Source organism: Myotis yumanensis, unplaced genomic scaffold, assembly GCF_028538775.1.
Source record: "Myotis yumanensis isolate MYYU_CA2020_CCGP unplaced genomic scaffold, mMyoYum1.0.hap1 SCAF_16, whole genome shotgun sequence".
Classification (NCBI taxonomy): domain Eukaryota; kingdom Metazoa; phylum Chordata; class Mammalia; order Chiroptera; family Vespertilionidae; genus Myotis; species Myotis yumanensis.
In genome coordinates this window covers 5,453,337-5,597,515 of record NW_027223767.1, presented here as the reverse complement: position 1 = coordinate 5,597,515, position 144,179 = coordinate 5,453,337, and the positions used below count along the sequence as shown (strand labels likewise).

General features: G+C 44.3%; 3 protein-coding genes and 1 non-coding gene across 6 annotated transcripts; 1 reads left to right on the top strand and 3 right to left on the bottom strand.

Annotated features, from left to right (window-relative positions):
• Positions 1 to 32,373: 32,373 nt before the first annotated feature.
• On the bottom strand, positions 32,374 to 61,388 carry TVP23C (trans-golgi network vesicle protein 23 homolog C). 3 transcript variants are annotated; one of them, XM_070395317.1, is made up of 7 exons: positions 61,234 to 61,388; positions 58,176 to 58,258; positions 57,048 to 57,192; positions 52,898 to 52,987; positions 51,330 to 51,461; positions 40,221 to 40,349; positions 32,374 to 38,721 (listed from the first exon to the last, which is right to left on the bottom strand). In XM_070395317.1, exons 1-7 carry the CDS (start codon positions 61,243 to 61,245, stop codon positions 38,695 to 38,697), a joined length of 618 nt encoding a protein of 205 aa, XP_070251418.1. In that variant the 5' UTR covers positions 61,246 to 61,388; the 3' UTR covers positions 32,374 to 38,694. The 3 variants fall into 3 exon arrangements, with proteins under 3 accessions (XP_070251418.1, XP_070251420.1, XP_070251419.1); XM_070395319.1 differs by lacking the exons at positions 57,048 to 57,192; positions 61,234 to 61,388 and adding an exon at positions 60,825 to 60,889; XM_070395318.1 differs by lacking the exons at positions 57,048 to 57,192; positions 58,176 to 58,258; positions 61,234 to 61,388 and adding an exon at positions 55,676 to 55,710.
• A 2,703-nt stretch (positions 61,389 to 64,091) lies between these two features.
• On the bottom strand, positions 64,092 to 108,354 carry FBXW10B (F-box and WD repeat domain containing 10B). The gene is made up of 14 exons (XM_070394368.1): positions 107,853 to 108,354; positions 105,887 to 106,063; positions 104,168 to 104,368; positions 103,953 to 104,080; positions 102,816 to 102,938; positions 99,185 to 99,294; positions 96,527 to 96,727; positions 91,889 to 92,010; positions 87,093 to 87,241; positions 86,039 to 86,181; positions 78,116 to 78,274; positions 76,194 to 76,459; positions 67,659 to 67,808; positions 64,092 to 64,944 (listed from the first exon to the last, which is right to left on the bottom strand). Exons 1-14 carry the CDS (start codon positions 108,352 to 108,354, stop codon positions 64,124 to 64,126), a joined length of 3,252 nt encoding a protein of 1,083 aa, XP_070250469.1. The 3' UTR covers positions 64,092 to 64,123.
• A 5,698-nt stretch (positions 108,355 to 114,052) lies between these two features.
• LOC138995202 (U6 spliceosomal RNA) lies at positions 114,053 to 114,159 on the top strand. Its single transcript, XR_011468536.1, has one exon. It is a non-coding gene; the product is annotated as a U6 spliceosomal RNA (small nuclear RNA).
• Positions 114,160 to 120,923: 6,764 nt separating this feature from the next.
• TRIM16 (tripartite motif containing 16) lies at positions 120,924 to 141,370 on the bottom strand. Its single transcript, XM_070395354.1, has 6 exons — positions 140,835 to 141,370; positions 134,900 to 134,995; positions 131,556 to 131,789; positions 128,967 to 129,132; positions 128,405 to 128,500; positions 120,924 to 124,788 (listed from the first exon to the last, which is right to left on the bottom strand). The coding sequence occupies exons 1-6, from the start codon at positions 141,318 to 141,320 to the stop codon at positions 124,205 to 124,207; spliced, it is 1,662 nt and encodes a 553-aa protein (XP_070251455.1). The 5' UTR covers positions 141,321 to 141,370; the 3' UTR covers positions 120,924 to 124,204.
• Positions 141,371 to 144,179: the final 2,809 nt, after the last annotated feature.

Sequence of the window (144,179 nt, the reverse complement as noted above, 5' to 3'; positions counted from 1 at the left end):
GTTCTGCCAGGGCCTCTCCCCCACCCCTTGCCAGAAAGGCCTAGGAAAGCCGGCAGGCTGGCGCCACCTGTTGGAAGCAGCACAGAGCTCAGGGGAGAGGAGGAGGATTTCAGGGTGGGGCTGGAGGTGGTGGGGGTGGGGGGTCAATTCACAAGGCCTCTGTGGAAGAATTTGGTTTATCAGATGAAAAGTCCTTGGGCAAAATATGACATAAATCAGAACTCCCCGGTCCTTGGAAATGAACAGCAAAGGGGACTAGAGATTTACAGAGCCATTGGACAATCCTGCCTCATTCTGCTCCTTTGTTATGTTCTATTTCATTTATTTGAAATTCCAGTCTGGAGCCCAGCTGGGTTGTTTTTAACGTCAAATCCTTTGAAGAGTGGGGATTTTTGCGTCCAATCTTGAGTTAAACAAAATTAGCCAAGAGGAGACTGTGCAACCTAACTAGTAAGTCTGTGCTTGGCGAAGTGTACTAGGCAGAGGAGGAGGGAAATTTAAAGGGAGTGAAGCAAGTGGAAGTAAATGGGCTTGTTATTGTGGGGAAACGCCGCCACGGAGCCTTTCAGGGCAGCCTGCATAGGCCACCGACATTCTGCTCAGACTGAAGGAAACTGCTTCAATTGGTGAACTATGGCAGCTGTGCAAGGAGTGGATTCAAAGTCCATTGAAAGTGGGGATAGGGAAGGGTTGGGAGGGCTGTGGCGGGGAGGGAGCACATGAATGAAGTCCCAGTGCCAGGGAGTCAGGCACAGCCTGGGGCTAGACGAGCAGCTCAGAAACCTAGGTAATAACTTTCAGGGAAAAGGCTCAAGAGCCCCTTCTTCCTGAGAGCATTGCGCAGCCCGAGCTGCTGTGTAAGTCATCTGCACCTGGTCCCTGCCCCAGCGCAGCAGGCCAGGCCAGGGATCCTGAATATCCCAAGCCCTGTGCTCTCCTCCCCAACCTCCCCAGAGCCCAGGGCCCAGACTGGGCTGGTGTGAGGCCTCCCGTGTAAGGCTTTTCAGTCGTGCATTTTCGACAGGGAAAGAACTGTTTCACATGTGGGTTTTGGAGCCCTTTCTTCCTTGTGTTCCATTAAAGAGACGTATCCAGGACCGTGTTCTGCGAGTAGTGTTAGGTGGGTATTTGTGTGTTTTGTTGGAGGTTCTAGAATAAAGTCCCAGGGGAAAGGAGAAGTGGAGGCGGGCAGGGGCCTGGAAAGATAAGGTGAGAATGGAGGGAGCGAAGATGAACAGAAATTATGACACCCGCAAGGCCAGCTGTGTCTGCTCCCTGCGATTCAGAGGGCAGCTGGGCTGAGGGCTGGCATCTCGGCCAGCTCTCCTGCTCTCTGGCTCTCTGATGGCCTGAATGTCCTCTAAGCTACTGCTCCCTCTGAGGCTCCCCAGATAGAATGAAGACAAGAAATTAGTAACAACAAACATTTTCGAGTGCCATATGCCAGCTCTTTTGCACACATTCACACAGTTCCTTAAACAACAAAAAGTCAGTGTTACTGGCCTTTTTTATGTTAAGAAGGATAATGAGAGGGGCAGCCACCCACAAGCCGAGTGACCTTAGACAAGCCATGTCCTGCACCCCATAGCTAAGACACGCACCACGGGGCCCCTTCTTGGAGATATTGATTCACTGGGACTGAGGTGGATATTGAATCCACATTTCTGGAAACTTCCAAGTGCTGCTGGTCTCGGAATCCCACTGCGAAAGCCACTGACCTAACAATGGTTGTTGGAAGAGGCAGGAAGACCAACCACCAAGCCTTCGCTGTTCTCTTGGTTTGTGGGTTGTTATGATGGTGAAAGGGCCAGGTCAGGGAAAGACTGGGGAAGGCACATTGGGCAGGGGATGAGTCTCATTCGTAACATTTTTGCCGGAATTTCTTTAAGTCGGATTATATACTTCCCTGACAGTCTCCCCCAGAGAGCTAGGAATCATGAAGTCTAATGTCCTTTTAAAACCAGGCTTTGTCTATCTCACTGGGACCCCACAGGGACGTTCCCTGATGGTACCCACACAACCTTGCAATGCTGAGGGGTTCAAGAAAAGGAGATTACCTTGTCCCATCTTGTGATGCCCAGCCCCTGACTAGGAAGCGATTTGTGCTACAGTCTGACACTATTGGGAGTGTTCCCTCTGCTGTGTATATTGATTATTGGTTAAATAATATATTTATAAATATATATTAAGATATATATTTAAATAGCCCTAGAAGATCACAATTGAGATATTTTTATTAATGTAATGTACTTCAGATTTGTAAATACTGGTGACACTCCCTGCTTACCAACTCCGAAAGTATTCATTGTGTGTTAAGCAGACCAATCCTATATCATGAACAAACCTAGTTGTACCAAGGAAGGTGCCTGGATTAGAAGCCACACCGAATCGAGAGGGAGACACGATGTCCACTCCCTGCATGGTGGCTGCAGAAGGGGGAACCACGTGGGCAGTGTAAGCCTTGGGCCAACGCCTCCCCTTCCCGGATTCTCATTTCTTCTGCAAAGTGAGGATGCTAACTCAGGAGCCCAGGAGCCTTTGGGCCCCGACTACTATGAACAGTAGCTCTCTGTCCTCTCCCAGGCCACTGCTGTCCCCTGCCCCTGTGCTATGCTAGGAACGTGCCCTCTCATCAGAATTGAGTTAGGGGGTGTTGGATGCCCAGAAAGGCTGAGGACAGCCCCTCGGAAACCAAGGCAGACTTCAGACTGAACAGCCAGACTCAAATGGCAGGGAGCTCACACAATGTCCCATTGTGGAGTTTAAAAAACACGCATTTTTAAGAGCCTGGGCTTACTAAGTCAGCGATTTGAAACATTCTCAGGAGACTAAAAATATCTCGAGAGTGGACTGATTTCTCAACTAGGCTTTAAAAAACTTTCTATGTGGAAACAATTGGGCATTTCTTCTTTAAAACAGTATGCATTTTCTTTATTTAGACTTTCACTACTGGAAACAGAAGTACTGAGGGGGTCAGCCTCGGAGGAGGGCCTGAACATCATGGACCGAAGGGCCACCCAGTCCTGAGATTCTACCCAGAGGACCAAGGTTAATAACTTTAAATCTCTCAAACAATTGACATTTCAAAGCAAAGAGATAAATGCTTTCCCTTTTCCTCCTGCTAGCCGTGGAGGAGAGCATGCCTGCTGCGGATTTCTCCATGCAGGGCAGTCCCAGAGGGAGGCCCCGAGACCCAGGCTCTGCCCCAACCAGAAAACCGCAGCATCAAGAAGGCGCCTGCACAGCCGAGAGAAACGGCCTGTCGCTCTCTGTGGGTGCAGCCCCTCAGTTGAGGCTGCTGGCTGAGGCGCAGAGGTTGGATCTAACGTTAAACTGAAGAGTCTTCGCTCAGGTGGGAGCAGGCCTTTGCTACCCATCCTATCTTAGCTAGCGAGGCTGCCACACTAGAATACCATAGGCCGGGTGGCTCAAACAATAGAAATTATTATTTTCTCATAGTTCTGGAGACTGGAAGTCTAAGATCAGGTGCCAGTATGGTCAGTTGCTGATGAGGGCTATCTTCTTGGCTGGCAGATGGTCACCTCCTTGCCGTGTTCTCCTGTGGGAGAGAGAGAGAGAGAGAGAGAGAGAGAGAGAGAGAGAGGCGGGAGCAGCTCTGGCATCTCTTCTTTATAAGGGCACTAATCCCCTCATGAGGGCCCCACCCACATGCTCTCATATAAGCTTAGTTAACGCCCAAAAGCCTTAGCTCCAAACTTTTTTTTTTTTTTTAGCTCCAAACTTTTGTGTTAGGGTTTAGGGCTTCAACGTATGAATTTTGGGAGGAGAAACAGTTCAATCTACAGCACATCCATTCAGCATCCATCTATTGGGCACCTTTTATGTGCCAGACAAGTGCTGGGTGTCAGGGATATGGATACGAATAAGACATAGATCCTGACCTTAAGGAGCTCCCAGTCAGTAGGAGCCTGAAGGCAGGCAAATTCCAGTAATTCATCGCAGAAGTTACAGTAATAGAGGCAGGGAGAGCAGGGGAATCAGAGAGAGCCTGGAACACCTGAGAGGCTTTCTGGAAGAGGCAACATCTAAGCTGAGTCCTTCTTGCTCTTTTTTATTTTTGCTTTTCTAAATTATAAATTACATAATTGTCTTCAGTATAACATGTAAAATAATATAAAGGTTTATTTGTGAAAAGTATTCATCTTCCCACTCTGCCTACAGTACCACCTTTATAATCCAATTAAAGTTGCCAATTTGGTATGTATCTTTGCTCAGGTTTTTGTGTGCCCTGTAAAGAGATAGGCACATATATGGAAGTATCTTTCTATTTTTTTTAAACTTTGTAATAAGAATGAAATTATTCTATGCACATACATCACTCTGCACCTGGCTTTACTCAGTTAACTCTGTATATAGCCATCCCTTCAAAATGAAACACCTAGAATCGCCCTGGTCTCTTTAATTCAGTGGTTCTCAACCTGTGGGTTGCAATCCCTTTGGCGGTCGAACAACCCTCTCACAGGGGTCGCCTAAGACCATCCTGCATATCAGATATTTACATTATGATTCACAACAGTAGCAACATTACAGTTATGAAGTAGCAATGAAAATAATTTTATGGTTGGGTCCCAACATGAGGAACTGTATTTAAAGGGCCAGAAGGTTAAGAACCACTGCCTGTTGCACCTGGGGTAGCTATGTGCACTCTAGCAGATCCTCAATGTTAGTATCAAATAATCAACACACTTTCTTAATCCTTTTTTATTTAATTGTATTTCAGTTAGCAATCTCACTCTTCTTGGACCAGCACAGTGATCAAAATCTTGACAAAGTGGCAACAGCTATCTGTAAACTTTAGGATGTTGGAACAGATTGTCCCAAGTCTGGCTGCATGACTGGCTCAAAAGTGCACCAAATCCTTAATTCCCACTGTTCACTTGTCAGCTCTGTACACTAACAAGATGGTCTTCATGCCCCAGGTGAGACCTGGGGAACACACCTGAGCATTTGGTACGGATGGTAGATGGCAGGTCGCCAACCAGAGGCTGCATGGGTTCTCAGCAGCCCCTTCCCCATGATGTGCAGGACAGGGCAGAGCAGGCAGGGTGCCCAGCATCCAGAGGTGTCCGAGGCCCTGTGTCTGGTGCAGTGGGAGGTGTGCAGAAGCCAGGGTGCAAGCTCTGCCCAGGGCAAGCGATGCCACAGGCACACGTTGAAGCTGCCACTGGCCACAGTAAACCATACACTGGTTTCTCCTGGAGGTCATGATGGACCAGATACAATCTGTGCTGGCTGGGCTGGGTCTTCTTGAGCTCCCCTAGCTGGTGCTGGATCTCCATCTCCCCTGCAGTGTCCCCTTAGCCTGGCCCAAGGCCACACAGCCAGGAAGTGGTGAACTTGAACCCAGGCTGCCTGTTCTTGGCCAGCTCACTAGATGAACCCACGCCAATCCTCACTGTATCAGTATGACTATTGGAGTGATTGATGGTGAGGACCACGGAGGTCAGGAGACCCTCAGCCATCGGCATGGTTGGCTCTGAGGGCATAAAAGTCTGGCGGAGTCTCTGCAGGCTGATGGGGGCGTTTAGGACACCCTGACGGCCACACTATCACTGTCCACATTTGATAATCATCGAACTGAGGCTTAGAGCCATTGAATGACTTGTCCAAGATGATGGACAGAGCCAGTACACCCCAGGTGCCCCTAGTCCAAACCCCGTGCCTGCCACCAGTGCTCTATTCAGGGGGGCAGAGGCGTCTCCTCCGTGGAGCAGCCTCATGTGGCTTTCACAGCAGACAGAACTCTGTTCACAAGAGACCTGCATCTGTGACATACACATTGACAAGGTAACTGACAAGTAAGGAAAGGCACTTTAAAATAGTTGTATGTGTTTCTAAACAATGATTTACTTATTCTTGAAAAACCAATCTTGAGATTCTGTCACATGTACCATGAACACATCATCTCTTCTCAGCTTAGTCCCAGACTGAATGTTTGTCAGACCTGAGGACGGGCCTAAGGCTTTCCTTACTTGCTTAAAGAACTGTATGCCCTATCATTCATTACTTTCAAGGATAGTATACACAAAGATGAACTATATGTAATACAGACCGCATGAAGGAAAAAAGAGAAAATAGAACCAGGGCTCAAAGGTCCAGCTGGCGGGAAAGAGATGACATCATGGAGAGGGGAGTGCAGGCAATTACAGGACAAACTGCGAGGTCTGCATCTGAGGGACTGGGGTCAAAGATGAAACTCATCAAACAGGCCTGGAACCCTGTGGTGTGGGAAGGTTGTGTGCCATGCGGTGCCTCCCCCCACAGGACAAAGGCAGGAGTGGATCCCAGTCATGAGCTGGCTCGGGTGGATGGGACTACAGATGTGCGCAGGGGCTGCAGTGGACACTGTTGTGCCCCCCAGACCCCCCGGGTTCCTCTCATGTTCAGGTGCATCCTCTCCCAGCTGCAGTGGCTTTCCTCCCAAAGCCCGGGGATGCCCCTCTGTTCCAGGGCCTCGGCCTGCAGTCTGCCGGGACAAGCTAGAAGTGGTGGGCATTGCCAGCCCACGATGGGGTGGCCCTGAGCCAGTGATTGACGCGAAGAGCAGAGGAAAGCCCAGTGCCCGCAACCTTCACTCCCACTGAACAGACTCATACCTGGCTTAGCCTGCACTCCACAGTTCCCCTTGCAGCCTAAAATCTCACCGTCCCCTGCTCTGCCGCCCCCGCTCTGCTGGGTGTCTCCTCTGGGCCCAGGATCACCCATGTCGCTCTGGGAAACCTGAGTATGACAAGCTCCCAGGTGAAGGGGCAGCGCCAGCACCCCGGGAACCTGCTGCCCAGGAGCAGCACCCCCCCCCCCCGGCACCCCCAAGCCCTGTGCCCCTTTGGGAGGCTCAGACATGGGCAAGGAGACGTGGGCTACAGGAGATGTGACTTGTAAGCTGAGATGTCACAGAGTCATTTGATTCAGGGGACAGTGAGGGTGGAGTACTTTTTGTTTGGTTTTGTTTGGGGAGAACCAGAATCAGAAAGGCCAGTAACAGAAAACAAGTCTCTGAACACCTCACCAGGAGTTTGGCCCATAATTATCCTGAAGCCCAGCTCTCATCATGCGTCTCACACTGTCTGCAGAGTGGACTGTGGATGTGAGTGCTGCGCCAGGCCAGGGCACCCATAACAGGGCCCGCCCAGAAGCAGCCCAGGGAAGGGGTCCTGGTGATGGGCGGGAGGGAAATCTAAGAGGCTTGGTGACCAGTGTGAGAGCTGAGATGGAGACAGTTAGCATATGTATCTGCTCGGGCTGCCATAGCAAAGAGCCACAGCCTGGTGGCTCAAACAACAAGAATTTGTCTCCTCACAGTTCTGGAGAGCCTGAGATCCAGTGTGAGCAACAATGGTTTTTCCCAGGGCCTCTCCCCTTGGCTTGTAGGGGCTGCCTTCTCGCTGTCCTCACAGGATCTTCCCACTGCGATGTCTGACTCCCAATCTCCTCTCCCAAATGACCCCATTTTATATCACCGGCCTCTTTAGAGGCCCGTCTCCAAGTGCACTCACATTCTGAGGTCCCGGCGCTTCAGCATGAGTGTTGGAAGGACACAACTTAGTCCCTGACAGTTAGCAATAGGAAGACAAGTTTGGTTCCAGGAAGGCTGAGTTTGAGGTGATGGCCAGACCTCTCAACTCCGCATGAATATCCAACCGGCCTCCCTGTAGGTCGGGCATAGAATTCAGGCAGGAAGCCCTTGTTGCCAAGACTAGAAGGGCCTGCTTGTGGCCCAACTCAGCAGGCACTCAGGGAACATGCTGTCTGGGGAAGCACCCAGGTGCCAACATCTCGCTCAGGAGAGCACGTCCAGGAACTCAGGTTGCCTATTCACCCAGTGCTGACCAAGCCCAGGAGTCAGATCATGCCCAGCAAACTAACAAGAGGCAGCCATGTAAATGTGAGTGCCTACTTAATAACTTGCCCATGGAGATTTCTGGAAGGACAATGAGTGCCAGTCATTCCCATGAGACACTCTGTTCCTGCTGACTAGTTGGCTTTCTGTCCCCTGTCCCATCACTCCAGTTTCTGTGGTCTGGAAACCATATCCTACTTGATTTCACATCCATTCCTAAATGTATCTTATTAATAATTGCATCCTCCCCGTCATCTGACAGTGCCTTGCATGGAGCCGGTGACCAATAAGCTGTGTGATAGTCATGCAGGTGAGACAGGGACTGGCCTCTACCTGGTGTACAGGAGAACAGCTAAGACCATCACCTGCGATCAGACTTCCCAGATCGGAATCCTGACTCTACAACACTGTGTGACCCTGGGTAGAAGCAACCACTCTGTGTCTGTTTCCCCATCTTATCAAATTAAGGTGATACTTAGAGTGCCTTCTTCTTCAAGTTATGAACATTAAACGAATTAATATATGTAAAGCGCTTAGAGCAGTGCATGGCACAGAATAAATATTGCGTAAGTGCTGGTGGTTTTAATATCCATTATGTATTTGACCTATTACCTAGTGTGTCTCATTAAATCTCCAAACCATTTGAGGTGAGCATTGACATCCCCTCCTTAAAGAGGAGGAAGCCAGGTTTGGGGAGGGTCAGTAATGTGCCCCTCAGCTGGTGAGCAAGCTCCGAGCTGTCTCACACCTGTTTTCTTGCTGGTGCAGCACAGTTAGGCTCAAGATAACCTTCAGTCAAGAGGAACATGCCCAGTTACTCGCACAGGACCCCACAGGCAGGGAGAGTCAGAAATAGAACCAGTACAGCATCAGGCTCTACCCAAAACTAAGGGGTTCAGAGATGTGATCATGTCTCAACTTCTACCCTAAGTAATTGCAGCCCTGTGAACTGCATCAACAGCACATTCAAACTCAAGAGGTTTTCCATTTACATCATCCAAAAGGCACTCTTAGCACTCAGTACCCCAAACGGTGATCAGCCAAACCGTCAGCACACAGGCCGTGTCCACATAGCTCCTCTGTCCGGAAAGCAGATGACAACTGAGCTCCCAGCAGCTGGTCAAAAACACAGACTGTGACCAGGTTGTTACTGTGCTTTAGAGAATCCTAAGCATTCCTCCAGCCCCAGGATGGCAAATAGTTGAACACTGTCAGAAGTAGTTGTAATCAATTAGAAGAGATTGTCTAGATAGAACCATAGCTGAGACTGAGGTCTGTGGAAAAGAGTTCCATGGTTGACTAGTGATGTCTGTCAAGGGCACAGGAGGGGAACAGCACACAATATGCATGTTTGCCAACCCTCCTCCAAGCCAAACTGCTTTACTGTTCACCCAGGTATTGAGGAAGCACCTGGTATCCACATGGTCTATTACAGGGAGGCATGAAAACATGGAAAGACATGGTCCTGCCTTCAAGAAAAGGCACTGAGGTGAGGAATCAAATAAAAATACCAATAATGTGTAGGGAAAATTGCTCTGTTTTAAACCTTATGTACTCTAATTTTTTAATGGAGCTTTTGGTTTTCTCAATATGCTTTGAAAATAAAGTTAGGTGGTGTCACCTGCCTCTTATAGAGGCCAAGCAATGAAACCCAAACTATAAAAAGTGTTGCTACTTGGCCCTGGATGGCATTTGATCCATTCCTTGTTCACAGCAGGATGTCTCCATCTTCAGCAACAGCCCAACACCCTGTCCAGTCCCCGAGTCTCCCGGGGCTGCCCAGCAGGTAAGGCAGCCCCTGCAAACCGATCAGCCGTGACCGCTAGACAGTGTTTCCCTGGGCTTTGCCAAACGCCGCTTCCTCTAATTTCCATCCAACCCTCCTAATTCTGTCTTCAGGGCCCCACAGAACATGAATAACCACTTCTCACCAGGACAGTTCTTCTAAGCTCCGACGGCAATTCACAGGTTCCTCCTGAGTTTCTCCTCCTCCCAAGTAAACAGCCCTAGACCTCTAGACCTCCCACGGTTTCCAGGTGACCCAGTTTCAGGTCACCTCTCACCCTCGCTGGCTTCTTTGGGTTACCTTTGAATCTCCTAACTCAGAGGCTGCCAGGCTCTGTCCCTCCTTCTTGATCCAATTGTTGGAAATTTCTCCAAGCAGAAAGCCAGGGTAGTTGTAAGGCTCACTTCATTTATTCCCCTATTCACAATCGTACACCACCTGCTGCCTAAGGAAAAGCTAGTTTATGTATCTTGTCCAGCTTTCTAGTTGTTGTTTTCTTTCCTGTGGGTGGTTGAGTCCAGTCTTTGTTACCACATCATGGCTGGAAGTGGAAGTAACAAATATATATATATATATATATTTTTCTACACATCTGTAATTTTGAAAGTTATTTCTGAGCCTTTTTAGAGACCTTCCAACTTAGAGTCCCCCAGCGATGTGTTGGAGGGGAGGTCCAGAAGGTCTCCAGAGACTGTATGTCTGACTGTACCTGGGTGCTTCATACATTATCATTAAACCTCACAGTTCTACCAGTAGGTATTATCATCCTCACTTTTTCAGATGAGGAAACCAGGCTCAAAGACATTAGCTAGGTTAAACGTGATCAAGCCCCAGCGGCCACCAGTGTGCGAGGCCACACCACCCTGAACCAGCTTGACCTCCAACAGCAATCAATCCTCACACCTGACAACGTAGGCCTAAGTACTCAGGATGGGGCCAGGTGAGGTGCAAAGCACACCCTCTGAGCCCCAACCTCCTAACCATGCACATAGCATTAAAGTTCAAATGGGAAATGTGCACTTTCTGGTGCCTGTGACCAATGATCTAAGACTCCAGCCTGGTCACATTGTACCCCCATGTTTTAAAACTGAGCAAGGGGAAACACTCTCTCTGTCTTTCTCTGTCTCTCTCTCTCTTTCTCTCTCTCTCTCTCTCTCCCCGATGCATGAAATTTGTGCACTCAGCAGGGGTCCCTCAGCCCGGCCTGCACTCCCTTGCAATCCAGGAGCCCTCGGGGGATGTCCAACTGATAGCTTAGGCTCCCCGGGCCTAAGCCAGCAGTCAGACATCCTTAGCTTTGCCACAGAGGCAGAGGAGGTTCCCACCACCACTGCTGTGCTCACCAGCCATGAGCCTGGCTTCTGGCTAAGCAGTGCTCCTCCTGTGGGAGTGCACTGACCACCAGGGGACAGCTCCTGCATTGAGTGGGATCAGGCCGAAACCAGCTCTCTGACATTCACTGAGGGGTCCTGGATTGCCAGAGGACACATGCCAGGCTGAGGGACCCTACCAATGCACAATCAGGGCCGGGGAGGGACCGTAGGAGGGGTCCAGGGTGTGTCCAGCCTGTCTCGCTCAGTCCCAATTGGCCAGATCCCAGCAGCAAGCTAACCTACCAGTCAAAGTGTCTGTCCCCTGGTGGTCAGTGCCCATCATAGCTAGCGGTTGAATGGCCTTAGCATATAATTAGCATATTATGCTTTGATTGATTGAATGGATGACCAGACATTTAGCATATTAGGCTTTTATTATATAGGACATATATGTATGTATATACTAGAGGCCCGGTGAACAAAAATTCATGCACTGGAGGGGGTCCCTCAGCCTGGCCTTCCACCTCTCAAGTCCGGGAGCCCTCAGGGGATGTCCTACTGATGGCTTTCCTCTGCAGGAGGTGACCAGGCTGATCAGGGGAAGGTGCTGCCCCCATCACCCCACTGTGGTGGCCACTGCCGGCCACAGTGGTTGAGAGGCCTGAGCCCTGGGCCTCACAGCCACTGTGGCTTTGTCCAGATGGACGTCTGAATGGACGCCCAGAAGACATCTGCCCTAATTAGCATATTACCCTTTTATTAGTATAGATATATGTACTAGAGGCCCAGTGCATGAATTCGTGCATGGGTGGGGTCTCTCAGGGTGGCCTGCAGATATCAGGCCCCAGCTCACACCCCCAGCCTCACAGCCCCGCAGCCCTGCCTGGCACCAGGCCTTGGCATGGCGCAGCCCCCTCACCTGTTCCACCATCCTGCCTGTGGGACAATTGATTGGGGCCAGACCCCCTGCACAGCGCCCTCAGCACCTGGGAGCCAGGCAGCAACCTCGCCCCCCACCGCTGCCCCTGGTTGCCATCAGCAGGGAGATAAGGCCCCTACTTGCAGGTGCCTTGGCCTGGCGCTGCCCGCTCACCTGCTCTATCATCCCGCTGTGGTTCTGCTCTCGTTGGGGCCCATCGGGGCCGGCAGTGCCTCCACTGTGCCTGCTGCCAGTGCCACATCACCGATGCCTGCCATGTTTTGTGCCACCCCTGGTGGTCAGTGTATGTCATAGTGAGTGATTGAACTCCCGGTCTCCAGGTCGAATTCACAGTCAAACCACTGCCCAAGGGGGCAATTTGCATATTAGGGTTTTATTATATAAGGATATATATATATATATTAAAACAGACTAAAAAAAAAAAATAGAAAGCCTGAACAGACTAATAACAATAAATCTGATTAAATCAGGAATTTGGAACATACGCACGCTATCACCATGCCTGCAGTCTGACAAGCCTGTTCTACCAAATAGTCAAGGAACACATATTTCACATTTTGCACAACTTGTTCCTGAGGAAAGAAAAAGGAAGAAACCCTCCCAAGCTGATTTATGAGGCTAATATAACAGCAGGCTCAAGAGGTTGCTCCAATACCAATCATTAAATAAACACCATTTCCAGTGTTGCACAGAGAAGTGTATGACATCAGGGAGAGAGGGGATGCCTGCCAACTCAGTTTACAAGGCACTCATACCTCTTGATATCAAAACTCACAGGACAGTCTGAAAAAGAAAATTTTCAGATAATCTCACTCATAAACATAGATGAAAAAAATTACTTTGAAATATAAAAGCAATTCAGCTATACATAAAAATGGTAAGGCATCATGAACACATTGCATTTTTCCCATGAATGTAAAGTTAGTTTGACATTAGAAAATTATTTGATATAATTCACCACTAAAAGAGAAAAACAAAATGACCTTCACACGAATGCAGAAAAAAAACATTTGATAATATTAATCGCCCACTGATGACAAATCTCTCAGCAGGCTAGGGATAGATAGAAACTTCCTTACCTTGATAAATGGCATCTACAAAAATCATAGAGAAAATATCATATTTAATGGTAAAATGTTCAAAGCATTATCTTTCATATTGAGAACAAGCGAGGCTACTTGCTATCACCATATCTTTGCAACATTATACTGGAGTTCCCAGCCAGTGTATCAAGGCATAAGTAAATAAATAACACAAAAATTGGAAATGAAAAAACAAATTTGTCTTTATTTGCAGTTTGCATAATTGTCTACATAAAAATCACAAAGTATCAAAACAAAAATCTTACAATATGTAAACTTAAAACAAACATATAAAAAGTGTAATTGTATAATATAACATTGATGATTGCAATAAAAAAATTAAAAGTACCTAACAATAAAGCTAACAAACATAAAAGTTATTTATGGAGAAAATTACAAAATCTTTATTGAAAGGATTGAAGAAATAAAGAGATACATAACGTTTATGGATGAGAAGACTCAATACTGCAAAGGTGGGAATTCTCCCAAGTGATATGTAGCTTCAGTAAAGTTCTCATTAAAATCTCAATAGGACTCTTCTACTTAACAAGATGACTCTAAATGTTATAGGGAAGAAGGCAAAAACAAACACAACTACCATAATCTTCTAAAAAATAAGAACCAATTTTGGGGACTGTTCCTTATAAGATTAGTAACTACTATATTTAAATCTGTATTAATTTAGTGTAATATTGGTATAAGGGATATTCAAATAAAGAAAGGGGACTGAAAAAAGAGCCCAGAAACAGACCTATGTACATACAAAAACTTAACTGATGACAGAGTTTGTATTGGAGATCATTGTGGAAAAGGATGGACATTTCAATAGTTGGTTATCCATATCTATATAAATAAAAGCCTAAATGACCATCCAACCATCCAACCAGCTGGCCGGTAGCTATGACACACACTGACCACCAGGGGTCAGACACTCAATGCAGGATCTGCCCAGAGACTGCAACTTTGCAGAGTGCCCTCTCACACTCCGGGACCCCTCAGGAGATGTCAGACTGCCGGTTTTGACCCAATCCCCTCAGGCCAAGCCAAGGGACCCCACCTGCTGGAGGGACCCCACTCACTTGGCCCTTCTAGCGCTAGCATCATCCTAGGTGCGGTCGGCCAGGGAGGGACCGTGGGAGGTTGGCTCCAGGGCATGTCTGGCCTGTCTCGCCCAGACCCGACCCACCAACCACCTTCTAATTAATTTACTTTCAATGTGTATGAATCTGTGCACTGGGCCTCTAGTCAAAAATAAAAATAAATTAAATCTTGTGTTAGTCAGGCATGTTGCTGCATTGATGCTGCATAACAAACATCCCCCAAATTTCAGTGACTTACAACAAAAAACATTTATTTCTCACACAGGTCTACAATCAGCTACGACATGTATCAGTTCAGATTCAGGTCTGCTCCATGTATCAGTCATTCTCTGAAGCTGGCTGAAGGAGCAGTGGCTACCTGGGACATGTACCTGTCATGTTGAAAGTAAGGAACCAACAGGGTAAGCTATACAACATAGCACCTTTAAAGTCTCTTGTTGGGCAGGGCATCTGCTCACATTCCATTCACCAAAGCAGGTCACATGGCTATGTTCAAAGACAGTGGAGTATATTCTGGCCATAATAAACCATGGCAAGACCGGAAAACTTGTGAACAAATAATAAAATTCACTGCAGCTCCCTACCTCACACCATAAAGTTAACCTTAAAGACATAAATGTAAAAGACAAAGTTATGAAACTATCTGCGGGTGTGAGCAGGGCCGGCACCTACAGCATGTGGGAGCGGCGGCAGTGAGTGGGGCTGCTGGCAGACAGGGGACCGGGGGCCATGGCAGAAGGGACTAGGCAGGGGCACGGATGATGGGCTGAGACCCGCCCCTGTGCCTACTGCAGCCTCGCGGCCCACAGTTCCTTTCAAGGTGCACAAATTCGTGCACTGAGCCCCTAATTGATATATTAAAAAAAGCCATAGATTTCTGGGTGTTAATTTTGTATCCTGCTACATTGCCAAATTCATTTATTAAGTCTAGTAGTTTTTTGATGGAGTCTTTATGGTTTTCTATGCACAATATCATGTCATCTGCGAATAATGAGTTTTACTTCTTCTTTTCCAATTTGGATGCCATTTATTTCTTCTTCTTGACTGATTGCTATGACTAGCACTTCCAGTACTATGCTGAACAGGAGTGGTGAAAGTGGACATCCCTGTCTTGTTTCTGTTTTTAGGGGAAATGGTTTTAGTTTTAGCCCATTGAGTATGATGATGTTGGCTGTAGGTTTGTTACATATGGCTTTTACTATGTTGAGGTATGATCTCTCTATTCCCACTTTGCTGAGAGTTTTTATCAAGAAAGTGTGTTGTATTTTGTCTAATGCCTTTTCTGCATCAATTGATATGATTATGTGATTTTTGTCTCTCAATTTGTTTATGTGCTGTATCATGTTTATTGATTTTCGGATATTATGCCATCCTTGCATCCCAGGAATAAATCCTTCTTGGTCATGGGGTATGATCTTTCTAATGTAATGCTGGATCCTATTTTCTAGGATTTTGTTGGGGATTTTAGCATCAATGTTCATCAGAGATATTGGACTGTAATTCTCTTTCTTTGTAGTGCCTTTATCTGGTTTGGGGATTAGGGTAATACTGGTTTCAACAGTAGTTATCAGCTTATTCAGGTTTTTTTATTCTTCCAGATTGAGTTTTGGAAGATTGTATTTTTCTAGGAATATGCCCATTCCTTCAGCATCTTCATAACCATTGCTTTGAAATCTATGTCTGATAGGTTGCTTGCCTCCATTTCATTTAGTTATCTTTCTGGAGAGTCCTTCTTTTCTCTCATTTGGGGATTGTTTCTGTGTCTCCCCATTTTAGCTGTCTCTTTGTATTTGCTTCTGTGTATTAGAACTGCTATGCCTCCCATTTGTGGATGGCCTTATGTAGAAAGTGTCTTGAGGGGTCCAGTGGTGCAGTCTCTTTGTTCACCTGAGCTGGATGCTCTGGGAATTCCCCTTGTGTGCATTGTTTGGGCTCTCCTGTTGTAATTGGGACTTGATTGTTGATATTCTGTTCATGAGAGGGATCTCCCCTCCAATTTGCTGCCAGAGAGGTTCAACCCCAATGTTGTCATGCCAGGTGTTATACAGGTGCTTTAGGTCTGCTATTTGTGGGGCTCAGTAGGTTTTTCTCTGATGTACTGAATCTGGTCCCTTGGTGTGTCCATCCTGGGCCTCCTGGGAGCTTCTCTAATGCAGGTTGCAAGGTTCTTGTTCCAGCATCAAGAAGGGTTCAGCAATCTGGAGAAGGCTGTACGTAGATTAAATAGGAGTCCAGAGATGAAACATAATTTTGAAAGGCATTTGGGGGTCAGAGGAGCTTACCTTAAAATAAACTAAGTTCTAAGGCAGGGGTCCTCAAACTTTTTAAACAGGGGGCCAGTTCACTGTCCCTCAGACCGTTGGAGGGCCAGACTATAGTTTAAAAAAAACTATGAACAAATTCCTATGCACACTGCATATATCTTATTTTGAAGTAAAAAAACAAAACAGGAACAAATACAATATTTGTATTTGCATGTGGCCTGCGGGCCATAGTTTGAGGACCCCTGTTCTAAGGTCTAAGGCAGGGGTGGGCAAACTTTTTGACTCGAGGGCCACAATGGATTGGTTCTTAAACTGGACCAGAGGGCCAGAACAAAAGCATGGATGGAGCATTTGTGTGAACTAATATAAATTCAAAGTAAACATCTACACTAATAAAAGAGAAACATGGTAATTGGCGTACGACCGCTACCCTTTTAATTGGCTAATCAGTGAGTATATGCAAATTAACTGTCAGCCAAGATGGCGGCCGGCAGCCAGGCAGCTGGAAGTGAACATGAGGCTTGCTTGCTTCAGTGACTACGGACTCCAACGTTCCCCGCCTCACTTTCCGGCCTCTCAGTTGCAACTCTAAGTAATTATCTACTATGTTGCAAATAAGAAAATAAACAAAAGCCCAGAAACCAGCTTTCAGTCAGCCGGGCTTTAGCAACATTGTATCGATGTTTTCAGCGGCGAGGCCTCAGAGCTAAAGCTGGCCCAGAATAAAAAAAAAAAAACAGAAAACAAGGAGTGGTTGGAAGCTTCAGTCACTCGCTTCCGGAAAACAGCCCTCAGCCCCTCACCCAGACTGGCCAGGCACCCCAGTGGGGACCCCCACCCTGATCCAGGACACCCTTCAGGGCAAACCAGCCGGCTCCCACCCGTGCACCAGGCCTCTATCCTATATAGTAAAAGGGTAATATGCCTCCCAGCACCGGGATCAGCGTGACAGGGGGCAGCGCCCAAAACCCCTGATCGCCCTGCGGCTCTGTGTGTGACAAGGGGGCGGGGCCACAACCTCCCTATCCTCCCTGCTCTGTGCCTGATAGGGGGGAGCTCCCCAATCCCCTGATTGCCCTGTGACTCTGTGTGTGACAGGGTGCAGCGCACCAACGCCCCCCCCCCCCCATGGGCCCTGCTCTGTGTGTGACAGGGTGTGGCCCCCCAACCCCCCCCCCCCGGCCCCCCACGGGCCCTGCCCCGAGTGTGACAGTGGAGGCGCCCCAACCCCCTGATCGGCCCTGCTCTGTGGGTGATAGAGGGTGGCGCCCCAACCCCCCTCCACGGGCCTTGCTCTGTGTGTGACAGGGTAGAGCCATAACCTCCCCATTGGCCCTGCCCTGAGTGTGACAGGGTGCAGTGCCCCAACCCCCTGATCCGCCCTGCTCTGTGTGTGACAGGGGGCGGTGCCCCAACTCCCCTATTGGCCCTACTCTGTGAGTGACAGCGGGGAGCTCCTCAACCCCCTGATCAGCCCTGCTCTGTGCGTGACAGGGTACAGAGCCCCAACACCCCTGATGGGCCCTGCTCTGTGTGTGACAGGGGACAGCACCCCAACCCCCTGATGGGCCCTGCTCTGTGCGTGACAGGGGGTGGCGCCGCAACCTCCCCATCGACCCTGCCTTGAGTGTGACAGGGGGCGGTGCCCCAATCCCCCAATTGGCCCTACCCTGAGAGTGACTGAGGGTGGCATTGCAACCTCCTGATCTGCCCTGCTCTGTGCATGATGGGGCAGTGCCCCAACTCCCCAATCGGCCCTGCTCTGAGCCTGACCAGGGGCTGCACTTAGGAATTGGGCCTGCCCTCTGCCACCTGGGAGCAGGCCTCAGCCAGCAGGTCGTAATCTCCCGAGGGGTCCCAGACTGCGAGAGGGCACAGGCCGGGCTGGGGGACCCCCGACCCCCCCCCTCCCCCCCCCCCCCCCCGACCCCGGCCCCGAGTGCACAAATTTTTGTGCACCGGGCCTCTAGTCATTACATAAAAGGGTACGGTCTTTTTTTTTTTTTTTTAGTTTTATTCATTTCAAGCAGGCCTAGTTTGCCCATGGCTGGTCTAAGGTCTCCTTGTCCCAGGACCCCATGCTTTTTATTAACACAACTTGTCCTAAGGTGAGGCAGAGATATACACTTCAAAGGGTATATGCAAGCATTGTCAGAATGGGGGAATTAGCCTACAGCTGTTCAGGTGTTTGGCCAGTAGAAGGCAATAACATGTAGATTAAGATGCCCTGAGCTGTCTGGCAGCCAACAATCATCCCTTTTCAGGTTTGGGAAAATGCCCTGAGTCATTCCCAACAGGTGACTATATGTGTGACTCAACCCTGTTGAGTCCCCAAGTTCCATTAACCTTTTGATGAAACTTGCAATTATGACATGCTGGAATTGACTTCCAGCAGCAGGTGAATGTGAGTCACTGTTCCTTTCTGGCCCTGGACAACCTGGTGGAGGTCTGAGAGGTTGAAGCCAGTAGTAGTCCAGTGGTTGGGGATTCCTTAGCCCAGTGTCTGGGTCTGCCTTGAGTCTCAAGCCTTGATGGCCCCTGTTCTGAGTTGTATTCCCTTCCCCCACAAATCTGCTCCTACAGGTGTCAGCTGCAGGTGCTTAGGGTCCCACAGGTTTTTGCCTTGCTGCGCGGTCCAGGGTGGTGTCTGTGGCAGGGACCCAAACACTGGTTGCTTTTTTACTACATTTAAAGAAAAAAAAAACTTGTATAAGCCAAAATCACCCTAAACAAAGTTGAAGTTATAGACTAGAAGAAAATATTTTCACCACATGTCATAGACCAAGGATAAATATCCATAAAATTTAACCGATGTCTTATACACATGACAAGGCACTGCTGAAGGAAGCCAGCACCTGTAGAGGGGAACCTGATGTCTCCCACGGTTGTACCACAAAGTGGTGTGTGTGTGTGTGTGTGTGTGTGTGTGACCTATCTGCATGCTACTCTCCACACCTTTGCATAAGTAATTCTTTGCCTTGCCCAGCCATCATGGCTCAGTGGTTGAGTGTCGATCTATGAACCAGGTGGTCACCGTTCAATTCCTGGTCAGGGCACATGCCCGGGTTGTGGGCTTGGTCCCCAGTGTGGAGCATACAGGAGGCAGCGAATCAATGATTCTCTCTCAACATTGATGTTTCTCTCTCTCTCTCCCTCTCCCTTCCTCTCTGAAATCCATAAAAATATTTTTTAAGTAATTCTTTGACTTAAAATCCCTTTCCAATTTTTTTTCCTGGAATTGAAAATGACTTCATGAAAATTAGTTTTCTTCCTTTATGCTTCTCTGTCACATTTTACATCACCCATTAGACAAGATTTAAAATGTTACAATTCATTTTGATTAGTATTGTATTACCTACCATAGACTGGCTGGCTTATTTCTCACAATTCTGGAGCCTGGAAGCCCGAGATCCAAGAGCCAGCCAGTTCATTTCCCAATGAGAGCTCTCTTCTTGGCATGCCGGCAGCCACTTTCTCCCTGTGTCCTCACATGGCCCTTTCTTGGTGTGTGCAGTGGGAAAGAGAGATCTCTCTTTTTGTTTTTGTAATGCCACTGATTCTTTCAGATTAGGACCTCACCCGTATGACTTCATTTAACCTTAATTATCTCCTAAAAACCTTATCTCCAAATACAGTCACAATGGTGGTTAGGATGTCAACTTGTGAATTGGGGGGTGGGGTGGGGTGGGGTACACAAGTCGGTCCTGGCAAATATTCCACCTCCCCCCAGCCCTGTTTCATTCAACAGGGCTTTCAGTCTCTCCTACAAGTTGTCTCTGTCTTGAGTATTAGGGATCAAGATGAATGGTTGTTGCAAGACTCTATATGTAGATAAATCTAAGGAAGGAGGTGAGGGGCAGAATTCTAGGAGGCAGCATGATGTAATCCTAAAGAGAGGAGAGAGGAGAAAGGATAAGACGCATTCCAAGATGTTTTTAACTTCTTATCATGGGAGGTGACGCCTTTCTCTTTAAAGTGGGGAAGATATAAAGTCAGATGCTTCAGAAAACTCCCAAAGGGAGTGTATCTGCAGCCTCGCTTTTTGTAGGCTGCTGGGCCTCAGAAGGAGCTTGCAGGGCCCAACCTTCGGTGAGCACAGGCACTCAGGGACCCACAGTTCTCCACCCTGATCTAACCTCAGCAGGTTTAGCTGCTTGAAAACCTTTGCGCTTCATTGACAAAATTGCAAATAGCATCAGGAGCTAGAAACCTGTGCCAGCAGAAACAGACACAGACAGCATACACACAGCACCGCGTCCCAGGACCGTGAGCTCTGGGAGGTGGCAGCCCTGCTCACGGCCCCAGCGGGCGGTGGCCATCAGTGGCTTCGTCTTTGTCTCCTGCAGCTCATCCAGGGGCCCCAAAGAAAGCAATGTGTGATTCTTTGTCATGTGAGAGGTCTGCAGTGGAAAACAGGATGCATATGTTCACGTTCCCTCTGTTGAGGGTCACTCGGTGCCGGGCAATGGGCTCTGCACAGGGAATGTAAAGGCAAACCAGAAAGTCCCAGAGCTCGCAGACAACGGGAGGGGAGTGACAATTAGTTTTATGTGTGGACTTGGTTAGGCTGTAGTACCCAGTTATTTAATCAAATCGTTACCTAGGTGTTGCTGCAAGCATTTTGTGGACATGGTTAACATCTTCAGCTGTTACCTCATAAAAGTGATGCCCTAGAGCAGGGGGTGGGGTAATCCAATTAGTGAAAAGACCTTAAGAGCAAAACTCAGAGTTCCCTGAGGAAAGAGAACTTTGGCCTGGAGATTGCAGCATAAGCCCCTGAGTCCCAGCTGCTGTCTGCCCTGCTGAACACGCTTGCCAGCTCCCACAATTGTATAAGCCAATTCCTTGAAATAAATATCTTTGTGTATGTGCATGTATACATATACATATGCAAAGATATTTGCTTCCAGGGACATATCTGACTGATACATAGCTGTAGATAGACAGATATAAAGACATGTGTTTCTCTCTCCCATTGGTCCTGTTTCTCTCAAGAATCCCAATGGACACAAGAGATTCAGAGACCGAGGGCATTGCTAGGCTATCACTGGAAGCATCATATGTGTACCCAGCAGTGTGAACCCAAGTCAGACTCTCAGATTTTAATCTTGGATCCATCATGTACTAGATACACCCGGACCTTGGACTAATTCCCGCATTCTTGAAGCCTCAGTTTCCCCATCTGTAAATGGGGACAGATCTCCCTCATAGGACAATTGGAAGGGGTCAAAGCGGTTCAGTATATTTCCCAAGAACGCCCAGCTGGAGAATATGGAGCCATGGTTACTCTTAGGTCTGTCTGTCTCCAGTGCAGGCACCTGTAACTGTCTGCCTTCTCACCTTGCTCCTTGGGAACTGCATTTCGGCTGTTCATTCTGTTACAGCCACTTTTGCCATAGACAGCCCCATATACATGCCAGGCTGCTCTCAAACTCATGCCTCTGGCCCAACCCTAAAGCAGCATTCCAGGTTTCCATCACATTCTGGTACTCAGATGTAACCACTGATTTCAAATACAGCATATGTTAAATTCAAAGTCATCTTCTTCCCCCATCATTGATTGACAAGTCCTGGCTTCCCCTCTCTTTAGTTGTATGGCCCTGGGAAAACTACTGACCCTTTAGTCCTCAGAGTTCTCATTTGTCCAAGAGATGGTGCAGTGCCTATGTCTCCCTGTGTCTGGGACATTGAGGCAGGTACTACATATATTATACTGAACCACTTTGACCCCTTCCAATTGCCCGATGCGGGAGATCTGTCCCCATTTACAGTACTAAATCTATTACTGTACTTATTCATTCAGCATTTGTTCATTCACAAGCACTGGTTTTAATTAATTGCATAACAGGAAGCATGGATTTAGTCCTAACTCACGACTTGCAGGCTGATTTTCCAGAAAAACCATGATTTCCCTTTAGACCTAGTAACTAAGGTGAGGCAATATGGCTGTTTCATTTACATTTTATGTTGGTGTATTGCCACCTAGTGGAGAACGTGCAAGCTGCAAGCCAAAAGGAGAAAAGGGGATGCAAGGAAAGGTAAATCCTAAAAGAAATGTTTACCAGCATAGTTGAATTTCACCAATCTGAAAAACATAAATAACAGGGTGTGTTTTAAATATAAAACAAATTAGGAATGAACACTGTAGAAAGTTACCAACTCATAATTTTATGATCTCTAACTAGTTCTAGGAAAAATAAAAAATCTGCATCCTTTCCTTCAGCTGACTGCTTTGCTCCCTTAAAATTCTTCATGCCATAGATTGGATGTGAATCTAAATTAAAGAAAAGACACTTAACTAGCTGTTGGATTTCATGATAGCTCTATCTTTAACTAGCTAAGCAATTCTATTTTGCTTTTTGAATAAATTATTATCAAGCGCTTGCCCTGTGCTTGGGACTATGCTGAATATTTTATATAATTATCTACCTCATTTAATCCTTATGAACCCCTTCCTCTCCCCCAAGACAAGGGTAGGTAATCTTACTTATGACCCTCAGCTTACTGCCTCATCTGTAAAAATGGGATAAGTAGCCTGTTCAAACTCAGAACCAGGAAGTAGAACTGGATCCACAACCCAGGTCAGACTAACTCAAACGCAAGTCCTTCATGATTCCATTTTTGTGGGAAGCCGCCTGTTGTGTTCTCTAGCAGAGAGGTGTGGACAAGGAACCCGGAAGGCTGGTGATCCTTGAGCTCTGGCAACGGTCAGGGCTGTGCACCACTGTTTAGTCCAGACAATGGTAGCTGAAACAACTTCCCCATCTATTATCACGTAAATCCTTGCTGATGGGATAGTCTGCCTGTTACTGGAACTTGCCTGCCTAAGGGCTATGGGTGGATCCCAAACTGAATAAAGAGATGGCAAGGCCTGAGCAAAAGCAGAGTCCATCCTCTTGGGATGGGCTCTCGCCTGGCCCCCCAATTTCCAAATTATTATTACTTGTCTCGTCTCTTTCATTTGTGTGCGGCCCCTCTCCCAGATCCTGAACCCTGAACCATGCGGACGTGGGGGAAACACATACATTTTCCTACACACATCTCCAGCACGCCAAGAACGTTGTGAGGATGGAACAGTCATGCAAGCACTTTTTGGAGGAAGCACAATGTTTGAATGCTTCTATAACAGAATGTTAACACTGCAAATAGGTATAAAGTGCTTTGTAGTCTATTGGGACAACTATTCACTAAAGTATTCAGTAAGAACTGCTTTTTCTCAGTACTGACGTCCCCTCTTTCATTCCTTATTTTAGTAACTTTAGTCTTTTTTTCCCCCTAATGAGTTCCTCCCTTCTCTTTCCTTTGTGTTTACTTTGCTCTTCCTTTTTCTAGTTTCCTAGGGTGAAAGATTAGACTATTGATTTGAAATCTCTTTTGGTATTTTTTCAAGACTACTTTTTAAAGCAGTTTTAGATTCACAACAAAATTGAGAGTGTGACACAATAATTTCCCATACACGCTCTACATACACATAGCCTTCCCCAGCATCAACATCCCCCACTCGTCACAGTCAATGAACCTTCATCAACATGTCGTAATCATGTTAAGCCCATAGTTCACCTTGGGGTTCCCTTTCCGTGTTGTATGTACATTCTATGAGTTTGGGCAAATGTATAACTACATGTATCCATCATCATAATATCATGCAGAATAGTTACACTGCCATCAAAATCCTCTAGTCTCCATCTAGTCATCCTTCTCCCCACCCCAATTCTTAGCAACCAGCGATAGTTTTACTGTCTCCATAGTTTTGCCTTTTCCAGAATGTCACACAGTTGAAATCATATAGTATGTGCAGCCTTTTCAGATTGGCTTCTTTCACTTAGTAATATGCATTTAAGGTTCCTCCATATATTTTCATGGCTTGATAGCTCATTTCCTTTTAATGCTGAGAAATATTCCATTGTCTGGATGTACCACAGTTTATTCATTCACCTACTAAAGGGCATCTTGGTTGCTTCCAGTTTGGGGCAGTTATGAAGAAAGCTGCTGTAAACATCTGTGTGCAGGTTTTGTGTGGACATAAGTTTTATCCCATTTAAATAAATACCAAGGAGTGCAATTGCTAGGTTATATGTTATCGATGGAGTGTCCTCCGCTTCCCCACCTGCTACTGGTGGAAGGGGGCTTCTTGGGGTGCTGTGGGGACAAGAATTTCCTGATGCCCCCCCGGGAGGATGAGGTATCATGGAAAGCTTTATTAATGATGTAACCTTAAGGGGGTTCCCTTCCAAGGTCCCATCTCCCTCTGCCCCACATGGAAAAAGTCCCATCTTGTCTTCAGGAGGCCTGGACTCAAAGCCAGAGTTTCTGCTCCATGTTAAGGTCCTGCCCAGTCCAGCCTCTGGCTAGGTTAGCTTGTGTTCCCAGCTGCAGTCCATTGTGTGTGGGGTCTGCATGGCTTCTAGGACCAAATGTCAGACTAGCACAGGTCACAGAGCAAGCCAGTGCAAGGAGCAGGAGGGAAAGGAGGGAAACTAGAGAGGCAGACTTCCTTTGTCTCTGGGGATTTTAACTAGAGCATAACTAATTAAACCTCAGGACTCTGTGTGCTTGCAGTGGCTCCACCCCCTCTAGCCAATGAATTGTTTTCCCAGGTAAGACTGAGAAGCAAGCATCTTCCCTACATCACCCCAACTATACTGTGCATGTACCCACCTTCCCCTTCCTCCAGTGATTGGCAGGGAACAGACCAGTGGCTCCCTGTGGAGCATGAAGTTGCTGCTTCCTGGTGAAGCTGCCCAGATGACCATGCTTCTGTCCGGCCTCCCCTTTGCTCCTTTCCTATTATTATTAGCTACCTAGTTTCAGCGATAACACAAGTACCTTTAGTTCTATAAGAACCCACCAAACTGCCTTCCTGCATGGCTGTACCATTTTGCATCCCCATGAGCAACGAATAAAAGTTTAATAAAGGGTTTCTTGTCATAAATTTCCCTCTAACCATTGTTATGGCTGCCTCCCATATGTTTTGGTATGTTGTGTTTTCATTTTCATACATTTCAAAGTATTTTGTAATTTTCTTTGTGATTTTCTTTTTTGATCCTTGGTTATTTCACAGTGTGTTGATTACTTTCCACATATTTTTTATTTTTCCAAATTTCCTTCTGTGGTTGATTTCTAATTTAATTCCATTGTGGTCTGTATGGTTTTAATCTTTTTAGATTTATTGAGGGCTGTTTTATGGCCTAACATATGGCCCATCTTTGAGAATGTTCCATGTGAACTTCAGTAAAGTGTGTGTTGTGCTGTTATTGGGTAGAGGACTCTGTAGTTGACTGTGAGCTCTGTTGGTTGACAGCACTGTGGGATCCTGTCTCCTTGTTGCTCTGCCCAGTGTGGCTATCCATTACTAAAAGTGAGATATTGAAGTCTCTGCCTACTATGGTTAGATTTCCTGATCTCACCACCTTTCAACAGCAAAGAAACTAAGTTTTTTGTTCTAAATAACAGTTTTTCTTTCTAATTACCACATGCCTGAAACTATGCTGAATATTTTACATAGATCATTTCAATCACTAAAAAATAAGAGTGAATCATTTGTATTAATAATAATGGACTTGTCTATTTCTCCCTTCAGTCCTCTCAGCTTTTGCTTCATGCATTTTGGGACTCTGTTGTCAAATACATATGTTTATAATTATTATGTCTTCCTGATGGATTGACCCTTTTATCAATATACTAGGGGCCCAGTGCATGAATTCGTGTACCTTGAAAGGAACTGTGGGCCACGAGGCTGCAGTGGGCATAGGGGCAGGTCTCAGCCCATCCTCCACGCCCCCACCCAGCCTCCACCCACTGTGGCCCCTGGTCCCCTCTCTGCCAGCAGCCCTGCTCCCACCATTGCCAACCCCAAGAGCTGCCGGCACCGGCCCGGTTCACACCTGCTGATGGCATGGAGTGATTGGGGCTGGCACCAGGCACTGGCAGCAGGTGCAAGCATGGCTGGAGCCTATAGCAGGTGCGAGCACCAGGAGGGACCATGAAGTGCAGAAGCAAAGAATTTTCAGTAACCACCAAAGGCTCGCCTCGATGACAGCCCCGCTCACCTGCTCCACCATCCCACTGCCGCCAACTCCCACCATGTTCCGCACACGCCCCCTGGTGGTCAGCATACGTCATAGCAACCAGTTGTTCAATTGTTCGGTTGCTTCAGTTGTTCTGCTGTTTGGTCTATTTGCATATTAGCCTTTTATTATATAGGATGATGCCATATTTTGTCTCCTTTAACAATATTTTTGAAAGTCTATATTGAATATACCACCTTACAGGTTTCTGACCTCATGGTTTCTGACAAGAAGCAAGCCTCTAATCTTATTGAGCATCCTTTATACATGATGTGTTGTTTTCTCTTGATGCTTTCAATATTCTTTGTCATTGGATTTGGACAGTTTGACTATGATGTGCTTAGATGTGATGATCTTTGAGTTTATCCTACTTAGAATTTATTAAACTTCTAAGATGTGTATATTAATGTTATCCTTTTTCAAATCTTTCATCAAATTTGAAAGTTTTCAGCCATTAATTCTTCAAATATTGTTTCTGACCCTTTCTCCCTTATTCTTCTGGGACTCCCATAACATGTATATTGGTATTCTTGTCTCACAGGTCCCTTGGGTTGTGTTCACTCTTCTTAATTCTTTTTTTTTTCTTTCTGCTCCCAAACTGGATAATGACAATTGTCTGATTTCCAAGTTTTCTGATTCTTTCATTTGACTGGCTCAAATCTGTTGAACTCTTTTACTAAATTTTTTTGTTAATTATTGTACTTTTCAGTTCCAAAATTTTAATTTGGCTTCTTTTTATAATTTTACTAGAGGCCCAGTGCATGAAATTCGTGCACGGGAGGGGGCCCTCAGCCTGGCCTGCACCATCTCCAATCTGGGACCCCTCTGGCAATCAAGGACTGCTGGCTCCTAACCAATCACCTGCCTGCCTGCCTGATCGCCCCTAACCACTCTGCATGCCTGCCTGATGCCCCTAACTGCTTCCCTGCCTGCCTGATCACCCCTAACCACCTCTGCCTGATCGCTCCTTTCCTCTCTGCCTGCCTGCCTGATCACCTCTGAGCACCTCTGTCTGCTGGCCTTATCACCCCTAACTGTTCCCCTGCCAGCTAGATCACCCCTAACTGTTCTGCTGCCTGTCTGATCACCCCTAACTGCCTCTGCCTGCCAGCCTGATCACCCCTAACTGCCTTCCCCTGCCAGCCTGGTCACCCCTAACTGCCCTCCTGTAGAGGGCTGCCTGGGAGGCACCTAGGCATTTTCTTATAATTATTGTCAGCTGAACTCAGAGCATAGGCAGCCACGCCCTGGGAACATGCTTCCCCAATAAGGCTGGACATGTTAATCAGGCAGGGGCGAAACTAAATATGTAAATCTAGGCCTTTAAAATAAACCTGCTGTGTGTCTCAGGCGCTTTGCCGCCTCTCCATCAGAGAGGATGGCGCCCACCTGGCCCCAGCTTAAAACCTATTTCTGCATCTTGGTCTTTCTTTAATTTCTTAATCCCCAGCTCCTCCGCTCAAGAACCTGTTGTTTTCCTGTGCGGGACACGGGAAACAGAAACAGCCCACCACACCCTCCCCTGCTGGTCTGGTCACCACTAAGTGCCCTCCCCTGCCAGCCTGATCACCCATAATGGCCTCTGCCTTGGCCCCCACCACCATGGCTTTGTCCAGAATGATGTCCAGATGGATGTCCAAAAGATGTCTGGTCTAAGGTCTAATTAGCATATCACCCTTTTATTAGTATAGACTAGAGGCTTGGTGCACAAAAATTTGTGCACTCGGGGGGGAAGAGGGGGTCCCTCAGCCCGGCCTGTGCCCTCTTGCAGTCTGGGACCCCTCGGGAGATAATGACCTGCTGGCTTAGGCCTGCCCCTGGGTGGCAGAGGGCAGGCCCAATCCCTAGGTGCAGCCCCTGGTCGGGCTCAGAGCAGGGCTGATTGGGGAGTTGGGGCGCCGGCCCCTGTCATGCACAGAGCAGGGTGGATTGGGAGGTTGCGATGCCACCCTCAGTCACGCTCAGGGTAGGGCTGATTGAGGGGTTGGGGTACCGCCCCCTATCACACTCAAGGCAGGGTCAATGGAGAGGTTGCGGCGCCACCCCCTGTGATGCACAGAGCAGGGCCAATCAGGAGGTTGGGGCGCTGCCCCCTGTCACGCACAGAGCAGGGCCCATCAGGGGGGTTGGGGCTCCGTACCCTGCAGGGCCAATCAGGGGGTTGGGGCGCTGCCCCCTGTCATGCACAGAGCAGGGCCCATCAGGGGGGTTGGGGCTCCATACCCTGTCATGCACAGAGCAGGGCCCATCAGGGGGTTGGGGAGCTCCCCCCTGTCACTCACAGAGTAGGGCCAATAGGGGAGTTAGGGAACCGCCCCCTGTCACACACACAGCAGGGAGGATCAGGGGATTGGGGTGCTGCCACTGTCACACTCAGGGCAGGGCCGATGGGGAGGTTATGGCTCTACCCCATCACACACAGAGCAGGGCCCGTGTAGGGGGGGGAGTTGGGGCGCCGCCCTCTATCACCCACAGAGCAGGGCCGATCAGAGAGTTGGGGCGCCGCCACTCTCACACTCAGGGCAGGGCCGATGGGGAGGTTATGGCTCTACCCTCTCACACACAGAGCAGGGCCTGTCGGGGGGGAGGGGGTTTGGGGTGCCGCACCCTGTCACACACAGAGCCGCAGGACGATCAGGGGGTTTGGGCGCTGCCCCCTGTCACGCTGATCCGGTGCCAGAAGGCCTCGCGGCTCCGCTGATCTCGGTGCTGGGAGGCATATTACCCTTTTACTATATAGGATAGAGGCCTGGGGGCCGGCTGGTTTGCCCTGAAGGGTGTCTTGGATCAGGGTGGGGGTCCCCACTGGGGTGCCTGGCCAGCCTGGATGAGGTGATGATGGCTGTTTGCAGCTGGTCACACACCCTTCAGGGTGGGGGTCCCCACTGGGGTGCCTGGCCAGTCTGGGTGAGGAGCTGAGGGCTGCTTTCAGGCTGGTAGTTGACTGAAGCTCCCAAACGCTCCTTTTTTTCTTTTTTTTTTCTTTTATTCTGGGCCAGCTTTAGCTCTGGCTCTAGCTCTGAGGCTTCCACTGCTGAAAGCAGGTATCTGGTTTGTTTGCGTTCTATAATCGAAATAATGTATAACTCCAGCTCTGAGATCCCGGCTGGCTGAAAGCTGGTTCTGGGGTTTTGTTTAGCTTCTATATTTGTTACAATGTTTCTTAGAGTTGCAGCTCAGAGGCAGGCAAGTCAGGCGGGGAACGTCGGAGTCTGCAGTCACTGGAGCAAGCAAGCCTCATGTTCGCTTTCAGCTGCCTGGCTGCCGGCCGCCATCTTGGCTGACAGTTAATTTGCATAAGGATATGCTGATTAGCCAATGGGAAGAGTAGCGGTTGTACACTAATTACCATGTTTCTCTTTTATTATTGTAGATAATATATATGCTCCTAAAAAGTTATATTATTTTACATGCTTTAAATTATACAGTACATATCCAACCTCTTTTACCCTGTTTTTTTGTTTGTTTTGTTTTCTAAATATATCTTACTGATTTTTTTAATGGAGAGGAAGGGAGAGGGATAGAGAATTAGGAACATCAATGAGAGAGAAACATCAATCATCTGCCTTCTGCACACCCCCAAATGGGGTTGTGCCCACAACCAAGGTGTATGCCCTTGACCAGAATCGAACCTGGGACCCTTCAGTCCACAGGTTGATGTTCTAGCCACTGAGCCAAACCGGTTAGGGCTCCCCAACTTTTTTTTTTAGATTATTCACGTTTGTAGATATGGCATTAGTTCATTTTTCCATTGATTTTTAGAGAGAGTGGAAAGGAGAGGGGTAGAGAGAGAGAAACATCAATGTAAGAAAAATCCCTTCAGTGGCCTTCCTTAGGAGCCCAGACCAGGGATCCAACTTGAAATCCAGGTATGTGCCAGGTATGTGCCCTGACCTAGAATCGAACCTGCAACCTTTCTGTGCACAGGACCACACTCACACTCAACCAAACTATCCACTTCAGCCCGGCCATTATACAATTTCTGGTATTTCAATTAATTCTTGCAAAGTCTGTGGGTTAGGTAATATTCACATTTTGCTGATGAGAAAAAAACAAAAACAAAAAAACAACCTCTTCATTTTGAGACATTATTCTTCACTCATTGCCACGTTTTCCTGCCAGCCCTAGAAAGGCTCCTGACAGCAGTTTCACGGAGTATCCAGAGTTGGAAGCATTCTCCTCACCACCACCCTTTCCAAAGCCTCCTCTGCACTGGCACTGAGGGCGCTGAGGCTAGGTAACACAAAACAACAAGAGGATTTGGACCACTGGTGCCACTGTACCCACCTCTCCTCTCTCAGCCTTTCTCTGCCGCACTGGAGATAGGCCAAGGTTTGTGGCACTAGCACTTTGGACACAGGAAGTGCTGCAGTTTTTCCTTCTCCAGAGCTGCTGTCACTGCCTGGAGGATATAGGGCTGCCCTGGAAGTCCTCCACACGCCTCCCATCAGGGCAAACATGGTGGTGGACTCGGCGATGGAACTGCTATTTTTAGATACTTTTAAACACCCCAGCGCTGAGGTAAGACTTGGCTTCTTGATTCTGACTCTGCTTCTCGACTGTGGGACATGTACAAAAATCCTTAGGCATGCCTCGACTTTCCCTCCTGCCGGTGGCCTTAAATTCCGCACGTACACACCCCATCCCCCAGCTGGGTGAGGGCACCACGTCTGCGGGAGGGAATCGCTGGCCAGGACATTCCTCTGTGTTATCTTAGGCTCTTGTGTCTCTGGTTGAGTTGGCTGTTCTGCTTGCTTTGCTCCCCTGACCCCCTTACCCCTGTCAACTTTGGGCCTTGAAAATACCTTGGTTTTCAGGTTTAGCTCAGGTGGTGTTTGGGAGGGTCGCAGACTGCCTGTGTTTGACAGCAGTTCTTGAGACCGAGCAGGTCACGATGGCTTCGTGACTACTCAATCCCTCCTCCCAGGTCCTTTTTCTAACGGGAGTTAGGTTGCCCAGGTGTGACACCCATTCGGTGTAGGATTCACCCATTAGGACACGACATATTTGCACAGAACAGCTTTTGCATGGGGGATACCTGTGAGGAGGGGAATCAGCAGTGAAAGGAACTAACGGCAGATTTGGAACCCCCAGACTAGGAACCTCGCTCACTCCCCGCATGTCTCCCCACTGCACTCCCCGAAGGTCTCTCTTGGTGACCAGCCTGGGCATATGGGAGGCTTGGAAGGCAAGCCTCCCGCCTGCTCCGCCGGCTCCATGGCTCCAGCGGGGGCAGCCATCTTTGTAGCAGAGTGATGGTTAATTTGCATATTACCCTTTTATTAGATAGGATTCTCTCTCTCTCTCTCTCTCTTTTTTTTTTTAACAAATCACTTTCCTAGTTTCTTTTAGTCCTTTGTCCATGGATTCCTTTAACTCCTTAAGATGGTTGATTTAAAGTCTGGGCTTTAATTGTCTGGGCTTCATCAGGAATGGTTTTATATTTTCCCTATGAACCATACTTTATTTCTTGGCATGCCTCATTTTTTTTTTGTTGAAAACTGGACAATTTAAAAATATAATATAGCAACTTTAGAAATGAGATTTATTGTCCCTTTCTTTTAAGGTTTGTTGTTATTACTGTTTCTTTTTGTGGGGTATTTTTTAGTGACTTTCTAAACTAATTGTGTAAAAGCTATCCTTTGTCATGTGTAGTCACTAAAATTTCTAAAATTAGTTTAGTCTTCAGCTAATAATTAGATAGGGATTTCCTTAAGTACCCAAGACAGTAAGTCTCCCTTACTGAAGGGCTCCAGCATAGTGGGGCACATATTCAAGACTCCAGCATTTACAACTCTGCCTAAGCATTTATTCCTGTTTATGCAGAGCCTCAAGACCATCCAGAGCTGAGACAGGGCCTCTTCAGGTCTTTTACTGGGCGTGCAAACCCCGCACATGCATGTGGCTCTCTGCCCCACGGTCCCCCCCCCCCCGCCCAACCCCAGCCCAGGAGTATGTCAAAGCTTTTTATTTCATTTATCTATTTATTTATCTACTTATTTATTTATTTTTCTAGTTTTTTGTTGTTTTTTTTTTAATCCTTACCTGAGGATATTTTTCCATTGATTTTTAGAGAGTGGAAGAGAGAGGGAAAGACAGAGAGAAATATCGACGTGAGAGAAACACATCGATTGGTTGCCTCCTGCACGAGCCCTAACCAGGGCCCTGGCTGGGGAGGAGCCTGAAACCGAGGTATGTTCCCTTGACCTGAATCAAACCCAGGACCCTTTGGTCCACAGGCCAACACTCTATCCACTGAGCCAAAATGGCTAGGGCTGTCAGGACTTGTTAAAGCCTCCTATGAACATCTCACTCCCCATATTGCCCTTTAATTATTATTTTTTTAATTTTTTTTTTTTTTACCAGTCTGTTTGTCTCAACAGGTATTAGCAACTCAGGCAGTTGTACTATTTAAACAATTGCTACTTTTTTTTTTTTTTCCCAACAAACAACCTGGAGCTAGGGCTTTCCTCATTGTTAAATAAAGATAAGCCCTACAACTGGAACTTCCTAGGGAGCTGCCAAACAAATCCAACAGTGACAATTCTCTGAGGATGGGACTCCAACACCAAACCTATTTGGGGAACTTCTAAACTATTTCAGTGGTTGGTTTTCTCAGCTGTGGTGGTTCAAGGTTGCTGGTTTTCAAGGCTACCACAGAGCTGGGGAGTGGTAGGATGAGGACAAGTTAAAACACCACAAAGCTTATTATTTTTACAGAGATTCAACCACTTTTATTTAATACATGTTTGTCATGTATCCTAATTAATCCTTTGGTTAATTTCTGGAGCTTGAAAAAGTTGATTTTGACAAATTCTGCCAGTGTTCTCTTTGCTTCCATGGAGGATCAGATCTTTGGAGATCCTTACTCCACCATTCTTGAAATGTTTCTCCAGAATTTCTTTTAGTAGAAAGTGGGATACAATGGATTTCTCTTAAATTAATGCAAGCAGCATGTACTGAATTCACTTAGAACATCAGACATTCCACCTATGATGTATACCACCCAAACAAGAATTTTCTGACTTCTCAAATTTCATAGAATGTCAGCACTAGTTTCCAAAGTCTATGGCACCCACCCTGAGTAAGAACTCAGAATATTGGAACACCTGAGTACAAGCTCAAATTTGCTTTTCAGCTCCATCTGAGCAAGGAAGTCTAAGGGACAGACTGTCCAGCTGTAACTGAAAGACCAGTGTTTTTCACACCTTCAGACCCACAGCAAATTTTTGAAAAAATATATTTTATTGATTTTTTTTTTACAGAAAGGAAGGGAGAGGGATAGAGAATTAGAAACATCGATGAGAGAGAAACATCAACCAGCTGCCTCCTGCATACCCCCTACTGGGGATTGAGCCCGCAACCAAAGTACTTGTCCTTGACCGGAATCAAACCTAGGACCCTTCAGTCCACAGGCCGATGCTCTATCCACTGAACCAAACCAGTTAGGGCTCACAGCAAATTTTTATTACAAATATTTTTAAATACCCTATTATTCTAAAAAACATATAGATGGATAGACAATATAACTTATCTCAGGCATTTTTAAAATCAATGTCTAATATAAAGGAGAAATAAAAGGAAGCAACTTATGGAAATATGTAGTTCAATATGAAAGGAAATGGCCACAACTACTGAAGATGCAATAAGGTAGTCAGGTGCCTAATTTATGAGCACGTCATTAGCAGGAGTGTGGCCCTACAAATCGGACAAGGAAGCTGCAGCAGGTCTGACTTGCAATTCAAATGCCATGAGCAATGTTGCCACTGGTGAGTTTTAAAAATGAGGGAAAACTCTTGGTAAGTGCTGAACAGGGTATAACCTCTTCCACTTGATAGCTGCTTTTGATGTCAAATATTGTAAATCTGCAACTAAAAATGTAAAATGGAGTTTTTATATGTACAATGGGACAGATAGTCTAGGCTCAGATAATTGTCAATGCTCACCAGCTAGAGACCACGGGGAACAGACCTGTGGTTGAGCAGTTGGGCTTATTAGAACCTTTTGCCCAAGAGAGACCACATCAAGGGTGTCTCATTGAGGGTGCTAAGAAGGGCTTATTATAGGATGTGGGCCTATAGGTGGGCCTCTGTGACTTCATGAAGGGCTGGCTCCATGGATCATAGTTGGATTGGGTGCTTTCAGAAAGTAAAGCAAGCCTGAGTGGTATCCTAATAATTTTCAGCTAGAAAGTAGGAAGAACAGTGGTCTGAAGCTGTCTTTAGTAGAGCAGCAAGCACTCATGTAAGCCAGGGGAGAGGGTGTTAGGTCTTTTTTGAGGTTTGCACAGCACTTCTATGCTCCATCATGATCATAGAGTCCTTATTTTTTCTGGCACCCTCATCGTCAGAATGGCTCTGTCAGATGTTGATGGTGTATACAATTATGTTCAACAGACCACCACAGCCTGGCTGTCAGAGCAGGTCAGCTTCCAGGGGTTGCTTTTTCTTTCCCTTTATAAGCAGGATTTTATGGACATAACTATTCATGATATATGGAAGTTATTAGACATACATGACAATTTTTGGTCCTGTCCTCCTCTTGGCCTGGCATCCCTAGGCCCCACCCACTAAAATAACCAATCATTGTGTTAATCAACCCTTCTCTCTCCATACTACAAAACACTCTCTTGTGAGTGGCTCTATCCCCATGAGAACCACTGCTCTGAATATTCTAAATCCAATCCCCTAATCATATTAGAGTAAGTATACATACTTAAGAGTACACCAGCCTACACCCTCACTGAACTATCTTGATTTAATGGCTTTGCATAAAAAGTTGCCTTTAAAAGGCCAGCTAGATCAAAGGCTATATATCTACTGTAGAAAGGATGCCAAGAGCGTTGGCCACCACAGGGGCTGGTGTCTCCTATAGAAAGCCCCAGTTGAGAAGTATGTGGAAGGCACTGCTAGATGCCTACCCAATGTCCCTTTTCCCTACTAACAAAATCTCTTTTATTCAAGGCAGCAATGTGCCTTCCTTAATAACCTGTTTTCCCAGACTTTCTTACTGGGTGACACCATTCTGGCTAATGAGATATAAGTAGAAGCAAAAGTCTCCTGTGATTTCTTCAGCTGTGACAGTCAGGACCCTGAGGCAGTGCGCATAGGGACAAAACCCAGCTTTCTAAGGAACTGTTTAGTCAACACCAGCAATCACCTACTTTCAGACTTCCATTGTTGAAATCCATTATTTGTAGGATTTTGTTACTTGGAGTTGAACAAATTACTAATAGAGGAAATTAACAGTTATAACAGGTTATTGAGGAAATTAAAAAATGGAGGTTTATGCTAAGCCTGTAATATTACAATCAATTGGACACAGAACAGTGCTCAAACTATATATGGGGAGGGGAGGTTGAGTTAAATCCTCATATATTGGTGGTAGGAAGTCAACAGCTAATTATAAAGTCACTAAGTCAAGAAACAATATGCGCACTAAGCATATTATTTAGAGGTACAGAGGTAAATATCCCAAAACATAAAACCAAGCAGTTGAAAATGTTTGCTCCTGGGGAACAAAATTGAGAATGGGATAAGACTTGCATTTATCTGTTGCCCTTCTGTACTACTTGATTTTCTGACCATGGGTGCTTTCTTTCTTTAATTAGTTGTAGTGGGAAAAAGTTACATGTGAGATTACATTTTCCTTGCCACTAAATTATAACTTCTTCAGGAAATGATAGGCTTCTTCCTTTCTTATTTAGAACAACATAAAGGTTTGAAGGAGTGTTTTCTGATTTTCATAAGAATTTGGTATTCTTCTGATTTTATTTTTAATTAAAAAGTATATTTAACATATGATTTGAGACTATATTCTTCAAAACCAGGAATGGACTGGTTTCACTTTTCCTAGTAGTGGTTTGCAAACAGTGGCTCAGGAGGCTCCTTGGAAATTGGTAGGTAGGGCTGAGAGGGTGACTCCAGAGCCTCCAATTCTGTTTCCACTAGAGCAGCTCTGCCTTATTTATTATAAATATTAAGCTTTGCCACAAGACTTGGAAGAAAGAATTGTACTAGTATGAAAAATCATTGCACTATGGGCAAAAGTTAGCACAGCTTAACAGGTACCTGCTGAATTATTCTATCCAAAATACTATACTAATGCAAACAATTAGGGGGGATGCTGAAACTACAGCTTATTGAAAAATTCAGTTAGACTCTAGCAACAGAAAAGCCAAAACAATAACACTCAAACAAGATAGAAGTTTGTTTCTTATTTAAAAACTGAGGCCTGATGCACAATATTCGTGCAAGAGTAGGCCTTCCTTCCCCTGGCTGCCGGCACCAGGTTCCCTCTGGCACCCAGGACCCAGGCTTCCCTCGCAGCTGCATCTTCATTTGGAAGGACTTCTGGTCTAATTAGCATATTACGCTTTTAATATTATAGAAGATTCAATAGGCAGTTCAGGGTTGCCATTCCCATTAGAGGGAGCTCAATACCCACCTTATTTATCTGCTATTCACAAGCTCCACCTACGTGGTCCACATTTCAGCTAGCAGGAAAGAGAAAAGGGGAGGGGGCAGGCATGCCCCCTTTTAGGAATACTTCCTGGAAATGTGCATGTGGCCAGAACGCATTCACATGGCCACATAAGATGCAGCAAGCAAATCTGGAACAAGCTGTCTTTGTTGCCATGTCCCAGCTAATAAGTAAGAAACATGTAGAAGGGAAAATGGATATTAGGAATAAGTGGTAAACTCTGCCACACGCATATCCCAAAAATCAATTCATATTTGGTTTGAGGGACTGCAGGATCAAGTAACAACATAGTTATATCAAAACCTGTATCCATGTGTCCCCTGTCAGGCTCTCAACTTTAAAGATTTAGATCTTTCAAATTAAATAATAACATGTCTGTATGCAGCACTGACTTTCCTCAACAGATAAGCACAAGTAAAATGGCAAACAGGCACTTCATAAATGAATGACTTAATAACTTAATGTTTCTTAAGAAAGGAAAAGACATTAGAGACAGATATTTCCTCTAAACACAGTACTGTATCTTGATGAGACTTCCTGTAACCTGTTTCCTTGGACAAGTCACTCGGTAACCTGAGGTTCCAGGCATCACACAAAACGGGTATATCATGAGGATCAAATGAGATTACACATGTCAAGGGCTTTGTAAACATTAGAGTTTTATACAAATATAAAATTATGTGCTTTCAAAGCTATCACTCCAATAGACACTTATTCAATTAAACAAAACGTCTTTAAAAATTTTTAACAATGTATAAATACATTGACAAAATAGTCTGTTGATTAAGACTCCAACAAAGGTTACCTACAGTATACCTATAAGAGAATTTACATGTGTCCGTAAGTAACAGTTCCTAGGCTGTGACACATATTGCTTTTTAAGAAATACCATTAACACAAATGCATGATTTATAATATCCCCACTAAAGCAAAAAAAGAAAAAATTCATAAAATAAAATGTCTTTTAGGCATTTATTATGCCAAGTATTTAAATAATTATTCTTATTATGATATAAGAATAATGCTCTCTTCATGGTAAAAGGTTTCGTTAGGCCAAGGACCACTGATGCTCTTCGGGAGGTTCCAAAGCAAAAGCTGGTTGTCCTCTCCAAAAAATAAATAGAACACAGCAATCTCTAAGTATCCCTTACACAGACACCATGAAAACTCATTTATATTAACAGACCGAAAATACATGACTTGTTACAATAAAAATAAACAAAATTTTAGAAACTAGCTCATGCCACTGATCCAAATTTGGTTTTTATCTGCCTGTGAATGCCTAGGATAAGAGTTTCATTATGAAGTACATAGTAAACCATAAAATTAACATTTATTTCTAACTTATACATAGCCAAAGTGCTCACTCTTCCCATGGAAGCAAAACTTTCTTCTGAAAATAATCTACAGAAATATTTAAATACACATAATTTTGAAATGAGATTAAGAACAACTTTCTACATTCTATGGATCAAAATGCAAAAGTCTTCATTACATATATACATGAACATAAACACTTTTGTCAAACTGCAGTACGTGGATATTACATGACTGTGCACACACATACGTACACCATGAACCAAATTTTGACAATGTCTCTAGCAACACCATATTTTCAGCCCCAAATGCTAGCAAGAAAATGAAAACTACTTTTCCTTTTTTCGTAAAGTAAATTTTCAAATGGAAAAACAAACCCAACACTCCTCTCTGCTACATGTACTGAGTTCTAAACGGCTCAGAGTGAAGAATCTCTTCAGTTGTTCCCAATATAACAGAACACACAGGACTCCTCTCCCTCTTCAGGAAGTCTGATCATCTCCGGTGTTCTGCAAAAGAGTAAGAACTCCTGAATAAAAAAAGCTATTTTACTTAATACAGACTTCAAAGAACTAGAGAAATACTCCATATCTGTAAGCAGAGCTAGCTACATTAACTTACATTCAATGGCCCCAATCATGTTAAATATCACAAACAGCCGAGGCCGGTTTGGCTCAGTGGATAGAGCGTCGGCCTGCGGACTGAAAGGTCCCAGGTTCGATTCCGGTCAAGGGCATGTACCTGGGTTGCGGGCACATCCCCCGTAGGAGATGTGCAGGAGGCAGCTGATCGATGTTTCTCTCTCATCGATGTTTCTAACTCTCTATCTCTCTCCTTTCCTCTCTGTAAAATATCAATAAAATATATTAAAAAAAAAAAATAAAATAAAAAATAAATAAATAAATAAATATCACAAACATGCTGGAGAAGCAAATCAATGGATCCACCCCAACGTCCAGCAGGTCAGTGTCATTTTAGCAGAGTATCGCCAGGTGCCAGGTAAGTCCACTTAATCCTACCCAACATTCACTTTCACTGTATTCAACATCCACCTCCATTTCAGAAACACTGAAAATCCTAAGGAAAAACACCTCCTAAACACACACCTGACAATTACCATAGGGGGACCACAGCAAAGATGTTTTGGCACCGTGCCAAAACCCTCAGGAGGAGAATCATGTCTCTCCAAAAATATCAGTTTTCTCTACTCATCCTTTATACAAGAGAATGAAAAGAACAATGAATTTCAGAGAGGAGAGCTTAATAAACCCTAGTTTTGTACCATTTATAAGCTGTATAATCTTGAGTAGGGCTTCAGTTATCTAAATACAATCGTTGGACCCACTTGGAACTTGCTAGACATGCAAATTGAGGCCCCACCCAGATCAAATGAATAAGGAACTCTGGAGGTGGGATCCACCATCCATGTTTCAGCCCTCTGGATGATCCTCATACCTGTTCAAGTTTGAGAATCACTGTCTAATACAATACTACTTGACAACCTACTGCCTGGAAACAAAAACCTAATCATTTTTCCCAAGAAATTTAACAATCTACGATTACTACTTATCCCACTGAAAACCCTGATTTAAATATTCATATTGGGGAATTGTAGTAAAACCATTATGTTCTTAAAATATACAGTCTTATTTTGTTTCTAATAGTTCTTTCTATATAAAACCTTACAATATCACTCTTCAAAACTGTTAGAGCCCCCAGAATTAATGAAAAGTAACTGATTTTTTTTTTTTTTTTTTTTTAGTAAGCTATTATCAATGACAGTTTCCCTCTCTGGTTTTAAAATAATTTTAGGACACTGATAATACTCTGGGATGTCTTAAAAGCCTCCAAAAATTAATTAAAATAACTATCATCAACTCATACCTAAATAAATATGTGCCTTAAAAAACTTAAAGTATTTCATAAAAATTAAACTCTACAAGAGTTAGAAATTACTGCATTAGTCACTTGACACATCAAATTTAGCCTCACAGCCAGAAAAACTTACTTGTCTTAAAAACTGCTTTCCAAGGTAAGATGTGGCCATGCTGGTTAAATTCTTTCTGCTGCCCACTTTGCACCTGATGTAGCCATATAGGTTGGCACCTTGCAGCACCACACCCATGGTAACCACAGCCTAGGAGAGAAAAATAAGCAATGATTACTTACCAACACCATGAATGAGACCCAACAGTGTCCTGGGGAGAAGGAAAAGGAAGCTCTATGAAGGGGAGCTGTGCCAATAAGACTCCTTCACCTGCCAGAATAGATCTATGCAACATGTACTCTGCAAAAGGCGCCCCATCACCTGCCCAACAAACATTAATACGTTAAGTGCCCAGCCTGTTTTGTCTTCTGGACGGAAGGTATAATGTCAGTCACCGGTGAATAACATGGGGCTTAACGTGTTAAATACACATGCTACAGTGGGCACCATGTCATCCCTGGGAATGAATCCAGTGGGGAACTGTGGTAGGCAGTTAGACAGACATGAGCAGGGTGAGGATGAGGGGCCAGGTACAGAAGATCATCAGGGTAGAAAGCCCTAAGTGCCTAGGGACGATTGTAGGGTGGGACCTCATCCCAGGGCAGCCTTTCCTCCCCTGGCATATCGCTGGTCATGCGGTTTGGACTTCCTGACCTTTCCTCCCTAGAGATAACATCTAGGCCTCAGCTGTATTTCAGCTCCAGGCCCAGAAAAGCAGCAAAACCAGACAATGACCATGGCTGCCTCAGAACCAGCTGCCTTGACTAGTGACTCCTGCCCTGGTGTTGACCAACCAATCAGGGGAGACCTAGACCCTGAAAGGATTCACCAGGAAAGTTGCTGAATATTCTACTAAGATCTCCCCCGGGCCCTAGCTGGTGGCTCAGTGGGTAGAGTGTCAGCCTGTGGACTGAAGGGTCACAGGTTTGATTCTGGTCAAGGGCACATGCCCAGGTTTCGAGCTGGATCCCCAGTCTGGGATGTGCAGGAAGCAGCTTATCAATGATTCTCTCTCATCACTGATGTCTGTCTGTCTGTCTCTGTCTCTCTCTCTCTCTCTTCCTCTCTGAAATTAAAAATTTTAAAAAGAAAAAAAAAAGGTTTCCCCTGGGACCTCGTCCCTGACACCCTTAGGACAGAGGACCCAGCATGGGAGCAGCCAGCACCTTTCCCTTTCCCCTGGGTTTTCCCTCCCCCTCCCCCAAGTGCATCACCATTACCTTCCTCACTCCCAAGGCCCTTCCTTTACTTCTATAACTTCTTTCCTAAGCCCACTTTTTCTACAAATTACTTCTTCTTCCTTGGTGATTTTATAAATAAATGTTCTCTTACAGTCCAAGTCTTGGCTCAGAATTCTTTACTGGCCAGAACTCCAGTACTGAGGTTGCTGAACCCAGGTCCAGTTTGACCCCATGGGTCTAACACCCGTGCTGTTCCCAGCCAACTACCACAGGGACCACTCTTCATTTTCCAGAGATGTAAAAAAAGTAAATGAGAATCAGAAGGGGCTCAAATGTTAATTATTCCTTTAAGAATTAATTACAAACAAATGGTCAAGAAATAAAGTGCAACAGAGGGAGCATGCACAGGTGAACCCTGCTCTATGCTGATGTGTGTGTCTCAGGTGGCCTCCAGGACAGCAAACAGTGCCTCAGTCAGTAGGTGTTTATCCTCTGTGAGGGAGCAGTGGATGGGCGAGGGTGGAGCTAGGAGGAAATGCACTTTGGTAGACGTATTTCTTTCTGTGGCCGCATCAGGGTGACCCCATTAAGATCATTAAGGATTAAGAAAAAGAAAGTCAAGCCTACTCTTAAATATTGAGGAAATGAAGTTAATTAGGACAATGTAAAGGGATCACATGGTTGAATATTCCAGAGCGATGGCAAGCTTTTCCTGTGAAGGGCCCAACAATAAACATTTCGGGCTCAGTGGGCCACACGGTCTGCTGCAACACTCCACTCTACCCATCTAGCCCCAAAGCAGCCACGGACTCTATGTAAACGAATAGGCAAGGCTGTGTGCCAATAAAAATGTACAAACATGGATGTTGGGCTGAATCTGGCCTGCAGACCAGTTTGCCAACCTGTTCTTGAAAAAACAACCCATCAACCCATCTGCTACTAAAAGGATCACTTGAGAAACTCACATCTTTAAAAAGCAAGACAGCTAAACACAACACCTTTTTCCAACCCAGGCTTACTCTCCTTAACAAGGTGATTTTTAGCAAGTGAGAGGATTTATATGTTTGTTTTAATTAAGGAACAGATTCAAATACTTAGTAAAGGAAGTAGAGTTGTACTTTTATTTTAAATGTATGTTTCATAGAAATAAACACTTAAGGTTGCTAGTTCCCTAAATGAACATAAAACTATGTTTTGATTTAAATAAATTTCCTTCCACTTCCCATGCTTTTCAAACTAGGACCCTCCGGGGTAAGGATGCACCAACCAGCCAGGGCACCTGAATCAGACTCAGCAGGGTACTTGAGGCATCGTGTCAGCCAATGGCAACATATTGTAAAAGGCATGCATAAAACAAGCAGTCTATACAACGGTGCAGTGAAGCCAGGTATCAAGGTCTCCCTCCCTCTGAGATATAAATAGCAAATTTTTTTTTTAAGGCAAATAAGTTAGTACCAGTAAGTATAAAAAAGGGCTGGTGTAAGAAAAAGAGCCATCTTGGTGTCTCTCTTTACAGCTCCTAACTCTCCAAAAAAATCTCTAAGAGAAATGTCACTAATGATCACCACCCCTTCACAACTTAGAGAGGCAGAAGGCCAGGGGATACAGATAACCCTAAGAGAAAATGCAGAAATAGGTAAGAGAGCAGAAGCCCCTCTCAATCAACAGAGACGCATCTGAGGCAGGAAAATCCCAGCAGCCCGCTATGGCAATGCTTCCTGGCGGGGGAGGAGGAGAGGAAGCATAGAAGGACCACCAGTCAGCAAGCCAATGACTTCAAGAGAACAGAGGGTGTAGAGAGACTCATGAAGAGCCTGGTGATGCCACTCTCCCCCCCTGTGGTCTTAACATAGGAGCCCAAACCATCATTTTTACACAACCTTCGCCTGCTCTTTTAGGGAAGTGGAAACACTACTAAAGAAAGACTAGGCTGACTCTCCCAGATGGACGCTAAGGCTGCACAAATGACCCAAAGCGGACAGATAGAGCCGATAGAACACACACCCAACTAGGAAACAAGAACTCCACTACATAAGAAAGGCAAAACCTGAGCAAGCCAGACAAGGCAGCCAGAGACCTATGTTCTCCTCCTCACACCTGCCTCAACCAGCCATGTCCAGCTCACAGCAGAGCCCAAGTGTCTCAGACAGCACAGGGAGGCAGTCGAAGGGAATCACCCACACCAATCCAGCATGTGGTCTGTACAGAGCTGCCACTGTAAGGAGCAAATGGAGAGGGAAAAGGGAAAGGCACCTATGCAAGACTACACCAAAAAAATAAAAATAAGGACATAGTATGCAAAGGATAGGTGAGGAATCTATTCAAAAAAATATAGTCCACCAAAATAAAAAGCATTCCTAGGAATGCTTCACCCGACAGAAGAACCTAAATATACGAATTCAAAGTGAATGAAGGTAAGACAACACAATAGAAGGAGGTGAAAATGAAGCTAAGGAATACAGAGAGAAGCCTCTGCTGACCCCCAATCTGAAGTAACCTACTTCTTTCCCTTGCACTCTCAACTCTCACTGGTGTCACTGCCTTTCTAATACCGCCTGCTCTCTGACTCTCTGACGCGCTGCCAGTCCACAGGTCCACAGCACGCTCCAGCAGAACATAAGCTCTATCAGAGCGATACCTTGTTTATCTGGCCCGAACAATACCCGCAGTGCCTGGAACAGGTCTGGCATACAGCAGGCTCTTAAAATATTTGCTATATGAATAAATAGAAGAGAACTGAAAGATCAAAGCAATTAAATATGCTAGATGAGAACAGATAAAAACGATACAACAAAGATAACAAATACCTCAGAATCAGAGAAATCAAAATAGAACATAAATTTAAAGACTTAACATAAATTTAAAGACTTAACAGAAGACAATCTTCCTGATTGGAAGGAAAACCTACGCCTACATATACTAGGGGCACAGTTTCCAGAAAAATCAATACAAAAAGATAAACACAAAGTCATTCCAGTTATAATATTTTAAAACTTCAAAAATAATTTAATTTTGTCCAAGGAGAAAAATGATTCACTCACTTCCATGGAGATTATGTAAGTCTCAGATTCCTCTGCAAAATTCAATATAAGAAATGTCTTCTAAATGGTGCAAGAAACTGTGACCTGAGGGCATTATCCTAGCCAAATAGGCATCCTATATAATAAAAGCCTAATATGCAAATAGACCAAACTGGCGGAATGACCGGTCGCTATGACGTCCACTGACCGCCAGGGACCAGATGCTCCATGCAGGAGCTGCCTCCGGTGGTCAGTGCGCTCCCACAGGGGGAGCGCCGCTCAGCCAGAAGCCGAGCTCATGGCTGGTGAGTGCAGCGGCGGTGGCGGGAGCCTCTCATGCCTCCGCTGCAGGCAGGTGGTAAGGAGCAAGGAGTCCCGGACTGCAAGAGGGATGTCTGACTGCTGGCTTAGGCCCGATCCCCTGGGCCTAAGCTGGCAGGCAGATATCCCCTGAGGGGACCCGGACTGTGAGAGGGCGCAGGCTGGGCAGAGGGACCTTCCCCGCACCCGACCACCCCAGTGCATGAATCTCATGCACCAGGCCTCTAGTCCTATATAATAAAGCGGTAATATGCAAATTGACCGTCACACCCTTACACAAGATGGCCACCCCATGTGGCCACAAGATGGGGGGGAGGGGAGGGCAGTTGTGGGCAATCAGGCCTGCAGGGGAGGGCTGTTGGGGGGGGCGGTGATTGGGCTGGGAGAGGAGGGCAGTTGGAGGCAATTGGGCTGGCAGGGGAGCAGTTAGGCATTGATCAGGCTGGCAGGGGAGCTGTTAGGGGGTGATTAGGCAGGCAGGCGAGCTGTTGGGAGCCAGCAGTCCCAGATTGTGAGAGGGATGTCTGACTGCCAGATTAGGCCCGATCCGGCAGTTAGACATCCCCAGAGGGGTCCTAGATTGGAGAGGGTGCAGGCTGGACTGAGGGACACCCCCCACCCTATTGCACGAATTTCATGCACAGGACCTCTATTTCAAGAATAAAGTCAATAGGCTCATATCCTTAAACATGACAGAGCCAAAGGAAAACAACACCTACAACTTGCTTTTTAAATCACCCAACAATGAAATTTAGCCAACCATCCAGGAGGTCAGAGGAAAAACTGCAATAAAAAGACTGAATCAATGTATTTTAAAATATTGTAGATCAAAGACAGAACAACTGGTCAGAAATGTCATTCAAAAGGTAATTATTATGAACCTTGACAATAAAAGTAATAGTGGAACAAACAAAACAGGCGATAGAAAAGAGAAGAAACAAAGGAGGGGATTTAGGAGTATTCCATTTCTTTTGTAAACAAAGTCAATAAACAGGTTTAAGTGTATTACTTAAAATAACTAAAATAAAGATTGTGTAGTAAAGTTTTTGGGAAGACCAACATTACACACAGATTTTTTACTGCATTCATGGGTCAACTGTATATTCAACAAAAATTCAGAGGTGGAAGCAGGGAGGAAAGGTAGGAGAAACCATGAGTGTTAACTCTTCCATTTCCATAGCAGGAAATCAACAGATATTAAATGCATTTCCTAATTAATGAAAGAAGGTATGATACAAACATGTAATAAAGATAAGTACTAGAAAAACTAAAAGTAGACAATAAACCTTCCAACTTGAAAAAGGGAAAGCATTTATGTATACATGCAAAGAAAATGAGAACCTACATAGCAAAACAAAGACAAGAAAATATAAAAAAAATAGGGTAAAACATAATTAAAAAGCAAATATATCTGATACCAATAGTCAAGTGAGACAAACTTAACCATTAAAAGAACAAGACTCGTAGTTTGGGTCAAGCAACAGATTACATTTTCCAAAGATAATAGCAACAGTATCTCCTGTTCCACATGTTCTTCTAGAACCTTCTTTAACATGAGTCCTCCCCACCATCAAGGTGTGAAGCCTAATTCCCACTCCCTTGAACAGGGATAGGTAGCAAAGTGATGCTGTGACTTCTGAAGGTAGGTTGTTATTACAGGCTGAATCATGTCTCCCAAAAGTTCATATGCTGAAGTCCTAATACCAATATTCCTGAATCTATCTATATTAATAGAAGGGTAATATGCTAATTAGACCGGACGTCTTCCAGACATCCTTCCGGATGTCCTTCCAGACAAAGGCATGGTGGCGGGGGCCAAGGCAAAGGCGGTTAGGGGCGATCAGACCAGCAGGGTAGAGCAGTTAGGGGCAATCAGGCCGGCAGGGGAGAGTGGTTACACGAAATCAGGCAGGCAGGCAGGTGAGTGGTTATGAGCCAGTGGTCCCAGATTGTAAGAGAGATGTCCCACTGCCGGTTTAGGGCCGATCCCGTGGGTTTCAGGCCTAAACAGCAGTCAGATAACCCCCGAGGGGTACTGGATTAAAAGGGGTGCGGGCTCGGCTGAGGGACACACCCTCCGTGCACGAATTTCGTGCACCAGGCCTCTAGTCCTATATAATAAAAGCCCAATCACCCCGCTGGTTGCTCTGCAGAGGGAGGCGACCAGCGGCTGCGGTGGGGGGCGGGGTTGGCCAGCTGGCAAATGGGAGGAGCCAGGCCAGCAAAGGCGGGTGCTAGCAGGGACTCCCCAGTCGCCCCGCCGGTCACCCCACAGATCGGCCCTGATTGCCGCCCAGGCCTAGGGACCCTACCCATGCACGAATTTCGTGCATCAGGCCTCTAGTCCTATATAATCTATACTAATAAAAGCCTAGGTGGTCCTCATGCCCTCATGTCATCACAAGATGGCCACCCCCACGTAGTCACAAGATGGCTGCCCCACACGACGTCACAGGATGGCCGTCCCATATATTATCACAAGATGGCCACCATAAGATGGCCAGCAGGGGAAGGCAGTTGTGGGCGATCAGGATGACGGGGCGGGGGGCAGTTGGGGGCGAATAGGCCAGCAGGGGAAGGCAGTTGGGGGGGGACCAGGCCTGCAGGGGAGGGCAGTTGGGGCAATTGGGCCAGCAGGGGAGCAGTTAGGCATCAATCAGGCCGGCAGGGGAGCTGTTAGGGGGTGATAAGGCTGGCCTAAACTGGCAATTGGACATCCCCTGAGGGGTCCCAGATTGGAGAGGGTGCAGGCTGGGCTGAGGGACAACCCCCAGTGCATGAATTTTGTGCACCTGGCCTCTAGTAAAGAGATAATATACAAATGGTTGTCACGCCCTCATGCTGTCACACCGTAACAGATCAGACACTCAACACTGGGGAGAGAGGAATGGGGACCAGCTAGGAACAAATGAGCTCACGAGAGAGGAATAAGGACCAGCCAGCTGTGGCTGGGAGAGGGACAAGCTGCCTGCCCCATGGTCCTGGGCACCAGCAGCTTTGCCTGCGCCTGTGGCCCGGGAGAGGGACAAGCCGCACACCCCGCGGTCCCAGGCACCAGCGGCTATGCCTTAGCCTGTGGCCCGGGAGAGGGACAAGTTGCAGGCTCTGCGGTCCCAGGAGCCAGTGGCTGGGTCTGCGGCCCAGGAGAGGGACAAGATGCCCGCCCTGGGGTCCCGGGAGCCAGTGGCTGGGTCTGTGGCCCGGTCCAGGAGAGGGACAAGCCACACACCCTGAGATCCTGGGCACCAGCGTCTACGACTGCAGCCCGGGAGAGGGACAAGCTGTCCGCCCCGCGGTCTGAGGTGCCAGCGGCTGCTCCTGTGCCTGTAGCCCAGGAGAGGGACAATCCACACGCCCCCACGGTCCCTGCAGTCCCAGGAGCCAGTAGCTGCGTCTGCACCTGCAGCCCAGGAGAGGGACAAGCCACCTGCCCCGCAGTCCTGGGTGCCTGCGACCTGGGTGAAGCTGCCCGCTCACGGTCCTCTTTTGCTGCGGCCAGCGCGGGCGAAGCCAGCTCAGGTCCTGTGTGCCTGCAGCGGGCCAGAGGAAGAGAAGCCCAGGTCCCGGGTGCCTGTGACCGATCAGAAGAGGGAATCCAGGGTCCCAGGTGTGGGGCGAGGGTGAGGCAGAGGCGGTTAGGGGCGATCAGGCCAGCAGCGGAGCAGTTAGAGGCAATCAGGGAGGCAGGCAGGCAGAGGTGGTTGGGGCGATCAGGCAGAGATGGTTAGGGGCGATCAGGCAGGCAGGCAGAGGGGTTAGGAGCGATCAGGCAGGCAGGCAAGCGGTTAGGAGCCAGCGGTCCCGGATTGCGAGAGGCAGTTGCACATCCCCCGAGGGCTGCCGGATTGAAGAGGGTGCAGGCTGGGCTGAGGGAACCCCTCCCCGTGCATAAATTTCATGTACTGGGCTTCTAGTTCTATCTAATAAAGAGGGAATATGCTAATTGACTGCCCCGCTCTCAAAGATGGTGACACACACAGCCAATGAGGGAATATGCTAATTGACTGCCACGCTCCCAAAGATGGTGGTACCCACAGCCACAAGATGGCGGCGCCCAATCACCTCAGCCCCACCAGGGTGGCAGGCACCCGGCAAAGCCAGGCCTGCCCCCAGTTGGGCCTGGCTGCTACATGTGCCTACCTCCGGAGACACCCAGTCCCCTCAGCCCCCCAGGGCCAGCCTGAGGCACAGGCAAGCCTCGGATAGCAGTTGTCCAGCCACTGAGGGCCGCCAGAGGCTCAGGTAACCAGGGCCGGCTGAGGCTTGGACTGCTGACAGTAGTAGCAGAAGAGGTGTGATGGGGCATGGCCTTCCCCTGATCGCTGGGTCGCCTCTTGCCCCGAGGGGACAGGCTGAGCTGAGGGAATCCCCCCATCCAGTGCATGAATTTTCATGTACTGGGCCTCTAGTCAAATCTAATAAAAGACAAACATGCAAATTGACTGTACCTTTGATACACCTTAAGCCACACCCACCAGCCAATGAGAGCGACTATATGCAAATTAACCCAACCAAGATGGTGGCCGGCAGCCACGGAGCTGAAGCGAGCAGGAGGCTTGGTTGCTCCAGTGATGGAGGAAGCCAAGCTTCCTGGCTGGCTCTGAGCTCCACTGAAAGCAACAAAGTTTCAATTATAGAAGGTAAATAAATCCCAGAATTAAACAAAAAGAAAAAAAGGAGAGGCTGGGAGCTTCCGTCGCCGGGGGGCTTGGCCAGCCTGAAAACAGCCCTCAGCTCCTCACCCAGACTGGCCAGGCGCCCCAGTGGAAACCCCCCACCCTAAAGGGGGTGTGGCCAGCCTGCAAACACCCATCAGCCCCTCACCCAGGCTGGCCAGGTCCAGGACACCCTTCAGGGCAAACCAGCTGGCCCCCACCCGTGCACCAGGCCTCTATCCTATATCATAAAAGGGTAATATGCAAACTGACCCTAACAGCAGAAAGACTGGGAATGACTGGTCACTATGACACACACTGACCACCAGGGGGCAGACGCTCAATGCAGGAGCTGCCTCCTGGTGGTCAGTGCACTCCCACAGGGGGAGCTCTGCTCAGGCACAAGCCAGTCTGATGGCTGCCAGTACAGCGGTCGTTGTAGGAGCCTCTCCTGCCTCCTCAGCAGTGCTAAGGATGTCCGACTGCAGCTTAGGCCTGCTCTCTGCTGGAAAGTGGACATCCCCCGAGGGCTCCCAGGCTGCCAGAGTGATGTCTGACTGCCAGCTTAGGCCCAATTCCCCAGAGCGGGCCTAAACCAGCAGGTGGTCATCCCCTAAGGGGTCCCAGACTGCAAGAGGGCACAGGCCAAGCTGAGGGACCCCCCCGAGTGCACAAATTTTTGTGCACCGGGCCTCTAGTATATATAGAAAAGCCTAAGCAACTGAATGACCGAATGATCGGTTGATTGGTGGCTATGACACGCATTGACTACCAGGGGGCAGACACTCAATGCAGGAGCTGCCCCTTGGTGGTCAGTGCACTCCTATAGCCAACCTCCTGTGGCAGGCCAACCTCCCATGGTTCCTTCCCCAGGAGGGATCGCCAGCCAAGTCAGGGACCCCACCCATGCACAAATTTGTGCACCGGGCCTCTAGTGTGATTATATTTAGAGACAGGGTCTTTAAAGAGGTAATTACAATAAAATGAGGTCACTAGGTGGGCCCTAATCCAAAATGACTGATGTCTTTATAAGTAGAGGAAAACAGGACACAGGCATGTACAGAGAATCCATATGAAGACATAGGGAAAAGGTGAACATCTACAAGCCAAGGAATGAGGCCTCAAAAGAAACCAACCCAACCAACACACTGACCTGAAGCTTCCAGGATCCAGAGTTGTAAGGAAATAAATGTTTGTCATTTAAGCCACCCAGTCTGTGGTCTTTTGTTTCAGTAGCCTGAGCAAACTTGTACAGTTGTAAAAGGTAATTCAGGTTGTGAGCTCAAACACTCTTAATTGGAGCTTGACCCTCCAAGTAAGCAATCTAATTGCCATGGGGACACCAGGCTATGAGGAAGCCCAAGCCACTTGTTCAGACCATTGGGAGGCTGTGGGCCTCATGAAGAGGAGATGCCACTCCAGCTCCCAGCCACTCCAGCAACTGACTGACTGCAACTACAGAAGCCAGAACTTCCAGATAAGCCCTTCCCAAGCTCATAAACCAGAGAAACAGAGAGATCATGAAATGACTGTTGATGTTTTAAGCCACTAAATTTTGGGAAGATTTACTGTATAAGCAATAGCCAGAACAGGTTAGCAAACAATATTTTAAAAAGGACTACTCTGTTAGTTCCAAACTAAGATAAACATGTTTGTCTGGAGTTTACTGATATCCTCATCCCACAAGTTAACAATGTGATAAATACAGTAATCTATGTACCAGGTGGGTTAAATTAAAATTCTGCCAGACATCTGGAGAACTGGTGAAATTGGGTCTTTACTACGACTCTGCTCATCAATGCTTAAAAAGGAGAGTTGGGAAATCAAATGGGAAATTTAGGATCAAGCTGCCCACTCAAGATGGGACCCTAATGTTAACGTAGATGGATGCTTACTATGATTATCCATTAGACATTTTAATGGATTATTCAATGGCTATACACTGATACTCACCAACCACTTCAGTCTGAAGGAGAAGAGAGCGCTGAAGGCAAATATCACCCAAAGCACTGGACAGGCAATAAGTCCTAACCAAAAGATTCTTGATTCAGCCTCAGAAACATTTTTATTCTCTTGAGGAGATGCCTACACAAGAACATGAATTTAATAACCAATATTTTGTGATATTTATCAGTAAGACTGCTTAACATTTTTTATGAAAAACACTTTATCTTCAAATTCAAATAAATACAGTGGGGCCTTGACTTACGAGTCTAATTTGTTCCGTGACAGAGCTCATAACTCAAATTACTCGTATGTCAAATCTTAAAGTGAACGAGTGAGACAAGTGATGCTGGGCTGATGTTGTGGTGTTCACTGTGACGTTCGCTGCACCAACTAGTGGTGGGGTATCTGAAGCTGGCTCGTAACCCGAATTTTAGCTCGCAACTCAAAGCAAAAAATCGGCCGAGAGACGGCTCGTATCTCGAAAAACTCGTTAGTCGGGACACTCGTAAGTCAAGGCCCCAGTGTACAGACAACCAAAGTCCTAAGTTAGAACCATCACCCTCCTCCCCCAACCAAAAAAAAAAAAAAAAAAAAAAAAACCCAAACAAACAAAAAAACCAGCTACTAGGTCTACCATTATTGTAACTTTAGGAACTGGTTTAAATATACTAGTTTTAAATCAAGAATTTTCAGGACAGAGTAGAGAGTTAAGAATGATCTCTGATAGACTTCAATTCTTCTTGCATTTATAATGTTTATGCATATAAAGAAGCTTTAAATGATACCTTCTTAGGTGAGGATCAAGGATATCAAGATAATAGTCATCCTAAAAAGTCGAGTCAGGGTCCAGAGGAAAAAAATGGAATTGAGGGATTCTGGATAATGACCCAAATATCTCAGCAGAACCCAGGAATTTATAAGGGTGGTGAGTTGTTTATAAGGTAGATTTTATAATGTAAAGGAATATGGGCTCACTAAGCATATGCTGCTTTCTGAGAAACACTTGTGAAGACCCTTCCATGCAGAAGGCAAGCAATTTCATTGGTACTGTCTCCAAAAATGTTGTCCTCTGCCTCCCAAACAACGTTCATTATAGACAAGCAGGCCAACCCAAAACAGACCAGGGTCCCCTAGGGCTCCGGAAGGTCCAACTTAAAGATGGCACTGCGCTGATCAATTCAGATTTTCTATCCAGTTGCAATCCTTCTTTCTCCTGCCCACAAATGGGAAAGAACCATTGGAGCAAGGAGAGAACAAGCTATTAGAAGCAGTACTTCCAGGCCAGGCAACTTAAGGAAAGAGACCCTTTGTCATCAGCTCCTAACAGGCAGCTCAGCACACTATATAAACTCTAACCCAAAGTCCACCCCCTGAGGATTCCTTCCTGTACAGTTGCTGGTCTGAACTAGTAAGAAAAATATAATTAGTTTTAGAAGGCCATCTGGTTTAGCATTGACATGACAAATGATTTGGATAGTACTTTTAATCTTGAACACTTCATCCATAGACACTCAAATGTAAACTACACATAATTCATTGAATGATACTAAAAACTGGGGGAGGGAGGAGTTTACCTTCCTGGACTCAAACACCCAATGGCTTTTTCCATCTTCATCAATATGATTCCACCAACGCAGGCCAACCATTAGTCTACCTGTGACATTCTGGTAAAGATTAATATATGCAACATGTTTTAAAAGCATTATTTAAAAATCTACCATATTATTTCACAAACAAAACAGCATCAACTTTACCTCCATAATATTCAGTTAAAGACCATTACATACCAGGCCTGGACCAAAGATTAAACATAATGGCAATGGCAGGACCAGCAAGGGTGGAGGTGACAGGGTAAGCATATACATAAACACCTCCTTTTCCCTCATGAATTCTTGTCCTTTCTCCAGTTCAGTAATTTGTTCCTAAACGCCTTACTCTTTAGCTACTGTGACCTATTTTTCCTATATATTCTGACTGCAGCTACATATATTTTATATTTTATAACTATATATCTCTTAAATTGGTTATTATGGACTGAATGTTTATGTCCCCCCAAAATTTATATGCTGACACTCTACCCACACCATGGATTTTAGAAGGTGATTAGGATTAGATTAGGTCATTAGGGTACAGCCCTCATAGATGGGATTAGTGCTCTTACAAGAATCAAAAGAGATCTTCTGACCTCTTCTCTGCCCTCTGCCATGTGAGGTTACAAGGAGAGGTCAGCAGTCTGGAACCCGAAGAGGGTCCTCGGCCGAAGTCAATGATACTGGCACCCTGATTTTAGATTTCCAGCCTCCAGACTTTGGGAAATAAATCCCTATAGTTTATATGGCATCTTTTATATCTGCTCAAACTAAGACAATGGTTGCAAGTACTGGACTTCTCTCAGTACTTCAAATATACCAAGTTATTTTCCTCTTATGAACATAACTAATTATTTTGATAGCTTTCCTAATGTTTATTATTCAACAAGTATTTATTAAGCATGTAAAAAAATGGGGATAACTGATACATTTTCTGTCCTCCTGGAGCTTCACGTGTTTGTGGGGAAGAGAGGCAGCCAACCAATGGGCATACGTTCCATTACCAAATGTGTTAAGTACTGTGAGGGAGAGGTGTGGGGTGCCTTAAGATTCTAACAGGGAAATATTATCTCGTCAGGAATCAGAAAATGACTCTCTGAGGAATCAACATTTGGAATGAAATTTAAAGAATAAGTATAAATCAATAATACAGGAGATTTTTAATTAATGGCATCCACTAATAGATTCAGAGGTTCTGTGAATTTAGATGGGGAAAATTATATCTTTTTATTTTCACTATCTTCTGGCTAAATTTAGTTTACCTTTAAGTAATGAATATAGACAATTATCCACAGTATAATTAACAGTACTGGTGGTTTGTCACGATAAAAACCACAGAATAGTATTTAAAAGCACTATGCATAGCTTCATGGGACTGGAAAAGGAACCCATGAAACAAAAACAATTAGGTATCCCTACGTTAAGGTAATATGCAGATGAGAAGAACATTCTAGGTAGAAAAGCAGACAGTTCTGTTTTCTTTCTAAGCCAAGATATTTTTTAGATTGACTCTTTTAAAAGTTCCAGTTTCGACAACTATTTTTTATTAATTTCTAGTTTTGTTGCACTGGGCTAGAAAACGTAGCTGCTCTGAGCAATTTATTTGAATTTCCTTCGTAGTGATATTTGATTAATTTTATAAATATTGCATAGGAACTAAACTCTTGTTATTAAATTATCCTTGCATGTAAAAAGTTACAAATACCACTATTAAACTGACCTCGTTATTTCATTCAGATCCTTTTGACCTTATTTATATTCAGCTTTTGTTGCTTTGATTGGTCAAAGACAGTGGCTTGTCAACTATTATCACAATAATGTTCCTTCCATTTTCTCCTAGAGTTCCTAAGTTTTTCTCTAGACATAGGTTGATGTACTGTTACTCTGTGAATGAGCCTTACTGTGATTCATAAAATGATTTTTCTTCCATTGAATGCTGTCTTACTCCCATTTCTATTTTATCTAATAATAATAATACCAAGTTTCTTTTTTGAATTGGTCTGATGTTATCTTTGCATTTTATACTTTTTTCTAATGTCATGATTTCAGTTAGAACTTTTTGGTTGGACTTTTGATTTTTGGCACAATCTTAGAATTCTCATCTTTAAAAAGAGAGTTTAATCAAATTACATTTACTGTTAGTACTAATTTGCTACTACTTGCATCACCTTGTACTATGCCTTATGACATTTAAGCTTCCTTGGCATGCGCTTTCTTTCCCTTGCTTTATAAACTATGTTTAAGTTGCTCCTATCTTCTCCAATGCTATGAAAGATACACACTTACTTTAAATTTTACTAATAGTTAACACTAGAATTTTAAAACCATTAAACTTTTTTAGTCCATCAGAGTATGGAATAAAGCAAAAGCACCATAGACTGCAACATTTAAAATTTTTTTTAAATTTTAAATAATTTTTTTGTTTTAATGATTATATCTCTTCTTTTGACAACTATACTGAAATTTATAATAATTACTAGTATGATACATCTGTTTTAACTAGGTTTGGAACCCTGCCTATCCCTTTCCCAAGTTCATTCAATAATTTCCCCATCTTGACTTTTTAATTACGCTTTTTATAGCAATTGTTTGGATATCTATAAGTAATTTTGCCAGATAAAGGGTAACATTTTTAAATCCCTCATTAAAAACAAACAAAAAAACAAACAAAAAAAACCCAAGTTATCAGAAAATATACTTTGGGGGCATATTTTTTAAACCTCTAAGCCCAGAAGGATTTAATTATAAGAAATTGGAAATTACCAGGAAGAAGTGACTGAAGGTCATGTTCTATCCAGCTAAACAGAAATTACATGAACAATAAAAGGGAACAAAATTGTGACCAAGATACAGCAAACACTTTAGAGCAGGGGTGGGCAAACTTTTTGACTTGAGGGCCACAATGGGTTCTTAAACTGGACCGGAGGGCCAGAACAAAAGCATGGATGGAGTGTTTGTGTGAACTAATATAAATTCAAAGTAAACATCATTACATAAAAGGGTATGGTCTTTTTTTTTTTTTAGTTTTATTCATTTCAAATGGCCGGATCCATGCGGGCCGTAGTTTGCCCACGGCTGCTTTAGAGCATAAAGCAACAGAAGAAATTCAAAGAAAAGCAAGCCAAAAAAGACTGTACAAAAGAAAAGCTTAAATAAAACAGACTTCTGTACTCTTCATTCTTGGCATTTTGTGGCCTATGGAAACTGGCCACTACCAAACCAACCACTTCTGGTATTTGTAAGAATCAAAAGGTCTAAAAACTGCTGCGTTGGTGGCGGTGAACAGACTTGACACATCTTACTGGTCTTTGAATCAATATATGTATCTGAAATTCCAAAATTAGCTTTTGCTTTTTTTCCCCTCCTCCCCAAACCATTTTACCATGAAAATTTCAAGCACACAGAAGAGTAGTTTTACAGTTAACAACTATATACCTACCACCTAGAGTCTACAGTTTATACTTTAAAAGTTACTTTATCACAAGTGTACCTATGTTATCTATCCATCCATCTCTCTACTCATCACTGCCTTTGAGTTTGAAACCATTTCTTACATTCCTTTCTATCCCCTACAACTTCAGCACTATTGACAATTTGGGCTAGATAATGCTTTGTTTTGGGGAACTACCCAATCTGTGCATTTAAAATGTTTAGCAGCATCGCTGGCCCCTACCCACTAGATGCAAAGAGCACTCTTCCCCCACCTGTTGTGATAACCAAAAATGTCATCAGACATTGAGACATATGTGCCCTGGGGGGCAAAACAGGTCCTGGTTGAGAACTACTGTGCTAGAGCCTTCACAGATGGTGGGTACTCCTTAAGTATTTGTGAACAAACTATCCTGAGGTCTTATCTAGACAGCCAGAAGTGACCCCAAAGCAAAATAGGTGAAATGGATTAGAAGCAGTATGTAGTCACATTTATTAGATTTTAAAGCTGATGCAGGCTGACAAATAGTGTAATAATTGATTTGATTACATGATTTGATACACCTGGCACTTTAACACAGATGAGGCCAAAGGTAACAAAAAGATAAATTAATAAAAATGCTATGTTTCATTTTTTGTATTGTTTATACACCATTCAATCTCATCGTATTAAATGGGGTTTCAAAATAAAAACAATCAAACCTACCTTGACTGCCCAAAAGTCACATGACAATAACAAGATAATCGTCACCATACAGGCAATAAAGCTGCTGCTGAACAATTCACAGAGAAGATAGACTACAATTGCACTGACTCGAAAGAATAAATGGAAAAATGATGCCACTGGATGTCTGAAAACCAAAACATAACAAAAGAAATGTGATTACATTTTAGACAGTTACTGCAGATGTAGATGAAAAATGCTTCAGCCATAGCATAACCATGCAGTTTGATCAAAATAAAAGATGATTTGAGGAAGAAGCAAATCACCAACCTCTCTTTTTTCTTAAGTCCCATTATATGACTAAGCCCTGTTGTAAAACAGCAAATACATTATGTAAACAGGACTTTAACAGCTCATTGAATACTTCAGGCATTTAGACAAAGTAACCATCAGGAAGAGTTTAACAGCTTTATTGAGATATAGTCCATATACCTTACAATTCACCTATTGAAAGTACATAATTTGATGTTTTTTTAAAATATATTCATAGATTGTACAACGATCACCATAATTACCCCAAAGGAAACTTTTACCCATGGGCACTCACCCCCATTTATACCAACCCCATCCCTTCTCCAGCCCTAGGCAACCATTAATGTAACTTTGTATAGATTTGCCTATTCTGGACATTTCATATAAATGAAATTGTACATTATGTGGTCTTTTGTGACTGGCATCTCTCACTTTGTTTTCAAAGTTCAGGTAGAATCTGATTCCATTAAGTGAATTTCTTTAGAGAGAACTAAATTTGGAATAGAAATGTTTGGCATGATATTTTCACGTTAGTTTATATAAAAGATGCAATTCTGAAATTTGCACAATAAATCAAAATGTCATAATGCATCTACAGAAACTACTAGTATTTAAAGGAAAACATAGTAGTGTTCATGTAATTGGATTTGCAGATTTGAAAACAGTGTTGAGTAAATTTCTATGTCAGTTATGCACAATGAAAATCTGAAATGTCCCCATTTTTGTCTAAGACTAAAGATCACACTAATGAGACACAATATTCACAAGGACATCACAACCACTCTGCTTGAATCCCATCAGCTGTCACAGGCAGAAAGTACTAGACACTAACACAACTCGTAAAAGTTATCCTCCTACCTGATTTTGGATTTTTGGGGTCGATTAGTTGTTTCCTCTTCTGCATCAAACAGTGCAACATCTTCACTGTCATCATTACTGTCCTAATAAGAAAATTAAATACCCATGAAGCAAAACGAATTCAGTATGTACATGCTGACTACATACAAGGCAAGCATGCTAGTCAAAATGGAAAACAAGGTTAAGGTATGGTCAAAGCCATCTGGAGTCAGAACTTAGGAAAAGGGCATGTGCAGCCCCTTCACCCCCGTCCAAATCGACTGGCAAAACCCCACGTGGTAATCCAAGTATCTGCTGTCTCCATCCGTACCCAAGCTGATAAGCCTGTGAAAACTACCGGGGTGCAGCCGATGGCCCTGCATTGGGAGAAACTCAATATTTCTGGCTCCTTCAACAGAACCATCTGACTTGCATTATTTCCCTGACCCCTTCTCATAACTCTCTTTTTACCCAAAGCAAAACCGTTTGTGCTCTGAATCGCTTCTCTTCCTGCCTCCTCGGGGGCTTGTTCCATTAATTTTCCCTTTATTTACACTTTCTTGTATCTTCAAAGCTTTCTATTAGATCTTTCCAATCAGCATAGAAACTTCTTCAGGTGTCCTTTATAGAGTGAAAATATTTTTTAAAAACCCTGACCTGAATCTCTCCTTCTATCTCCCACTTTCCAAAGGGTTCCTTCCTTTCACAACTTTAGACTTCTAAGAGTGGTTCACATTTCAACTCACTGCAGTTCACCTTCAGCCTCAACCACAATAAATCTGTATACCTTTATACCTTTCCTAGTGCCAGCCACTCATCGGCCTCCCTGCTTCTAGTTCGAGTGGCAGGCTCAGCTCCACGCCAGCCTATTATCTACTGCGTGATCCTCCCAACATGAAAATCATACCGTCACTCCCGGCCCAAATTGTTTATGGTGTTCCTACACGTACGGAATAAAACTCAACTCCCTCATGATCTGATCCTCTCTTTACCTTCTGACACTCCCTCCCACTGGACACTACAGCAACAGTTACTGCATGTTCTGAAAACACCAGTTCTCTCCCCTCCTTCTGCCTTTCACGTTTACCCAGAAAGCTCTTCCCTTTCCCATCTCCTACGTAGCTCACCATTAGGCAAAATCAAATCATCTCTCAAATTTCAGCTCAAATACTGATTTAACAGAGGAACTCTCCCTGGAATCCTCAGGCATACCATTTCCCCTGTCCCCACAGCACTTGACCAAATCTCCATTTGAACAATTATCTCAGGATATTCTTATGCAAGAATAAGAATTATTCTTATGTACTCCTCTTCCCTCCAAGCGGTAAGCTACTGGAGGGCAAGGTCTGACCCTGCGCTGTACATCCTAGTGTCTAGGAGAGCAGGAGGCCAGGCAATACAACTGGACACAGAGGAGGCGATCACCTATGAAGCATGGCAGACTGATCAGTGCCAGGAAAAAGACAAGCGCAAGTGGGAGCACAGGGCAGAGGATCAGGAGAAGCTTCCGGGAGGAGAGTTTACCAGCAGGGCCGAGACAGAACAAGTAGGCTCCTGCTCATTCCAGTCCCTTACCTAGGAATATGTTCAAAAGTACAGAAGTGAGAATACACAAAGTATGTACAGGGAACGGCCAGAGCCCACAGAGTAAGAGAAAGGGGGAAGACGTGGTGGGGAACTAAGGCTAGAAAGGTAAAACGGATTCAGGTCAGAGACCAGCTGTCCTCAGCCTTGATTACAGGCTGGAACCACCTGGGTCCGCCCTGAGGTTCAGGGGTAAGGGGCCTGGGGTGTGGTTTGGGCACCTGGATTTTTGAAAGCTCTCTAGAGCAGTGGTTCTCAACCTTGGCTGCACATTAGAATCACCTGGGAATCTTTTTAAAATCCTAATTTCTGGGCCTCATCCTCCGGAAATTGTTTCTTTGTGATGGGGTGGGGCCACAACATTAGTAACAAAGAAACAGAATTTCCGGAGGATGAGGCCCAGAAATCAGGATTTTAAAAAGATTCCCAGGTGATTCTAATGTGCAGCCAAGGTTGAGAACCACTGCTCTAGATGGTAACACTGTGCAGCCAAGAGTATGATGCTATGGAATTACCGACCTAATAAGAAAATTAAATACCCTTGACGCCTTAAGCTCTTGATCCAAACAGTCCAGTCTCCATACAGCAGCCAAGGTGACCTTTTCACATTAGGTCATATCCTTCCCCTACTTACAACGCACAGCACGTGGCTGAAAAACAGGCTCCTCCTGACACAGCACAGCCTGGCACCCGCTCCCCTCTAAGCCCTCTCAGGCCATCCCCTCCACTAACCGTGGTGGGACAATAATGCTCCTCTGACTCCGCCAGGGAAGTCCAAGGTCTAATCCCCGCATAGTGTGAATCTGTACATTTACTTGGGAAGAATATTTGGCAGAAGGGATTGAATGAATGGTCCTGAGATGGGAGATCGCCCAGGTGGCCGCAGTGATGCCATCACAATGGTCCCTGTAGGAGGAACCCAGGAGGGTCCGAGCCAGGGAAGGTGATGCGACCATAAACGGAGAGATTGAAGGAAAAGCGGCCACTGCGTTACCAGCGGGTCCTCAGTGACACGCTGCCGGCCTTTCCGGAGGGCAGGGCCTGGACGGCGCTGGGCCGCAGTAACCCCTCCAAGAGGAAACACACCTATGAGCGAAGTGAAAGCGCACTTCGCACAACTCTTCTTTAAAGAAAGGACTCTGAGTTATCCACACTCATCTGACTGGAAACGTGTGGGCTGTGATTAAATCCTCCAGCCACCACCGATGCAGGTGCAGTGAGCAGCGCGCCCCTCGCGGTCAGGCTACGCCTCCCCCGCTGCGCCCCGTTCCTGCAGCCGCCCCGGCACGCAGCGCCCGCGCCCGTCCAGTGCGCGCGTCCACATCAGCGGCGCCCCCGAAGCCGCCGCGGCCCGAGCCCGCCCCCGCCGCTCCTCCTCGGGCTCGGGCAGCCACCGGGGCGCGGACGCCAAAGCCCGGGACGTTCCGCTCGCGCCCCATCCTCTCCAGGCCCAGGCCGGGCAGAGCCGCCCTCCACCGCCGCCGCAGCCCCTCACCTGCTGCAACATGGCGGTCCAGGTTAGCCTCACTTCCGGGAGCCACGTCAGCGCCGACCGCCGGGCGGGGGCTGGAACTGACGCGACTGGGTCACCAAAGTCCTGGAGGAGCCAAAGTGCAGGCCCCAGCCCGTCCCCACTTCCGCTTCTCAGCGCCTCGCGGGAGGAGCAAGTACGGGGGCCGGGGCGAGCGTGGAGGCGGGGCGAACATGGGGCGGGGCGAGCGTGGGGGCGGGGCGGGGCGAGCGTGGGGGCGGGGCGAGAGCGGAGGCGGGGCAAGCTGGAGGCCGGAGCGTGCGTGGCGAAGGGTCGCGAGAAGCGGGCTGGGGCGGGGCGACTCGGGGGCGGAGCGACCAGGGACGCGGCAAGCTGTGCGGGGCGAGTGGGGGCGTGGCTAGCCGCGTGGAGGTGGTAGTGCCACCTGAGAGCTATTACTACTATTCCTACCAGCATCAATGTCCGAAGGCGAGGGTATCATATTTCTACCTTAAATTTTAGAAGCAATGGAAAAAAATTGATGTGCTCCTGCGAAGGGGTAAAAAGTTAGTAAGAACAACAAAGCAGGAATCCAGTAGATAGTGGAGGGTTTAATTATGAGAGGAAAACACACCCGGAAAGAGTAAGGAATAGAGAGGCTGGGAGCTGGTCCCTGGAGTGTGAGCTTCTGGGTTTGAGCTGCCCCAAAGCCCCCCACCTCCGCTCCTCTTCTTATTGATTAGCTAACCTCTGTACCTCTTTCTTTGTAACGTGGGGATGATAATGGTAATGTACAGGGTAAGCACCTCGTAAATAGAAGATGGTATTCGCATTACTGTTTTAAGTTCAGCTGCTAATGGTGTTGTGATCTTGCCCATATGAAGGATGTGAAACTCAGGGGTCGTAAATCAGCTTTGACATTAATCATAACAGCATCCTACCGGGTGGCCTACAGGTCCAGCTGCTGTTGAAGGCTCGTGGAATAATGTGAATTAGCACATTTCCTTAATTGAGAGAATTCTTTCTATTAAAATCTCTATTGTTACATGGCTATTTGACAGTGCTACTTTAAACCTAATAAGAAAAGAAATTGTTTTCAATTTGGCAAACAATAGTATTCCTGTACTTGAAAGTGAAAAGTGGAGGCAGTGAACAGGTTACCTCTGCATCTAGACAGCCCATGCCCTGTAGGTTGTGAGGGGTTGTGGGGTTGGGGCTTTTGTTGTTTTTGTTTTGCATACTATTTGAGCTCATTACCATCTGTATAGGAAAATCTCAATTCACGTTATATCCTGTGTAGGAAAAAAACTAGTTCTTCCCTACTGTGTTTCTCTCCTGTATGTCTTCTTTACTACTCATAAAACACTTAATTTCTTGTCACCAAATATCTTGAGGTTTTTCTCCACATCAAGCAATTCTCTGCAGCACCAGCTGGGTGTCCTACAATTTAATTAAATGTTAACACTATCTACCTGGAGACATCATCAGATCACACAGGTTAAGGGTTCAGTCCTACAAGACTCTCTCTCTCTCTCACACACACACACACACACACACATACACGCACACGCACACACGTATTCAGATGCCAGTCACAAGCCCAGGTTATCACCTGTGCTTCTGACCAACCAGCTATAGATCAGAGTTTGCAAGGACCCCTCTCCTCAGATTCAATTAACTTGCAAGAGCAGCTAACAGAACTCAGGGAAACACTTACATTTATTTACCAGTTTATAAAAGGATACAAAAACAAAAAAATCGCAGAGCCAGATGGAGATACATAAGGCAAGGTCTGCAAGGGTCCGGAGCTCAGGAGCTTCTGTGGAGCTGGGGTGTGTCGCCTCCCAGGATGTGGATGTGTTCACCAGCCGGGGAGCTCTCCAAACCCCCTGCTATTGGAGTTTTTATGGAGCTTCCTCATGCAGGCATGTCTAATCTTTAACTCCATTTCCAGCCTCTCTTTCCAAACCTCATGGCTTGTTTTTTCTGGTGATAAGAGCCCTTCGAGGAGCCCGCCCAGTGACATCATTAGAACACTAAGTGTTGTTATCACTTAGGAATTAAAAGGTTTTCAAGATGTCTGTGCCAGGGAGGGGGTCAAAGACAAATATTAGAACAAAAGATATTCCTATTATTCTTATTGCTTGGGAAATTACAGGGCTTTCAGGAGCTGTGCCAAGAACGTGGGGCAGAGACCAATAGATATTTTCTATTATCTCACAGCATCCTATGGCCATCCTGGGCCACAGACTAGGAGCAGTCCCCTTTGGATGGGGCTTGAACTCTCCAATGGTGGACTGCACTCTTCTAAATCACCTGCCTGGACCCTGATACTGTTAGCGGTAGGGAGATCTCCACATCTCCATCTGTTGCTAGTGGGAGTGCACTTCTCATGATTTCCCGAGAAAAGGAATTTTCTGAGCCTCGCACGGGAGGATGAGCTGTTGTAGAAAGCTTTATTTCTGTGGAATTAAACCCCTGAGTTCCCAAGCTCCCATGTCCCCTTGTCCTGCTGAGGAAGCAGTGTAGCTGTGGCTTCAGCAGAGCTGGAATCAGAGCCAGTGTCCAGAGTTTTCGCTCCATACGGGAGCAGTGTCCAGTCCAGCATCAGGCTAGCTTAGCTTGTGTCCCCACCTGCATCTATCAGTCCACACTGCGTGTGGGGTCCGCAGGGCCACATGGTTATGGAGGAAACATGAAATGCAAGGAAGCAGGAACAAGAGAGCGAGTTCCTGGGGATTATGTATTCCCAAATTTTCACAGGCCCCACTTATTTCTGTTCCCAGGTTTGACTGACAGCAAGCACCCTCCCTATGTCATTCCAGCTTCACTAAAATAAAATAAAATAAGCCAAACACCAATGTCTACTTGGTTTCCTTTTTATTGCAAGACATTGTAATTTCACAAGGCTGGTTCAGATAAATACATTTGGACCAAGTTCAGGGGCTGCGGTTTTCCCTTGCTTCATGAAATTGTCTATGGGCAGGCCTTTGATCTTCCTGATCCATGCAGCTTTTCTGGCCCTTTCTGGGTTGACCACTCCAGTGGGCTTTGTGGCCTGATATTCTTTCAGCTTGGCTTCCTTGTACTCTTTCTCCTCCCTCACAGTCAACAGCATGAATTCGCTGTTAATTCTAAATGGATCCAGGGCCGTGGAGAAGCAAGGCCGTTCTTTCTTGACAGGCTGGCTTGTCGTATCTACTTGTGGAGCCACCATGCGGTTTGCCTTAATGACATGCAGGCTGGTTAAGGGTCTGAAGCTGCGTACTGCCCCGTCAATGGAACTGGTGACTTGATCTTCAACCTTTAAGCTGCCAGAGATCCTGGAGCGGATAATCATGGGCTGGGGTATGGAAGACTGGATTCGGGAATCGTGCAAAGAGTTCTTCAAGTTGGGCTGCAGTTTCTGGATTTCAAGGGAAATATTGGTTTGTTTCACATCTATGGGAGGGTGGCTGACTCTCAACGTGTCAACTGCATGTTGTAATGATTCTCCTTTGAAACTAAGGACCTTCCTTGGGTGCAAAATTGAAGGTTCCCAAACATCAATGACTTGGGACTGGGTCCTATGTGGATAGGCATACTTCCCTGAATGACGGGCTTGCTGCAGGGCATTAACTGTCAGTAGGAACCGGTCGGGCGACATAGAGATTTTCTGGGACTTCCTCCTTGAGTGTTTGGGCCAGTGTCCAAAAGTTTCCAGTTGTCGTTTTTTGGGTACTCTCTCTATATCACCTAGTTTTTCCAAAAGAAAAGAAAAGAAAAATCAGTGTCCCATGAAAAGCATTAAGTACTTAAGCATGAAAATTAAATCCGTTCTAATTGGGATGCAAACTGACATATCTGTTGCCCAATGGACATGTCATCCATCATGTGGGCAAAAATCCTCCATGATACCAGAAATTATGACATATTCAATGCAACAAGTCATTAACAAATATGCTAGTACTTGTGTGTAAGTGTGCATTAACCTCTAGATACATATTATGGAGGGAACATATGTAATCCCAATGCGCCACACATATTTTGAAATGTCATACTTCATTTATAATTCACACAAAATAGGCCTTAGAAATTCATAGTAACATACCTGTTTTTAAAGAAAAATTGAATGACAAAATTAGATTCCCATCTTATTAATCAAATTTGACTCCAAATGACATGTCACCCCTGGGAAATGCTAAATATCACAGCATGACCAAAAGGCAGCTCCTGAATAGGAGTTCCTGAATTTTTTGCACAACAGCAGCAGCACCAAAAGCTGCTGACAAGAACCAGAGATTCATCCTGTCACTCTATATCAGTGATGGCGAACCTTTGAGCTCGGCGTATCAGCATTGTGAAAAACCCTAACTTAACTCTGGTGCCGTGTCACATATAGAAATTTTTTGGTATTTGCAACCATAGTAAAACAAAGACTTATATTTTTATATTTATTTTATATATTTAAATGCCATTTAACAAAGAAAAATCAACCAAAAAAATGAGTTCACGTGTCACCTCTGACAAGCCACGCGTGTCTAGGTTCGCCATCACTGCTCTATATCATGGTCAAGACCAAGGTGCCTAAGATCTGAGTTAAGAATGTCTTCACAGGTTATCAAATCTACTACGTCGGTGCTATTATATCTCAGTTGGGCCTTTCGACCCCTACAATACCTCACAGGTACACTGAAAGTAGCATTCCCATTTTATGAAAGGAATAACTGAGTCATGAAAAGTGGAAGTCATTTGTTTAGTCAGACCCAGCAAGTGAAAGTCTGTATCACCAACTATAGCAACCTATAACTAGCAAATAAAATGCGACCATGTGTTAAGCATATAATCTTCCTTATCCCAAGATGTTTGTGTATGGACATACTAGGATGGAATAATACTTCATATTTCTCCCTTTCACTTTGTGAATTAAATAATATTTTATGAAAACATATAAAACAAAATAAAATTAAGATGTCAAAATCTTCCCCACTCTCAATCCCAGAACAAACCATTCCACACCTATGTGTGTACATGTATGACAAACCACACAATTTTTTCTCTTTTTATAAAAATTGTGATAATTCTTTGTTCATTGACTTGTCTTTTTTATATAATGATATATTGTGGATCTCTTTACAAGTATATATATATATATATATATATCCTTGTGATATAATTGTATCTGTTGTGTAATACTGCAGAATATATATTTGTTATTATTAGTCATTGCTCACTAATGAACATTTAGTTTGTTAGTGATCATTCTTGAAGAAATGCAAAGACCATTTATTCGTATGATATAAGCAAGTGCAAAATGATAGATAGCCCTAGCTGGTTTGGCTCTGTGGTCAGAGGGTAGGCCTGCAGATGAAAGGGTCCTGAGTTCTGTTCTGGTCAAGGGCATGTACCTCAGTTACAGGCTCAATCCCTGGCTCCAGTCAAGGCATGTTTGGGTGGCAACCAATCTATGGGTCTTTCTCACATTAATGTTTCTCTCCCTGTCTCTCCCCCTCCCTTCTACTCTCTCTAATAATCAATAGAAATATCTCCCCCGATGAGAATTAACAAACAAAAAAAGAGAGAGAAAATGCTAGATTGTTGGCATGGGTGCAGTGGGAGTCCTCATGCATTCTTGGTGGGATGGTAAATTGATACACCATCTTTAAAGGACAACCATGACAATATCTTTCTAGTTTTTAAATGCAGCTATCCTTTGGCTCAGCAAAGCCTCTCCTAGCACTTTATACTATAGGTATATATCTACGTAGGTACACAGACATAGGTACATACAAAGATACCCACTGTTAGTAGAGCCTTTCTAAAACTTAATTGTTTTCCCTCACCTTAAAACTAGTCTCTGCAGGGAGTTTGATTCAAAGAAGCACTGGTGTATTAACCAAACTATTTGAAAGGCATTGTAAATCTTTATCGAAGTTCTTCAAAAACAAAGGGACATACTATTTATGGATGTCCAGTAATTCTTCTTAAAAGACCCTTCCCCATCTCTCTTATCTCTTTATCTCATATGTATAGCACCTGTCCTCAAATCTATCTCCTTCCTCATGAAATCCCCTAAAACACCCTCTGAAATCAGACATAACTTCCTTTCTTTCTTCTGTTCCTCATTACTCAGACTCATCACATAACTGTCCAGGAACTGAGGAGGCTAAATGGCAGGGAAGGAAGTCAGGCTATGAGCCCAAAACTGGAAATTTAGCTCTTACAAAGTTTCTCATTTTGTGGCCTCAAGCTCTTAAGAAAACAATTAAGTAAAACCAATCACTCTTAGGAAAAGCCAGGCATTTTATCCATGCTGAATTCTCAAAGATAAACAACTCTAATGATCTGCTAAAAAACTAGACTGAACAAAGGGAGAGAGAGAGAGAGAGCTAGAGAAAGAGAGAGAGAGAGAGAGAGAGAGAGAGAGTTGGAGCATGCCACTGAGACTAAAGTATCACTATCCATCTTACCTCCTGAAAGGGATTTTGCTTCCTGACTCTCCCGCTCACTATCTGAGCTAATGACTTCCTTAGAAACAGCACTCACTCTCATTTTGCCATCTCCATCTCTTCGGGGTGATTTTAGCTTTATTTGACTTTGAGGCACCTCTAATGACCCTGCTAAATTAAGATTGATGAAAAAACCATAGTAAGTACATAATTCAATTAAGCCTGAATAATGGGGGCATAGCTGATAATTTGATTGTTTTTCATTCAAACCATCATCTTATTGTTTGTCATATGAAACTAGATAGTCACCTGGAGCCTAAGGGTTGATCACCCCACCTACTGATTATTAAGCTCTAAGCATTATCTGAAACTCTCCATCCTCTATATTCTGGGAGATGATCTATTAATCTATGGGTCCAACTTCACACACCAAATATCCTATCTAATAAAGAGGGAATATGCTAATTGACCCTCACACCATCACAAAAGATGGTGGCACCCACAGCCAATAAAAGTGAATATGCTAATTGACTGCCCCACCCTCAAAGATGGCGCACCCACAGCCAATAAGAACGGAATATGCTAATTGACCATCATTCTCTCAAAGATGGCAGCGCCCACAGCCACAAGATGGTGGCACCCAGTCCCCTCAGCCCTGCTGAGGTGCCCGACTCCTGAGTCCCCCAGTCCCCTCAGACCCCAGCTGCCCAAGACCAGCCCAAGGCACAGACATGCCTCAGATGGTGACTGCCCAGCCACCCAGGGCTGCCTGAAGCTCAGGTAAACAGGGCCGGCCGAGGCTTGTGCTGCCGGCAGTGGCAGCAGCAGAGGTGTGATGGGGGCATCACCTTCCCCTGATCACCAGGTCACCTCCCGCCCCTGAGGGCTCCCGGGCTGTGAGAGGGGGCAGGCTGGGCTGAGGGACCCCCCCTTCCAGTGCATGAATTTTCATGCACTGGGCCTCTAGTAGGTTAATAAAAGGAGTTTGCCTACTCTAGTCCCCACACAATTTATTCTTTGTATGTGTTATAAATGGCATGAGCCATGCCACTCCACTGCACACTTAAACACACACACACACACACACACACATACAGAGGTACCTGCTTCATAACTAATATTTTCCAGGTATGCGTGTTCTCAATCAGGGGTAGAGATAATACATTTGCATACAACATTTTTCTTCTGCCTTATAACAACACTAGAGACCCAGTGCATGAAATTCGTGCACTGGGGAGGGGTCCCTCATCCTGGCCTGCACCCTCTTGCAGTCCAGGAGCCCTCAGGGGATGTCCAACTGATGGCTTAGGTAATCTTCTGCCACTGCTGCTGTGCTCACCAGCCGTGAACCCAGCTTCTGGCACACTGACCACCAGGGGGCAACTCCTGCATTGAGCGTCTGCCTCCTGGTGATCAGTGCATGTCATAGCAACCAGTTGTTCTGCTATTCAGTTGATTTGAATATTAGCCTTTCACTATATAGGATTTTGTCCTAAGAAAATAATTACGTACCATATGTTTGGCTAGGGGGTGTGGAGGGAGGATGTTGGTTGCTTGCTTTTGTTTTAATAACAAGTATTAAGGGCTAATGTTAGCTATTGTACAAAGATTCTAATAATCTGAAAACTTAGGCCTTAAAAATCAGGAGATTCCCTTGAGCTGGCTAACAAATTGGTGAATCAAAGAAAATTGCTCCCACCTTCCTTAAAGGTGGGATTTATATCATCAAGAAACCACTGGACAAGGCCACCCAGAGGTTGAGCCACAAACTGACTCTTAGGGGAATACAAATTAAGGCAGACTGGATCACAAATACGGCCTGCTTTAAAATCAGGACTGTGATTTACAACACGGAGGAACAGTGTAATGCAGGCAAACTCAACACTCTCCTAAATACCTGGCAGGACTAAGGCGAACCAGGCTGAAGAGTAGAAGAACCGAAAGACCATCACTACTGCAAATTTTTTCTTTTTCTTTTTCTTTTTAATTTTTTCACCTTTTTACTAAGAAACCAATTTTTTTTTTCTCTTTTTCTTCTTTTTCCATCACCTGATTTTACCCTTTCAATTACCACATTTTTATTTTTAACCAGTATTATTACTCCTACCATTTTACCATTTTTTAAAGTGCCATTTTATTTTCTCTTTATTTTCTTTTGGGATTAGTGTTCTCCATTCTATTTTCATCGTTCCTTTAGCATTAATTTTCCCTATCTCAATTCCACCTCTTTGCTAAAACCCTCTTCCTTACTTTTCCCCTTTTGGTGTCCTGTTTCTCTTTCCCTATTCCTGCTCCAGACTTTCCCAATTCCCTCTTTTTACCCCCTGTCTAATTCCACCCTACTTATATATCCTATTTCCAATCTACTGCTCTAAATCCTTATACACCTATTCTTTATCCTTCTTCACTTTCCAACCATTTTTTTTCTCTCTTATCTTTCTATTGTTTTCTTGATTGTTGAATATATTGGGCTTTTTTTTTTTTTTTTTTTTTTTAAATTTGTTTGTTTGTTTTGTTTTGTGTTTTTTCTTCTTTTTTAGGACTGGTTGTGAGGTTGTTTTTCTTTTTCTTTTTCTTTTTCTTTTTTTTTTCTGCTGGTTTTTCCCTTCCCTCCCCCACCCCACCCCAGTTATTTTTGTGCTTCTGTTTTCCCTTACCCCTCTGGATATTATTGGTGGTTTGTAGTTTGCATTCATCTCCAGGGATCTGTTGCTGGAATTTGTTGAGATTAGTGGCAGTTCTATTGGAGTTTGCTCCTCATACGGGGAGTCTCTTCCCCACTTCTACTTCATTCTCTTTTTTCGCTCTCTTTTTTCCCCCCTCTTTTTTCCCAATTCTATTTTTGCACTCCTTTTTTGTTTGTTTTTTTCTTATTTTTCTTTTCTGTTCTCTCTTTTATCTTCTTCTCTTCTTTCTCCCTTATCCCCTAATTCTCTTAATTCGGGTGGTCACCTTTATTTGGAGTTATTAATATTGTGAATATACTTGTGTTCAGTGCCTGGTACGTTGTGCCTTGCTCTGTTGTATTTTGTGCCTTTAAATCAACGCAGCAGATCCAAGCAACAGCAGCCCCCTGATCACCGCAGCCTCCTGATCACCACAGCCTCCTGATCACCACACCCTCTGTCTGTGGAACAGCAACTGTACGTGAAGCCTCCCCCCACCAGCCAGAAGAGCCAACACAGCTGTGAACAACACCCACCAGAGGAGCTGCTGCCAACTGGAAAGCAGCTGCTACCGCAACCGTCTGAGCAGCAACCACAACCCAAGGAGCCCCTGCCACCCAGGGAGCAGCCACTGAACACCTCAACATCTACATATGTCAGCGAGATCAAACATGGGTAGGCAAAGAAACCCCCAAAGGAAAGAAAAGGAGGACTCGCCAGAAAAGCAGCTAAGTGAGACAGAGATATGCAACATGACGGAAAAAGAATTCAGAATAAGGTTCCTAGAGTACATGCACCACATGTTCAAGAAGCAAGAAGAAACAGATGAAAAACTCAACTACTTATGCAAGAAGCTAGAAGAAACAGATGAAAAAATCAACAACTTAAGTAAGTCCCAAGAAGAAATGAAGAGTGACATAGCTTCAATAAAAAACTCCATTGAAAGTATCAACAGTAGACTGGGAGAAGCGGAGGACCGAATTAGTGAATTAGAAGACAAGGAAGCAAAACACACTCAAACTGTACGGCAAATGGAGAAAAAAATTAAAAGACAGGAGGAGAGCCTAAGGGAGCTTTGGGACAACATGAAACGAAACAACATACGAATAATAGGGGTGCCAGAACAACAGAAAGATGAACATGGATTAGAAAACCTATTCGAAGAAATAATATCAGAAAACTTCCCTGAGGTGGGGAAGAAAAAAGTCACACAAGCCCAGAGAGTCCCAAACAAGGTGAACCCGAAAAGACCCACACCAAGACACATCATAATTACCATGGCAAATGTTCAGGATAAAGAGAGAATCTTACAGGCTGCAAGAGAGAGACGGAAAGTAACATACAAGGGATCTCCCATTAGATTATCAAATGATTTCTCAACAGAAACACATCAGGCCAGAAAAGAATGGACGGAAATCTACAAAGTGATGCAAAGCAAAGGACTGAATCCAAGAATACTCTATCCAGCAAGGCTATCATTCAAAATTGAAGGGGAAATAAGAAGCTTCACAGACAAAAAAGGGCTAAGGGAGTTTATCACCACCAAGCCAGCCATGCAAGAAATGCTAAAGGGACTGGTGTAAAAAGAAGAAATATCAAGCTCAGAAAGAAAACAGCCACACACACACACACAAAAAGAAATGGCTACAAACAAATACCTTTCAATAATAACTTTAAATGTAAATGGACTAAATGCTCCAACCAAAAGACATCGAGTGGCTGAATGGATAAAAAAACATGACCCATACATCTGCTGTCTACAAGAGACCCACCTCATTAGAAGGGACTCACACAGACTGAAAGTGAAGGGATGGAAAAATATCTTTCACGCAAATGGAAAGGAAAAGAAAGCTGGGGTAGCAATACTTATATCTGACAAAGTACATCTCAAAGTGAAGGCCATAACCAGAGATAAGGAAGGCCACTTCATAATACTAAAGGGATCAATACAACAAGAAGATATAACCCTGGTAAACATATATGCACCCAATGCAGGAGCACCCACATACATAAGAAAACTTCTGGAAGATATCAGGGGAGAGATCGACAACAATACAATCATAGTAGGGGACTTTAATACACCACTGACATCACTGGATAAATCCGCTAGACAAAAACTCAGCAAAGAAACAGCAATCCTAAACGACTCACTAGATCAGATGGACTTAATTGACATCTTCAGAACACTTCACCCCACAGCTGCGGAATATACATTCCTCTCAGGTGCTCATGGGACATATTCAAAAATAGACCACATATTGGGTCACAAGCAAAGTCTCCACAAATTCAAGAAGATTGAAATCATAAAAAGCTTCTTCACAGACCACGATGGCATAATGTTAGAAATAAACTACAATAAAAACAACCCAAAATACTCAAACACTTGGAAGCTGAATAGCATGTTATTAAATATTGATTGGGTTACCGATGACATCAAAGAAGAAATTAAAAACATCCTGGACACTAATGACAATGAAAACACAACAATCCAAAACCTCTGGGACACAATGAAAGCAGTCCTGAGAGGGAAGTTTATAGCTCTACAGGCCTATCTCAAAAAACAAGAAAAAATGGTAGTCAATCATCTAACTCTACAACTCAAAGAATTAGAAAGAGAGCAACAAGAAAACCCCAGAGTGAGCAGAAGGAAGGAGATAATAAAGATTAGAGCAGAAATCAATGAAATAGAGACCAAAAAAACAATACAGAAAATCAATGAAACCAAGAGCTGGTTCTTTGAAAGGATAAACAAGATTGACAAACCCCTAGCCAGGCTCACCAAGAAGCAAAGAGAGAGGTCCCAAATAAACCAAATCAGAAATGATAGAGGCGAAATAACAACAGACCCCACAGAAATACAAATGATTGTTAAACAATACTACGAGCAACTCTACTCCAACAAACTGGACAACCTGGAGGAAATGGACAAATTCCTAGAAAAATACAACATTCCAAAACTCAATCAGGAAGAATCTAAAAACCTCAATAGGCCAATAACTATGGAAGAAATTGAAGCAGTCATCAGAAAGCTTCCAGCAAACAAAAGCCCAGGGCCAGACGGCTTCACAGGGGAGTTCTACCAAACATTCAAGGAAGAACTAAAACCTACCCTCCTCAGACTACTACAAAAAATTCAAGAGGAAGGAACGCTTCCAAGCTCATTCTATGAAGCCAGCATCACCCTAATACCAAAACCAGGTAAAGACATCACAATGAAAGAGAATTACAGGCCAATATCCCTCATGAACATAGATGCCAAAATCCTCAACAAAATCTTAGCAAATCGGATCCAGCAGTACATCAGAAGGATCATACACCATGACCAAGTAGGATTCATCCCAGAGATGCAAGGATGGTACAACATCCGTAAATCAATAAATGTGATACATCACATAAACAAATTGAAAGAAAAAAACCACATGGTCATATCAATTGATGCAGAAAAAGCATTCGACAAAATCCAACACCCATTTTTGATAAAAACTCTCAGAAAGGTGGGAATAGAAGGATCATACCTCAACATAATAAAAGCCATATATGACAGGCCCACAGCCAACATCATACTCAATGGACAAAAACTAACACCATTTCCCCTAAGAACAGGAACAAGACAGGGATGCCCACTCTCACCACTCCTGTTCAACATAGTACTGGAAGTATTAGCCATTGCAATTAGGCAAGAAGAAGGAATAAAAGGCATCCAAATTGGAAAAGAGGAAGTAAAACTGTCCTTATTTGCAGATGACATGATATTATACATACAAAACCCTAGAGACTCCATCAAAAAGCTACTAGACTTAATACATGAATTTGGCAATGTAGCAGGATACAAAATTAACCCCAAGAAATCTGAGGCATTTCTATACACCAACAGTGAACTTTCAGAAAGGGAGATCAGAAAAACAATCCCATTTACCATCGCACCAAAAAAATTAAGATACCTAGGAATAAACTTAACTAAAGAGGTTAAAGACCTCTACTCAGAAAACTACAGGACGTTGAAAAAAGAGATAGAGGAAGACATAAACAGATGGAAGAACATACCATGTTCTTGGATTGGTAGAATCAACATCATTAAAATGTCCATACTACCCAAAGCAATCTATACATTCAACGCACTTCCCATTAAAATACCAATGGCCTTCTTCAAAGATCTAGAACGAACTCTCCAAAAATTCATCTGGAATAAAAAAAGACCCCGAATAGCTGCAACGATCCTGAGAAAGAACAAAGTAGGTGGGATCTCAATGCCAGATATCAAGCTGTATTACAAAGCCACTGTTCTCAAAACTGCCTGGTACTGGCACAAGAACAGACATATAGATCAGTGGAATAGAATAGAGAGTCCAGAAATTAGCCCGAACCAATATGCTCAATTAATTTTTGACAAAGGAGGCATGAACATACAATGGAGCCAAGATAGTCTCTTCAATAAATGGTGTTGGGAAAATTGGACAGACATATGCAAGAAAATGAAACTAGACCACCAACTTACACCATACACAAGAATAAACTCAAAATGGATAAAGGACTTAAATGTACGACAGGAAACCATAAAAATTCTAGAAGAATACAAAGGCAGCAAAATCTCAGACATATGCCAAAACAATTTCTTCACTGATACAGCTCCTAGGGCAGTTGAAACTAAAGAGAAACTGAACAAATGGGACTACATCAAAATAAAAAGCTTCTGCACAGCAAAAGAAACCATCAACAAAACAACAAGAAAACCCACCTCGTGGGAAAACATATTTGCCAACGTCATATCTGATAAGGGCTTAATCTCCAAAATTTATAGGGAACTCATACAACTTAACAAAAAGAAGATAAACAATCCAATCAAAAAATGGGCAAAGGATCTAAATAGACACCTTTCAAAAGAGGACATTCAGAAAGCCAAGAGACATATGAAAACATGCTCAAAGTCACTAATCATCCGAGAGATGCAAATCAAAACAACAATGAGGTACCATCTCACACCTGTCAGAATGGCCATCATCAACAAATCAACAAACGACAAGTGCTGGAGAGGATGTGGAGAAAAAGGAACACTTGTGCACTGCTGGTGGGAATGCAGACTGGTGCAGCCACTATGGAAGGCAGTATGGAGGTTCCTCAAAAAATTGGAAATGGAACTCCCATTTGACCCTGTGATCCCACTACTAGGAATATATCCCAAGAAACCAGAAACACCTATCAGAAAGGATATATGCACCCAGATGTTCATAGCAGCACAATTCACCATAGCTAAGATCTGGAAACAGCCTAAGTGCCCATCAGTAGATGAATGGATTAGAAAACTGTGGTACATCTACACGATGGAATACTATGCTGCTGTTAAAAAGAAGGAACTCCTACCATTTGCAACATCATGGATGGAACTGGAGAGCATTATGCTAAGTGAAACAAGCCAGTCAATGAAGGAAAAATACCACATGATCTCACTCATTCATGGATAATAAAGACCATTACAAACTTTTGAACAATAATAGATACAGAGGCAGAGCTGCCTCAAACTGATTGTCAAACTGCAGTGGGAAGGCCAGAGAGAGTTGGGGGGCAGGAGGGAGGGGAGTAAGAGATCAACCGAAGGACTTGTATGCATGCATATAAGCATAACTAATGGACATAAGACACTGGGGGGTAAGGGAGGGTAGTGGTTTGTCAAGGGCGGGGGGGGGGAAAGGATACTTATGTAATACCCTTTGTAATACTTTAAGAGGAAAATAAAAAAAAAAAAAAATAAAAATAAAATAAAAAAAAAAAAAAAAAAAAAAAAAAAAAAAAAAGAAACCACTGGACAAAATATACCATGAAGAAACTAGTCCTGGCAGCCCAAGACCTGCTCCATTGGGTACCACTCTGATGGCCTGGGAGTCAGTTCTCTTACCTGTTGTTGTCCTGGATGCCAACAGGTGAACGCGGGACTTGTGAGATTTACTTAACAGGGACTCTTGGCCCACCAGGTATTTACTAGATATGGAGCTCCCCAGGTTGTGAATCGGAGTGCTAGCTTTAGATGTGACTTCCGGGAGGTTTTCCTCCCTGTCCTCTTTATCCTTGTTCTTTCTTTGTTTGGTCCGTTCCAGGAAGTACTGCCACTTGATTTTCTCAAACTGGAATAGGAGGATATTGCTCTCTGTGTTGATCACCATCCTGGAACAAAAACAACAAAATTGCCCAGAAAAGGAGCATGAAGGCCACCATGGCCGGCCTCCAGATCTGCACGCAAACTGCTGTCCTGTCCAATCCTCAGTCAAGGAAAATTCCCCAGGATATTACTGTGCCAGTAGGGGGTGTAGGTTGTTGAAGGGTCTTAGGATAGCAGACCATGCAGCAGGGCTCATGGGCTCTGTACCTATTTGTTGTTGTTGTTGTTAATGAAATGTAAGCAGGGCACATATGTTCTAATTACTTTGCTTTTGGAATTAAAATACTTTTAAAATAATTTACATTCTTGGAGTGAGTGCCAAGCACCTCGGATGCTCAAGGCAGAAGGCTTAGGTACTTTGCATGAATGTTAGGTCCTGAAATTCACCCTTGTTTTAAGCTCGGCATCCAAACGCCATGTTTCTATTGCTGTGATGGGAGTGTGGAAAACTCTTTAATGGGAGAGGTTCCCGCCTTGATGATCCTCCAGTCCACTCCCCTTCACTCCATCACTCCAAGGTCTCCGAGCATGCTCTACTTTACACTGAGCATGTAGGATGTTTTAAAGGAGGATGGTTTCCATCTTCCCTAATCCCCACTTTAATGACCTGGTGGGAAAGGAGTTCTAAACCTAGCCCCCTGCCTCCCCCCCTCCCCCCGCAAGAACTGCCTCCTGCCTGCCCATGGCTTCTGTCATGCTCAGAGAAAGCCACTTTCTCTGCTCTACCTGGACCTCCTCTCACCATAAACAAGAAACAGAGACACTGTGTGTAGGTTCCTTTCTGCTCCAAAGGTTGAAATTTTAAGATCATAACGGTTAGTGTAAACTCTGTAAGAGAGTGACTTGTTTTGGTTGAAAACACTGGAATAAAATTTGGGGAATCATTCCAATTAGAAATATCTTTCTGATTTATTTTTACTCAAGCCAAAAGGAAATGTCTTTCTTCAGATGTCAGGGGTGAGAAAAAATCAGGGGTGATTTTAAAAAAAGTATTACCTTGTGACTGAAAAGTGTTTATTTATTGAGACTTATTACCAGTGCTCCCTCTTTAAGATGAGAAATAGTAAAGTTTCATTAAGGAGAAGGCAATATGATTCATGAAGATTAACTTGATGTCTGAAGTGAGCCTGTGGTAGAACTTTTAAAAAGTGAATTCTACTTGGGTATATTTCACATAATAGCACCCTGAACATGGCATATAACAAGCACAGTATTATATATACAATTGATCTAGTCCCAGTTCTGGCTTCTGTAAATTCATTTGCTCAGCACTGTCCCAGGGGACACAGGACCCTTTGCCCAGGCCTTCCCTGCCTCCTGCACTTTTGGGCATCTGAAGTGAGACTGCAGAGACAGTGGGTGGAGCTCTGGGGCAGTGAGTGCGGGCTCAGGGAGCAAGCCGGGGCTGCCCATTTCAGAGCTGTGGTCCCTGCAGCTAAGCCATGCTGCACTCACTGCATGAGTAGCCCAGACGTCCAGGACAAATCAGGAGTGATGTGAACCCTGATTGCTAAGTTTGGTGTAAAGTCCATTTAGTCTCCCATGAGAACATGACTCTCCTCCAGCCGAAGCCCAGCTTTACTGCCAGAAAGTCCAGGGCTGGTGGCCCAGAGGAAGCGAAAATCATCCAAACAGAATTGTTCATAGCTCGGACCACCCACCTGTTGCCGCCAATGAAGAAGGACAACACGGGATCACCTCTGCCATTGGCTTTCATCACCTTCAGACAGTTCCCATTGAGGAAGTTGTAAATGCGGATCTTGCCATCTGCACAGGCACTGATGACCCGGAGGAAGAGCAGGGCCACGTGGAGAACTTCCCTGGAAGGGGACAGAGCAATAGGCAGGGTATGTCGTTTGGTAAGCTGCTTGGGACTTTTGTAGTTCTGGGTATTTTGTGTATGGTCAGGAGTCAGTGGTTATAACTATCCCTGCAGTGATGTTTGCCCTCATTTCATAATTCTGGATGTAAACCATGAACCCTCAAGACATGGCTCTACTCATTCATTCCATTCTGCGATGATTTTAAACTATACTACAGACCTATAGAAATCAAAACAGCATGGCATTGGCAGAAAAACAGACACATAGGCCAATAGAACAAAATTGAGAGCCCAGAGATAAACTCACACATATATGGGCAACTAATTTTCAACAAAAGAGCCAAAAACATACAATGAAGAAAGGGAAGACTCTTCAATAAATGGAGTTGGGAAAACTGGAAAATCACATGCAAAGAAATGAAACTAGACAGCTATTTGACACCATACACAAAAATTAACCCAAACTGGATTACAAACTTGAATATAACAACTGAAACAATAAGATAAATAGAAAAAACCACACATAGGCACTAAATTTATGAACCTTGGTCTCAGAGGGGTCTTTGTAAACTTCTCTCCAAAGGTAAGGAAAGTAAAGAGCAAAAATAAATGAATGGAAGTACATCAAATAAAAAAGCTTCTTTAGAGCTGAAGAAACCATCAACAAAACAAAAGTAACCAACTGAATGGGAAAAGATATTTGCAAATGACACATCCAATAATGGGCTAATATCCAAAATGTATAAATAACTCATACAACTCCGCAAGAATAAAAACCAATTCTATTTTTAAAAAATGGGCAGAGGACCGCAATAGATAGTTTTCCAAAGAAGATATACAAATGGCCAATGGATACATGGAAAAATGCTCAACATCACTAGTTATAATGAAAATTCAAATTAATACCACAATGAGGTGTCACCTCACATCCATTAGAATGGCTATTATCAATAGGACAAGAAATTGCAAATATTGGAGAGGATATGGAGAAAAGGGAACCCTCATACATTGCTGGTGGGATGTAAATTGATGCAGCCACTATGGAAAATAGTGTGGAGATTTCTCAAAAACTGAGAATAGAGCTACCATGTGACCCAGAAATGCCTCTTCTGGGTATTGGAAACATTTATTCATAAAGATAGATGTACCTCTATTCTCATTGCAGCATTATTTACAATAGCCAAGACATGGATACTACTCAATTTTTGTTTGATTGAATGAAGAAGACATGATACATATACTATATAATAAAATATTACTCAGCCATAAAAAAGATGAAATATTGCCATTTGCAACCATATAGATGAGTCTTGAGAGTATTATGCTAAATAAAATATGTCAGACAGAAAAGGACAAAAACCATATGATTTCACTCATTTGTAAGATATAAAACAAAAAGCAACAGATGAACAAATAAAAAAATATCATAGATACGGACAAGAGAATGGTGGTTACCAGAAGAGAAAGAAGGTGGGGGGAGGACAAAGAGGATAAAAGGGGTCAAACACAAGATGATGGAGAATACTAGACTTTGGGTGGCGAGCTCATAATTGAGTATACAGATGTTGTATTATAAATTTGTACACCTGATATTTATACAATGTTATTAACCAATATTAGCCCTATAAATTTAATAATAAAAAATAAAATATTCAAATTGTCCAGTTTTCAACAAAAATCATCTCCTATATAATAGAGGGAATATGCAAATTGACCATTACTCTGCCACAAAGATGGCAGCACTCACAGTGGAGGGGGGGGCGGTTTCTGTAACACAAGATGGCTGCACCCACGGTGGAGGTTGAGTTCCCGTAATGAGCCTTAACGAGCAATCAGCAAGGACCTGAGGCTGTGCCCCACCCAATATCCCCCCCCCCCCCATAAGGCTTGACAGGGGACCTCAGGCTGCGCCCACCACCCCGGGCGCCAGGCCAGGGGACCTCAGGCCATGCCCCACCCAACCGCCCCCATTGGGCTTGACAGGGGACCTCAGGCCACTGCCCCTACCCAGCGGGGCTTGATGAGGGACCTGAGGCCTCACTCCCCCACCCAGCAGGGCTTGACAGGGGACTTGAGGCCACAACCCCCACCTGGCGGGGCTTGACAGGGTACCTTAGGCTGTGCCCCCGCCCCCGCCTCCCCCCCCAGCGCCGGGCCAGGGGACTTCAGGTTGCGACCCCCGCCCAGCAGGGCTAGACAAGGGTGGGGCCGGTCAGGTCTGGGTCTTGCACGATTTTGAGGCACACATGGGTAGGTGGGGACTTGACTCTGTGTCCCGTAGTGTGCCCCAGACTCTGAGGGAGAAAGATTTTCATATACATTTTACTAATTTTCTTTCATCTCTGAAACTTCTATTATAGAGATTGGGCAAATAGCAATATTAAAATATTTCCTCTAATGAATCCCCTTTTAATGTGCACAAATTTTGTGCACCGGGCCACTAGTCTATAATAATAAAAGCATAATATGCTAATTAGACCGGACGTCCTTCTGGACTACCTTCCAGATGAAGCCGGGGCTCTGAGGGAAGCCTGGGTCCCAGGTGCCTGCCAGCGGCTGAAGAGAAGCCCGGGTCCCAGGTGCCAGAGGGAAGCTGGCACCGGCAGCTGAGGGAACGAAAGCCTACTGTTGCACAAATTTCATGCATCAGGCCTCTAGTATAAACATAAAAATACTAGAAAGTATAGTCCATATATAGCAAAAAAAGTAATCTATAGCAATTGTCCCCAGGAAACCCAATGGTTTGACTTCCTAAACAAAGACTGTAAATCATCTATTTTAAATGTGTTCAAATAGCTAATGGAAAACATGTACAAAACTAAAGAAAATTATTAGAATAGTGTCTCACTAAATAGAGAATATCAATAGTGTTAGAAATTATAAAAGGAGCCAAATTGAAATTTTGGAGTTGGAAATGACAATAACTGAAATGAAAATTCACTAGAGGAGTTCAACAGCAGAATCAAGCAGGCAGAAGAAGCAAAGAACTTGAAGAGAGGTCAACTGAGAATATCCAGTCTGAAGAACAGAAAAAGAAAAAAAAAAAAAATGAACAGAGCCTCAGAAGCCTTTGTGACATTATCAAACATCAGCATTTGCAAAACAGGAGCCCCAGAAAGAGAGAAGGGGTAGAAAGGATATTTGAAGAAATAATGGCCCAAAACTTTACAAATAAGGTGAAAAAATAATCTGCACATCTAAGAAGCTCAGCAAGCTTTAATTAAAATAAACTCAAAGAGATCTAAACATATAATCAACTGTAAAAAGACAAAGAGCATGGGAATCAGCAAGAGTCAAGCAGCTCCTCACATGAAAATGATCCTCAATTACATTAATTTATTTCTCATCAGAAACAATGGAGGCCAGAAGAACAAAGTAATATATTCAAAGTGCTGAAACAAAAATGAATAACTATAAACTAAGATTTACATATTCATCAAAACCATCCTAAAAAATTGATAAATTAAGACATTCCCAAATAAACAAAAACTGAGAGTTTGTCACTAGCAGACCAACCTTATATAAAATGCTACATAGAGTCCTTTGAGTTGAAATGAAAGGACACTAAGTAGCAATTCGAATCCACATGAAGAAATAAAGAGCATCAATAAAGGTAACTAGGTATTAGTAAATATAAGAAAACAATATAAATGTATCTTTTGTTTATAACTCTTTTTTCTATCTCATTTAAAGACAGCAGCTGATGGATACACAGGACATAAAGACAATTTCTGATAATAAGAGTATGAAGGAGAGGAGAGGAGCACAATTTTTGCATACTATTGAAATTAGGTTAATATTAATGTGAATTAGATTATTATAAAGTAAGATGTTAATTATAATCCCCAGGACGAATACTAAGAAAATAACTCAAAATAGATAGAAAGGAAAAAAAAAGGCAAAGGAATTAAAATAACATACTAGGAAATACCCTTTTAAGACCAAAGAAGACCATAAAAGAAAAACTGAGGAACAAAAAATACATAAGACTATAGAAAACAAATAGCAAAATAGTAAAATAAGTTATTTTTATATTAAATGTAAAGAGATTAAGCTCTTCAAGTAAAAAGCAGAGATTGGAAGAAAAGATTAAAAACAGCGTGATTCAACTGTATGCTGTCTACAAGAAATTCCTGTTAGAATAAAAATCACAAAGAGGTTAAATGGAAAAAGATAATCCATATGAAACAAGAGCTGGAGTGTCTACATTAATATCATGCAAAATAGACTTGCAAACAAAATTGTTAATAGAGATAAAAAAGGACATTATATAATGACAAAAGGGTGAATTCATCAAGAAGATATAACAATTATAAGTGCATATTTACTTAACTACAGTATTCAAAAATACATGAGGCAAAACTTACATAACTAAAGGGAGAAATAGGCAACTCAGCAATCATAGATGAAGCCTTCAATACCACACTTTAAATAATGGCTAGATCAACTAGACAAAAGACCTGAAAAACATTATGAACCAACTAGACCTAACAGACATATACAAAACATTCCAACAAATACCAGCAGAGTACACATTAACCTCAAGAGCACATGGAACTTTCTCTAGGATAGGCCTTACATTAGGTCAAGTAACACATCTCAATAGGGTTTGAAAGCTTAAATCGTATTAAGTTCTTTGACTATAATAAATTAACTTACAAATGAATAACAGAAGGAAATATGGAAAATTTGCTCATAGGGAAGTACATAGCAGTAGATGCCTACATTTCTCTAGTCAATAACCTTTCACCTTAAAAAAAGAAAAAAATAGAAAAAGAAGGTCAAAGTAAATGCAGACCACAGAGAAGGAAAATAAAGCTTGAAGCAGAAATCAATGAATTAGAGAATTGAAAAACAATAGAGAAAAATCAGTGAAATGAAAAGTTGATTCCTTGAAAAGATAAGCAAACCTTTGGCTAGACAACTGACAATTATCTACTTAGACTGACCAAGAAACTAAGAGAGAAAACTGAAATCACTAAAATCAGAAATGAAACAGAGGACATTCCCAATGACTGATGTAAATGTTCTCTAATTAGATAGTAGTGATGGTTTTACAACATTATGAATATACTAAAAATCACTGAATTGCACACTATGACTTTTATATTATGCAAATTCTATCTTTATTTAAAAATTTACTACAGAGTACAAAACTTTTCTAGGGATCATCATTTCTATCTTTTCTATTTTGTATCCTCTAATTTTATTTCTCTTATCCATTGTTTCCCACACTATATGCATAATCTTAATTTTGGAGGAAAAAAATGTTAGGTCAAGAAGACAGATAGCAACTATGTCTGTTTTTACACCTCTATCATATTCAAAAGATGGGTATCAGTCCAATCATGACAACTTTCCAGAAAGGCAATCTATCAAATTAGTCCTTATTAAAAATCAATTGAAAATATTTATTGAGTACTTACCAGTATATGTACATAAGAGACGAGTAGGAAGAGGCGCCCCATAAAGAAGGGCATTGACCATGTCCTCCAGCTGTCTATGGATTCACTGTAACTATGTAAGGTATCAAGAACCAAAGTGAATGGTATGTTGGGGTCCTCATTCAATGGGAGTGACAATGGTTTAAGAATGTCTCATAGCTGAGGTGGAGTGGGAGGCTCATGGATTGGTGGAATAGTGACTAAACTGCTGGGTTTTCTGGGAACAAATTATTTTCCAATACTTAGACTAAATCCTACTGAATTGTGGTTGGGAGGTTTTAAAAACTTATAGTTACAAATTTCAGATGACATAATCAGGTTTGACTCCTTCCTGGGGGTCCAGGTTTGACATGCTAGAAGAGTTGCTGACGGTCGCCTAAGGGTTGGATAAATCACCGAACACAGGCCCTTCTCAGCATCCACTCATCAAGAATGCAGTCACGCATCACAGACAGAGGATACCTATCTATATAAAAGGCTAATATGTTAAGTGTCCCTCCCTACATCTGACCGGTCGCTATGACACACACTGACCACCAGGGGGCAGACACTCAATGCAGGAGCTGTCGAGCTGCAATGACTTGGCAGCGGTGGTTCTCAGGTGAAGTACCCTGAAGCAGAGAGGAGGGAGCATGATTCCTCATGGGGTTGTGCGATTCCATCTTCGACTGTGGGTTATGTTGTTGCTGGGGCACTGTCGGCTCCAAATCTGGTTTACTGCACACTTGCATTTGCGTTCCACACCCTGTATGACAGTAACTTTGCAGAGTGCCCTCTTGCAGTCCAGGACCCCTTGGGGGATGTCGGAGAGCCAGTTTCAGCCCGATCCCCGCAGGCCAGGCTGAGGGACCCCACCTGCTGGAGGGGACCTCCCCCCCACACCCCACTCACTCCGCAGATGCCTTTTGAGCTATGGTGCCACCCCAGGTGCGGCCAGCCAGGGAGGGGTGGTGGGAAGTTGGCTCGACAAAGGGTCCGGCCCATCTTGCCCAGTCCCACCCCACCAGCCACCTTCTAATTAATTTCCTTTCAATGTGCACAAATCTATGCACTGAGTCACTAGTACACATATATACCCAAATCCCCTTCTACCTCCTATGAAGCCAGTGTGCCTGCCAAGAAGTTCTTTGGAGGGTATAAGGAAATTTAGGGACATGTTTTACTAAATAGCTATCCCCTGATAGATCCCCCTGGAAGATCCATTTACTCTTTTAATCAATTGGAATAGCATTTCAATCCCTGGGATTGTTTATATTGCACTCAGAGGAAAAAGAATTATTCACATAGTACTGGAGTGGCACAGAACAGCCTGTAAACCTTTGGCCATGGCAGACCCATTAACTGACCACAATACCCTTTCCAAATAAGCCCCAATGTGACCTCAGACTACTCCTCAAATGGTTCTAAGCAGCCACCACTACTACACTGGGATTGGAATTGTAAAATGAAATCCATGTCTGTCCTGGAATAGAATTGTCCTGGAATAAGCTCCTTCTCTGAGCCCTCATTTAGTATTTTCAATAACAGTTGACAGTCAATGTTATATTAGTTTTAGATGTACAGCATAGTGATTAGGCATTTTTATAATTTAAGAAGTGACCCCCCAATAAGTCTAGTGTCCACCTGGCATCATACATAGTTATTACAGTATTATTGACTCTATTCCCTATACTGTAACTTATATCCCCCCCCATGACTATTTTGTAACTACCAATTGCAGTTATTATTCCCTTTACCTTTTTCACTCAGCTTGCTATCCCCACACATCTGGCAACCATCAGTTTCTATGAGTCTGTTTCTGTTTTGTTTGTTCATTTATATTGCTCTTTAGATTCCACATATAAGTTAAACATATCAAACAGAGAAAGCCCTCCATTATTTTTAAACCTTTTCGCTTGGAACATTTCAAGCTTTTGTGAACATAAGCTTCCTGGGGTAAACACCAATTCCAAGCATATTAAGTTTACTAGAATTGGCATTACTTGGGACAGCTCTGCCAATATTCAGACATTTAGTAGGTAACGGATATCAGTCTATCACGTGTGTCATAAGTATAACATTTCAAACATTTTTATAAATTCACATCTAGTATTGTTATTTCTTAAGAGAAATAAGTGCAGGTAATAGAGGGACTTGCCAAATAGAGGGGGTGGTATGTAATAGGTAAAGGAGGAAGAAAAGGAAATGGGGGAGGAGCAAAGGGGACAAAAGGTCAGTAGACAGAAAAAGGGACTGATCTACCAAAAATCAAGGTCGCAGCTATCACAGGAAAAGGAGGGAGCACTACATTCTTCAGACAGGGCTTTCCTGGCACATACTTGGGATGCTTGTAGGCCATGAGGCATCGCTCATACTTTCCCACCATGCTCCAGGCCATGACTAGGCCATCAACACTTCCCGAGAGGAGATGCCACTGGTCAAAGCACAGGCACTTCACAGCTCCCTCATGGCCACTGAGAATCTGCAAGAAAAGTTGCCCCTGTGTTCAGCCAATCATCAACTCAAAGTGTGACTCCTTCAAGGGCCAAAGCTGGAAGCTTCTTTAGGTAAATTCCAAAGCCACTCTCCACCAATCCATGAGCACTACTCACTTGGTACTTAGTTAGCCAACTTTACTTTTGCTCTTATAAGGCTCCCTCTCTCCAGAGCTCCCTCCCCAGTGAAGGGCGAATGGATCAGGGAGAAGACTGCTGGTGGGTCTGTGGCTGAGGCAGGCCCATCTCTCTGGAGTACCAGCGAGGGCCTGGACCATCATCCTCTTCTGCCAGAAGGAGAAGGGCCAGATGTTCCATCCCCAGCTCCTTACCAGGACCCAGTGGGCACCTGGGGCATCCTTGTGCCTGCAAATGCTGGTTAAACCACAGTTACAACAAGATTAGTGGTAAAAAGCTGTGACCCTGTGCTCCTGGCATAAATGATATCTCACCACCACCCACTAGGGCCAGGGGGTTTCAAATCCAGCAAGAACATTTTATGTATTTGAACATTCAGTCACTTTCAATATAGCCAATATTCTCATCAGAGAGTAAGGGGAAAAACCACTGTGACTTTGTTCCTTCCCTTACCCATGCCAGAATCAGGGTAGAATATTCTCTATTGCTATAAAAATATCCTGAGCCCATATATAATGTCTAATCAGAATGCAGCCTTCCAATACCAGCCTCATGACAGCATGGGTCACATGGGCCCTGACCCTCCACCAACAGTCAATGGCCAATTTTTTTTGTTGGGGGGCTTCCCCTTCAGTTCTTTCGGACTGCCCTTCTGGTGACTGGAACTCAATTGCTCCAAGGTTGTCTAGGGAGCCACCATCAGTCTCCTCCAATTCATCACCGCCAGTGCCCCATTCCCTCCACAGCCTACTGCCCCCACCTTTACCACCTGAGCCATGACAATGTGCCACACTTTCACTATTCCTCGCTCACAGCTGCTCACGATGTAGGTGTCATTGATCTTGATGGCCAAGATGGGGTCTTTGTGTTTAAATGTCTTCAGACACTTCCCTGTGTTTATATCCCACTCTGAAAGGGAGGAGAGAGAAAGGTGAGGTCAGAGAGAGGGATGAAAGCAGGTTACAAGCTTGTTCCACACCCCATAACAGAAGCCAAGACTAGTGGAGCCCATCAAGTCAGACCCCAAAAGACCTTAGTCTGGCCCAGCACCCCCACAGTTTCACAAACAGCTCCATATACCTGTAACACAGAGCTCCCTAATTATGGGCCCCTGGGAGATCCAGCAATGCTTAGATCGTAGTTCTAACTGAGGAACTTAGCCTTGGGGTCCAAGTGTTGGACAGCTCATCTCCAATGATACTTCTCAAGCCTGAAAAATGCTTGCCATGGAGAAGTTGGGAAAATCATGGCACGTGTTTCGTGGCATCCATCTTTCGAGATGCTATGCTCCTGACTGACACCTTCCATCCCCAAAAGAAAAGAAAGCTGTCTATTTCCATTTACATTTTTTAATATTTCTGAATCTGACTTGGATTATGCTAATTGAGAGGTTATCACAGCTGGGGGCAGGTTTAGTGCTGCTTCTACATAGATGGTGCTAGAGCAACAGCCCAGGGTACTATAAGATGGGTGGGTATGAAAATAAATGGGAGAACAGAGCTTAAGGGTAAACATTGAAAGTGTGAACCATGAATTCAGGGATGAAAATGTTACAGTCAGCTTCATGTTACAGTGTACCTCCCCAGCAACAGAATGAATAACCTAAGACACAATGACCACAGCTAATATTTATATAGCAACAACAACGAGCCAGGCATCATTCAAATAACGCTTGACATGTATTAACTTATCTTCACAAGACAAATACTATTATTATTTCCCACTATACAGATGGGGAAACTGAGGCATAGAGAGGTTCAGTAACCTGAATCACACAGGCAGTTAGCAGATTAAGCTGGGATTAGAACCCAGGGAATCTGGATCCAGAGGCTGTGCGCTTAACTGTGTATACCAGATTAACTTAAAGTATGTTTTTCTTATTTTACATACATACTGGCTCTTTTATTAATTTAGACTAGAGGCCAGGTGCATGAAATTTGTGCATGGGGGGGGGGTCCCTCTTCCTGGCCTCTTTCCAATCCTAGACCCCTTGGGGGATGTCCGACTGCCTCTTGTAATCCGGGACAGCTGGATCCTAATCACTTGTCTGCCTGCCTGCCTGATCGCCCCTAACTGCCTCTGCCTCTCCCCGCACCTGGGACCCAGGATTCCCTCCTCTGGCTGGCTGCAGGCACCCAGGACTGGGCAGGCTTTGCTTGGGCCAGCTGCAGCTGCAGGGGACCATGGGAGGGCGGCTTCACCCGGGCCACAGCCGCAGGCGCCCAGAACCATGGGGTGGGTGGCTTGTCCCTCTCCCGGGCCACAGCCTGGCTGGTCCCCATTCCTCTCTCCCTAGTGTTGAGTTTCTGAGCCGTTAAGGTGTGATGGTGTGACAACCATTTGCATATTAGCTCTTTATTATATAGGGTATGTAAAACTTGAAATGTTAATTAAAATATCCTTGGGAAGGGGCCCTGATTTAAAGAATTTAAAACATGGGGAGTTACCATTCAGGTCTCCAATTGTCTCTTTCTCCTGGGTTTTGGTAACCCAGGCAGGTTGGAAGAGCCCAGGGGCTGCTGGCAGGGCCAGGGTTAGGGTAAGAGAGATCTTTTGATAGTTTTTTATCTTGTGTGTATTAATTCTGACTTTTACATACTGCATTAAAATATGTAATTTGATTATTGTGGTTTTATTGGTGCTCCCTCAAGTTTTATACCTGAGTTAAGGGCCTAACTCCCCTTGTCCTAGTTCTGGCCTGCCTGTGTAAACTCGCACCTTCTGAGTTTCTTCATACTTGTCTGCCCTTGCATCTTCAGACCCTCACCCTTTCATCCTTTCTGCTCTACTCCTTAAAGCAATCATGGCAACAAGACACGTTCAGGTCGGGGAGGGCAAAAAGGTAGGGAGTATCTTAAGCAGGTCTGAGTGTTTGTGTATGTGTCACCACTCTTTCTCCCTTTTCCACATCTTTTTCCTCCACCTACCCCTAATATGATGTGGTTTTTGGGTCCCTTGCTTTTCTTCTTGTCAGTTTTTCCTCTGGATTTGCAGGGAACTTCTCATCCATACCTAAGGCTTCCATCTTTCATTATTATTGATAACCACCAAATCAACATACCTGGAACTCCAGACTGGTGTAGTCACACATGCATCTTCCTGCTGCAATTCTCACCTGGGTAACTTTGGGAATACTACACTCAATTTATTAGCTTTCTATTGCTGCTGTAACAAATTCCCACAAGCTTAGATGCTAAAAGCAACACATACTTATTATTTTACAGAAATCTGACATCACCTCAAAAGGCTAAGATCAAGGTGTCAGCAGGGCAGTGTTCCTTTATGAGGGAGGGGATCCACTTTCTTGCCTTTTCCACTCTCTAGGGTCACCTACATTCCTTGGCTCATGTTTTCCTTCTTATATCTTCAAACCAGCAACAATACATCTCTCTGGCCATTCTTCCATAGTTACATCTCCTTTTGATCACAGACAATAAAGTTTTAAGGATCCATGTGATTACCCATGGCCCCAAATTGAGAACCAAGGATAATTTCTCCATTTTAAAGTCCTGAACTTAATTACATCTGCAAAGTCCCTTTGGCCATACAAAGTTACATAGTCATAGATTCCGGGAATTAAGACATGAATATCTTTGGTTAGCCATTATTCTGCCTACCACACTCAACATGTTCAAAATTGAATCCATTACCTTCTCCTCCATTCCTCACTCTTCCCTATTGTTGCCAGAAGATTGGGTAGGTTACAATTCCCTGTCACTAGTGGAGGTGGGGTTCTTACAATATCTTTAGAGAGGAATTTTCCAAGACTCACATGGGAGAAAGGGTGGTTTTTACTGGCATAGAATTATATTTCTTGGGTTGCACAGTCCCATGTCTCTTAATCCAGCCCTGGAAAATACGTAGCTGGACCTCCAGCAGAACCCATAGCACGGTCAGTATCCAGTATTTTCGTTCCAGGGTGGAGCTGGGTCTGACATAGTATTAGGCTACCGTTAGTCCATTAGTCCATCGTGTGGGTCCCACATGGCTGTGAGCCACATGGGTGAATTCCAGGGAGTGATTCCCCAGCCACAGTAGTTCCAGAGCACAAGAGCCAAGAGAGAGAACTCCCTTTGTTCTGGAGTTAAGTGTCTCAGATTTCACACCCTTCTGTCCACTGACTCACTCCCAGTTGTGACTGACAGGTAAGCATCTTCCCAAATCATTCAGACCTTACTGGGCATGCACCTATTGTCCAGTCCCTTCAACCCATTGATCTGTGGGGAACAGACTTGGAGAATGTTAAACTGTAGCTTTCTGGCAAAGTTGTATAAATAGCATGCCTATATTATTTAGTGTCCCCTTTACTACGTTTCTGTTAATTAATAACCAGATTATTATAATGGTATCACTACTATTCCCCATCCATCCTATTTACATCCTATTTACATCGATGACACTTCTATATCCCCAGTGGCCTGAGTTTAAATTCTGGCCTCATCATTTGCACTTCTATCTTTCTCACTTTTCATATCCAATTGGTGGTAAAGTCCTGCCAATTCCCCCTCTAGACATCTCCCTTCAGGGAATCTATGCCATTTAATGTAAACTCGCACCTTCTGAGTTTCTTCATACTTGCCTGCTCTCCAATACTATAAAAACACCACAGTCTCCAGACTGAGTAGTGTCTCACTTTGTCCCCTATCTACACGTGGTCACTGCCCTCCAGATCCTTATTCCACACCATCACTAGAGTTATCTTTCTTAAAATAACATTTGATCATGTCAATCCTCAGCTTAAGATGCATTTGTACTAGTAGCTTTCCATGTCCTATAGGATAAGGTTCAGTTTCCTTCCATGATACAGAAGGTCCTTGATAATCTGGCCACAAACAAATTATCTTCAACACTACACCCAGCCAGACCAGCCAGGGGAAATCCCCTGGATACACCATTTTCTTCAACCTTCCATGGATTTGCCTGTGCTGTTCCTTCTACTTGGAATGTCCTCCACTCTCTCTCTCTATGTCTAGAACTAAATAGCATCCTGTCCGTGCTGCTTTTCCTCCTGCTCTTACTTCCACGGTCCCATAGAACTCTGCATGTTGGTTCGGAGTGTATGATTTAGAGTCAGACACTCTACCACTCAGCAGCTTTAATTTAGGGGAAATTGTTTTTCTCTGAGTTTGGATCTTTCATCTGTATCCACCTCATAGTTTTCTTATGGGAGTTAAATAATATATATAAAGCACCTAACACAGTCAAAAAGTTAGTACTCAATAAGTGGCAGTTGTTATTGGTCACATATTTTATTATATTCCCCATCATATATTTATATATCTATTTTCATTAGGAAATGATGAGCCTCTGGAGGAAATAAAAAGCTGTATTGAAAGAGCCATATCATACTCATTTTATTTCCTTAATACCTCACACAGTGTCTAGCATATTGTACATATTCAACCAACAATTTTCAAAGAAATGGATCAATAGGTATATAGATGGGTGGATGGATGAAAAAAAAAGTGGGTGCCTGTAGAAATGACCAAAATATGTATTTTGGCAACCTATGGATTTGGGGAAACTTCTTAGAAAGTTAAGGGCATTTCCTCTCACCTTTTACCTGGCAATCTTTTGCTCCAGACACGAGCATTTTCTTATATAAATCGATGCAAGTGATTGTCCCCTGGTGGCCAGTGAAGATTCGTATGCAAGCCCCACTTTTCAGATCCCAGTATCTGCAGGAATTAGGCCAAAAAAAAGTTGTTTTAGATTTTCTTAGGACCCAAGGGTTCATACTGTATAGTGTTCCTATAGATCAAAAAGTAGTTGTAAGGCAGAAAAGTTTCCTGATTAAGCTCAGAGGCCTGGAATTTAATCTCAGTTATAGTACCTATTAGGTGTAACTTTAGGAAAGCTATGTAATTTCTGTGTAGGCTTCATTTCCTGATTCATAAAATGGAAGTGATAATATTAATAGTTACCACATAGGTTTTTTGTGAAGAATTAAATTCACAAATGCAGTGATTGTTAACCCAGGATGATTTCTACCCCCAGGGAACATTTAACAATGCTTGATGTTAGTTTTGGTTGTCACAAGCGGGGATGGAGGTGCTCCTGGTATTTAGCGTATAGAGTTCAAGGATTCTGTTAAACCTCCTACAATTCACAGGAGTGTCTCCACAGAAAGAATTCTCCAGCCCTAAATGCCAATAGGGCTGAAGTTGAGAAACCCCACGTTAAGGCATGTAACGTTATAATAGTAACCTACGTGTAGAAAATGCTCAATAACTGTTACTTGTAATAGGTGGAAGGGTCCCTGGAATGACCACCAGGCCTAAAATTCATGGCACTGATTCAATGGTAGAGCTGATCTTCCAACTTTTCTATGGCCTTACCTGTTGGTCGGAGCCAACATGCACCTACGGTGTGTTTAACGATGTCCTAGGAGTCTAAAAAAAGCATGTTTTGAATTTCTGTTTCTAGCGACTTGGCCAACCATGTATCCAGGTTGTGTTTCTAAATTCATATAGAAAATATATTTGATAAACACTTGCTGAATAATAGAAATAGAAGAATTACCACAGCCATGCAGATCCAAAATATTTTATGTATATTTCTGAAGCGTATCTAATAGATATATGGAAACATGTATGTGTCACACTGCTGTTTATAAACAGGCTTGCCTGAGGTCTCTTAAATATAATTATTACAAATTTCCACTTCAGCCAGGTTATTTCTGTGGCAGGTCACAGGGAAATGCTTAGTTAGTAGACTCTGGAGCCAGGATGCCTGAGGTCCAAGCCCAGGTCCATCACTTACTAGCTGTGTGATCTTGGAAAATTTAATAAATAACTCTGTACCTCAGTTTCCTCATCTGTAAACGGGATAATAATGGCACTTGCCTCATACAGTTATTATTAGATTTGGCATAACATATGATTAATGATAAAATATAATAATTATTATTAATAATACATTATTTGAATGTGAAGATTTTCTTCTAATACTCCCAAGTGTCTTATGGCCTTACCTGTTTGTCAGAGCCTGCTATGCACCTACAGTGTGTTTGACCATGTCCCAGTAGTATAAGAAAAACACATGTTTTGAATTTCCATCTCTAGCAACATGGCCGACCATGTGTCCAGGTTTTTTTTCTAAATACATACAGAAAATGTATTTGATAAACACTTGTTGAATAGGAATAGAAGAAAATGTTTTGATTTTATAAACTTATAAAATCAAAGTTGTAACAGCAAGCATGATACTTAAATATACTTGCTATAGATGTACTCCCTTCAAAAAGGAGAATAAGCCATGGCCGGTTTGGCTCAGTGGATAGAGCATTGGCCTGAGGACTGAAGGGCCCTGGGTTCGATTCCAGTCAAGGGCATGTACCTTGGTTGTGGAGAGCCCAGTGGGGAATGTGCAGGAGGCAACTGAATTGATGTTTCTCTCTCAACGATGTTTCTGGCTCTCTATCCTTCTCCCTTCCTCTCTGTATAAATCAATAAAATATTTTTTTTAAAGAAAGGAGAATAAGATATGTATGCCTGTTCTTACTACTACTGCTTAGCTGGAAGGCCCAGGCAAAGTCAGGATGAAAGAACAAAAAAAGAATACTACAATTATTGGAAAAAAAGGTAATATATTGTCATTATTTTCAATTGATAAGGTCATCTACATAGGCAAACAAAATCAACACACATACTTTTAAAATTAATAAGAAACATTAGCAAAGTTGCTGGATACAAAATCAAATTAGAAAAATTGATATTGTTTCTCCATACCAGTAATAATCAATTTAAAATATAAATGAAAATAAAGTACTATTTACAATAGCAATATTATAAAGTTCTTAATTATTACATAAAAAGCTTCTGCATAGCAAAAGAAACCATCAACAAAATGAAAAGGGAGCCCACTGTATGGGAGAATATATTTGCTAATGGTACATCTGATAGGGGGTTCATTTCCAAAATATATAAACAACATATATAACTCAACAACAGAAAGATAAACAATCTAATTAAAACATGGGCAAAGGAACTGAATAGATACTTCTCTAAAGAGGACATAAAGATGGTTAATAGACATGTGAAAAAATGCTCACTAATCATCAGAGAGATGCAAATTAAAACTACAATGAGGTATCAAATCACACCTACCAGTGAGGTTCCTATCAATAAATCAACTAATTATTGCTGGCAAGGATGTGGGGAAAAGGGAACCCTAGTACACTGCTGGTGGGAATACAGATTGGTACAGCCACTATGGAAAACAGTATAGAGTGTCCTCAAAAAATTAAAAATGGGTCCTAACCAGTTTGGCTCAGTGGATAGAGTGTCGGCCTGCGGACTGAAAGGTCCCAGGTTCGATTCTGGTCAAGGGCATGTACCTTGGTTGCAGGCACATCCCCAGTAGGAGGTGTGCAGGAGGCAGCTGATTGATGTTTCTCTCTCATTGATGTTTCTGGCTCTCTATCCCTCTCCCTTCCTATCTATAAAAAATCAATAAAATATATTAAAATAAATAAATAAATAAACAAATCATTTAAAAAAAAATTAAAAGTGGAACTGCTGTATGGTCTAGAGGTCCCACTTCTGGGGATATATCCCAAAAGACCTAAAACACCAATCAGAAAGAATATATGCACCCCTAGGTTCATTGCAGCATTAACAATAGCTAAGATCTGGAAACAGCCCAAGTGTCCATCAGTAGATGAATGGATAAAAAAGCTGTGGTACATTTACACAATGGAATACTATGTAGCTATAAAAAAAGGAACTCTTATTCTTTGTGACAGCATGGAGGTACCTAGAGATTATGCCAAGTGAAAAAAGTCAGTCAGAAAAAGACAAATATCACATGATCTCACTTATATATGGAACCTAATGAACAAAATTAACTGACAAACAAAAGGCATGGCTACATGGAACAGACTGATAGATATCAGAGGAGAGTGGGGTAGGGCTCATTGGAAGAGATCAACCAAAGAACATATATGCATATATGCATAGCCCATAGACACAGACAATAGTGTGAGGAATACCTGAGGAGGCATGGCTGGGTGCAAAGTAAGGGGAAATGGAGTACAACTGCAATACTGTCAAAATTAAGATAAGAAATTCATGCACTACAGTTAACAATACTGTGCCATATATTCGAAAGTTACTAAGAGAGATCTTAAAAGTTCTCATCATAACAACAAAAAACTGTAACTATGCGTGGTGATGGGTTTTGTTTACACCTAAAACAGAAATGTTATATGCCAATTATACCCCCAATAAATTTTTTTTCTAAAAACTCATATATACAGGCACCAGGAGACAAATCCAAGAACACCTATGGCAGCGCTTCTTGAAAGAATAGAAAACCTAGAAACAATCCAAATATCCACTAACAACAGAATAAATAAATGAGTTAAGATATATTCATCCAACAAAACACTATATCTCAGTAAAAATACGTTAATTATTGCTGCCTACATCATATGGATGCATCTCAAAATCATAGTTCAATGTAAGAAATCAAATATGGATGAATTTTTAAAACAGTTCCATTTATGTTAAGTTCAAAAATGGACCAAAGTAATAAATATATTTGGAGATATATAACTAGGTAGCAAAACTATAAATAAACCTATAAAAATATAAGGGAACAATTAGTATAAAATTTAGAATAACATTACCTCTGGTTGGGAAGAAGAGAGAAGCAATAAGGGAAAGGCACAGAATGGGATTTAGAGACTAACAATGTTTTATTTCTTGGCCTGAGTAATGAGTACAATGGTCCTTCTTCTATTCTTTAAATATATATATATATATATATATATATATATATATATATATACACACACACACACACACACACACACACACATTTCAAACACTATCTTACTTCTATACAATATTTCAAACCCACAAAAAATACTTTCCTGAAGGAATCTATAAAAGGAAATATAAATTGGGCCTTCATCTAGGAATGCTAAAAATATACTTTCTGATTCACAGTCTTCAACTAGAAAATACTAGTAGATCTGGTCATTGTTATAAGCCTATCTCATCCAAAGTTTAAACAATATACAAATTCTTGGTTTTTACCTTGCCAAAAAAGCAAAATGCTGTGGACTATTCTAGAAGTTAGTATTATTTAGGATAACTTTTCAATAACTACAAAAAGGAAAAAGTATATGTACTTCTTTCTTCCACAAACTGGGGTTTGTGAGGAACCACAACTCCTTGGCCCACTCACCTGATACTCAGGTCATAGCTCCCGCTCAGGAGAACGTTTTCCTCCTCACACACGAAGAGGGCACGGATACTCCCAGTGTGGCCTCGGAACTGGACGGGGATCTCCTTTGCTTGTAAGATGTCCAGAAGCTGGATCTTCCGATTGGATGATACAGCTACCACATCTCCCCCAGAATAGTGGATGATTCTATTTCTGTCCCACCTGAGTTGCCAGGAAAAAGGATGATCCATGAAAAGAGAGTTAGTGTCCTGCCTGGAACTCACTAGCACAGTGGTTTTACCTGCAAGTATACGAAAAGTCAAGGCCTTCCAACAAGGACAGTAGCCGAGATAAAGGACTAGTGTTAATGGGCCCTGATAGATTTCTACCTCATAGCATAACAAAAAATCCACTTGGGGTAAATTTAAAACCTAAAGACAAAGGGCAAAAACTACCAAAAAAAATCTGCTAATTAATGTATGATAAATCCCCAAGAAAGAGAATAGGAGAATAGAGTATGCAGTATTCCCCAAACTTATTTAACCACAGAAACCTTTTTTCATAGAAAACCTCAGAGGAACACAGTTGGGAAGCCCTATACCCACTGCATATACCACTATTTCTTTTTTTTTTTACATTTTTCTTAACCAATATCCAATGAACACATATTAAGTTCCAAGTTCTGAGCTAATAGGAGCCATGGGGGATACAAAAATGAGTAAGATATGGACCTTGACTTCAATGAGCTTGTAGTCTGATAAAAAAAAAAAAGGTGAGTTGAATTAATTTTCCAATCATAATATTATTAGTAAATACATAAAATATGATCAGGATGACCAAATAATTTATTATCCAAATATTTTTTACCTTGAAAGGGGACACTATTATTAATTACCCCAGGATCACAGAGTAAAGTGGGATTGTTTCAGTAAAAAGGGATGTATGATCACTCTAAATATGAGAAGCAATTTTGTTCTCATTGCATTTGTCATATCTTGAGTTCAACCAGGCACCATCTTTTCTTAAAGAGTACTTATCGCCATACCACTCATAAAAAGTCAACTTTGCCGGTCTCCTATCTGCTCTGCCTTTCCCTTAAGGACTGGTCAATATGCAATTTGTTAGTGTGACTCACAGCCAAAAATAAAATAGAGATGGCCTTCACAAAACCGTATGAATGAAGAGTGAAGTCCTAGGCCTAAAGTATGGCAGAAAGTTGATTATTAAAGGATCTTCTTACAGCATATCCAAATGATGTTGCACTATGTAGTTATCATAAATACTATCTTCATATTTAACATGGAAAGATAGCCACAGTATTTTGCTGGAGTGTGTTACAGAAATATGTATAGCACTAGTGGCCTGGTGCACGAAATTTGTGCATGGGGGGTGTCCCTCAGCCTGGCCTGCACCTCTCCAATCTGGGACCCCTCGGGGGATGTCTGACTGCCGGTTTAGGCCTGATCCCATAGGGACATCCCTCTCACAATCTGGGACCGCTGGCTCCTAACTGCTTACCTGCTTGCCTGCCTGATCGCCCCTAACCACTCTACATGCCAGCCTGCTTGCCCCCAACTGCCCCCCGGCTGGCCTTCTCATCCCTAACTGCCCCCCGCCCCCCTGCTGGCCTGCTCGTCCCTAACTGCCTGCCCCTGCTGGTCTGATTGCTCCCAACTGCCCCCCCACCAGCCTGATCACTCCAAAACTGCCCTCCCCTCCTGGCCTGGACACCCCTAACCACCTCTGCCTCAGCCTCGCCACCTTGGCTTTGTCTGGTAGGTCTCCCAGTCTAATTAACATATTACCCTTTTATTAGTATAGACAGTATAGATAGACACCTGGTGCACAGGTGAGGGCTGGCTGGTCTATCCTGAAGGGGGTCCTGGATCAAGGTAGGGGTCCCTTGGGGGGCAGGGCAGGCCTGGGCGAGGGGCCTGGGGTGGTTTGGAGGCCAGCCACACCCTTATTGGGTTGGGGGTCCCCACTGGGGGCGGGTGTGGTCTGGGTGAGGTGCTGGAGTGGTTTGCAGGCTGGCCACACACCCTTTGGGGTGGGGGTCCCCACTTGGGGGCATAGCCAGCCTGGGCAAGGAGCTGATGGCCAGCTTGGGTGAGGGGCTGAGGGCTGTTTTCAGGCTGGCCACGCCCCCATCGGGGTGAGGATCCCCACTGGGGGGCATGGCCGGCCTGGGCGAGGGGCCAAGGGCCTTTTGGGGGAGGTTTGCAGGCCGGCTAAGCCCCCAGCTTTGTAAAACAATTCTAGAATAGACACCAGTATTAATGGTGATTATCTCTAGAAGACAAGGTTATAGGAGATCTTTGCTTTTATCTATACATTTTCTGGCATTTGGTGGACTCCCCCCCCCCCCCCCACACACATACAGTAAGCATATATTACTTCTGAAATTAGAATAAAACTATAAAACTATTTCAAAAAAGAAAGATTTTATGCACATAAATTGTGCATAAATTTGTTGGTCAGTATATCCAAAATTTATAAGGGGAAAATATCCCCCACTCACTGCTGATAATGGTGCAAACATCAAGCACCTATTCTCATGTTAATTTAGAGTTTGAGATGAGGAAGGATTGCCTTTCCAAGTGAACAGGGGTCATGGGAATCCTAAGATGCCAGTATTTAAGGATCTCTGAAGACCTAGATTCAGAACCTAGTACCTACGTGTCAGAGAGAATATTGATGTTGTAAGTCCCACAGAAGACATTTCTCTCCTCCATCTGGATCTGCTGGATTTCCTGGTTCTGGTATGCTGTCCACAAGCTGTTGTCAGTCTAACAAAGGAACACTTGGAGTCAAAGTACAGTGGCAACTTTACCCCTGTATCCCTTAGAGCAGCGATTCTCAACCTGTGGGTCACGACCCCTTTGGGGGTCAAACGACCCTTTCACAGGAGTCGCTTAAGGCCATCAGAAAACATATATATAATTACATATTGTTTTTGTGATTAATCACTATGCTTTAATTATGTTCAATTTGTAACAATGAAATTGGGGGTCACCACAATATGAGGAACTGTATTATTAAAGGGTCGAGGCATTAGGAAGGTTGAGAACCACTGTGAGTCTCCCCTGGCAAGGACACAAGTGTCCATGGATTCTTCCTCTTCAGGCTGTGGCTGCTGCTATGTGGTCATGGGGAAGGGCCAAGGAGCAGGCAGCAAGGTAATATGTACGTTAGAAAATATTGAGTCCAAGGTCCTAATTCTTCTCCCATTTCTTTGTGTTTCATATGCATTTTGATTCCATGAACTTTCAATATTGCTGATGCCCAACTTTTAAAAAAATGAGCTCACAAAGGGTATACTCACAGATAAAGGCACAGGTCCCTTTTGACCAACCATTTCATGGAAGTAGGATTTCACATTTACATTACATATACTTGACAGTACAAAGTATATTCATGGAAACTGCCATGTGTGAAATTACTGTTACACACTCTATTTTCATTTGCCCTTCAAAGTTTTCATCCATCTGCAACCTTAACTTCTCCTTACAGCTGCCTCACAATGTGTTCTCAACATTTTACAGATGAGGTATCTGAGTCTCAGAGAGGAGAAATCAATATACCCAATCTCAGCAGAGGTGCTTGCTTTCCCTTTCCCTCCCTCCCTCCCTCCCTCCCTCCCTCCCTCCCTCCCTCCCTCCCTCCTTCCCTTCCTCCCTTCTTCTTTCCTCCCTTCCTTCTTTTCTTCCCTCCTCCTCCTTCCTTCCCTATTTTTATCTCTCCCTCTCTTAATCACATACTTCCTGAGCAGCTATTGCCTGCCAGGCATGCTGAATTCTGGCACAGGTGAAAGTTCCATTCTTCTTCTCAGGCATACTCTCCCCCTCCAAAAGCAGAAAATAATACACGACCAGGCAACCAAAACACAGGGTGAGTTTGTCATGAAAGCAAAGAAGACCAAACCATCCTGTTTGCATTTGGCAGACCTAGGGACACCTCTTCCTAAGTCTCCTTCCAAACCTTAGGCGTCGTCATGCCTGTAGACTCTTCCTCAGGACGCCTGCTTTCCTCAGCTTACTCTCCTTCTTAATCTTAACCAAGTAGTGATATTCACCTACAAGCCTCTGAAGAACCTGTCCAACTGCCTCCCCTCCAGAGTCCAAGCAGCCTTGAATTAAATGAGGCTTCCCTGGCTTCTCATAGTAGGGCTGGAATTCCTTGGCTCTTCCTCATCAATTAAGTTTTGAGAACCTAGAATCTACATGGTAGAGTCATTGGGAGGAACAAGACCTTAGTTCAAATTCCAGCTCTGCCACTGACCAGCTATGGGAGCTTGGGCAAGTTTTCCAGCAACGTGGCCTGCATTTCCACATCCATAAACTGAAGCTATATACCTGGCCTGTGGTGAATATCAAGTACATAATGTGTACAAAGTCCTAGGCACCATTCCTGGCACACTGTTTGAGCTCAGTACCCATTGCAATCAGCACCCCTCAGCAGCACTCAACCTCCACCTTTCCCTAGCAGACCCCTTAACTGTTTGGTCTCACTGCTTCACATGTCCTCATCTGGCCTCCACATCGTCTCTCTTTTCCTAAATTATACATTTCTAAAATATTGAACACTGTCTGGGTGGTTCTTGTTTGTCAGGATATTATAGCTCTTCCACCTAAGGAAGAAGCATGTTAGTTTCATTATGTCCAACAGAGCAACAGGCTTGGGAAGAGCAGATCAGCATTTCACTTGTATTTGCCTGTTATTCTGCTGGTTAGGATCCTGAAACTCTGTGCCTTAGTTTCTTTATCTATAGAATGAGTGAATGGACTAACTCAAAGATTTAAAAAATTGCAAGTCAAATGAGGTAAACAAATGTATTTGCCTTGGCCCATATTTAAAAAAAATGATTTTAATTAGTTGCCAGTGTTTAAAAAAGCAAAGAATGTCACGTGATAATTCAAGTTTCTAACTTCTCTCAAAAGTTCAGGTGGTCTAGGTTGAGCTTCACAGTCTCCCATGGCAATAATTAGCTCTAGCTGAGTAGCAACTGGCCCCTTTAGATGGAAAGTGAACCCTCTAACCCAGCGATGCTCAACCTTCTGGCCCTTTAAATACAGTTCCTCATGTTGTGACCCAACCATAAAATTATTTTCGTTGCTACTTCATAACTGTAATGTTGCTACTGTTATGAATCATAATGTAAATATCTGATATGCAGGGGTCGCGACCCACAGGTTGAGAACCGCTGCTTAACCCATCACTGTTCTACTGTCCTTTACTACTTACACCACCACCTCCCTCATTCATGGGCCCTGTCTGGTCTCTACAGACATATGAACTAGATTGTCTCTCTGGACACTTCTATTTCTCAAATTATAATTTATAATGCAGTTTTCTTATGGGAAGCTACAGTCTGACCAACCCCTCATTAAATATTATTTTAAAACCCATTGAATAGTTTCAAAATAGAAGGCCCTCAAGCAAAGAGGAGGAAGCAGTAATCTAATGGTTCTAGGAATGAACCATGCCTGGATAGGCAGAACATAGAGTTCAGGGTCTTCCATCTGCTCTTCATTATTGCCTAAGATTTGATAGGGAGATGTATGGTTAAGTAACTCTCCCCTTCCATCCTAGAATCAGAATGAACCTGGACGTGAAAGGTGAGAAAGTTTTATTCATTCTGGACCCTGGACATTCTGGACTGGCCCTCCTGTTCTCATTCCAGAGCCACAGACTCCTGTAGCTTCTAGAACAGGGGTCCTCAAACTACAGCCCGCGGGCCACATGCAAATACAAATATTTTATTTGTTCCCTTTTTGTTTTTTTACTTCAAAATAAGATATGTGCAGTGTGCATAGGAATTTGTTCAAACTATAGTCCGGCCCTCCAACGGTCTGAGGGACAGTGAACTGGCCCCCCATTTAAAAAGTTTGAGGACCCCTGTTCTAGAATGTCTAGATGCATGGACTGATGGGTGTGGAAGAAAATCCCAGCTATCACTGACATTGCTCCTCGCTCTGAGCTCTGCACTAGATGGCTTGGTTCTGGGGACATGGCAATGGGATTTGAAGTAAGGACAAACCCTGACAGGACAACGAAATCAATCTATTTGTTTAATACATGAGGCATTGAAGGCTTAAAGAAAGGAAGCAACTTAAGCTGAAGGACACATAGCACGGAATTCTGGTCTTCCTTAGGGAATATCACTTCCAATATCCTATATGCATATGCTATATTCCATATCCTCCCATTTCCTATACCCTATCTAAGGACTGAGCCTGGACTTCAGCCTTCATTGGCCAGTAAGAGATGACTCTCACAGTTATTTGCCCGAGATGCCATCAGAACCCACCTTTGTTCTCAGTTTCCATTTCTGATTTTTCGCACGTGTGCGCTTTATGTCATCTGTCATTTTAGGAACTGGGACGAAAAGCTTGCAGGCATAGGTGGGATCTATTCCCTTTGTGTAGGACCCCTGGGGGAAAAAAAAAGAAAATGGCTACTCTTGGTTCCTCTCTCTGAGAGGAAGGTTAAACTAGTGCTTGGCAAGATCTGAAAGAGGAGTAAGCTCTGACTCAGGGGGGCCTGGGCCTGGCCAGTAAGGCAATAGTGTGTGTAGACTGGCTTAAGGAGGATAATGATACTAAAGATCTGGAACGAGACCAGAAAGAGATGGTCAGTCATTCCCAGCTTTCCAGAGGATGACCTGCCTCACCATGCCTGCTTCTTCTTCTCTTCTCTCATCTGTCTCTGCTGGGAAAAAATCCTAGCTCCCAAGAATCCTTGATTTGAATTAGGCTTCAGGCAAAAAAAAAAAAAAAAAAAAAAGTAAAAATGCCAGAGAAAATTGCATTTTAACTTACAAATAGACGTTGTGGCCTTGTAGACATCTGTGTGCTGTGTCAGGCTGACCTAGAAACATACACATGACTTCCTGATTGCCTAAACCCCTGGTCGGCAAACTGCGGCTCGAGAGCCACATGCGGCTCTTTTGCCCCTTGAGTGTGGCTCTTCCACAAAATACCACGTTCGGGCACACGTAGAGTGAGATTGAAACTTCATGGCCCATGTGCAGAAGTCGGTTTTTGGCCTGGGCGAGTCTATTTTGAAGAAGTACTGTTGATATTTGGCTCTGTTGACTAATGAGTTTGCCGACCACTGGCCTAAGCCACAATGCAGCTCTCTGGGCCGGGGGTCACACGTTGGGGCAGGGTTGGGGAGGTGATTCCCTGCTTCACATGATTTTCCAAGGCTCTGCCTTTCTCTTCCTGGTAGGTTTCTACATGTTCTCCCTGCTCAATGCACTCACAATGGTATAGATTAATGGGGAGTTCACACAAAAAGGAAGTGACTGTTGAAGCCTGTGAAGCAGCAAAATGCAACAGGAGGCCATTCAAAGGGTCTGCTGAGTGGACTGAAAGGCTCCTGTGAGCCAGCTTCCATGAGGAAGTGAGGCCAGTCTGCAGACCACCCCTCCCGACGGGAGTACCTGCAGTAAGGCGATCTGGTTGTTAATGAACGAATGTATCGAGAAGTCCTTCCTGACTTTCTTTGCCAGTGCAGCCCAGTGCTGGCTCACAGCGGCACATCTGTTCAGGGTGCTTTTATCGAGCATACCTGGGGGGAAATAGATAAACCTGGGACCCTATAAACTGGATTGCAAAGGTAAGACTCTTGAGAAATCCCCAATACATCCCAGCATACTTAGAATATACTTGGAGATATGGATGGGCAGTTGACGGATGAAGTCCCGGTATTTGCTGGCTCCAGAAGACAAGTCTCTGACAACATCCAGGTCGACCAACAGATTGCAGGAGGTGTACCCTGCCTTGGGCATGTGAGCTTTTCTGGAATATAGCCTATTCATCTCGGAAATGCACTGGAGCGAACTCCTCCATTGTCCCTCTAGAACCAAGCCAGAGAAAGGAACATGGTTTGTCTCTGTGTAATTCCAGGCCAGAACTCATCAAAGTCTGCCCTTAGGCTACTGGAGTTTTTTCATTTCTTCTGTGAAAATGAAATTAGAAGCTCCCTAACCAAAAATGCAAGTGCTTTCCAGCCTTCCCAGCTAAAGGAGATGTCTGTAGTTTCGAAGCCTGCCCTGCTCAGGAATGACGTCTGGAATTTCCTTCAAATTAAGGAAGCATTTTAAATAATTTTAAAAGAGGGAAATGGATGAAGTAAATTGGTAAGATGTTGATAATCGTTGAAGTTTGGTGATAGTTATGTGAATGGTTATTATACTACTAGAAGCCTAAGTGCATGAATTCATGCACGAGTGGGGTCCAGCCAGCCTAGTCCCTATTGGCGGATTGGGGTCAGGCCTGTTGGGAGGAAGAGATGGTGGGGGCGCTGATCTGGTGTGGGGCTGGGTAGGAGGAGGGGCTGCAGGAGTTTGGCTGGCCAGCCCTGCTCCCTATTGGGGTAGGGGGGCAATCAGGGGCAGGGCCAGGCAGGGGGAGGGATGTAGGCCAATTGGGGTAGGGTGGGTCCATCAGGGACAGGGTTGCCAGGGGGGGAAGGGCCGGGGAGGGTTGCCTGGCCGACCCACCCTCAATCTGGGTGGGAGAGGCCAATCAGGGGCAAGGCAGCCAGGGGAAGGGGTTGTGGGAGGTTGGCCACCAGCCCCACCCCCAATTGGGCTGGTTCGCTGGCCACAGTGGGCATCAGAGCAACTGGTTGTTTAGGTCATTATGGCGTTCCGGTCACTGGAGATATATATATATATATATATATATATATATATATATATATATATATATATATTCTATCTACTTTTCAAATTTTCTATATAAAAATAGTTTAGAATCTATGTGTTATATTTCCTGTCATTGTTTCATGTATATGTCTTGTTTTGCTGTCCAACTTAGAAAGGCCTTGAGGTCAGGGTTCAAATCCCCCACTGCTTCTATTTCCTGTTCAAGGAATCCAGTGCTGCAAAAACAGCCATTGCGTTTTTCAAAAAGAGTGCTGCGGGGTAGGGGAGGCCAAGGGAAGGTCAATGGTGGGGGCGGGGGGTGGGGGGGAGGAGGAGACATATGTACTACTGTTTATAATACTTTAAACAAGAAAAAAAAGAGTGGGTTGAATTCTAAGGGTGCAGCCATGCCACAGGTCAGGGGCTAAACAAGGGACTTAGCCTGGGACAGAGAGAGGCTTCCAAAGAAGCCCTTGGAAGTTTCCTTTCTGATCTCTAGTCTCAGGTATCTCTCAGAGGCACCTTGCTAGAGACTTTTGGTCATACTAACTGATTTTATCCTTGCTTCTCACCTTCCCAGAGATTCCAACACAGGATAAGTGAAAAATGAAGGTTAACTCCCCAAATCTGTCATCCCCAGACGCTATTGCCCTCTCAGCCCCTCCAACTCCATTGGAGCTGCCCAATCTCATATCTATTGGCTTTCTCACTACAAGCCAACTTACCAGTATTAGATGCTTCCCACCCAACATTTTTAAGCAAGCCTTTTCCCCCTGAATCTTTGGACAAAGGGAAGGATGTGCTCTTGGTTTTGGCTGTCCAGTAGACATTTGAAGTATCAAGCTGGGGGTTGTAGTATTTCTCAGGAAATAAAAGCATAAGATTGGGGTCTTGACCAAGTTCTGAAAAACAAAAGATCAAGACAAGGTTGTTCATTAAGCAGGTGTGTGTGTGGGGGAAATGGCAGTAAATTATTTAATTTCTACTTGTTTCTTTAAAATCTACATAAAATGGGCCAGGCCAGTTATGTCTGTTTTCATTTGGGGCCTCTGAGTTTCTATGCAAAAGTCACAGAAGGCCCCTACTTAGATTTTTCCAGCCTACCTACAATGCAAAATTTATCAGAGCTCTTTTACAAGGAAGAGGGCATGAGAGGGCTGTGGGAAAGAGCTGAAAGAGGGACTGCTTTTCTGAAGCTCCTGCTTAATTTTCTTCAATGGTATGAATGAATCAGTATCCTTGTCAAAAAAAAAAATAGCTTTTTAAGAAAGAAGCTCCTCTAGGACAAGGAGAAGGTTGCACAACCTGTAACTGAGCTCGACCCTAATATATGTAGCTAATTGCTGTGGAGGGTGATGAAAACCTTTGAGTGTAGACCACAGAGCAGTGCATGCGGATGTAACGGCCAGGCCTGCTGTAGTTTGCCCTCCCTTGTGGTGAGGGGTAGCACTGCACAGTGGGAGATGCTCAGGAAGGGAGTCCTGGTTTTCAAACCCCTTGGCTGGGTGACCCAGTTCAAGTCACTCAGACTCCCTGATATATGGCTTCCTTATCTATGAAATTCAGGAGCTGGACTAATTTTTTTTTCATCACTTCTTCCTTTCAGATTATCATTCTTTCACTTCCCTAACGCACAAAGAAGCCAAGTGGCATATCTCCAGACCTAATTGCCCATAGTTCACCTAGCTTAAAAATCCTTTTGGATTCCATTAGTCTACAATTATAACCACAAGTAAGGTCTCATGGACATTAGGAATTCCCATCCTTCAAGACCTCAAACTCTGAAACTCCTTCACCTGATAGCTCGCCCCCAGCCTGCTCTTACCTTCACTAAACCTGTGCTTTCCCCACACTGGAACTTTCACTCCTGGACCCCTGAGAAATCTACCTCTTGCCTCCTTTTTGGTTCTTTTTGCTTCCCTGATTGAGCTGGTCAAACATTTCCAAGATCTCACCAACACACTAGATCAATGGCTCTCAAAGTGAAGTCCCAGCCAGCAGCATCAGCATCAGCTAGGAACTTGTTAGAAGTGCAACTTGTCAGACCTGCTGAGTCGGGAGGTTTGAAGGAGCCCCGCCATCTGTGATTTTATAAGCCCTACTGGGGATTCTGATACAGCTAAATTTAAGAACTGTGCTAGCCTTACTTAGCCCTTTCACTGTCTCCAGCCTTGGATAAACTCCACTTCAAGGCTAGATTTTATGTGCAAGCAAGGAACATAGTGGAATGAGTGAAAAAATAAAGCCCTAGGTTTTGACCTGTTGGCCTGGTTTCTGCACAGTGAAGGGTAAAGGGCAAAACAATTCATTAGCTTCCCCCTCACATACCTCCCAAGGCCAGTCCAATCTCTCACTCACTGACACAGGAATCACACCAGCCTTCAGTGATAGACACACACACTAGCCATTTCTGGGCCAAAGGGAGAAAGAAATACATTTTAAAGGCTTGACAGTTAAAAGTTCGGTACACCCTCCTACATTTGTCATTTGATGATTTTCTAGAAGGAAGTTACATTCAGCAAGTTCTCCTTTGGGAAAAAGGATCTGGTGTCAGAGCAAAGGACTCTATTCTGCCTTCAGAAAAACCCCGATCTACCTAAGTTTGTCCACAACTCTAGTTCCTTTACCGACTCCAGGAGCCTGGCTCCCTGGTCTCTGGGCCCTCTGGTCTCTACCTGTAGCCTCATTTACCTAAAATGGTATCCTGCTCCCTCTGAAACAGGACTCTGATGACGTTGGCAGCAGTGAGTAGTAACTTCTGGTTGCACAACTGCAGCAGCAAGAGTGTGTAATTTGCCTTAGTCCGGTGGGTGCTGCTCCCAAACCAGCACAATATCTCCCTCATCTTCTGCCCTATTGTACTATCCAGCATCTGGTTCATGAACTTCATGATGTCCCCCTCCTGCTTGCTGAGGTCGATCCGGGACCTGTTATAGATGAAATCCTTCCCCTGTGTGGTCTGAAGGATATTTTGAAAATAGTATAACAAATATAAGCTATCCAACTGTCCCAGAATGCTCACTAGAAACCTCCTCTGAGCTATCTCACTGACCCTTAGGAACCACTCTTTGGTGGAGAAGATCTTCCTAGCCAAGATGCACGTTTCACACCTCTGGCACACGGGCACAGATTCATTTCCCTTCTCACAGCGAAAATAGGGGAAAGTCTTGAGCCTTGATTCCATGTTGTCCATGATCTTGAGATGACCAGCTCATTTTATCCTTGCCTGTGGTCAGCCCCACCAAATAGCAGAGGGACAGGAGAAGCTGATAAATATCCCAAATGACGCTTTTCTATTATAAACATCTCCCAGAGGAAAAGCAAACCTCTGAGATGGATGGGAAGCTTAGCTCTCCCAGAAACTGCCAGTAGAAGTCCCAGGAAACGTGGTTTTACCGTAAATCTCCTAAACCTGGTGCTGCTTTTGTGGAGGCAGTTGCTGTATATTCTGAAAGAGCTGGTCATCTCATTTCTAGAACAAGAATAGTGTTAGTCAAATTTAAATAATATATGGACAATTTTTAAAAATTTTTTTTTGCTAAAAGTATTACAAAGGGTATTACATGTGTCCTTTTTTTCCCCCTGCCCTTGACAATCCCCTGCCCTCCCTTACCCCCCAGTGTCTTATGTCCATTAGTTATGCTTATATGCATGCATACAAGTCCTTTGGTTGATCTCTTACCCCTCCCTCCTGCCCCCCAACCCTCCCTGGTCTTCCCACTGCAGTTTGACAATCAGATTGAGGCAGCTCTGCCTCTGTATCTATTATTGTTCAAAAGTTTGTAATGATCTTTATTATCCATGAATAAGTGAGATCATGTGGTATTTTTCCTTCATTGACTGGCTTGTTTCATTTAGCATAATGCTCTCCAGTATATATGGACCATTTTTAAAGGGAGAAAATATTGTGTAGCCTGGTGTTGAGCTTCATTTGGTATTGTTATTTAATGACTTTTAAATATTTGTGAATATAAAATTAGATGTAACTTCTTATGGTTATAGCTGTTTGATTATAAGGTGGCTATCCCAATGATCATGAATATATTTACACTCATCATCGAAGTAAAAACACAAGTGTTTAATATAAATTTAAGTTATTTAGCTGCTTGAGAACACTAACCAGAAACCGCTTTAGGGAAGCACTCCTTAGCGGAAAAATTTTCACTGGGACAAAGAGTGTACTTGGGGACTTCCAACCTCAACCACATGCCCACCCATGTGTCTAGGAGGCAGTTTAGGAGGGAAAAGTGTGGGGTGTGGGCCAGACTCTTGGGTTTGGATCCCAGCCCACCTGCTTACTAGTTCTGTGAATACAGGTACATTGCTTCATCCTCTCCACTTCAGTTTCCTCAACTGGGAAATTGAGACAACAGTTCCTACTTCATACTAGTAAAGTCCTTGTGAGGATTAAATGAGGTACCATACACAAAGCACTTAGGAGATTGTCTAGTACATAATTAGCCCCCAGTAAATGCTAATTATTGTGCCCTTGTCACCATCATCATTGTTATCATTGGGATCACTCTTCTGGCAGCCGGGCAATCAATGTTCACTAGGATGTTCATATGTGTGTATGTTCATACATTGAGATACATGTAAAGAAATAATGCGAGTGTGTGTGTAGTTTTTAAGATAAAAAATGACATGAACATAACTTACTTATTTCATGAGATCTTTATCTTTTAACTCTGGCTTATGATCCATTCAGGAGTGAGGACATAAGGGTGCACATGGCCGTTAGAAATTTTTCAAAATAATTAATAAAGACGTACTGCTGCTAAGTTGGGAAAAATTACTGTACTAGACTATTGCCTAGCATAGCTACCCAGCTTATCCCTGCAGCCAAAATGCCCTTGTAAATGTTGGCAGCCCAAAGAAGAGACTTGAAAGCACACTGAGACCATTCTGCTTCAGACAAGACGAGGTTCAAACACTGGTTCTGGTACTTCGGAACTACATGGTCTTGAGTAAGCTACCTGGATGAAGATGGCAGAGATGAAGGCAGGTAATAAAAATTATGGCTACCTTCTGGGATTAAAGCAAATGTGTGAGACCAGTGTCACTACTACTATTGTTGTTTTTATGGTTATTACTCTAGATTAAAGAGAAGATTTGCAATGACACAAGAACTTCCAGTGTAGAGACCAGGCAGTTAAAGATAGGCATTGGACATCATTGCCAGCGGTGGTTTGTAATGGCAGTCCCATACAAGGGTTGGGTGTGGGACAAGGATCAAGCTGGGAAGGACAGTGCTAGTAGCTCAGCCTCTTCTATCTGAAGAGATATTTGAAAGGCAAGAGCAGATTAGTATCTAATCTATCAGAAAGGCCAGACAAAGGAGGGTGTAGGAGGCGGGAGCCCCAAAGCAGAGGATTGGGTATATATTGTCCCCAGAAGGACTACAAACTAAAATTAAAAGTAGCTTGTTTTTGAAAATCCAAATTGAGATTTTAATCTGTGAGGCTGATATACATGAAGGAAGCAGTTTTACTAAGCCAACAGCCTTTACTCCATGCTCAGAGGCCCACTGTGGCCCCCTTTGAGGGAAGTCAGAGAGACTAGATGGAATCCCAGAGGTGCGGCCTTAAACAAGTACCTCCAGCCTCACTGAGGCCAGTTTCCTTCCTGTGAATGACACATGATCCTCCCTACCCTGCAGGGTGTAATGTGAGGATTGCATTCATCAAAGTAGGCCATCATGCTACTTCTGCTGCCTCTCCATTCCACTCACTACCCTACACACACATGTGCACACCTGGGTATGCACACACAGCTTCTCACCTGGCTCAGGAGTCATTTGGGATCTGATGGTAGGGTTTAAAACAGGGGCCCTCAAACTACGGCCCGCGGGCCACATGCAAATACAAATATTGTATTTGTTCCCGTTTTGTTTTTTTACTTCAAAATAAGATATGTGCAGTGTGCATAGGAATTTGTTCATAGTTTTTTTTTTTTTTTAACTATAGTCCGGCCCTCCAACGGTCTGAGGGACAGTGAACTGGCCCCCTGTTTTAAAAAGTTTGAGGACCCCTGGTTTAAAAAGTGGCCTTGGTGCAGGGCAGGACAAGATGACCAGATGGGATAAGCCAAAGGGCTAATAGGCAACCTGGAAACTCAATGATTTCTCATGGTGGAGAAGTGGCTCGGTGATACCCAAAGAGGTGAGCAGGCAAACAGGTCTCAGCCAGAGTGAGACCCAGGTCAGGAAACATTTCTCCAAGGAAGGCTTTGGGCTGAGAAATCAGTATTTCTCAGATATCCAGGTTACCAGCACCCTGAAGACCAGTCCCCTAGCTTTCCTCTCTGCCCTCTACTGGTATATTCATTGTTTATGATTCTGACTAAGCCCTCCTGCCATCCAGCCCCAAATCTACACTTTCTCTCCCATCCTGCCATGTGGTTTAGAGAACCCGGCAGGTCCAGCTGCTTCTTCCTGCCTGGCTCTGTGCCTGCCTAACACTGCACCTGAGGCTCTTCTGGTTCTCACCAAAGCTGCCTGCCTAGCCCTAACCAGTCTGGTTCAGTGGATAGAGCATAGGCCTGCGGACTGAAGGGTCCCAGGTTCGATTCCAGTCAAGGGCATGTACCTTGGTTGCAGGCACATCCCCAGTAGGGGATATGCAGGAGGCAGCTGATCGATGTTTCTCTCTGATTGATGTTTCTAACTCTCTAGCCCTCTCCTTTCCTCTCTGTAAAAAATCAATAAAATATATTAAAAAAAAAAAAAGCTGCCTGCCTTGGGTCAGCCAGCGGGAAGTCAGGAAAGGGCTCAGGCCCCAGGGGAGTGTGGAATGAAGCCAGGCTGTGCTTCTGAGCAACTACATACCCCTGGATAACTCACTTTCTGCCCTCTGCCTGCTTTCCTTTTCTAAAATGGAAATTATAATTCAACCTAGCTCACAGGCTGGTGTCAGGGTCAAATGAATGGACATATATAAAAGGCACTTTATAATGTAAGATGGACAATACAAGAAAAATACTAGTAGTTCGCCCCTGCCCCCCATCTCTGGAAGATTTGTTCCAAGACCCCCAGTGGATGCCTAAAACCTTGGGTAGTACTGAACCATGTATCCATTATGTATTTTCTTATAGGTACATAGCTATGATAAAGTTTAATTTATAAATTAGACACAGTGAGAGATTAACAACTAATGATAAAAGAGACCAATTATAACAATATACTGTAAAAAATGTAGGTGTCTGTGGCCTCTCTCTCCAAAATTCGGATCACCAAGGTGGCTGCTAGGTCACTAACAGGCAGGGGGTGTATCCAGCGTGGAGACGCGGGACAAAAGGGCGACTCCATCCCAGGCAGGAAGGAGCAGGACAGTCTGAGATTTCATCACGCTCTTCAAATTGATGCCAAGCATATAAATTATGAATTATTCATTTCTGAAATTTTCCATTTAATATTTTTGGACAATAGCTGACTCCAGGTAACTTTACAAAGCAGCACCATGGCCCTAGCTGATTTGGCTCAGTGGTTAGAGGGTCGGCCTGAGGATTGAAGGATCTGGGGTTCGATTCTGGTCAAGGGCACCTACCTCGGTTGCCAGCTGGGTCCCCAGCCCTGATTGTGGCGCATGCGGGAGACAACCAATTGATGTTTCTCTCTGTCTTGCCCCGCTCTCTTCCACTGTCTCTAAAAATCAATGGAAAAAATATCCTGGGGTGAGGATTAACAACAACAAAAGGCAGCACCATGGATAAGGGGCTCTACTGTATTGTTATCATGAGGGAAAATGGGAAAACTGTCATGTTTGAACCATCACTTTCCCATCATGTGATGTTACACTTGATGACCAAATTAAATGATAAAGTCTCTGTCCATGAGAAATCATTGAGTTTCCAGGTCGCCAATTTGCCCTTTGGCTATGAAAGAAACAGATAGGAAATAAGGGCACCGGCTAGAAATGTTTTCTATCCAGAACGGGGAGAACCAAGAGAGCACAGAAAAGTTCCCAGCCTCGCTAAAACCGCTGAATCCCCAAGAAGACACTGTAACCTTGGGGCGGCCAAAACTTTTTCCTGTTTGTACTAAAACTTGCGGGCACTTGCTATTGGTGCCTAGAGAGCAGACCAGAATGAAGAGAATGGAGGTAACCAGTGGCTCTCAAACCTAAATGTGCGTCAGCTTCCCTGCAGGCCTTATGCAGGCAGTGCTGGGCCCCCTGGAGCTTCTGACTCAGTACACCTAAGCTGAAGCCCAGACCTGGCATCGCTAATAATTCTCAGCAGGTGCTGCTGCTGCAGAGGAAACCACACTTTGAGAACCACTGATATAAGCTATGTCTGTGTCTCAATACCTGTAAACATGACTTCACTTTAGAAATAAACATAATGTTTAACTCCTTCAAAAGGTATTATTGAGTGTCCTTGACTGAGTTACTTAACCTGTCTGAGCCACTAGTTTCTCACTTTCGTTCCATGAAATAGAGAAAATATTATCTATCTCACAGGGCTGCAAAGATTAAATGAGAAAAGAGATGGGAAATGGTATCTAAAAATGGTACTCCCAATGTCACAGCCCTTTCTTCTCATTAATCTTAAAAAAAAAAAAAATCTAAGCTTTTTGGAAGATACCTAAGGACCTCAGCAAAACTTCAGCACAGGGACATGTCAGCCAGAGGTAGGTTTGAAGAGAGAAAGAGGACCCAGAACCTCTGATGTGTCTGACCAGCTCAATATGCTATCATACATTCTTATTCGTATTTGAGGAGTTATCAGAGACGGTGAGGGCTTCTGTGTGGCAGTTGTTTAGTTATTTTTTATCCAGGCTCTAAAATTCATGTCACAGTAGCTTTAATGGCTTCTTATGGGTTCTGGCTCTATGTTTATCACAGGATGTGTTGGTTAAGGCTACAAAAGTGACTATGAAAAGGGCCAGGTTTGTGCTCATTTCAGCAGCCCAGGTACTAAAACGGGAATGATGCAGAGGAGATTGGCATAGCCCCTGTGCAAGGATGACATGCAAATTCTGGAACCCTTCCATATTTTTGACATTGACAGCGGTATGGTGATTGCCAGAGGAAAAGGGTTGGGGTTTGGGAGATAGAAAAGGGTAAATGGAGGATAAATGGTGACAAAAGAAGACTTGACTTGAAGTAGTGAATCTGCAATATACAGATTATGTTTTATAGAATTGTACACCTGAAACCTGTATAATTTTATTAACCAATGTCATACCAATAAATTAAATAAAATTTATTTTAAAAAATTAATAAAAGGGCCAGTTTTAGATCTGGATGACTCTAGGAGACATGTGGGGATGCCAATGCTCCCATTTTATATATGGGTAACTGAGGTCTGGAATAGTTGAGACAGCCAAATACCACCAGTAGAATGCCTAAGCTGAAGTTCAATGATGAAAACTAGAGTGACAAATAATACATTTCATAGGACTTGGCAGTCTGGGGTGAAGCTGGAAGTTTACTTCTCTGAGATAGGGCCCAGGAAACCCCAAAGTTACAGTAGCCAGTTTGAGGAGCAGGTCAAAAACAGCATAAATAGAATAAATGAGGAAGGAAAGAGAAAAAAGAAAGGATGGTAGAAGAGAAGATGGAGAAAAAAAGTAAGAAGAGTAATGTTCACCTGGCAAACCTTTCATCCAACTGGATACAGAGTTGGGGTCCTGGCCCTGGCTAGTACTAGCCATGGCTACTGAGATAAGCACAGAATTTATGTGATGAAAAGTAAAAGGAAAACTAAACTGAAGAATGGATGAGAACATATTGCCAAGTGGAAACACTGGTTGTTGAAGAGTAAGCAAACTTACTAACAAGCAGACCCATACTTTTTGGGTTATTGTTCCATTCTATATTGATTTTACTGACAAATAGGACAAATGAGCTCATCACACAGAACCAATCATCCTAGTCTTCCTCCAGAGGGAGCTGGATAAGACAGACCAGGAGTCAGCCACTTGAGTGGACCCCTAAGGTAGTCCCCATTTCCCACCACACCTGCCACCTCACACAGGTTTCCCTGGGCCCTTCCAGCAGTGAAGGCCAGCGTGCCAGGGCAGAGCCAGCCACCAGGCACACAAAGCCAATCCCACTGCCTTACTATCACAGTATAACGCCTGGAGCATCCTGTGGGAAAATAAAGGTCAACTTCAAAATTAATCTTTAAACTGACTGAACTGAAGGAGGAACAGAAAGAAGAAGCAAGAGGAGTCTGAGAGGCATGGATGGAACAGAAGAATAACAAGAGTTTTATGTAAACTTCTGGAGAGTACATTATAATTTGAAAAGGCCATGAACACCCAATAGCAGCTTGGTAGATGCTTTAAAGATTTTTTTAAAATATGAAACACACACACACACACACACACACACACACACACACACCTCTTTTCAGGTTATCATCAGGGTCACTCTCTATGAAAGTCTTTAACTTAGGGTGAAAATTTGAACCTCAAATGACTGATCACTGCTATGTCAATCCTCAATCCTTGTTAGATGACCTGTTTTTCTTCTTCCTTTCCAGTACCTGGTCTCCTCCTTTCAGAGAGATGGTGGAATTTTCTCAACAAGACTATGGAGCAAACGAGAAATAGAGATAAAGACTAAGCATATTCCAGCAAAGTTCAGATGGCCAGTCACTCTGCCTGAGCCAGCCACAGTATGTGCCTGCATGTGGCTATCAGATACATCTGGTACAGTGAATGCCCTGCAAGGGCTCCTGCCTCACCACCATGTCTCATAACAGGTGTGTAGTGAGGGGGAAGTCAGTGCTCAAATTGGAGGAAGCTAGGAGAAGCTGGACATGTGCCCACTACTTTTTCTTGCATCTTCTATTTAAGGCTAATGGGGCTGGATTGGTGGCCCCTGGAATAGGGGCGGTTGGTATAGAAATGGGAAGCAATCAAAGAGTAGGTCAGTCAATGACACAATACAAAACTCAGTCACTGAAGATGGTCTGAGAAAATGTCACATTAGAAGGACATGGAAATCAGGAATTCATTTCAAATATTGCTTTATCTATAATTGTCTTAAATAGTAGATTCCTATTTAGCTCTTCACATATAAACACTTTTCACTTTAATTTATACCAACTTTCTTATTATTGTCTTTTTCTAACATATTTTTCAATTTTATATTGTTGACAGTATTACAAATGTGCCTCATTCCCTGCCCTCCCCCATTTGCCCACCTCCACCTAGCTCCTGCTACCCCTCCCCTTGCCTCCACCTCTCTGTTGTCTGTGTCTATAAGCTATGTATATATCTTTTTTGGCTACTCTCTTCACCTTCTTTTACCCAGTTACCCCCACCCCACTCCCCTCTAATATCTGTCAGTCTATTCCATGTATCCATGCCTCTAGTTCTATTTTGTTCGCCAGTTTACTTTGTTTATTAGATCCCACATATAAGTGAGATCATGTGATACGTCTTTCTCTGACTGGCTTGTTTTGCTTAGCATATTACTCTCCAGGTCCAGCCATGCTGTCACAAAGGGTAAGAGTTTCTTCTTTTTTTATAGTGTGTAGTATTCTATTGTGTATATATACCACAGTTTTTTTATCCACTCATCTACTGATCAGCACTTGGGTTGTTTCTAGATCTTGGCTGTTATAAATAATTATGCTATAAACATAGGGGTGCATATATTATTTCTGATTGCTGTTTCGGGATTCTTGGAGTATATTTTCAGAAGTAGAATCTCTAGGTCAGAAGCCAGTTCCATTTTTAAGTTTTTGAGGAAACTCCATACTGTTTTCCATAATGACTGCACCAGTCTGCGTTCCCACCAGTAGTGCACTAGGGTTCCCTTTTCTCCACAGCCTCACCAGCCCTTGTTTGTTGATTTATTGATGGTAGCCATTCTGGCAGGTGTGGGCTGATATATTGTCATTTAATTTGCATCTCTTTGATGATTAGTGACATTAGCATTTTATCATGTCTACCTGCCAAAATCAACTTCTTGTGATCAACAGACACAGCTAGTTATCTTCTAAGTTACCATATCTTAGCAGCTAACACAGTGGATGTAATTAAATTGATTTGAAGACAGCCATTGCAAAAACATGCTGAATCAAGTTGAAGAGATAGGGGCTCTAAGATTGAGCAAGTATCCATATCTCATCATTTTATCCTGAGTCTTGGAAAAATGTGGGAATTTACTCAGAATTAATAAGCTATCCAGAAGAAAATGGCATATACCTTTGTATTTCAAAAAATCCAGTCAAGAAGGTTCAGCATGTAAATGCAATACTAACATCCTCTTGCAACCACATCAAAATTACAACTAAACTACAGAACAACCATCATTGAGAATCACCTGAAATATAGCTGAACAGAAATCTTATAACTGAGGATATAAAGAAGAAGCCATGTGGAGATTGGTAGGAGGGGACAGAGATGTGGATAGGTGGGTCCTACTACCACATGTGACTGCTAAAATTCCAGAGGGATGTTTTAGTTGCACAGTCCCCTTTGAGGAGCAAGACATTCCAACCCCACACCAGGCCCCCAAGCCCAGGATTCCAGTGCCAAGTAGAGAAGTCTCCATAATTTCTGGCTATAAAAACCATAGGGGTTGTGGCTGAGTGACACAGAGGGCTTCTGGAGTCACAGATGTTCCTCTCAAAGGGCCTATGCACAAATTTACTCAGACTCACTCGCTCTGAGCTCCAGCACTAAGGCAGAAGCTCGAAAGGGGCCAGGGACATATAGGGAGAACTAAATTGTCTGGCATTGGGGCAAGGGCTAGAAGGGCAGCTTTCTCCCAAACAGAAGTATTGGCAAAGGCCATTGTTCCTTTGCTGAGCTCTCACAGAGCTGGCAGGTGGGCACCATATCTGAGTCTCCATCAACTTGGCAAATACTGTTCCCCCCACTCTGGTGATTCCCTGAGACCCTACCCCACTCAAGTTGCAGGACAACCCAGTGCCTTTCCATGCAAGCTGCCGGTCTTAGCTCATGTTGTGGACTCCATAAAATCTCTCAAACAAGCAGCATTTGGCCTTGAAGTGCCCGAAACCACTTGCTAAGTGGCCCCAGGCCTAGCACTAGCAGCAACCAGCCTTGGTTCACAGCTCGGTCTCTCCTGGGCACCTCTAACCTCAGCACAAGTAGCAGCCATCTACAGATTGCTTTGTAGCTTATGCTGGATGGCCCAAGGCAAGACACAGGTGTCATCTGACTTTGGCCTGCATCTCCCAGGAGGCCCCAGAGCCAGTGCACCCAGTGAATAGCTCAGACCACACATAAACACTAACCAACCACCTCCATTAGCAACACACTCAAGGGAAGGACTTATTGGGTATTGGAGCCTACTGAAGTGTCATGATTCTGCACAGTAGATCCTCTATGGTAGTTTCAGCCAGTCCTCACAGCCAATTTGCCAGAAAGTAAATACCTCCTATTAATGTGCCAGCAGCAATCAACACTCAACTACAACAGGAGGGTGCACATAGCCCACATGGAGGGCACACCTGAAGCACCCAGCTCAGGTGACTGAGGGGGCTATGCCAATGGGACCTACAGAACACCTACTATATAAGGCCATTCTCTATTAAGTCTGGGAGACCTAGCAGATCTACCTAATATAGAGAAAAAAACACAGGGAGGGAACCAAAAGGAGGAGACAAAGAAACGTGTCCCAAATGAAAGAACAGACTAGCCCTGGCTTGTGTGGCTCAGTTGTTAGAGTGTCAGCCTATTCACCAAAGGGTCATGGGTTTGATTTCCAATCAAGAGTGTATACCTAGGTTGCAGGTTTGATCCCTGGCTCCAGTTGAAGCACACATGAGAGGCAACCAATTGATGTGTCTCTCTTACATCAATGTTTCCCTCTCTCTCCCTCTCCACCTCCCTCCCTCCCTTCCACTCTTTAAAAATCAATGGAGTATTAACTGGTTTGCTCATGGATAGAGCATCGGCCCATCGAAGGGTCCTAGTTTTGATTCTGATCAAGGGCACATACCTCAGTTGCAGGCTTGAACCCAGGTCATAGCACATGTTGAAGGCAACCATTCCATGTGTCTCTCTCACATCGATATTTCTCTCTCTGTGTCTCTTCCCTCCCCTTCCACTCTCTCTAAAAATCAATGGAAAAATATCCTCAGGTGAGGATTAATCAAAGAATAAAAATAAATAAAAACCAATGGAAAAAATATCCAGAAAAAGAACTAAACAAAATAGATCAATCTTCCTTTTGTATAGTTCAAAACACTGGTTATGACAATGCTCAATGAACTTAAAGGAAGAGTAGAAGAACTTCAACAAAGAGGTAGAAAAAATAAAGATGCAGATAGAAAACATAAAGAAGAACCAGTCAGAAATGAAGACTACAATAACTGAAATGAATACATTACAGGGAATCAACAGTAGAGTAGATGAATCACATAATCAAATCAGTGATTTGCAAGATAAGGAAGCAGAAAACACTCAATCAGAACAACAAAAAGAAAAAAATAATCCAAAAAGTGAGGATATTTAAGGAGCCTCTGAGACAACTTCAAGTATACCAATATTTGCATCCTCGGGGTGCCAGAAGAAGAAGAGAGAGAAGAAGGAATTAAAAACCTACTTTAAAAAAAAATGGTGGAAAAATTCCCTAACCTGGTGAAGAAAATCAACTTCAAGTCCAGGAAACACAAAGAGTTGCAAATGAGATGAACCCAAAGAGGCCCACACCAAGACACATCATAATTAAAATTCAAAAGGTTAAAGACAAAGAGAAAATCTTAAAAGCAGCAAGAGAAAGATAGGTAGTTACTTACAAGGGAGCTCCCCATAAGACTATTAGCTGATTTCTCAACAGAAACATTTCAGGCCAGAAGGGATTGCCAAAAAATATTAAAAGTGGTGAAAAACAAAGACCTACATCCAAGATTACTCTATCCCCCCCCCCCCCCCAAAAAGCTATTATTTAGAATCAAAAGACCAATAAAAAGCTTCCCAGGTAAGAAAAAGTTAAAAGATTTCATCACCGCCAAACCAGTATTTTAAGAAATGTTAAAGGGATTTATTTAAGAAGAAAAATATATAAAAAATGTGTGAATAATAAAATGCTAATACATATCTATCAACAATTACTTTAAACGCAAATGATTAAATGCTCCAATCAAAAGACATATGGTGGCTGAATAGATAACAAAAAAAGATCCTTACATATGCTGTGTACAAGAGACAGACTGAAAAAAGGGATAGTAAAATATATTTCAGAAAAATGGAAACTGGAAAAAAAAGTTGGGGTAGCAATACTTACACTAGACAAAATAGACTTTAAAGCAAAGACTATAACAAGAGACAAAGGATGACCCAGCAAATCCACTTCTGGGTACTTATCCAATGAAACTCAAAACATTAAATCTAGAAGACACATACACCATATGTATACTGCATTATTTACAATAGTCAAGATATGAAAGAAATCTAGTGTCCATCAATAGATGAATGGATTAAGAACAATATATATATATCCCCAGCCAGTTTGGCTCAGTGGATAGAGCATTGGCCTGCAAACTGAAAGGCCCCAGTTTTGATTCTGGTCAAGGGCACATGCCTGGGCTGTGGGCTCAATCCCAAGTCAGGGGCTTGCATGAGGCAGCCGATCAATGATTCTCTCTCATCATTGATGTTTCTATCTCTCTCTCTCCTTCTACCTTCCTCTCTGAAATCAATAAATCTATATTTTTTAAAAAGCAACATTACTAAACTTATAAGAATATATATATATATGATTTCACTTATACGTGGAATCTAAAAAACAAAATTAACAAACAAGCAGAACAGAAACAGACTCATATACAGAGAACGTTTTTAAAAAATATACTTTATTGATTTTTTACAGAGAGGAAGGGAGAGGGATAGAGAGTTAGAAACATCGATGAGAGAGAAACATTGACCAGCTGCCTCCTGCACACCCCCTACTGGGGATGTGCCCGAAACCAAAGTACATGCCCTTGACTGGAATCGAACCTGGGACCCTTTAGTCCGCAGGCCAACACTCTATCCACTGAGCCAAACCGGTTAGGGCCAGAGAACATTTTGATAGTTGCCAGATGGGTGGCAGTTTTGGAGATGGGTGAATAAAGTGAAGGGATTAAGAAGTACAAATTGATAGTTACAGAATAGTCATGGGATGTAAAGTACAGCATAGGGAATATAGCCAATAATATTGTAATAACTATGTAGTATGTCAGATGGGAAATACATTTATTGGGATGATCACTTTGTAAGTTATGTAATGTCTAATCACTGGGTTATGCACCTGAAACTAATATAATATTGTATGGAAACTGTAATTAAAAATAAAAAAAATAATTAAAAAAAAAGAGTTGACATAGAATACATTTATGCAGTGGCTAAAATCGCATTCTGACTTTCCAGTTACAAGTGATCTGGTGATGGAACCAAATAATCTGGCACCAAAAGGAGCTCTGGATGAGTTCAGTTTTTGTTTGTTTTTCTTTCCAGAATGAGTCTACATAATGAGAGGAAATAAAGGTGGGTAAATACAGAAGAATAACACACACAGTTGGGAAAATGACAGAGAATATAAAATATGCCTTTATTTTCTTTCAAAAAATTATTTGTGTGTTTTAGGCAATTTTCAGTTTGGGAGCCAAGAAAAAGAATAAAAAAAGCCTTATCAGTTGAGGCAATGACAGAAAGAAAGCAAATATCCCCAACTGTCAATTTTGCTTTGATCTTTTATATCAAGAAGAAAAGTCTTGGAACTGAGAACAGATGAAAAGAGCTGAGAGGGAACAAAGTTCACAACAGGTAAGGAGACACCCAAAGGGTTCCTTTCATCTGAGCCAAGTATTCTGGTCTAAACAGATTATAACTCATGACAGACACATCTTGTCAATGTGACTAAACACTAGGCTTTATTCTTTGAGAAATTAAGGAGAATGGTAGAAGGTGGGAACAGGAAAATCGTTTTGATTTTTATAAAGAAAAATAAGGTAGGTTCTGGAAACAACAGACTAGTAAACGATGTCAGCCCACAGCAGAATTCTTAAATGGTTTATTAAATATTTTCTGACCATTTAGAGAAGTGACAAGCACCACCAGCCCACAGGGGCTCAATAAAATCAAAGCAGGCCAAGCGGATCTCATTTTCTCTTTTGAAAGCATAGTTAGACAGGAGCAGCAAGGACTGCAGACATAGAGATGCAGCAAGGAGTGCTTAGCTTGATCTCTGCCACTGAAAAGGAGTCTTCTTTGGGTCCAGCGGATAAAGGGGCAGAAGTTCTACCGATGCATAACTTACTGAGTAATTAAACCCAAAGAGTGTTGACTGCGTGCTGCAGGATTCTGTATTTGGCCCTACCCTAAACAATGTAGGTATCAACAAGATCAAGACTTAAGAAGAAAAGTACAGCAACAATTGTATAGGTGACTTTAGGCTAGGAAGGAGAGCTAATATATTGGAAATAGAGTCAGTAATCAAAACCACCTCAGCAAGCAGCAACAACGTAATGGAATTTAAAATTCAAGTAAAAAAATAATTCAATAGAATTCAAATTTTAAGAATTCAGTAAAGATGCCAAATCCTACACCATATATATTCTCAGATACAAATAATACAGGGTCTCTGGAAAAAAGTCAAGTGATGCTGTAATAATGTACTCTTCAGATAGGAACATCAGACTGCTCAAAGGCAAGACAAATAGAACAAGAGATGCTCTTAGTGCTCTTATCACTTAGGAAATTACAAGGGTTTCAGGAGCTCTGTCCCAGGAACAAGGGCAGTGGCGGGGGGCGGGGGGGGTGGGGGATGGCAGAGACCAAGTACGTATTTCTTATTATGAATCACAATATCACATTTTTGTTTTCTTTTCTCACCTACCTCTTTCCCAGGGGATCAGCAGCTGGATGAACAGGTTTGCTTTGACACAGAACCAGAAGTTACATTTTCTACAGGGACTTTCAGTTATATTCTCAGAAACTCATTTAAAAATAGTTTGTCATTTGCCTAAATAAAAAAATGTGAATGTTCGCCATAAATCTTATGGATTTCCACATCTGTGGAAAGAAGGGTGAAATGGCTAGGGGAGTGAAAGACCTGGAAACCATGAAGAAAAATGGGAAATAAAATGTAAAAACAAGAAAAGTGAGGAATACAGTGTGAAGAATTTCCTGGGAGGATGTGTTGTGAGAGCCACCCTTAAATATATGAAAAACTGTCCTTTGAAAGAGAAATCACAAGTCCACATACTCTAGGTGACTTCAGGAGAGAGGAATGAGACCCTTGCCCAGACAGAAGTCATGGGGTCTTAGACTTGGCTACACTAACACACTTCTTATCATCCTTGTTGTCCCAAAAACTCACAAGTGAGCCGTCTGCTACAGCACAGCTAGAGTCCCATCAGAGGTGGGGGCTGCAAAGAGATTTGCAAACTCTGAGAGGAGGGTTTAGGATGCTCTGTTGCCATGTAAACAGGTCATCATGTAGTTTATTCCCTTATACACAACACCCATGATCTAGTGAGGAAGGCAGCATGGTATAGTGGTTAAAAGTTTAATGTCATCCCTTCAAGTCTGAACCCCAGCTCTGTCACCTACTCACCATGTGACCGCAGTGACCTTGAGCAAGTTAACTATCCCCCCTGGACCATAGTTTTCCCATCTTCAAATTGGGGTTGATATGAGCATCCACCCATGGAATTGTATGAGGGTCCCTGGGTTCATGCACAGGAAGCACTCAAAACAGTGTCTGGGACCTAGGAAATGCGTGATAAAGTTAGCAATTTATTGCGATTACTCTGTGATTTTTTTTTTTTTATCTCCCTGAAGATTCCTGGTTACCAGTTCTAGGTACAATGTGCCATTCACCTGAGCAGACAGGAGGATGTCACTCAAAGATGAGAGACTCAAGAATCATTCAAAAGGGACTTTCACCTGAACATGACTACAAACTCGAAGAACAGCACAGCACAGAGCAGAAGGGAGAAGCCAGTGACTCTTGTCCTCATTCACAGACCCACATGTTTCTCAAGCCAGCGACCCCTGGCAGAGATTTCTGCCCCCGGAGGGCAAGCTGCTGCCCTGCGGTTAGCAAACGTCTGGAATGTGGATCCAGGGTCTAAGGAGCAGCCTCCACTGAGGTTGGTGCTGGCTTCTCAGGCTCCTCTCCCAGATCCACAATGCGGATGGTGTCTTCCTTCTTGGAAAGCCAGAAGGCTGGGTAGACTGGCTCCGAAAACTTGCAGTCAAACCTGTGAACCAGAGTCATGGCATCGGGCTCCACGCCGTAGAAGGAGAGCATCCCTCCCGGGAAGTTGATGTAGATGCCCAGCCTCCGGAAAGGGCCGGCTTTGAGCGGGGTCTCCGTGTCGCTGTGCCAGGCCGAGAACTCCTTCCCGTTCCAGTGCAGGCTCCAGGAGAAGTTGTTTCCTGAAATACAGCTGTTGCGCTCCTCCCCTTTCCGGTCGATGCCTTTGCAGGTCAAGCCGACGTAGGTGCCTGTCCCAGAGATTTCTATCTCGAAGTAGTACCTGTGCAGGTACAGGCTCTGCTGGGACAGCACCTGCCGCCAGTGCAGGAACCTGCTGGGGAGGTCCGGGTAGGGATGCTCCCAGGGTGTAGTATTGGTGACTTTGCGGTTGTCCTCCTGCAGCCTGAGATACCTGTGTGCCGTGTCAGGGTCAAAGGCGATATCACAAGCATCTGAGGAGATACGGAAGTCAGGGAGAGTAGGTCAGAAAGTCAACAGAACAACTCAAACCTGACCATCCTCTGTAGTATGAGAATACACCCATCTCTCTGTTCTGCTTACCCAGGCTGCTCTGAACCCTGGAAGACAGTTGCTGCCCTGTGGTTAGCAAACCAGAAAATGGAATACAATGTGATATTGTGATTTATAATAAGAAGTACATGCTTGGTCCCTGCACCCACCCCTTGCCGGCACAGAGGTCCTGAAACCCTTGTAGTTTCCTGGGTGATAGGACTGATTTTTGTTCTATTGAGGTGACTGGGGTGGGCCTCTGGATGGCTCCTGGATGGGGCAGAGACCAAGCCATGATTAAAAGGTTGGGATTTTCAGTGCCACCCCCACTTCTCCAAAGAAGGGAGAGGGGCAGAAAATGGAGTGACTTGATCGTGCCTACACGAGGAAGCTCCATTTAAAAATCCCATTAGTAGGCGAAGAGCTTCCATGTGGGTAAACATATCCACCCTGGGAGGTGACGCACCCCAACTCCACGGGACAGAAGCTCCTGAGCTCCGAACACGCCCAGACCTCACCATCTGTAGCTCTTCACCTGGCTGTACACCTGTGTCCACTACCATGTCCTGTAATAAACTGAGATCTGTGAGCTGCTACAGCAAATTAATCCAACCAAGGAGAGGTCATGGGAACCTACAATTTGTAGCCAAATTATATGGAAGTTGTGGGTAACGTATTACTTGTGAACAGCATCTGAAGTTGGGTAGGAGCAATTTCCTGGGACTGAGCCCTTAGCCGGTGAGATCTGACACCATCTCCAGGTAGACAGTGTCAGAATTGAGTTAAATCATAGGCCACCCAGCTGGTGTCTCAGAGAACTGCTTGTTTGAGAAACCAATGCACACACATGTTGGAAGTGGTCCCAGGTCCTTTTCAATAAGTCACGCCACTTCCTGTCTTTCTGAAGCTCGAATTGCTTGGCATTTCCTGTATTATTTGCTGAATTGAATCAAGAAATAAAATCCATAGATTCACTTATTCATTCTTTCAACAAATACGTGCTAAAAACCAGGCACAATTCTACCCAGTGTTGGCACATTTTATCCATTCTTTGTGTGTGTGTGTGTGGGCGGGGGGGGGGGGGGGGCGGCGGTTAATATATGACCAATATTTAGCCTGGTGAACTCTCAAAAAATCCCCACACATCTCTTCCCAGTCCCAGAAAATGATAGCACCTCCATGAACCCAGTTGCTCAAATCTCACTAAAGTTATTTGCAACATTTCTTTTGCTCTCATCCTTACCCCCACCTTGGCCGTCCTCACACACACAGGCATCAGCAAACCCTTTGGATGCCACCCACTTCTCTCGAGGGCACTGCTTCACCCACCCCCTCCCATGGATCTCGTCCAGACTAGGACTACAGGCTCCTTGCTGGTCATGTTGCTTTCACGTGCCCCCATCTCATACCTTCCCCAGGATGGAGCCACAGTGTTTGTTTCAGGATATAGGTCAAGGTGAATCATGTACCCCAGCTTATAGCCCTTGGGTGGTGCCCCTTGCTCTTAGGATAAAGCAGTGACCCCTCACCCTGACCTACCTGGCCCTGCATGAAGGGTCCTTGACTGTGTCTCTAGCCTTGTCAACTGTCCTCTCCACTGATCTCAGACACACCTAATACTGAACCCCCTTAAGGACTTTAGCACAGGCCGTTCTTTCCATGATGTCATGATCCTTTCAGGTTGCGGCTGAGATTCCTGTCCTTAAAGAGGCTCCCCGTGACTCCCTGATCCAAATCACTCCCATCACTGAGCACTCTGGCTTTTTTAAACTTCATGGTACTCATCACAATGGGTAATATATATTTTTTTTGTTTCATGCTTGTTCTCCTTCTTATCTGTAAGAGGCGCATTTTATGTGGGACTCTCTCCTGGGGTTCTATCTCAGAGAAGATGTGCATGATATGCTTGCCAAATGAATGCACATATTAAAGGCTATTTTAAAATCCATTAACTTAAAAAGTTCTCAGTTTAACCCGGAGCTTTCCCAATTCCTTTGGTAAGAGGAATTCTTAGTAGTCAATGAGACTACATCCTGGAATAAAGGACACAGCAGTGCAGGAAATTAAAGGCAAAAATGAGTGTAAACTGAGGACCATCAAAGGCATATAGTCTGCAACTGTTACTAAAAGTGGCCCCAACAGTATCCACAGTATCGCTCTTACCCACCACCAACTCCTTGGGCAATCCTTGGCATCCAGATATTGAACAAAGATGTTCCTCTCATTTAAGGGGATGAAGGACTCCCTGGAGGGTAGGTGATTCTATGTTTTGGGACAAGAAAGCCAGAATGGGTCTGGAATAGCCCTAAAAGCAATGATACTTCTAAGGATATCAAAGGCAGAATGCCAATGTTTAAAAGAGAAAGAGGCCAGCGTACAAGTGGCTCCAACTGGTCAAGGTGGCAATTTGAGCCCCAGAACTTTGAAAAGTGAAACATCTGAGTCTATAAAGGTTAAAGGTTCATAACAACATTCACATAGAAATAGTTAATATGGGGTGTACAAAAATATATTTGTCATGCAAAAGAAAATAGATTATATAATATAATATGTGTCATTTTTGTTTTAATGTTAAGAATGAAGGGTATTTGGCTTCTTGTATTAATCATATCTGTTTGTAAAATACAGATGTTCTTCTGCCAGGAGAAGGCAAGAATAAACCATAGAAACGGTGTGGAAACCAAGAGATCCTGGGAAAAGTCAGAGCAGTGGCAGGAGTAGGAGGCAGGCATCAGAACCTGAAGCTGCATGTGATAACTGGAGAAAAAGGGGCCCAGGAGTTGGTCAGCCAGGGGTCATCCCCAAAAATAAGAAGAAGCAGAGTTCAATGGCGTATTCCAAAAAGATGAATTAGCCATGTCGCCAACATGAGCCTTCACATGCAGATGCAGTCCTTCCTCTACTAGGAAATGAAACCTCATGGGCTTGTTAACCATCATGAAGTGTCGATTGGCAGCGCAGTGTTGTAATAATGCTAACAGAGCAGGTCAATACCACATCGTGACAGGACAATGTGTTATGCAATCCTGGCCAAGCCAGACTTCATGGGGAACTATTTGGTATCTACAAGGCTGTACAAAAGTGCCAAGGTCGTGAAAGACAAAGAAGGGCTGAGGGACCAGACCCAGGTTGGGGGAGTCTAAGGAGGCATGGAAACACCTGTGACCCTGGATTGGACTTTAGGTTAAAAAAAGGACATTGGTTAGAACACTTGGTGAGACGGGAATACATTTGTTGAACAGTTAGTATCACTGTATCCACAATGTTTCTTCCCAGGTTTTGATCAATGTACTGAAGTTATGCAAAGTGTTAACATTTGGAAAAGCTGGATAAAAAGTACAAGGGAATTCTTTGTCCCCTTTTTGCAATTTTTTTTAAGTTTGAAATTGTTTCGAAGTGAAAAGTTAAAAACAATTGTAATTACATTTTTCAAAATGTACCATTTAGGGATAGACCAAAGATTGCAAGAAGCTGAAACCTCTGTGAGAGAAGGCATTCCTGCTTCAGCAGAGCATGGCACTGACATCAATAACCAGGAAGAGAGCTGCTCACACTTACATTGGAGGAACTGTTGCCTGGTGCTGGGCTCAGGTTTTGAGGTCCGATACTTGCGCTCGACCACAGCTGACACTTGCGTTCTGATGTCATATTCCTCTAGAAAGTCAGAGAGTTGTGAATGCACACCTGTCCGGGGGGTCAGGAGAACTCAGAAGCAGGTCTTCCCAGCCACCCTTCCACAGGTTTCCTGGAGGGAGATGGGGCTGGAGCCTCATCATGTCTCAGAGAACCATGGTCACTGGACCACATTTCTCTCATGGATCAAGCAAAATAGCCTGAAAAAGATGTCAGACTGGCCTGTATTTCACTTAAAAGAATAGGTGTTAGCAATCTGAGAGACATAGAAATGTCAGCCAATGGCATGATGTGACTAGCCCACCTTATCTGGGTCTCAATTGTAAAATGAAATCAAGACCTGTCCATTAGGAACACAGTCTGGCCAAAGGATGGCTTTGAAAATGAGACGTGCCCCTGATTTCGCCTCCTCCCCTGGCGCTCTCTCTCACCTTCCCCATCAACCACTCTGAGAGACACACACCACAGCCCACAGGAAGTTTCTCACCGTCCTTTGCGAACTCCTGGAGCTTTTCCTTATAGTTGTGCAGCAACTGGACTAGGTGCACAGTGGAGTCCGTGATGACCTTGCGGATGCCCGAGAGCTTGTCCTTGAGTCCTATGTAAACGCTAGGGAAGGCACTGTCCTCGGTGTTCTTAAACTTGCAGTACTCCTGCAGGGAGGGAAGCACGGCGTTGCCCTGGTTTCTGCGTTTCCTTAACTGGCTGCTCTCCTCATTCTGTCCCCCTTTGCTGCTGTAAAATGGGTCGATGGCAATGTGCACTTCACAAAGGAAGTATGTCAGACGTGCAGCTCAGGGGCTAGCAACATAGAAACCACTTATTTTTTAAGCTGGGAAAGTGGGTTTTTAAAAATCAAGAGATACTAGATGCCCATGAGCAGCTCCAATACACAGCCCAGACTGGAGCCAAGAAGACATTTAATGCCAACAGCCAAAGGAGGTGATATTCCTGCTATGCTCACACCCTCAGGACTTTTTAAAATAATTTGGACATAAGCCACAGTGGGGAATGGAGGAACCTGTATGGTGCTCAGAGGTGCAGGGATAAGACCTCAAACAGGAAGGCTGGCTGCTCTCCCTGCCCGAGTTCACGATTCCCTCTCATTCTTGTACTGCGATTCGGAGTTTGAAAAGTGCTTCCGCAGAGATAATCACATTAAGTCAGTGATGCTTCAAAACAACGTGGTGATCAGGAAATGTTGCTTTCAGGCGTAACACGTTATCCAAACTCAAACGTAATTGAAGCATTGAAGAGCAGACTGGGTACAGCATAAAACTTAGCGATGGAAGCAGTTATACCAAAACGGTAAGATAGATCAGTGAGAAAGAAGAAACAGTCCAAACCAGAGAGCTGATAGAGAGAAAGGTAGATGAACATCGAAACACTGTATGTAGATTTTGAACCACACATGATAAAAGTAGCCAGTGGGGAAAGAATAGGTTATCCAATAGCTGTTGTCATGTCAGCTGGCTAGCAATTTGGGGAAAAGGAAATTATTTTTACCCAAAGTAAGTAAGTTAACTTATCTAAGATATTTTGTGCATATTGAAGTTTTTATGTTAAAGCTATAAAAGGAAAATGAAAAGAAAGTGTGTATATTCTCTTTGGAGAAATTCGTGACATGAAGGTAAATTTTGATTCATAGTCTCTTCGCGTTTTGATATTGGAAAGCAAGGAACTAACAAAAAGACATTCCATCCATATTTTTGTCTTTGCTTCTCTTTCTCTCACTCATTACAAGGTTAACTATGGTTGTCTGGGTGGTGGGAGTATGGGTGATTATTTTCCTTCATATTTTTCTGGTTTTCACACAGTAAACATTTATATTTGTTGTAACTAGAAGGGAACTTTTTAAAAAATGCAACAGAGAAAAATTATCTGTGTTTAGGGATATTGGATCTGAAGGAACTAATTATGTACTATGCCCTGATCCTTTGATAAGTGGTTCGAAAGCACACTCCTCTGAGTTCATCCCTCCCCCACCTGAAGTCCTCCACCGATTCTGTGACTCCTTGATGAAGAGCAAAGTTCTCTCACAGCCAGATGCCTGCCAGGCCTGGCCAGCCTCCTCTTCCATCTCTGGGAAAGCACCTAATCCCCCAAATCAGCGTGCTTTCTCAAACCTCCCTGCCTGCATACATGCTTTCTCAACCTCTGCCTGCATACATGCTTTCTCAAACCTCCCTGCCTGCATACATGCTTTCTCAACCTCTGCCTGCATACATGCTTTCTCAAACCTCCCTGCCTCCATACATGCTTTCTCAAACCTCCCTGCCTGCATACATGCTTTCTCAAACCTCCCTGCCTGCATACATGCTTTCTCAAACCTCCCTGCCTGCATACATGTTTTCTCAAGCCTCCCTGCCTGCATACATGTTTTCTCAAACCTCTGCCTGCATACATGTTTTCTCAAACCTCCCTGCCTCCATACATGCTTTCTCAAACCTCCCTGCCTGCATACATGCCTTCTCAAACCTCCCTGCCTGCATACATGTTTTCTCAAACCTTTCCCTGCATACATGCTTTCTCAAACCTCCCTGCCTGCATACATGCTTTCTCAAACCTCCCTGCCTGCATACATGCTTTCTCAAACCTCCCTGCCTGCATACATGTTTTCTCAAACCTCTCCCTGCATACATGCCTTCTCAAACCTCCCTGCCTGCATACATGTTTTCTCAAACCTCCCTGCCTGCATACATGTTTTCTCAAACCTCCCTGCCTGCATACATGCTTTCTCAAACCTCCCTGCCTGCATACATGCTTTCTCAAACCTCCCTGCCTGCATACATGCTTTCTCAAACCTCCCTGCCTGCATACATGCTTTCTCAAACCTCTCTGTCTGTATACATGCTTTCTCAAACCTTCTGAGCAGTACTCATCTGCCCTGACTGGTTTTAGCTTCTGGTTCTGCGAAGTCTCCCCTGCCCTGCCTGTTCTCCTGTGCTCTGCTGAATCAAGACCTGCCTCTCTGCCCTCCTTGCTCCCACTGTTCAGGGGGCAGCTTCTTCCCCACATCTGCCAGCTCACTCCCTGGTGGTCCTGTGCAGACACCTCTGCCCCCACCCAGCCGTACCTCCAGGAATAGCACGGTGTTGCTGATGGCAGCGATCCTCCCCAGCTCCTGCCTGCTCTTCTCCATCTCCGCGCTGCTGTGCTCCAGGTGCGTCTTGATGCCATTGGCCTGGCTCAGAGCAGCTTGTTCCTTCTCCTCCAGGAAGAGCATCACATCAGCCTGGGCCTTCCTCACGGCAGCAAGGAGCTCCCCAAACTGCTCCTCAGCCACCATCTTCACCTCTGACACTGACACCTGGCCAGGCGGGGAGGGGGGCACAGCAAAGAACCTGTTAGCAAGGCATCCACCGTTATCGAAGCTAAACACACCGAAACGTAAACCTGATAAACAGATTAAGGAACAATTTTCTATTGTAAAAGGAAGCTTTATTCTCATATGAACCCTGGGTTATGGAAAGAGATACTCTCCAGCATGTAAAAGGACATGTGTACCTGTCATTCACTTAGGCTCTCATCCACTGGATGAGAGAGTGAATTGTACGTGTGCCAGACGCCTTCCGGCTCTGACAGTCGGGCTGCTATTCAAAGTTCTAAAATCAATTCTCTACCAGGGAAACTCAAGAGTTTAGTGTACTTTATAGTTGTATTTATTGTAGTTAAACTATTATTTTGGCATCTTTGTACAAATCTGTAGCATGAATTAGCTTTCTTAGCATTTTGTTATATCTGTTTAAACAGCCCACTGAGGCCATCAGCGCCAAAAGCATAAGTAAGTTTATGGCATCCTGCCAGGCATGAAATGCTTAGGGTGTGTTTGGTGCAGAGTGAGTGCCATATTCAAATAACAGATAAACAAACTCAGAGTGATAGCTGTCACATGGCACTGTGCATGTGGGACATCCATCCATCCATCTTTCACAGGTGAACATCTTATAAATGCCTTCCTTCAGTCAGTCTCACATTTACAATATCCATCCAAGTTGTGGATGGTTTCCGCTTCTCTTTGGTATTTCTTAAGTACTGGTGCCTTCAGCTCTTCTAGTAAAAAGTTCTCTTTTACTATAGTTAAGATTTCTTAAAATATAGTAAAAATATTGCATTCTCATGAATAATGAGCCCTACACTCCTAGCCCTAGAACTAGATGCTAGGTGGTCTGGATGCTGGATGCCAAGTAACCTAGGAGATGGGTCCCAGGAGATCTTGCCACATCCAGTGGTCTGTATAATGAATGTCACTTGGATATCAGGTGGCCTGGGTATGTGAGCCCTTCAGGAGGGAATTGGGGTTCCTGGAGGTCTGGTATATGCAGATGGGGATCCAGGCATTGACACAGGTCTGGAAAGTTCAGAAAGTTTAAGTTCCCAGGATAGTTAGAACAAGATTAGAGTCTTGCCTCATGCCTCAGCCTCCATAATGTTAATAATGTTATCAGCTTTGTGAAAGTGACTTCATTTTATATATTTCCTATTTTCATTCTTTCCTCAGAGGCAACAAGCATTTATTTGGAATTAAAAAGAATTGCAGCTCAGAGAACACCAATTCCGGCAGAAACCCAAACAGTGTCCCAATTACAGGATGAGGGCAAGGGGTTATTATGAGGAAAAGAAGGGAATAACTACATGAACAGGAAAAAAAGAAATTTCTGTTGGTGCTAACAAGCTGGGTCACTCTTGAGCTGTACACGGCTCGTTTCTGATTCTTCTTCAGGAAGAGAATCCATAATTTTCAGTCCTTCTGGCCAGATGTTTGCTTTCCTATTGCCTTAGCAAGACAAGGTTGGTTTTGGCCTGGGATGTTGTGGGAAAGGAGAGGAATCCACTTACTCCCTATAATGATGACATGTAGGTTCCTCATAGAAGCATGATTTCATGAAGCTCAGAGGCATAAGACTAAACACAAACTTCAGGGTCCAAATCCCCCTCCCTAGAGGGGTCCTTCTGAGGAGGAGCTGTAGACAGGAGGCCTCAAATGATGCTGGTGGATTCACCCTTCCACTATTATGTGTAGCCTCTCACTCCTAAACGTTCCCTTGGAGAAGTACTTCTTCCTTGCATGTAAATGGAATGTGTGAAGGATTTAATTTACTGCCCAAATGATGACAAATAAAGATGATGGAAAGGAGGGGCCACAAACATATCAAAGTGCCAAAGGTGATGGAGTAAAGAGGATGGTGCACATGTCTGCCAATGTACTGAGTCATTCTTAGGTCAAGGAGCAACAGTCCCAGGTTCACCTGTTCCATCAGTCTGGAGGCCCCAGGCAAGTGTTATCATATCTCTGCCTTCATGTCCCTTGTACATGGTGACTTGGTGATAACTACCTCTCCCAGTTACCATGCAATTAGGAAGAGAGCTGGGTAGGAATCTAAGTGTCTGAAAATGAAAGAACATTTCAAAAAAAGGCAAGGTGCTCTGTGTGATTGTCCAGATTATGCTAAGCCTGGAAATCAACAATCTCTGAAGGTTTATAAGGCTTCAAATGGGCAATTGTTTTTCTTGTTTTCATATGATTATGTGGGTAAAAAAAGAGGTGTTTACCCTTCAGGAGCTAGTTAGTTGTAAACACTAAGGAGGAGGAAATTAAGTTGAAATGAATACATGCATTACATATGGGTAGGTAGATGGAGGGAGGGATGCATGGATGAGTTAATGGATGGGTGAGTGGATGAGTGGATGGATGGATGGATGGATGAATGGATGAGTGGATGGATGGATGGATGGAATAGAATCGTTCTTGTTATACAAAGATGCTGCTGCTGATTCACTGCCACAGGTTAGGTGTATTGAGTTCTCTTCTGAGTAGTGGTTATTGGTTTGCCACTAATGAGAAACATTTGTGGGACTTTTTGAGTCTACATACAGTTTATATGCAAAGTGGTCATAAAACCAGAGAGACTAACACTAAGTAGCCTGCACACCATTGACCTTAACAACTACCATCCACTAATCCAGCAGTTTTCAACTTTCTTTTCTGTCTGCCAAAACATGGGACTAGTGACACACATGCAGGTGGAGAAGCAAAGATTATGTGTGATTCCTGGAGCTCTATCTAAACACCCCCTGCAATCCCCCACACCCTTTTCTCCTGCTCAAGAAAAAATATACAAATGTAAAAATAATGCTGTTATTACAGGACTAGTCTTACTTTTACTCTATATTATGAAAAAGTAACTCACTTGCCAATTTTGAGCCTGAAACTAATTTCATAGAAAATCCCAACAGCAAGGTTAGCCACCCAGTGGTGTAGCTGACTGCATCTGTTCCTATAATTCTCATTTGCTGAGAAACCCCAAAGAGTCCCGGGGCCTGCAGCCCCATGTTCTACAACCCTGATGGGCCTAGCTGAGCCTGCAGCTGCATCCAGATGTGTACTGAAGCCTGACAGGTGACCCAGTCCAGCCTTACCAAAACGGATTTATGATTGGCTTGGAGCCTGGCAATGGCATTTTCATTCAACTTGAGTTTCCGCTCCAGGTCTAGCTGGGTGCTCCGAAGCTCAGCCTAAGAAAAGAAAAGGACAGCATTAAGTAGGAAGGAGTCCAATGCACACAGAAGATCCCAGGAGCCATAGCACTCTCCACCTACTTTCATGGAAAGGAGAGTTTGAGCTCGGAAGCTGCTCTCAAAGTCAGCCCAAAGCACCCTAAGTGGAGGTGCCCAGGGTCATCTGTGTGCCAGCACCTCCTGGCACCTCCCAGTGAGGGAGCACATACATGGTGCAGGCTTGTCATTATTTTCAGCAGTTATGTGGATTACCTCATATCAACCTGACCACACCCATATTAAGTTAAGGTCATTATCTCCATTTTACAGACGATAACATCAAGCTACCTATGAAAGGTGAACTATGGAGTTGAGTCCAGGCCATCTGACCTAGGCCAGAATAACCTAACAAGGAGCATGGGCTTGGAGCTGATGGAGGGGACCCCAGGCTTTCTACTCGGCAGCTGAGACTTTGAAAAAAATCTACTTAACACCTTGGGACCTCCATTTCTTCACCTGTGAAGTCCTAATTTGCAGGGTTCCTGTGAGAGTCAAATGAGGTAGCCTGTGTTAATAAGAACTCTACACAGTAGCTGGAGCATTGTAAATGCTGAATCAATGCCAGGGATGCCGTCACCTTCGTCAGTATCCTTAGTATTGTTGCTGCCACAGCTGCTTTCCACCTCACATTCTTGTTCACTCCTGGAGGCAGGTCTAGTGAACCAGCGAGGCAAGTGCCCACCTGGGAACCTCGGTTTGACCCCACTGCCCAGCTTCATCTCCTGGGACACCCTAAGCACTATCTGCCACAAAATGTGCCAAGGGATGAAACATAAGCCTTTGAAAACTTTCAAGGCCCTCTCACTTTCCTGCTTCCACAAGGGCATGAGACAGCAAAAAAGAAAAAGAATAGCTTTAGCTATAATTGCTTTTAATAGGTTGTCTGCTTTCAAAGCTGTGAGTCATTGTGCCCTAATAGGACTCAGAGGCTACAAATGAAGTGCCTCTCCTTTCTCCCACTGAAACCTGGGGGACACCCAGGCCTCCCAGTGAGGGAGCCTTGGCAGGCAGGTGCTGCTTGCTCAGCTCGGGGGCGCTGACTTGGAGTCGAGGGAACCCCAGTGACCTCCCTCCCACTCCTGAGACCTGATGCCCAGGAGTGAGAATGGGGGAGGGGATCTGGCCTATTTGGGGGCAATTGTGGAATCTTGATCTGTCTAAAACAGATCAAGTGGTCACCAACCTTTCAGACCTCATAGACCACCAGTGGTCCGTGCACCACCGGTTGGCGATTGCTGGTCTAAAAGGTTTACACAATGACCTTTTCCAGAGGAGGGGAAGGAACGTGAGCTGCTGTTTAAAAGTGGACACAGACACAACAGAGCAGCCTGGCATTGTGAGAATGTGGTGAAACAGTGAGCCCTGGTGTGAGCCAGAGCCACAGGGAGACCCCAGAGAGTCTCCAGGGAAGCACTTCTCTCACTTCTGCAAACCACCATAAAAGGAGAAAAAGGCTCCTACGAACCTAATGGTGACCTCTCTGAGTGAGTCACCCCAAGAGAAGTCACTCCTGTTTACCACAAAAGGTGGGGTCACTTTGAGAAACCAGTATCTCCAGTTGTTCCTCCTCCTGGAAAATGATGGGGTGGCTCAGACTCTGGCTTCAGGGTTTCCTACGATGCCAGCCATACACATCTCAGGCCAGGGCGCCCGAGCAGGACAGCAGTGTCAATGGTGGAGACAGCCCAACGTTGAAGGGCACAGAGTCCTGCCTGCTTCAGTGGGGCAATGACAAATGTACAAAAGGCACTGAATCTGGGGTCTGGAGACCTGGTTGCTGCCTGTACTACCTTCAAGTCATTTCATATCCCCTCTGGTGCAGGGCCACAGGACTATGTCACAGAATTGTCCTCGTTTCTATCTACAGGACAAAGGTGGCCACCCAGAGCTCCTTGGCCAGGAACCAGATTAGAGATGCAAATAGGAAGAGCAGAGACATGAGAAAAGAGCAGAACATTCTGTATTGTGGTCGTTCCTTGGTACTTCCCTCCACAGGATGCTGGTCCTTCGGGAGTGCATTTGGTTCCCACCTGACTTCACTCCTCAGTCATCGGTCAGAACCGGCCACATGCCAGCCCAGTGAACTAAGACATCCTCCCTGCTCTTGAAAGACACACCGTGCAGCCTGGTGGAATGTTTAAGAAAAACAAGTGACATAAGACTGAGTCCAAGGCACTCCTCAAAGTGTCTAGGAGAAATTCTCTTCCTGAGAGGCCTTCACTCACTGCCTCCCGGATGCCAGCAAACAGGCTGTGAGCGACGCTGGTCCACTGCTTCCCAGAGATGCACTGATATCGGGGCTCTCAGAAACTGGGCTCCTGTTCCACACGGAGGCTGTGTCTGCGGGCAGCACACAGTCCTGAGCTCCCAGAACCAGTGCTGAGGTTGAGTGTGATGGCCCGTCACTAATGGAATTCCAGATCTGAGTCAGGGCCCAGATCAGTCTTCCCTCCCTCAAGAACCCTGCCTGCCTGACCTCAGCACCACGACCACGCCCTCTTCGATCGCGTGGCAGCTGTGTTGCCCAGCCCTTTGGCATTCAGGGGAGCCAGAGAATGTGCCTTGGCTTCCTGTTCCTAAGGACAGACAGGGTAAATAGCATGGTCAGCCATGAGGACACTGCCCAGAGGAAGCACTCCATAATAAGTGATAAACTTGAGGAAAAACAGGAAAGAACCTTGTGCATTTTCTGGGGCAGAACAAACAGGACAGCAGTCAGAGAGAGTGCACACTTTCCCATGCATGCACCTAGCACAGCTCGCTGCACAGCTCCCCTGAGATGGGGAGGCGGGAGAGGAAGTAAGACCAGAGGCTCTTAGAAGTGCAGGGGCCTTGGGAAGCTGGTTTGGAGCAAAGGGAAGTGCTGAGGTCCCCATTAGGAAGAGTCTAGCAGAATAGAACAAATAATCAAAGAACACCCAGAACTCCCCAAACTCGGCATTTGTCCCCTGGGATAGCTAAAGGCCGGGGGAGCTTCCGAAAGGGTTCCTTGGTTAACTGAGATGTAAGTTGCTCTGCACTGATGCCAGATTTCGGCTACTTTGTGTCCTCATGGCTGACCATGCTATTTACAGTTTTCTATGCACAACATGCTTACTTGAGTAATTAGCCCTAACACGATCCAAAGTGACCTTCAGCAAGTGATGCCAGCAGGTTTGGGCCAGCTGAAGGGAATTTAATTTCGTCTAATAAGACTTTCAAAATAATCCTGCTGGCAGTTGCAGCCTCTTTGAGGCACTGGGTCTTCTGGGCTAGTACCTTGGGCCCCTGGCAGAAAACCTTTTGGCTCCTAAGATTTGGCAAAGCCATCTAGAGCATGGCTGCCACTTACAGAGTAAACTGACTATTTGAGCTGAAAACAAGGACCCAGGGTGGGCAGGACAAGAACTCTGTTAGGCAGACCAGAAAGCAGAGCCTGTGAATTGGGGCCATCGCCAAAAATCTGGGGTCTGGGGCTGTCAGACCGTGTTGAACACCATGATTGCCTTTAAGCACTAAAACCTTCCCTAGAACCCCTACCCAGCTGTCTTTACTTTATCCTACCAGTTCCCTTGCAGCGGTTCTCAACCTGTGGGTCGTGAACAATGAAAATACATCTGCATATCAGATATTTACATTATGATTCATAACAGTAGCAAAATTATAGTTATGAAGTAGCAACGGAAATAATTTTATGATTGGAGGTCACCACATGAGGAACTGTATTAAAGGGTCGCGGCATTAGGAAGGTTGAGAACCACTCTTAGGGCATCTGAATTTGGGGATCCACACATGCTCTACACAACTTTTTGCTCAGAATTGCAGTTACCCTAAGTCTCTGTAATGCATCAGTGTACACTACATTTAAAATGCATATTGTGTCTATGCTACTACAGGCATAGAACATTCCTTAAGGAAAACAGAAGGGCCCTGACCAGTGAGCTAAGTGGTTAGCATATTTGGCCCACACACTGAAGGTCCAGACAAGGGCACACACCTGGGTTGTAGGTTTGCTCCAAGTCCCCCACTGGGGTGCGTGAGGGAGTCAGCCAGTAGCAATCAATGGATGTGTCTCACATTGATGTTTGAGTTCTCTCTCTCTCTCTCCATTTCCCTCCTTCACTTCCGCTTTCTCTGAAAAGCAATAGAAAAAAATATCCTCAGGTGAGGATTAAAAAAATTTTTCAATTAAATTTAAAAAAGAAAACAGAAGGAAGTGTAGATGTTGGCATTCGCCTCTAGGGAGGGAGATGGAGATGCAGGATGGGGGTGGAACCATCTCCTTGTATAATCTATTGCAGTATTTCGTAGAGACTGATTTTCAACATGTACACACACCACTTTGCCAGCAAAGTGTAATTAAATCCAGACATATACCCAAAGGAAAAAGCAGTGCACTTTGTCTTACTATTTCTATTATATGTGTGGTAGGTTGTTAGTACAAAATAAAGTTAGGTTATCATATTGTGATCTTCGGGTCCTTCCCTCGGGCTCCTCCAGTGGGGTGGCTCCCAGGAGCTTTCACTCCTCTCTCCATGACTTAGTCATCTGTGCGAGTTTAGACTAATGTGGAGACTAAAGATCGCCACCTCACAGAGTTATCTGAGGACTGGGTGGGAAAATCCACGGAGAGCAGTTAGCATGTAGCAGTGCTCAGTAGAGACTAATTTCCTCAGTTGTATGAGCTTTTCCCTTTGACCTGACTATCTGTTCATGCAGAGCCTGTTCACGGTTATGAAAGTAGGGAGTTTCCCTGACACTGGAAACTCTAGAAACCATTGTCGAGTGGCTCCCAGAGTTGGAAACAGAGACTCACTGGCATCTGGGCTACAGCACTTTTCAAAAACAATTCCCACTAACACTAATGGGATCTATGCCTAAGAAAGGGCAGGGGGAGGGGCCTGACAAGTAAACTACCCTTCCCAGAAGCCTCCTGACTGACAAGACAGGCCTGCCCTATGAGCAGTGAGCAGCTCAGAAACCGCCAGCAGTGCGAATACAAGGAAATGTGGGACAAAAGCAACTGCACTTCCTCACTGGGAAGTGCAAGGCTGAGAAACAAAGTACACAAAGTTCCTAAATCCATTCCCAAGAACGCTAGGCTCTCAGCTTTAGGGATAGTTGTTCTAGAAACAGTTCCCCTATCTGATGTGAATAAAATTACAGGTTATGAGTATGGTGTTTCTATCTCTCCTGATTCCTCTATCTGATAAGGAACTTGTATTTTCCCAGAGTCAAGCTTCCTTGACATTGTGCCTGGAGGTAAGTTTCCAACTCTATGTTATCTTAGCCCCTTTCAAGCTCTTGAATTTCACCCTGGGTACCTCTAGGGGGGCACTTTCTACTGGTCTCCTGTTTGGGGGAGAGGGAAGAAGAGAAATTAGGGGAAAGGTTTGATGCTTTTTTCTTGAATTTATGCCAAGCTTTACATTTCATTGACTGCCACAGAGACCTAGGCAAAAGGGACCATCTCTGCCCCAAGCCCCAGAGCTTCTGCACCCCACATCCAAACATGTAACAATGACGGCAGCGGCATGAAAAACAGCAGGAAACAAGCCAGCATGGGGAGAGAGACACAGGCAGAGCCATAACGGAGCCAGCAGGACTTCCATGGGGGCAGAGTGACCTACTTCAGTTTCCAAAGCCAAATGAAATAGATACTGCCACTGGGTGCTGCCAGCTACTGGGGTAATGTCCTTCTCAGGTGAACCCAGAGCTCAGAAGTGAAGTGAGCACCCTGGGAGCTGCAGTGTGGCCCAGCCCCTCCCCGGCACAGCACCCTCCTCCCTCCCTCTCCCAGGTGGACCCCGGCACTTGCCTCCTTGTCCCTGCGGGCAACATTCAGGGAGACTGAGGCATGGCCCTTGTGCTGGTCCTGACCACACTCCTGGCAGATGCACTGGCGATCCGGGCGGCAGAAGGCGACCAGCGGGCTGTGGTGGGCAGGGCAGGTGGGCAGGTCCCGGTCCTTCACCGGCTCTGTCAGCTGGTGGCTGTGCAGCTTGCTGTTCTCCCGGTGCGGCCTCAGGTGCTCCTCACAGTAGTTCAGCATGCAGGTCAGGCAGGACTTCACCGCCTTCACCCTCTGGGTCCCCAGGCAGAAGTCACATGGGATCTCCTCCTCACCACCGCCACCATCCTGGGAGCCAGCGCCCGGACCCTCCACCTCTCCCTGGGGGCTCTCCACGGAGCCCTTGTCCTCTTCTGCTGGGCTGGCTGACCCGGAGTCTGGGCTGAGAGTGACCAGGGAGTGAGCTGTGATCCCGGGCAGCGGCCCTGGGGCCATCAGGTCCAACTCAGCCATCTGGAAAGCACTGCGGCAGAGCTTTCCTGCTTCTGCTCCTGGGCCCAGGATCCTTGAAGCCGAAGTCAGACAAGAGAGCCACGCCCAGGTGATTGCAGCTGCTGCAAGATCTTAACTGTTTCCTCCCTCCCAGAGGAAGCTGGTTAGTCATTACTCCGCTCAGTGCTGGGACAGCAGCCAGCTGGGGTGGTGCCACAGCAGCTAGATTACTCATACTCAGGACAGCCGCTCAGGATGCCTTCCCACAGGCACAGGCCCCTCCTCGGGTCTCGTCCAAAATTTTAATTCTTATGTGAATCATTTGTTCCCATAGGCTAAGTCGAAGAGCATGTGTGTCTGTGGCTGCTCTGGAAAGGACTAGATATTCCTGAGCTCTGTTGTAAGAAGCCTGTGTTGCTTGACATGGTTTTGCAGGATACATTTTTTTGGTTTTTATTTTTTAAAGAATCCAACATGCAAGGACTTCAGCCTTAAGGCAGCGCATTCATCCGTTCTCCTCTCATAGGCAACTAGGAACAAGATACATGCTTCTGCATCTGACATCTGACTTTTTCCACATCATCTTCTTGCACATTTCAGTTCAGGTGGGTATTTAGTGTGGATCAGGAGTGTCAGGGAGGAGCTCCATTCAGACAAACCTCCCATCCTGCTTATGGTCCTGGAGAGGGGTGTATGCCAAGAAATAGCCCCTTTGCCCACTTAAGAAGGTGTTTGCTCCTAGATACGCTGTATAAGTTTGCTTGGGCTACCATAACAAAATACACGGATTGGCTGGTTTTGTTAATCTGAAAGTAAAAGACCAAACTGAGAAGCAACTGGTGTTTATCTGAGATAAAAAAGGATAGCTATTTGGAAAACACTGATTCAGGCAGAAACCTGTGGGGGAGGAAGAAATTTTTCTCTACCCTTCTAGGTTCTTCCAGCTGGTCTAATATTCAAATAAACATGCAACAGATTAACAAGAGAAAACAACCAAATTTAATTCCATACATATGTATGGGAACACTGCATACCTGGGAGAACCAGGCACCCCACATATTTGAAAGTTTCAGAGACAGAAAAGGAAAATTATATATTTGGCATTCGGAGCTCAGAATGAGGTAAGGCGCCTTGGGGCTTCAGAGAGGAAGAAGGTCATTCACTGGAGAACAATAAGAAGAGCATATGTTCAGTAATTAGAGGCTTGCCCCGCCCTACTATCTAGATAGGTCATGAATATTTACTTCTGATGGTAACTTATTCTGGGCAAGGACCCAAATGTAAATTATGTAAGGGAGAGGTAAACATTTTTCATGAAACTGCAGGATCTTGATTACCTTCAGCTCAAAATAATTTACATGCCAAAGTGGCACATGTTGAGGAGGCCTGTACTGAACCTCTTCAAACCCAAATAGTCTTTCGATTTGGGAGTGCAGGCAAGGGGTCTTTATGAGGAAAAGGAAGGGGGATAATTACATGAATAAAGGAAACATTTCTGAAGGTGCTATTAAGCTGTTATTCTTTAGCTGTACATGGTGATGCTAAATCTAAAGAATGCCTTTAATTTGCAGTCCAGTACTCAGGAAGCCTGCTTCCCTAGTAGCTTGCAAACAGTTGTTTGAAACACAATGTTGGTCTGGCCCAGTCCAAAGATTACTTTTCCAAGTTCAAACATTCCAAAGGTTGGAGGAGTAAGATATGCAAGGCTTCCCTAGCTCTATTTTTAAATGGCTTCAACTATATCAATATTTCACAGTTTGAACCACAGGAATTTATTTTCTCACAATTGTGGAGGCTGGGAGTCCAGGATGAAGGTGTTGTCAGGGTTGGTTTTTCCTGAGTCTTCTCTCCTTGGCTTGGAGAGGCCTCTCCTCCCCGCGTCCTCACAGGGTCTTCCCTCTGTACATGCCTGGGTCCGTTCTCCTCTCCTTATAAGGAGACCAGTTTTATCGGATGAGGGCCCACCTGAATGACCTCATTTTACTTTAATGACCTCTTTAAAGACCCTGTCTCCCAATACAGTCACATTCAGAGCTACTAGGGGTTAGGACTTTAACTTATGAATTGGGGTGGGGGACAGAAATGATTCAGCTCATAACACAATGCTAGGGGGTGAGACAGGAAGTATCTAGCCCCTTAGAACAAAGGCATCGCTACTGGATGTGGGGGTACACAGCATACTTAGTATTTGCCAGATGAGCACCCTAGAACCCAGGGTACCTTCCCCCAACTCTGTATTCTGAAAAGACTCTGCAGCTTCCCCCAGATTTCTTCAGATAAACTTGTATGGATTTAGAAAACAAATGGAATGAAGACAGACTGAGGGAGGAGGCCCTGGTCCAGCTCACTCCTGAGATCAGGGCTTGGGGTGTCTCCCAAATGCCACACTCCCCATGGCTCTCCACCCATGGGGTCAATTCTGCAGGATCTGGATTAAACAGATAAACCAAGGGATGTTTCTTGCCAGTGACCAGGACATTTCACAAATGCAAGAAACCCAGCATCTGCTTATAGCTGGAGGGCATAGATGATTATAACAATCTATCTCAGATGTGGCCCAACAATAAATATAAAATTTCCCAAGTACCCTGTCCAAACTGCCCACCTCCACTGCTAAAGATCCCCCCAGAGAGATTTCCTTATGTTTCATTTCATGGTTCTTAAATCTCCAACCTGGAGGGAAAGGAGCTGGCTTCTGCTGGTAGGCCTTGGGCTTTCTCAGTTATTAACAGAACAGGGTTGCTTCTTTGTCAGAGTGACTTGGTGCTGGGAATGGAACAGGGCCTTTGCTCTTTCCTGGGAGGCAGAGGGAAGGTGGGTGCCTGTCTCACCTGCTCCACAGTTTCAAGTGCCAATCAGAGGGCATGGGTCCGGCCTGGG

Bases quoted from the DNA above. Each gene is read 5' to 3' on its own strand.
- FBXW10B (XM_070394368.1), bottom strand. From the start codon at position 108,354: ATGGACAACATGGAATCAAGGCTCAAGACTTTCCCCTATTTTCGCTGT. The intron at 104,369-105,886 runs GTAAGTTGGCTT...GCTTGGTTCTAG, and splicing joins GTGGGAAGCATCTAATACTG to AGGGACAATGGAGGAGTTCG. The intron at 87,242-91,888 runs GTGAGAGGAAAT...CCTCCCTTTCAG, and splicing joins AAAAGATTGCCAGGTAAAAG to AGTGGGATATAAACACAGGG.
- TVP23C (XM_070395317.1), bottom strand. The intron at 57,193-58,175 runs GTAGGAGGATAA...TTTGGTTTTCAG, and splicing joins CCCCAAAAATCCAAAATCAG to ACATCCAGTGGCATCATTTT. The intron at 40,350-51,329 runs GTGAGTATCAGT...TTTCTCTCCTAG, and splicing joins CCTTCAGACTGAAGTGGTTG to GCTGTGGTTACCATGGGTGT.
- TRIM16 (XM_070395354.1), bottom strand. From the start codon at position 141,320: ATGGCTGAGTTGGACCTGATGGCCCCAGGGCCGCTGCCCGGGATCACA. The intron at 129,133-131,555 runs GTACGGCTGGGT...CCCTCCCTGCAG, and splicing joins ACACCGTGCTATTCCTGGAG to GAGTACTGCAAGTTTAAGAA. The intron at 124,789-128,404 runs GTAAGTGTGAGC...GTATCTCCTCAG, and splicing joins CAGGCAACAGTTCCTCCAAT to ATGCTTGTGATATCGCCTTT.